Here is a 144,179-nt window from a genome sequence, read left to right as displayed (position 1 = left end):
TTTGGATGGTCTGCCAAGTCATTGAGTTGTGCTTCAACTTATTCTGTTGACGTTACTTCAATTTTCTTGTACTCTCTGTTCCCTGCTGAGAAACAGCACAGTGATATCAATAATGTAGTGGATATGGATACCCTCTTCACATTAGTATAAGTGGTACCGGTGACATAGGTTAGTTTAATGAAATTAGAAAAAGACCTGCAGCAATCGGAAACATGTATGCTTGACAACTTCCAACTGCTGGGGTGAAATCAAGTATGCTAAACACTACTGCTACTGCTGTAGTCCGGAGATTTTCTTACTGCATATTAGTAACGGCAGCACATTGTTGCTGAAAGCATTTATTATAGAAATGGAATCAGACAATGAAAAAAGGACTTCTGTCAAGTCCCTTAATACTCATATTTAATTACATGGCAGATGGCCTCTTAAAGCCACATGCTAATGACCATCTGCCAAAGGTCATTTTCTCTGTAAACTTAAAATGTATAAGACATTTTTTTTTGCTGTTAATGAACATTTTCTAAAGTATTTTTCTTAACAATAATGGTGCATTTTATGTAATGCTGCTTCTTTGTAAAGCAAACATTCAGAAATGTGTAATTATAATCACTCTGCAAAGAGGCAGATGGTTAGATAAAATAATCAGAAAGCCATATGCAATCTGAACGAAGAATGTTTTCCTTTGGTGTGTGAAACATTACATGTCTTCAAAATAGCCTGTAGTACACACATACAATGATGTGCTATTCTCCAGCCCTTCACCTCTGGGGACCTGGGTTCACGTGTCATAATCAAATGAGTTTAGTGGTCTCTGTCTACAGCCCAGGTTTACATTGATCCACAGCACAAAATCACCACACAATTAGGCACACTTGTCAGTCTTTGCTTGAGAGTGACCCAGGTCTGAATGGCAAGGGATGTTTAGATTAGGAGTGGTAAACCCCAACAAATTTAGACTGCAAACAGAACTAGTAAATGAAATGTTAATAAACGTAAAGTGTTACATGCCAGTCAGATACAAGTAGGATTCAAATACCAAATAGGAGGTAAAGACATAGAACCGGCTAGCCACAAGAAAGATCTTTGTTTTGTAGCGGTCAAAACGCTTGGTCACATAGTCAAAAGTGTACAACTCAAGGAAGTTTATGATGGGGTTGTACAACGCACTTGAGAATACTGTGTTGAATTCTGGTCCCTGCATGACAAAAAGGACATTTTGGCATTGGTCAAGCATAACCCTAGGTATAAAAGGAACGAGTTATGAAGTGAACTGAACCTGTTTGCCTTGAACAAAGGAGGGTTAGGAGAGACTTGATAGAAGTTTTTAAAATTGGCAAAGTTAATTAGCCAATATTTCAAGCACAGCACGGAGACCTGGACCAAACAATACAATTGACTGGAAACAGACTGGTGCAGTAGGGGACACTTTTTTTTACACAGAGAGTGGTAGTGAAACAAATCGATAAGACAAAGTGGCATCAACCAGCTAGGAAAAGGACCTCCTCTCATGCGCAACATTTATTATGTTCTTATTTGTTTATGTGTTTATTTGACAGGGACAACGTACCGTTTTTAACATTTATGACATGTCATAAGATGTATTGCAACCAGATTTCAATATGAGCTCATTTTCATTAGCAGTCCCTGGACAAACACAAAAACGGAAAAAGAAAACATTTACAGAAGGGAATATGATCACGCATCAGATAAATAACCCAAGACAGCAGCAACCTCAAACCCCCAAAAACAGCATCATCACTCCAATCTCATCACACACCCAATCAGAAACACCCACACATCCATAATTCTGTATTGACTATATACTACTATATACAAAAAATATATATTTAGATCAAATAAAATAAATATTTTCCCAGTTATATATATATATAAAAAAAAACATATATTAAATTAAACTAACATTCACATGAACACATTGCTAATATGATGGCCATTTTGATTATAAGGATACAGAGAGAAATGGCTGATAAAAAGACACCGCAGACATACAGTATAAAAGCAAATGAAGAATTATAAACATTTAAAATGCACAACTAACTAAGTAATAAAATAACACAACACATAACAACACAGAAACAGCCCCAAAACAGCCAGTGTCCTTTCCCGATATTCTTGCACGATTGCGGCACACGCTGCCGATCACACCGGCAGGGGCGAATGACTCCATAGCAATCCTTAATTGGAGGCAGCAGAAACAGGTGTGTGATTGACACAGGTGAAGTCCAGTGATACGCTATGATGCGCAGAGAACACTTGCAAAGATGTTATTATTGTTTGAATGAGAACTGAAACAAAACATGAACAGAAAAACACCCCTTTTGCCACCTGTCAGTACAGCCCCAAACAGCCAGTGTCCTTTCCTGATTTCTTTATGTAAAGCATGCTCTCAGAGCTGCGATGAGAAGCTGTGGATAGTGCATCACCTTTCATTTGTAAAGTATTGCTGTTATGATTAGTTGCTTTATTGCATAACCAGGGCTGTTGACTAGCAGGTTGTTGATTTATTCGGCAAAAAATGCCAAAGCATTCTTATATCTAATGCATTATGATGACTGTTATTTTTTGGTTTCCATAAAACTGTGAGATTACCGATTGATCTAACAATCCTAAATGTCAGAAGAGAAACATGAATGTCATGGAGATGATACAAGTGAGAACCTGAGAGCGAGCTGCTTCCACTGCTGATGTATACGATTGCATCCTGGAAATTATAAAGTAAGTGACAGGGGCTTGTGTGGCTCACAGATTTCTTGTTACTAAATGCAGACACCTGCTACTTATCCAGTAGAAATAACTAATTTGACCTAGAATGTAAACATAAACTCACCACCTGCCCCAGCATGTATGTGGTTCATCATGTGATTTGTAGTGAAGCGTCTCGGCTTTTTAATATTATGCGCTTACGTTATGTAATTAGAATTCCTGATGTTAAGTTTACCAATGTCAATCACTGGCAGAGAAGAATGTCCTAATTAGGGCAGCAGTGTGGAGTAGTGTTTAGGGCTCTGGACTCTTGACCTTTACCTAGATTGCTCCAGTAAAAACCCAACTGTATAAATGGGTAATTGTATGTAAAAATAATGTGTAAAAATAAAGTAATTGTATGTAAAAATAATGTGATATCTTGTAACAATTGTAAGTCGTCCTGGATAAGGGTGTCTCATAAGAAATAAATAATAATAATAATTAGCATTCCTTAACAACACCACCTGCATTCTGACTGACATTTCTTATTAATTGCCAGTGAAGAGGATACAGTTTAATTACATAACCAAATATTCTGCTAAAACATAAAGACCATTTCCGAGCATTTCAATCAACAGGCCTTTTTGATAAAAATCCAAATGATGGATAAGTCAGTAACTTCCACAGCCGTTGGCGCCAACCAGCTTCTGTACCAATACATTCCTATTGGCTGTCAGTTTAACGGGACGAGGACACCTGGGTGTGAGGCCCTTTAACTGGCTTGGAGTTTGCTTTCAAGCTTTTCTGGAGCACCCTAATTCTACATTACCAGCCTTCTCCAGCCCACTCAAATCATGTGACAATATGACCTTTCATCTCTTCTAGCCCTACCTTCGATCCCTGTCTTTAAATATAGCTGGCAGACTGGAGGTCAAATTGCCTGGGTCATGTGATTTTAATGTTGTTCAGTTCCGCTACTTTGGATCATCCAGAGAAACTCAAATATATAAAAGCTCAATATTGGAGCAACAGAACCCACAACAACAGAATGAGTTCAAAACACCATACAATAGTAGAATAATAATACTTTTAAAAAAATACAATGGCATCTGAAGCTACTTTCGTTTTAATTATTTTATGCACGATTGACTTCACTGTTCTCCTTTGCCTGCTTAAGTCTCACAATTAACCTGATGTGATGGTCAGTTAGCATTTTTGTAAAGTAGTCACTATTCACTTCCATGTAAACAATGTTGTCTGAAAAGAAAGGAAAGGAACGTCTGTGAAGCCTGGTAGAAATTCACTTTAACAGACCTGGTTCAGTCTAAAACTAGTACCAGACTTCGCTAGGTTATGTGAAAGGAAGTAAACACTGCTATGAATTACTCCACTAATGTGGAAGTGCACAGAAAATAGGTTACACATGAGCCAGCCGGGGCCCTCATTTCCATGCAGACCTGGAAGTATAGAGAAGTACAGTAGCATACTGTTTTGTTTTTACCATACTCTTAACATGAACTAAAGGTCTAAGTATGCAATTGATACCAGTATGAGTGAAGAATGTTTTCTAGAATATATCTAAGGTAACATTGCACATTTCGGTATAAAATGGGTGTCACTGGAATGGCAATTTAGCATTGTAAGGCAGTACTTCAGGACGTACAGTATATTTAGCATTGTAAGGCAGTACTTCAGGACGTACAGTATATTTAGCATTGTAAGGCAGTACGTCAGGACATACAGTATATTTAGCATATTTAGCATTGTAAGGCAGTACTTCAGGACATACAGTATATACAGCACCTGAAGGCTGATGCATATGACAATTTGTGTCCTGTTTCTGATATATATATATATAATTAGATTAGTACACGGAAGGAAGAGCGGATGGCAGGTCCTGTCTGCAACCAGTTTTTTTTTCTTTTATGCAGCTAGAAATATATTCTGATCACAGTTCTGTCCTAGAGCTGTTTCAGTGAGCAAGCATTTGTTCTCCTTATCAGTAATAATTACTTGACCCTTGAAATGTCACGGCAGATTAGTCCATGCCTGAAATCAATTAGCATCACAGGATAAGGATCATTAGGAATCAGTGCAATTACATGCTTCAGTAGTTATGATGCTAAGCTTTTGTCTCTCTTTAGCCACATCCATTATTAACACGGCACATGCATCAGAACAGTTTAATGAAGGTCAGGATGAGTGTAGATTAATGTTCTGTCTTTATGTGGCAACCCACCTATGTGCAGACTCGGCTACAGCACCCTTTGTTTATACTATAGTGCACCATGTCCAATTAGAATCCCTAAGAATGGTTCCCCTCTAATGAATGGCCAGCAACAAATGTGAGTTTCCAAGCATTCATTCAGATTTTATTACAAACTGGGCTATTTAAAGCTTTACAAGACTAGGAGCATAACATTTATTAATTACGACTAACAGTTGATAAATACTATTCAATCAAAAACAATTGCTTATAAGTGGGTGTCACACGGCTGGCTGAGTGGTGCCGTCAGATCCAGGAAATGAATAACACACACAGGACAGATGAGATGAAACGATGAAGGCGTTTGCTTGCGCCGGTTTATTGTAAAATAAAAGGTTTAATCAAAACAAAACACAGGACACGGCACTTACGCCAAAAGAAATAGACAAACAAAACGAACAGACACTGACACACAGGGACGAACACTAAACTAACATGTACCACGTAGCAATTGTTTACTATTAATTTATCTCCTCACTCTCTCCCGTTCCTTCGCCTTGAACACACCACCCCGAGTGAGTGAAACGTGCACCTATACTGTTGTGCCGGGATTCAATTACTAATTAATTATTCACTTGAATCCCAGCAAGTGAATTAATTATGTGCAACCTCGTGCTCACTTATTAAATACTTTAAATGCACGTGAGGTGAAGTGCAATCCCGTGCCTAAATACAATTATACACTTTAAATAACTCATGCTGCACACACCCATTTATATCCCGTGCAGCCATATCTATACACCAACATTAACACACCACACGCAACATAAAACACAGAAATGCACACAGGGGCGGGGCACATTGCCACAGTGGGCAAATACTGATGAGCTACTGGAGGGCGGAGAGCCAGGCTAGAGCACGGTGACACCTCCCCCTCTCATGCTCAGGCAGTGACCAGGTCTACAAGATAAAAGGAAAAAGAAAATCCTAATTTACTAACTACTGATATAATTAACTAAAAATCCAAACCAAGAAAACATGAAGTGAATACAAATTTAAAAACAATGCACAGGGACACTAACCCCGTGCAAAATAAAGATAACTAATTTAAAGCAACATGAACCCAAATAATCTAAATAAATCCCACACCAACACCCTGACCCTGTGACCAAACCCAAAAGGGGGACTGTGACAGAGAAAGAATGAATCTTGGTTATAAATCTCCCTCCCGACCTGTGAGGGCACTGTGTAAAGGATCGTGAACTTTGTTGTCTGTCTTCTGTTTCGTAATCACATCACCTCTACACCTGCGCACTGCAAACCACTTTGGCACACGTGGTGTCAGAACACGGGCTGGATCACGCTACACTGTCGGTGCTGTTGGAAGCGCTGGATAGTAGACAGGAGGCTGCTCCCTTTCCACGGAGCAGCCGAGTACTGACTCCTCTCCCAGTTCCACCTCTACCCGGGACCGGACCAAGACCTCCTAGACCGCTGACCCCAATGGGCAACCTTACCTCCCCCATCATGGAGGCCAAGGTTGGCCCCCAGCTGGGGGTAGATTTGCTGCCCCTGCCCCGTTGCCTTACCAGCAACGGGACAGACACGTAACCTCAGCTCCTTCTACCCCTCCTATTTGTTTCAGGTGCCAACAGCCAGGACATATCGTCAGGTTATGCCCATCATCCATGGAGTGTGATGTGGCAACATGTTATTTGGCATCAGAAGCGGGTAAGCGATGGGGAAATGGTCAGGAGGGGCCTTGTATTGTTGATGTGGTTATAGGGAAAGTGAAAACCCATGCATTAGTGGACACAGGGTGTGAGCAGACCTTAATTCGAACGGCTGTCTTGGGCGGTGTGTCGTGGCAGCCACAAGGTCAGGTGGCTATCTCCTGTATCCAGGGAGACACGGCGACATACCCTGTACTAAAAGTGTATTTATCAATGGGACCGATCAAATGTCACCTGGTAGTAGGGGTGGCGGAAAGGCTACCACACCCAGTAATTCTGAGCTGGGACTGGCCAGACTATAATTAATTGGTGAAATTAATGGCAGACCCGGTCACGTAGCCTAAACATCGTAAACGTGGCAGAAAAAGAGAAAGGGGAACCGATTGGTGAGATTTTCCCCTTCATAACTGATATGTTTTCCCCCACGTTTCATCCTAGAAAAACAAAAAGAGAGATGGATCGCAAAATGGGATGGAGCATCAATGAGACGAGGCTGGGGTCTGGTGGGAGAATGCTCTGATGGTAACAAACGCCAATCAGAGGGCGTTGGTACACAGTGTGACCGAACGGGCGAGGTTACTGGACCATCCAGGACAGAGGCTACTCCAGCCCCTCTCAATATACCGGACATGTGGGACCGAAGCCCAGTGTGGGACTAGAAAAACGATTCTACACTGGTGCACACTTGGGTGCAGGTCCGGTCTACTGAAGGTAGGATGTTGAAGGCACTGGGCATCTAGTATATTCACATTTCATTATAAAAGGGCAATTGTTATATAGGGTGAACCCTGCGACGGGCACAGGACAGCCTGAAACACAATTAATGTTTCCCCAGTCTTATCGGTCCAAGGTCATGAGGCTTGTGCATGATATCCCTGCATATTGGATCGATTTTATTGTGTAGGGCATTATAATGATGTGTCGAGATATGTAGCCACATGCCCAGACTGCCAGCGAGTAGCGCCGGGTCGAGTTCACCCCACCCCTTTAGTCCCACTACCAATTATTTCCACCCCCTTTGAAAGCATTGCGATGGACATTGTAGGCCCTTTGCTACCTTCAGATTCCAGGTATTAGTGGTGGTTTATGCAATGCGATACCTGGAAGCAGTTGCATTGAGGTCTACAAGTGCATCTGCGATAGCCAAAGAACTAGTGCAGATTATAGCCAGAGTAGGGATCCCCAAAGAAATATTGACTGATCATGGAACAAACTTCTTGTCTCAAAGATTTCAGCAATTATATAAAATACTCAAAATACATCCCATCCGAAGACAGACGGTTTGGTGGAACGTTTCAATCAGACTTTAAAGCAGATACTGAGACGGTTTGTGATTCAAGAGCAAAAACATTGGGCAACGCTTCTTCCCTACCTCCTTTTTGGGTAGGGGTAGGGATAGGGTTCTCCCCCTTCGAGCTCTTGTACGGCAGAAAGCCTCGCGGCATCCTCGATCTCGCCAGAGAGGGGTGGGAGGAGCACAAAGGCTTGTCCAAAAATGTAGTGAAGCATGTGCTCCTACTCAGAGATTGCCTAGATTTGGTTGGTCGATTGGCACAGGACAATTTAAAATCGTCTCAGCACAATCAAGAGCAGCAGTACAATAAATATGCATGTACTCAAACTTTTCGGCCAGGAGACAAATTGTCGCAATTGAAACTGTGTTTGCTAAATGGCCATATGAAGTGATTCGGACTATAGGAAAGGTATATTATGAAATTAAGCAGCCTGATCGCCGAAATGGACGCGAAATTTACCATGTTAATCTGTTGAAGCCCTGGCAGGCAAGGGAGGCCTTATGTATAGCCCCAGGCGAAGTAGAGGATGATTTAGGCCCCTGTCTAGAGGCCCCTAGCATTAGAGACATTCCAATTGGGGAACCAGTTACTTCCAAATCAGCAAAGGGAGCTGCGTAAGTTAATTGAGTGGTTCAATTATGTTTTTTCTGACTTGCCCAGTAGAACTAACCTTGCTGAATATGCTATTATCACTCCTCCAGGTGTCACAGTGCGAGAGAGACCTTACCGGATCCCAGAAAGTCGACGAGGTGGCGTTAGCAAAGAGGTACTGGCGATGCTCGAACTTGGGGTGATTGAACCTTCCAGGAGCGAGTAGTGCAGTCCGATTGTGATTGTCGCAAAAAAGGATGGCACAAACCACTTCTGCGTTGATTTCCGTAAGGTAAACGCTATTGCCAAGTTCAATGCCTACCCCATGCATCGTATTGTATTTCACCCCTTGCACGTTAGCACTCACTCTGGACTTGTGATCGTGTGTGTGTTATACTGTGTTTATTATTTCGGGACTGTAAACCGTTGTTTGAAACAGTGCAATACACATTGCTGTGTATTGCCTGGGATTATTCTTTGCGGCCACCAGACCGGGATTACAAAATAAAAGTTTGTTTGGATTGTGAACTTTGTTGTCTGTCTTCTGTTTCACCTCTACACCTGCACACTGCTAACCACTTTGCCTCAGCGACACACATACCACTGTCCACAGCAGACACCCCAGCAACTCTAGGACAGAGATTTGTTGGTGGATACTACTCAAGTCAGTATACATAGAATTAGAGCTATATAATAATAATAGATCAGTGCTTAAAATACAATATATAAGAGAATCAAAGCACACACGGGGGAATGTTCAGTAATCACATACGCTCTAAAAACAAAAGAAAACTAAGTGTAAATCCAACTGCTACAAAATAGATTAATCTAGTGAAAAAAATAAAAAAAATAAAAGGGAAAGAAAAAAAACACATTGGTCAGCGCCGCAATGCTCGCATCTTTGTTTGTCAACCCAAGTTAGAATCCACAGGGCTCACCCAGGCTATTCAGGTATGTAAACTCCCATCTTGTACTACACTGGGGCTCTCCTTTAAACCAATAAAAACAGCAACACGTGAAGTTTCTGACTTTTCTTCTCTACGTCTCACGTTGGGAAAACCTACCATCCCTCTGCTACCAGCCAGCTTCCTACTATCAAGCTGAGGCTGTGTCTCTTTATACACCTGTCAATTTAGGTTAATAATTACCGCACTAGATAACCCAATTAACGAATTTAGCTTTCTTAGGCTTTCATGGCCCCATCTGCTACATTTATGTACCAGATAGTCACCTCGGGAACAAAAGTTTTTTTCACCTCAGGAGTTACCAAAAGCAGTGTATTCCAAAATGAGTCCTGACCGAAAAAGCCTGTTCGAGCTTCCCCGAAAAAAGCAAAAAACAGATCACTATGATAATCACTGTGCTACATTCCTCTGCAAGACATTGATTTGTTGTTGGCTGATTTTGAACACAAAATCATACATACAATGTGTGAACCTTGTATGATTAGAGGAATTCTGGGAAGTCCTTTATTAGAAATAATTAACAAGAAAACAGACATGGGAATCTGCTTTTGCCAACTTTAAATGAGATATGCTGTTGCAACTTGCCTTGTTGAACTTAACAACCAGCCAGATACTCTAATGATAGAGATTCCCATGATGTTATTCAAAACATTTAATTAAAAAAGAATTTTGGTCATTAGACAATTTAATGATAAAATCTGAATGTTTGAAAATCATGTGGTTTCTAAGAAAACAAAGAGGGATATTGAAGTACAAGCAAAATGTGTTCAGCATTGTTTTGTAAGTGCTTTTTTTGAAAGACACACAACCCAAAAATTCTAGTGAAAAGTGCCTGTGGAGCCAAAGTAATCCACAGTACAACACACATATATGCTCAGGGGCCTTGATTTACTGCGGAGACGGCCACTCTTAACCCAAACTTTCCTTTTCAAAACAAATTCAAAGCTCTGAGGCTTGGACTGCGACTGTTCTGCACACAAAGCTGTAATTGATTGAGCCGGTTCGTTATAAGAAGGGCGAGCTGTAGTGGGTGATTGATTGCACTAACCTCCAACTGGACATAATAAAGAGTTTGTATAAGTTATTATAGAGTTATTTTAAATGCCCAGTTTCCTTGTAAATAAAGCACTAAACTCAGACAGTTTAATTTGGATGAGGCTATTTATCCATGGAGGTAACAAAATAATTTGAAAACTATTGACATTTATGTCTGCTTTAAATTCAGAGTGGCAACTTCTGATTTATTTATATAGGTGTGACAGGGCAGAAGCCCTGTATTTAAATATATGTAGGTGTGTTCAATGTAAATAAAGATGTATTACTTCAAATTTAAGTTTGGAGTTTGGAGTTGATTGGAGTTGATGGAGTTGATTCCATCCCTGCCAGATTCACGTGTGGAATGTGGCTGGGTCTTGACTGACTAATTGATGGACAATCAAGCCCCAGCCACATGGTATATAAAGGGAGCCAGACCTATTGTTTGTTGGATGTAGTTAGGACAACACACAACACACGTCACACGTTTCCTTGTGTATGCTGAACTTTATAAGGGTGAAACATGAAGAATCTAAACAAGTTACTGTATCCGTTTAACAAAAAGCCATGTCAAATTCATGTACAATTCATGTAAAATGGTTAAGTTCTGTAATACAGAGACTCATTATAAACTTAAATGTTTAAACAAATAATAACAGAAACACAATAAGAGTGACTGATTCATATCTAGATCATAGAGAGATAGATGGGCACTTAATGACAACATAACAACTACTTGCTAGTCCAGCCTGAGGTGTGATTGGTTGGATGGATTCTGGTGGGAATGTAGTTAATTTAATCAGGTACCTCTGTAGATTTGCAAAGCTAGAACATGAATTAAAATGACAGTCAGGTTGGCCACACTTTCATATATTTCACAGACATTTTGAAAATAGCTTAAAACAGAGTTTAAAATTATAACTGTGTAAAAAGTTGTCAGGATGTTAAGAATGAAAAAATACATTTCAGGTACGTTATTTAAACAGGTGTATAACGCTATAATTTTCAGAACTCAGCTACTTACTCTTTAAGGCCTATATATATATATATATGTTCATACGAAAATGAAAATGATATTGTGGGAAAAAAATGCCTTTCTGTTGGTATACATGTTTAATATGACAACTTTTATTAAAGTAAAAAAAAAAAAGTTTAATGCTGGATGGTGAGTTTGTGGCAATTGCAGGCCTGTTTTGGTGATGGGTGTGTTGCTTGCAGAAATGTGTATATATTTTGATACATTGTCTGCTTACCATTTGTGTTTTTTGTATTTCATAAAGAGCACATTGGGGATTGTATGTAGTATTTTTAAGTGTTTATTTGGTGGGATGATTCTTAAAGTAAAGGATGTTTGTAGGATAAAAAGAAAATGTATATAACAGACTTTGCATTACTAAGAAATAGCTCTATATTCTACCCTAAAATTATATTTAAAAAAAAGAACATACAACTTCACTGTGTTACGTTCTTGTTGATATATAGGTTTCACATAAATAAGCTTTATTTTGGGTGTAAAATGACCTGTAGTCCTGTAGTGTAGAATACAGCGAGCTCAGCTTAGTACCCTGAGGGTTAACATAACAATAGGTACCACTCATCAAGTTGCTAATGCTAATAATACCTAAATAAACAGGTAAAAAGATTATAAAGCCTTATCGCAATTTATGGGAATACTTTTGTATTATTTTCTAGTTCATATTTTGAGGATTTAGAAGTGTAAGATCTGCTGCATATGAAATCGACACAGGGTTAAAGTGATCTCTCATTCTGATTTCAGACAGGCTGGCAGAACACTCATTTCAATAGCAATGCTTATTCACCACACCAACCACACTGGAGATTATTGAAAGGGGTCTTTAAAGACTGCAAAGGGCAATTTTGCATCCTAACATCTAAGAGTTTTATAAATAGTATATGTGGTTTTTAGATATGTATTTGTGTATTTATATAGACATCAAATATATTCACGTGGTCTACATATTGCCCAGTTTAAATATAATTTTTAATGGGCAGTTCTAATATGATTTAAATATTTCAGAGTGAAACTAGCTCTAGATGAGGTGTTATGTTTCACATTACTGAAAATACAACTAGTTTGTAGAATTTTGAATATATACATGTAATGTAGGTGCACTAAAATGTGAATAATAATAATCAATTAAATATCAGGACGTTTTTCTTCAGCTGGATGGAAAAAGGAGCATATTGTTATGTTTTATTGTAATGTTGTCAATATATGTTTAGAATCCAGGTTTACAGTCATGCCACAAAACTAAAAAGATACTATAACCTAGATCGATGAACATAAGGTTTTGGGCTGTTGACAGAGGATATTCACCAATAAGAGATATTTTGTCCCATCTGCCAAACCCAGAAACAATAGGTATCAATTAGTAGACAGAGCCCCATATAAAAGGAGCGGAATCCCTGGAGGACATTTTCCCAACTGGTACTTTCTGGAATTGACACTGTAGTTCTTTCAGTACCCTGCAGTTTCACAATGCTGCCTCCTCAGCTGCAGTATGGGCATGTCACCATACTCTTGAGTGTGATAATGCTGCTAATACAAAGAAGCTATCTTCACTGGTATAAGACGTGGTTATACAGTACTAATGAGTTTCTTCCTAACCTGCATCTTTTTATAATTAAGTACAGACTCATTTTGTTTTGCTGGTTCCAGTTATGTTCCAACAGTAAATGATACTTGCATTTTACAATTCTAACACCCTACAAAGTAAACTCAGTGACTATGCGGCTGTAAACACCACCATGTTTTCAGTAATCACATTCTGCATTTATGAATGTAGACAGTCATAGTTGCCAGTCATTGTGAGGCAGGAGAAGGAGGAGAGAAGCTAACTGAAGTGAGTCAACTTACAAAAACAGGTGTATCGTTAAACAAGTTTTTTTTTGTTTTTGTTTTTTTTAGGTTTGTTTTGGTCATGTGCTGTAAATATCCACTAAGGGCTGTTTATTGCAGTCTTTTACATTTGCTTAGACCTTTTATGATTAAAAATCATTTTAAAGCTTTTTAAATATCTTGGAGCAATTCATATTGTGACTCTCATACACAGTAACCTGGAAACCGAGATAAATAAAAGACAAGGTATCCAATAAAATTTCCCAGTAATTGCTTTATAGGTCTAGAGTTAAGCAAAGACCATCATATGACAGAAACACACTTCCCAAATGTTATCTTCCACAATAACCACTGGGACTTCTTATCAACCAGGAAGACCAATCTATGTCTATCAAATCAGGTTTCCCATCTTGAATTAGTGTTAAATTGTGATTCTGGGTCTAGTTTCTTTTTGGTCCTTCTGGAAGTGCCGACTGCATTTCGCACTTGACTGTGAACCTGAGCACCTGGAATCCTTGGTATCTGTGTCTCTGGTATTGATTTCGTTCCTACCTTTTAGGGCATGGCAGTGGCGTGCCGTGACAAAATGGACTGGGGTAGCAGAGTCGTTGCTATCCCCACCCCCCTCCTTTTTTTAAGTGGCAGCTACCTGTAAGCCACAGATACCTTTCATAATTTGAATTCTGAAAATGCTGAGTATATCCTTTCCCAACCTGTGTCAGCTCGGGGATCTGTGGTGTATATCTCCCTTTTTTAACAATCTCCAATTTTTTCAGAGAAAGTTCTCCTTGAAAAAGGATTTGTAACCAAATTGACTATGATGTCTCTGTTTTCTCACATTTTTATTTTTTATTTTAGTCTAAAATAAAATTCGAATTAATTAGATGTTGTAAAGGTATTTGTATTTATCAATGTACATTTATAAGCAATATCGTGCGAAATCCAGCTATCCTCCTAACTGCAGTGCTAACCAAGGAATATTCATGTTTTGGGGTTGCTCACTAATGATTGGTCAGCTGTCAGAGCTTTGACTTTCCCATTGGTTGCTAAAGCAGGGCCTTCAAGTGAGGCAGAGAATACCCTGGGAGATTTATGGCCCGCCTCTGCTCACTCCTGATTGGTCGCCTGTCTAAAAAAAAAAAAAAAAAGGACATTCTTCGTCTCGCCTATTGGTTAAACTCTCAAGACCCTCAACTGTTTTTTTTTCTAGTGTCTGCTCGTTGTTTTAGACTTACGTGGGGGAAATGCAGATCTCTTATTGGCTGATCACATCCCCTTCAGGAAACCCCTAGACTCTTAAAAAACCTCTAGTAAACCCTAAGTCGTCTTGGATAAAGGCGTCAGACAAATGAACAAATAATAATTAGAGTAGTATGTTTCATAGTATAAGCAAGCACACTGTACGCAAGTGAGTGAGGCAACGTAATATAATTTGACTGACGGTTTACTTGGCATTGTCTGGTCAGCAGAGAATACCTTGAAGGTCCTGACGGCACGCCACTGGGGCATGGGCACCAGACTAAAAAAATAAACATCAAAATAAACATCCCAAAAACAACATACTTCCTTACCTGTTGTCTATTATTAGTTATTAATAGGAGTTAGTGAAACTGGGCTTTGAACGCTCACCTGTAGTATCCCTCTTTCTCATAATTGGCAAATCTCCACCGATGTAGTATATGTCCTACAGGAAGTCTTCCCATGAAATTAAGCAAAGCGGTGGTTTTGGCAGGGATCTCACTTTAACCTTAGCTTAAATCACGTAAACATCAAGTATATTTTATGTTCTTCCAATACAAGATCAAATCTTCAGTCGAATAGCTAGTATCTTCCATCCAATGACCAGCAAGGAAAGGATTAATGTCTTACCTCAATCCATTCACCTCCTCCTTTCCAGCCTCCACCTGCTTTTTGGCTTCTAACGGGGAGGACAGCTATCCTGCCCCTGCCCATGAATTCCCTACGACCAGCCTTTGCACTTATCTGCAAGCTAATTTATGGGAAGGGGTACCTCTAAAGGCGAGGTCAAGGGCCAAAGAATGTAGTGTAAAATATGTATAATATAGTAGGGTTGTCCAGTCTGTGTTTTAATAAGTAATCTATTGCATACGTTTCCAGACTGAAATGAGGGGTTACTTATTGCTTGAAGTCCTCACTCAGCTGTGGCCTCTGCGTTCTATATTACATAACACTTTAACTACTGTAATCGGCACACACTGGAGAAGGCATCTCCCCCGTTTACCCTCTGGTTTTCATCTGTCTGACTTAAAGTGGGAGTAAATGAAAATAAAAGGTCCAGAAATGTTCATTTCTTTTTCACAGGCAGTTGCAGTCCTTTTGTCTATATTGATATCCTGTAGCTTAACAGAATAACAGAATGTCATTTACTTTGAATGTATGTTTGCTGGTATTAACAAATGTTTCTACTAAAATATTGATTATTTGAATATTTATGCTATTAGGCCAAAAACTGTGTACTGTACCAGTTTCAGAAAAAAGGATACATTGTTTGTCCTTTACATTTGCACAAATATGTTGCACTGTAAAGTGACCTTGCTGCGACAATTAAGCATAAGAACAGTTTAAATCAGTAACAGATTGATAGCTTTCTAGGACTCCTGCCAAGTATGACTATGTTCTTAAACAAATACTGAATGGTTCAATTAACTTAATTATTTCCTGATTGATAACGCATGGCCTGCTTAATCTTTCCTGTTTTGCTGCTAAATTTAGTTAAAAGTTGCCTGTCAAACCTCAGAGCACTCACTCCTGCCAGTCCAGCTGTCTCTGAAACAGGAGATAAAAAGTTAGAAAACTGTCATGCTTAAAATTCACAAAAGGGAACATAGTGTACTGGTCTTTGCCCAAGTCAATGAAAATCGTAGAAACTAACACTCTGGAAAGAAACTTAAATGAATGTAGATGTAGATGGGGCAATTTTGACACTCAATTTTGTGTCACCCATAAAGTAAACTTAAAAACTTTGAAATCAGAGCCTGGTAAAACTATTGAAAAACTGAAAAGTACCAAATATGCTAATACTGCAACTACAAATTAGTGCAAACTCAGCAAAACTAATACGGTAAAGCCATGAATATTTGCAAGCCGTTTATTGTGTGTTTTTCGTGTCAGAGAAAAAAATGCAAACATGTTTAGGTTTAACACGAGTATCAAATTCATCTAACAATGCATACTTTGTATATTGCAACAACTCGTCAACATTTCTGGGGCAAAATAAGTTTTATGGGTGTGATTCGACAAATATTTTGGTCGCAGATATTTATGGCTTTACACTATGTAGTGATATTTTTCATACAGTGTCTGGAACATATTCCTTCTTCTTGTTTGGTGTTTTGAGTGCTTGTGTGCAATATACTTATATACTTAGTAGATCAGGGTTCTCTTGTTCTGCTCTTTTTAAAACGTTATTCTGATTTCTGGCTATTGCACACCTTTGCTGCATGTCCCTCCATCGCCATCTTGCTTTTATTTTTTTATTTTATTTTTTTCGTTTTCCTTTTATTCGCTTTCAGTCCGAAAAAAAAGTACCCAGTTTGTTTCACAGTACTTGTCATTACTGTGTCATATATTGCACATTCTTTAGGACTGGGTTTCAAGTTACTTATATGATGTTATAGCTAACTTGAAATCTACAACTGTTAAGAGCTGAAAACAATTAAAAAGGTCTAATTAAGCAAATTATCAGTTCAATTAAGGGTCTAGTTAGGTAATTGAGAGCTCAGTTGGAATGAAAACCAGCAGACACAGGGGGTCCCCAGGACACCATGTTAAAATGCAACAGGAACTTGTTTCCTTTTTATTAACGTACATTTGCTTTCGCAAATATGCAATGCTAACACTACACTGTGCTTGTGTGTGTGTGTGTGTGTGTGTGTGTGTTTTTAAGGTCGTTTTTTGGTTAAAACCCCTGCTGTTAGGTGACTTTCATTTTGTATTTTTTGTTTAACATCTTGGCCTTGGCCCCCTCACAGACCCATAACCATTCTCTTGGGGGTTGAAAGTGTACTGTAGTTTATTATTGAACCCTGGAGGTTTTCTGATAATGTCATTGAGATCAACTTACTGTAGCTCATTTCAAGTGGTTGTTGCTAACAAAATAATTCCATACTGTTGTGCACATCTATTCATTACAAAGGTCTCAAATGTGCAGCTTGAAGATATGATACAACAAATGGGTTTGTTTCTATTCAAAACATGATATCTGCTACTACACTACTGTAGATAAAAGCATTCTTTACTTGCCAGCCTTGATTTCAAATAGTGTTGTACTTCCTAGGTCATTTCACTTGAAGTGAAATTGTCTCACACCCTTCAACACCTTTTTTTCTGTCACTAACCAACCAGCTGTTTCGCCTAATGACAGATATGCCTTGTAGCCAGTTGCATGCTTTGACCCCAAAGATGCTGCTATGGTGAAATGACCCAGGAAGTGTAAATAGTAACAGACTTCCTGAGAGGAAACTGAGAATTTTATTGAACCTAGAACAGTACCAGTTATCACATTTTAAAATTAAAATACTGCAATGAGACCTATGTAGCAAATAGAAGTGCACGACAGGTACATTTTATGACCTTATTTTGAACAGATTTGTATAGATAAATGATGAAGGATGGAACTGAACTATGAATGTTCAGATTGGTGATTTGTTTGAAGTAGCGATTTTAATATGTAGAAATGCTTTTTGCAGTCTTTGTTTTATAATTTATGTTACTTATATTTAATTTAAAAAATCTTTAATATCCCTTTGAATACAACGTACAGAGACTGCTGTAAAAATGTTACACACTCATTGCCTACAATAAATAGTATACTGTACAGTATTTCTACAGTTCATATCAGCATGGATTTCATGATTTCATTATGATATCATGGTTCAGATTATGGGTCAGTGTGGTCTATAAGGGTTCAGATTAGCAAGAAACATAAAACTATTATATGGGCAGTTAATGTGATCCAAGCATAAGACAATGTCTAGTACTGTATATTACAAAACAATTTAACTAGTAAAGTAGGAACAAAAAAAACACATGGAAGAACTGTGAAGAAACCTGAATCATGTGAATCACACAAAAAAGTGAGACACAAGAATGTACAGCATAGAGATTGAAATACTTATCCAATGCTAAACTGAGCTCATTGGAATGATTCAAGGAGGGAAAACGTTCCACGTCTCAATGAAACAGACCTGTTCAGGTTACAATAGAGGTCTTTATTTCCTTCATGTGCCTTGGAGCTGTAAGGTCTGTAAAGTTCAGAACACACACCATTTTTTTTTTTACAAGAACATCTATAAATTGTGAAGGTGAATGCTCTTGTGTTATTGATGCTTGAATTTCAGATTAACAGGATTCCTGAGGTTAGCCAGCTGGGCGCTCATTAGCTCATACAGCTGAGTTGGACCCTTTTTACATTGTTACTGTAGAACAAAGTTTGTTTAAATGCAACTTTATTACAACAGAAAAGTAAACAATATTTTATCTCAGTTTTCTGTCTCCTCTGCCAGTTATAACAGGAGAGGACTATGTTCATAGTGAATTAATTAAATGTTGGCTTAACGAATTACGTAAACTAGTATTCAGGTGAGTTTTACCAAACTAGAACAGGCCCATTTAAGAGCTTGATGTTCCAGCTGACTTGCCCCATGCAGTGTGTGGAACTGGAGGCAATGTCATTCTTGGCTTTATGTACAAAGGGGTTATGATGAGGTTGCAATGCTGTGCACTGCTGAGGACATTGCTTTCAATTTTGGTCCACACGTTATTAAAAAAAAAGCCCTGTGGAGAGTCCAGCAAATAGTAACTAGCCTAAGAGCAGCTAAGGCCCCGGGACCAGAGGACATAGTGCCGGAGGGATGCTGCGCATGTTCAAAGAAGGGAGTGGCTTAAGACCTGGATCAGGAAATAGTGCAAGTTCACAACTGAATTTAAATGCTGTCTACCTTTAAAGTTACAGATGACTTGGTTGGCTGCATCCAGTATAAAAATTGCATATTTTTCTGAGCATACAACTCAAATGTTTGATTGTTTTTTACTTAAACACTGTCATTGTATAATATCGGGTAAACAGAGGTCTGTTTGTAATTCTTTTTTTAATCGGTTGCTCCTATATCATACTCTTTTAATGGCCTCCAATTATAATAAAAATTATTTCAGTTTTCAAATTTTAATTCCGTTTTTTTTAAAACTCTGTGATGCCCTGAGGCTATTTTCTTTTTCTGTGCTAATTGATAGCAAAGGAAGCAGCTGTTGAGAGCTGTTGAACCTTTCCTTCTGGGACCAGCATCACAAAATACAATCAAGAGAGCATTCTACAAGTGGGCCAGCTAATGGACAAACTCCTTAGGGAGACCCCAACATTGTTTACTGTTTAGTAATCACTCTCTTCTGCTGTGAATCCCTGCCAGCCTCCCAGCCATTGAGTTCCCATGGGGGTTACAAATAGCATATGTATGGCAAGCTGTTGGGGGAGGGGTCTTTACTATAGTTTTTTCAAAATATTTCATTAAAGCTGAGAGGTACAGAAATGTATCCAGTTCAACTGGATAAGTGGCTGTAAATCCTAATGTGACAGGAGATATTTTACTGCTGTTCTTAAACCAAACTAACATGGTAAAGAGATTCGTAGCAAAATATTATCAGACTTGTTACGAAATAATTAATTATTGTCCAGAGATACTTTAAGCACTACATCATTTGTTTCTGTCTGTCTTTATTGAAAGACAGTGATGATTTTTTTTTTTTTTTAATTAATTTGCTGCTTAATGAATTAGAAGCACTTCAGGTCAGAGGGCTCTTTCAATGCATTTCAAAGGTGGAAGGCTAGAGCAGTTGATGGTTCCCTACACTTTTCCTAATTCCCCACCTGGTCTCATTTTGTGCTTGTGTTGTCAGTGATCTAAACAGCTGCGGATCTAAATCCTGCCACCCTTGAACATACAAACCTGCTTCATCTCTGGATTTTTATAGTGGCATTACAGCAGAGGGTAATAAATATGCTACAAATGCAGGGATGTTCATAACGGAGAACAAGTCTGGAAAGGAGATCTTTAGAGGGATCTCACTAAATAAGAGTAACTAAATGCAGTCATACAGGGCATCATTCTTTACTATAAACAAAATACACTGAACAACTTAACAGCCTGGATTGGACCCGGCCAGGACACCTGTAAAATATTCTCTTGATGAAAACAAATGTTTCCAGCCAGTGAACAGGCTTCTGGGGACGGGCTTGAGTTGGGTTTCCCTTTATAAGTTGGCGGTGGTACTGATTCGTTAAGCAGAGGGGTTCCGATTTGTATATCAAGAGCACATTTTATCTGATTTAAAAAAAAGGTGCTAAAGTCTTCTGGATTCCAAATCAGTGGTTCTGAACTGAAAATCAGAAAAGATTCATACATTGCCTCTGATTTACCGTATTAGGAGTTTTGTACAGCATCCCTGTGAAATACAGTTTTAAAAGCTTGAGATTAAGTCATGTTACATATATACATTTTTATTAAGAAAACATATGTGTAACTAGGAGAAATGTTTTCTACCAGAGAAGACTCTAATGCTTATACATTGTTATATCTATAAATTGACCACTTAATAAAAAGGTATTTGACTTTCTCTATTTCACCATCACCAATGATTTGTATGTTCTGATTGTTATGATAATATCTGAAAACAAAAGACTTGTATTGCTATATTAGGTATTACAAGTTCTGTAGAATGCTTGGATGCTTACAGCTACATATCACTTGCATGATTTTTTAAATTATTTTTAATATTTTTCTTTTTAGCTCTAATATAAACTGACTGAACCCATTACCTGTCAGCTGGTCTGTAACTTTGACAGAGGGTGGAAATGTCAAAAACTGAGTGTGTAGCTCCCTCTTGTGGTTGTTCACTATAACACATGAATATTAAATAAATTGAAATATTTAGAATTCAAACATATAAAGAAGACAACCTTGTCTGTGCTGAGCAGTTTGAGATTGTGAATTGACAATTAATATTGATGAATACGAAGAATATTGTATAAAAATGAAATGTACAATTGTTCATACAAGTGCTTTTATCTCCAAGGCTGGAAAACGAGGACTTCCCCCAAGGGGAAACCAATGAAGGATAGAAGGACGTAAAAGGTCTCACTTGCTTCCTGTGTAATTCTAGTCGAGAGCGGTCAGACTCAGCTGACGCTCCGAGGCAGCACGGAGAGCCTCGCGATCTACGCAGGGAGAGCAAAAGTACTGGAAAAGAGAATAAGAAATAAACACATAAAGAGGTCCAGCCCCCCCCCCCCCACCGCCACACACACACACAGAGCTGTAAGAGCCACCTTCGATAAGTGAGTCAAATGACTAGCTCTAAAGTTGGGAGCAGCTTGCTCTCTGAAGGGGGAGACTGGCATAGGTGCAAATGAATAGATTAGATTCGGAGGGCGATGCAACGTAGTTGGCCTCTAAGGTCGAGAAGTGAGCTTCACTTGCCCCCAAATGAGGACCCCCGGCTCCCTGCAACTGCGCCACCAATGCAAAGAGGGGAGAAAACTGTTACTTAGAAAAGAAATAAGTGATTAATTACAATCTCTCTCTCTCTCTCTCTCTATATATATATATATAGAGAGAGAGAGAGAGAGAGAGAGAGAGAGAGAGAGAGAGAGAGAGAGAGAGAGAGATTGTCTCTGTCAATTCCCGACAACCAGCCGGGAATGTTCACCACCTGACGAAGACTCTTGTAGTCGAAACGCGGTGTGGACGCAGCAGTTTTTTTTTAAATATACTGTATTTTTAAATGTTTGTTTAACAAAAATGAAATTAATTTTGGACTTCTGTGTTGTGTGGATCATTAAGACAAATCACAAAGAGTGAGACCAAGTTTTGGCTCTACAGTCCTGAGCCATAAGGAAATAAGGCTTGTTTGATAATTCCCGGTTGGTTGGCGTGAATCGACAGATACATTTGCTTATATTATGGACATTACCTTATATTGGTCAGCACCTCTGTGGGAACTGAAGCATTGCAGTGCACAAAAGGGTTTTATTCTTTGTTTTGGATATATATCCGCTCGACGGAGAGGAAAAACCCCACCTCTGTGGGAGGAAACCTCTGGTGATGGCCCCCACTCCAGGCATGCTAGCAACACTTGTTGAGCGGAAATACTATCAAGGAGAGAAGAGCGAATGTAAGAATCCACTGCTGAGGTAGGACTGGTTGATTTTAACTTTGGCTGCTGATGTTGCTGCACCTGTATGGAATGAATGGGAGAATATGATTGGGGAGGAAGAATGGCTTTAGAATGAGCTGAGACAGAAGATTGCAAATGTATGAATTTAGTTGAAAACCGGTTTGCTGAATGGAGGAATGGGTGGATGAAAAGGTTGAGCTGAGGGAGCCGGACGTCTGAATTGAGCGATCTGTAAACGAGAAAGAGCATCAGCATTGTTATTAGTGATACCTAGAAGGTGTTGGGCTTTCAAAATAAAATTATTGATAACTGAAATCCAGACTAGCCGACAAAGAAATTGAATAATTATAGAGGAATGACCTTTATTAATATGAACAGTAGATTGATTATCACAAAAGATTAAGACAGATTTTTCTGCCAAACTGAGCCCCAAAAATATGCTGTGACGACAATAGGGAATACTGCAAGTAAGGCTGTGGATTTAAGCTCTGGAAGAAGTTTTTTTTATTATTATTTCTGGGGAATACCACCAAACCAATAGAAAAAGCATCCGTATGGAGTGAGATGTCATGGTTGGCAGCACTGAAGTTATTGTAAAACAGAGAAAGAATATGTAGATTGTTGCATTAACTGTGCTGTTAAAAAAATAATAATAATAAAATAAATAAATTAGAACGAATAACGAGTTATGTCTGACCTGCCTGGCCAATTCACGGGACAGCCTACAAAAGTCTACAAGTCTGAATCATTTATCTTTGGCAGGTTTTGTATCGCACTGCAATCGAACACTGAATAACATTTCCGGTCCATCACTAAACAGCCCAGCCTTGTTCAGACTCAAAACACTTTATGTGCTTTATTTATTCTTAACAATACAATGTGCAAATGTATTTTATTTATTGATATATTAATTAGCTGTGGGTGAATGACCTTTACTGGTTTCACTAAGTCATTCATGTGTTACAATTCAGCGTTTAAGCAGAACAGCATACTATACCAGAGTAAATGATATAGTGAGCTTGGTTCTGTATTGACATTGATAACATACGGTACCTCTCTTGTTATAGATTAATTTCAGATCAAGTGGACACACTTCTAGGGAGGTTATTCCACTCTTTGTGGTTGATGTTCCAGTGCACTGTGGGTATTGAGTGCATGCAAAATAAGAGCTTTTGCACCTCATGATGAAGAACTGTCTGCAGAAATGTAATTCTGTTAACTTTTGACCTCAGTTTCCTTCTTGTGAGAGGTGACCTAGTCTAGGTGTACCTAATTCCTGACCAGGAGGGTCATTCCATTCCAGTTTTTTAAAAAAGTGAACTACTCTTAGACCTGGATGGATGTTTGATTGGTTCAATTAAACAATTTAGAACATGGCTGGTGCAAAGATTTGTATCCTGACATAGACAAATAACGTTAGTACCATTCGAAAGCTTGTTTCAAGCCAATAAATGAATGCCTGTAAAGAACCCTGTGCGCTGTATTGTTATTATTTTTGGTGTTTTATTTCTTTGTTCTTTTTAAATATTGTATTATGTTTGCATTATTTGTTCATATGCGGGCAGACGAAAGCCGTCCGCTATTTAGTATTGTTGAGTTTGGATTGGCAAAGAGGGGGTTAAATCCCACCCTGTCAAAATACATGTGAGAATGTGGCTTGAGCCTTAATTATGTAATTGTTAATTATTGGTTAATTGGGCTCCAGCCACAAACTATAAAAGCAAGGAGAAATCCTTTGTCTCGTTCGAGAGTAGGAGTATGTTTGAACAGACAGGCAGACAGGCATGCAGGCAGGCAAGACGATTGCTACCTTTATTTTGAGACATTTTAGGTACTTGTTTATGTTTGTTTTGTTTTGGCCCTTGTGCCTTTTTGTTTGTGTTTGGAACGTCTTTATTTTGTTGCTTTTGATTATTTAATAAATATACTGTGTAGCCACGCAGTTTATGCCCAATAGTCCTGCTTTTGTGTTGTGTACTGCTTCCTGGATGCTGACATCACCACCACCAGCCAGCCTGTCACAAACCCCTTCCAACAAAAAAAATACTAAATGACCCAAGGGGAGAAATAACCCTCTTTGGTACACAAGGTCCATCCATACCAGCATATATTTTACACCTTTGATACCAAATATAAAAATATGAAAACATAACAAAGAAGTGAACAAGTTATGCATTGTGTTGTTTGTAAGGGATATTAAATCTAAAATCTTAATGAAAACAAAAGCAACATTTTTTTTGGACAGATATTTATATTTAAAATATTATTATTAGTATATTTTGATGAAAAAATAAACATTAGTGTATAGTTTTAGAAAAAGAAAGCATTGGCATGTATCATAGACAATATGTAGTGATATACCATGCAGTCAGTTTTACAAATAAATGTTTAAAATGTTATGATACTGGTACACCCACTTACACCATACCTAAAACCAGCAACATATACTTACAGATACTTTTTTTATTTTATTTTTTTTGGTTATTATGTCATTCAATAAGGTATTTCCAGGTGATAACTAGTGTATGTACCATATATCCTGATCCAAGCTTATCATTTTTCACCAGGTGTGATGACGTCATCACAATGTGACACACCTCTAATTCAGTAAAAAGTTTCTTAAGTAGTTTGTGTCATAACTAAATCAAATTGAGGCAAGTTTATTCTGTTTACTTTTTTATACAGTTATCTACATTATATGTAGTGTAATACTTTTTCACATTACTGTGTGAAATTCTACTAATAAGTACTGTTTAATTTTTTGGCCCCGTTCATGATTCAGACCTTCAGTATACAGCTAACTACTAACTCAGTGGACTACTTAACATTTCACATATGTGTTTTCTGCAACTTAGAGATTTCTTTTAGGTGAATGACCTTCACTGACTGTGAGAGTCCAGAACTGTTTAGGCATTCAAGTGTTGCAATTCAGTGGCTAAGCAAATAATTAAATGTATCTTATAAAGCATTTTAATAAACTGTGAGCGATTATGACATTTAGACTGAAGTCTAACTTCAATCCTGCTCTTCATCAGGTTTCATTGCTGTCTGCTGTCAGTGAGATATGGTAGTTTAGAAAATGCCTCTTCTGTATTTCCTCTGGTTCTTCATTTTGATCCACTTTTTAATTGTCTTGATATCTGGATCCAAACACAGTTTTTTCCCATTCACATGGATTCTGTAATAGATCAAAAATAGCAGTTCAGTATTCTTTGTGTAGCTGCTGGTTGATTAACTAAATAATGTATTTACCTGATTAAAAAAAGGTTTCACAACAGAGAAGGCTGTGCAGCATTGGATAGGTAGTACAGCAGACTACATATACTGTAAAAATATGTATGTCATGCCAGTTTGTTAAACAGTATGTTACATTTCTTTTTTTTTTTTTTTTTTTGGATTTGCAATGGAAAACCTCAGACAAAATGATTGTTTATCATTGCCAATCATCATTGTTATACTGGCCTGATTACAGAAATCCCACCTTGCTCTGGCTTTCTCAGAGATTTCCCAAAATGTAATATAGTTTATTAAACATGTTAAATATCCATGGACGCAGAATGATCAATGACACACATGTGTCACATTGCCTCTGGCGATCCTGCGGGCTAGGGGGCAGGGACTGTTTCTCCTCATTGCGCTACAGCGGACCCTACTGGCCAGGTCAGCTCAAGCAGAAACCTGCAGGGCTGGCCTTTGTCCTCCAGAGAGCGGTAGCTTGCAGACATATGTTCTCTTCTTGGGTGTAAAAGGCAATTGGTTTGGTCATGGGATCCCACTGACCTTCAGTTTTCTGAGCTGTGTGGGGAATTGCTGCAGTGAGGGAAAGTAATTGGACAATCGAAACTGGGGAGAAAAATGGGGGTAAAATAATTGGAAACTCTAAATTTATAAATAAAAAAATAAAAAAATAATGCAAATTCAAAGATAAGTATTCCTATAATTATTGTGATTGTAATAATAATAAGGCAGTGCATGTTTAACTGTACATATTAGCAACAGTTAAAGTTCAAGTAAAAAGGTATTAAGTAAAAAGGTTTACACACTTGTATGCATAATATTGTCCGCATTTAACTTTATCCGAAATGCAGAAGTAGCCAGTGCAGCTGGTGGGTTAACCTTCTCTGTTACATTATTATTGCACATCAGTCTTTGTGGGAACCAGATTTACAATCCAGAATATCCAGTGATGCATGCTGTACATTTACTGGCAAAATAATAAAGTCAATTTGCTTCAGGGAAAACTTTGTCACATTAATGTGACTTAATTTGCAGCCAGAAATGAGTAGATCTGGCATGTTTAAACAGCTCAAACATGTCTTTTCAGGGCTTGTTTTTAAACAGTACTTTATTTATTCTAGCATAGGGAAAGCTTAACTGGATCTATATTACTAATTAACACACTAGTATATGTTTATGTAATAGTAATACTAATCATCAATCATAATTATATGATCATTTAAAAACAAATAAAACAGAGAGAATAATTGCTCTGGAAATTCTTGTAACGAAGTAAACAGCGTTATAGTATAATGCAGGCTGTGTCCTCCAAAGATGAATAACTGTAACAGCCAACGATTCCAAACTTCTGAAACAACCTGTACTGAACTTTCACCTCTTACTCACACTGCAGCTTTAATGTCACACAAGCCATCTTCTTTCTGTATTTCAATTCTTGTCACTTTTCTCAGAATATTCAATGGTATGTAGGATGCTGTCTCTGTACAACAGCTAATAAGTTTAGCTGAAAGAAGAAATTATTATTATTATTATTATTATTATTATTATTATTATTATTATTATTATTATTATTATTATTATTGATGTCTGGAAGCTGTGCATCTTACATGTCTGGTTTTATCTCTCACTGCTGGGCTGTGTTTTGATGCTGCCATTCAGACTTTTTGTGCTCCAGTTGCATGGTTATAACAAGCAACATCTCGAGTGCACGCGAGTTCAGGCAGGGAGGGCTCTGTTTTAAATGATGGTTTTTGACACAGCGTCTAATTAGAATATGAATCTGTATTATACTGAACATGTTACCAATACATATTTCAAAGGTTAAAATAAGAATGGAGATGCAAGAAACAGGAGCAGAGCAATCAGAAAGAAAAGCAAGAAACAGAACAAAAAATGTGTGAGAGATTTGGAGTTGTGGCAGGAATGGATAGACAGATGATGATCTAATACTCAAGATTTTTGCACATGGCTGACAACTTATGCCACTGACCTAGACTTAAGGGCTATGCACACCGTGAGCAAAGCAAACAACACGAATACAGCACGAGGACCTAAAACAAAAAACACAACTGTAGCTAGTCATGAAAAGAAAATACTGTCTGCTTTTGCTCCTTTTGTGGAGACTAAATAAAATAAATAAAACAAAGAATTAGTCTGGGTACACCACAGACTACAAAAATGACATTTAACAGTGCACGTTTATATGTGATCTGGCTTAACATGTAAATTACTAAAAAATGATACATCTACAAGTATTTATTTGTAAAGACTGAGAAAACTAGTTCAATATAATATACTTTTATTGCTTTTCAGTTGTAATAAAATCTTCTCAGTTAGTGTGTGAATGTGATTATTATTATTGGTCAACATTATTAAAACAAAGAAGCGTCATTTTACAGAAATACAACGCTCCCCTTCACTTTGACTAAAATTAAGGTAAACTAAAGAGAGACAGACATACTATCAATTTCCAATTGTTCTGCTATTTCTTACCATATGGCGTCTTTCTTTTTATTGTCTTTATAACCACTGACACTGGCATCACAAAGAACATTATATTTTTCGACTTTAATAATTCAATTTTCATTGATGTCCATTTCTCTTTTACTCCTGTGGTAATTTCTATGTGAGCATATACAGTGACAGTCTGTCAGCCTCTCCTTTGACTCTCTCCGAGTAATGACGTGTTGTGTACAGAAACATAGAAGGCTTGCGCAGACAAACCAACAGTTTGAGACAACAAGGCAATTCTATCTTTGGAGTAAGGAGGAGTTTACTTAGCAGCTACAGGAATATAGAATGGTAACACACACCTCTTCATGGGGACACCCACTCCCCCAAAATGAAATAATACACTTGGACAGTTGTATTGGATTTACCGCTGTATCATGTATAAAGGGTTTCACAGCCTCACAAACAATAACAAGCTTATGCACAAACGTGAGAATCCATTGCACAGCCATAAGACTATCAAAATTGTGAAAAAACACGAGTTTCACAGGTAAACTTTGAGACTTGACATCCATGCTATATGTTTAATTAATTGAACATATTTTCCAATAATTCCTCCAATTGTATTGACCTGAAAACAATGTGGTAGTTACTCTGATTATTTTACTGGAAATGACATGACTCATTTTTTTACTTGCAGTTTCATTATGAGTTTCAGATAAATAAACAGCGGCATTGTCTGCCGTGATTCTCACTTTATGTGTATGTGATGATTTCCATTCTGTATTTATTTATTTTCAAATCCATTGTGTGTGCGACCTCTGGAATGTCTTGCTTTTCTTTATTATATTGCCCATACTGATTTTCTATGTTGTCTGGCAGCTCGTTGAGGTCATCGAAAAAAATGAACCTTTGTTATGTCAAGATCACAAGATAATTTATCTCAGGATCTCGAGAAAACTGTTCCGTTATCTTGTGATTACAAGATCATTTGTGTCAGGATCTCGAAAAAAAAAACATCTTATGATCATGGGATCATTTATCTCAGGATCTCAAGAAAAACATCTTGTGATCACAAGATCATTATCAAGATCTCGAGAAAACCATTTCGTGATCAGGAGATCATTTATGTCAGGATCTCAAGAAAACCATCTTGTGATCATGGGATCATTTATCTCAGGATCTCAAGAAAACCATCTTGTGATCACAAGATCATTATCAGGATCTCGAGAAAACCATCTCATGATCATTTTGTTAATCTCGGAATGGTTTTCTCGTGATCTCGACATAACTAAGTTTATTTATCTTTTTTTGATGGCCTCGACAAGCCACCGTAATGTTGCCTACTGTATATGGTTGTTAAAAATATTTCTTGTTTCTGATAATCAAAATACTTTTTTTTTTTTAACTACAGTTTATATATATATATATATATATATATATATATATATATATATATATATTGAATTAATATTCATAAGAAAATGAAAAATAGAAAATTAGAAACTGGAACCACAACTGTATGCAGTATGTCTCATCTTGATGTGGATCAAGTGAAGCTACAGGATCAATAAATACAATGACTACAAATAGAATCAGTCTGCACGTGATACTAGAGTCTGAGTTTTGGATCTAAACTGCACAGCTGATCATGTACATTTACAGTAATGCTATTAGTTATGGAGACTACTCCTTTGCATGATTATATTACGGTCCATCACTGGATCTTAATCAATTATGCCATAAGGTGTAATGCATGCATTTTAGTATTTTCAATGACTATAATATCCACATCTATAAAAAGACACAATAATGCATTTATTATACAGTGCTATCCATATGCAGAATCCATAATGTCACTACATGTTAACACATATTGGTAATATACAAAACACAGATTTTTAAATTTTTTAAAATAAATAATCATACCTTCAGAATTGACAGTGACAACACTCAGAATGGTCAAAAGAACAGCTGTGCTTTTAAGGTTCATCGTCTCTGAGGGACTGTGAAGTGCAGGTATTAACTTGCTCAACTAAAATGTTAATGTACTCTGTTTCGCAGGTAATATACAGGACAGACAAGACAGGCTCCACCCAGCAAATATGAAGTGCCAATGATGAAACCCCACAAATGAATAATAATGTATTAGTAATTTAGAAAACACGGGCATTCCCTTTTATTTCATTCAACATTTTGAGGTTTTCTGTCCCTTTTTTCTTTTTTCTGTATTAATTAAATCCAAAGACTAATCGTGTTTCATCATTCTTGGTACATTAAAGGGATATTTCCAACACATTTCCTCAAGGGTTTAATACCACATGAATCAGGGTTTAATTAATCGGTGATCACCACCACAGAGTGGAATTATCTCTGGGGTAGGGTTTGACTTGCAGGTCTTTCTTGTTGTCATGATATCTCCTAAACGGCTTAATGGATTACTTTCAAACTAAATTAAAGCACGTGCCCCACATGCCTTATAAATGTGTGCTGATTAGATCAAAATAAAAATGGATGGCAGGTAGTAATATATTTTTTTTCCCTTTTAATTTCCTGTACGTTAAACCCAACAAATTGAATTGCTTACAAAAGGGCTAAATGGTTTTCTTTAAAGTCTGTACATCCGTTTGTCTGGATGTCACACATTCTTTAGTTATGTATCTTGATAACCGCTCATCCACTTGTCATAAAACTGAATCTGAAAAATCCTTAGCAAGGTTATTGAAGGTAGGACAACCCAATGACTTATTCACACTAAGTAATACAATTCAAAGTCTCTTTGTTTGTTTCTTAGTAAGAGAAAGGAGTAAATGCTTTTGAACTTTTGCCACACAATCTCCCGTCAAAACCACTTAATTTTAATTACAAATACATAACTTTCCCAAGATTAAATTGAAATGTGTTCTGTGCAAAATAAGACCTTTGCTATGACAGCCCATGTTACATTAAAAATATATATATCAATCACTGCTCCAACTTTGATTGGCTTAGCATGACACGTTTAATGTCCAATCATGGCAACAAGAGACAGAGCACTCCCTATACAGACTTAGAAGGTGCTGTTATCCGCCACAGTCAATGCAGAAAGGAAGTGTCTCCAAATTGTCACCTCATCAGATCAATTTTTCCTGCAAAACTTTATACAAAAAAGTCTGCACAGCTTTAAGTACCGGTATATCAGTGTTGCTAGAAGAGCAAATAAGGATATTTAAGTCAGGAAACGAAAGGTAAATGATGTAAAAGTGTACAACTTTAATTAAAGCTAATTAAACCAATATACTGTAATGTGTTCTATTAGCAGCAGTAGTAATTGATAATACAAATACCGCTGTGTTTCACGATTATCTTCTGAATACACCAATATTTTCATCCTTGGTTAATCGATTATTAGGAAGCCTCTGCCAATTTGTATTTAACTTTATTGGTAAAAGAGTCAGTAAAGTGTGTTTTAGGGAATAATAGTTAATAACAATTGTACTTATCAATTATAATCATATGCAGTATAAAGATTTGATTATTGTTGAATGTGCTCTCTTGCTGGCTGTTGCTGTGGAAACAGTAGCCTAACTTCAGATACAAACAATTCACTTTAAAAAGGATTCAAAATGCCTGGAGAGATTCTCTTGGCTGAACAATGACATTGTAGTAACTGATTTATTTAAGGGCACATGCTGATTAACAGTCAACGCAAGTCAGAACAGCTAAAAATCTAATGTCAACTTTAAATATGTTATGATACTTGCACAATAATATTGAAAGTGATACTTCAATTCTAGAACACAAATTGAGTGTTTTAAGTGTCTGTGTTCACTTCTGCTTTTTAGATCAACCCCATGAAATTCACATAAGCAACAATGAGATTTTATTTTTCAGCAATTCTCAGAAATGTGTGATTCTTTTTCATTTTCCAATATAGGATTTATCACAGGAGGCTAAACAAAAACAACACACGGCAGCTTAAAAAGCAACTTGGTACCAGTGTGAAATATCACATTGATCCGAACTGCTATATTCTCCTTCGAATTTAGATTCTCTTTGTATATCATTTTCTGTTACAGTCATCACATGATTACTTTTTACTCCTCAGAAGTTTAACCCTTCCCTTATAAAAGTGATACTGTGATACTGTGCATTTACCATAGTTAACCATGGCTTGCTTGCAGGCATGCTTTACCATAACTCCCTGGGCTTGAGTACTTACCTACAGTTTAATACACTTTGCTATGCTTTTACTGTGGTAAACTTATATAAGGACTGGGCTTCAATACAGCTGTCATTTATCTTCTCTCTGGAACTGACTGGAACAGAAAACGATACCCCAAATTATTCTAAACAACAAGAAGAATACTTTAGTTAAGACATACCTACACCAAGTTGCTCTTTAATGGTTTAGATCAATGGTATATCCTGTTTGTGGTTTCACAGTTTCAACGGAACTGCAAGAATTTTTGCTGGGCGTGTAACACCATTATCATAAATAAATCAAACAATAGAACCTGCATTAGCAGGTGTTAACATCTGGTAGTTGACAGTGTCAGGAAAGTATGAAAGGTAATGCCCAATAAGAAAGGTTTGCTTTTTTGGCACTATTTATTTATGATATTATTTAAAGACAGAGAAACAGAAATACTATCCTCTTTCTTCAAATGGCTTCTGACTCGTTTGGTTTCCCTATAAGACAAATGAAGAAGCACTTACTTAACGTTTGAGTTTGTTTGTTTATTTAAACATGTTGCTTGAGAGGTGTGTGTGTGTATGTTTGTGTGCGTGTGTGCGTGTGCGTGCGTGTGTGTGTGTCTGTGTGCGTGTGTGTGTGTGTGCGTGTGTGTGTGCGTGTGTGTGCGTGTGTGTGTCAGTCTGTCTGTGTGTGTGTGTGTGCGTGTGTGTCTCAGTCTGTCTGTGTGTGTGTGTGTGTGTGCGTGTGTGAGTGTCTGTGTGTGTGTGTGTGTTTGAAAAGCTTTCCCAGCAGAGGCATTACCTCATACAGGGGACTAATAGCATACTGTTCCAAAAAAAACATACACCAAAAAAAAATGGTTTGGGGTGCTTGATTTCTCTTCATTATCAGATTAGAAAAAGATAGGTTACACATGTTGCATATTAATGATTTTTTTTTATTTATTTAAATAAAAGACTTTAACAGCACGTATCTTACATTTTCATCTTTTACTGATTTTTTGGGGGTAATAGACTGTTAGAGAATGTTTTAATTGTAGTGAATATGTTTCCTGTTATTAAATACATTGTGATTTTTATTTTCTTTAATTTACAATCATTTTGAAATATATACAGTATAGTTATAGTTTACAGCTGCTTTGTGGTTTTTACTTCCATGTACATCATTTCATGTAATTCTGACTGAACTGGGTAATCATTTTGCGCCACAATTTTAATTGGAAAAAGAAAAGATCTCCTGTATTATCATTGACATTTTAATAAGAAGTCTGTCCCACAAGAGCAGCGGTATCCTAAATATGAGTCACTTACCACCAATGCAGAATGAAAGGGTATGACATTTACTCTCGATTTACCCTCAAAAATAGGTTTCTGGATAAGGACTTCCTTGGACACCACAATGATTATTTTACCAGCAGTTACTACTCAGGAAAAATCAACAAATGCTCCCCCCCAGTCATTCAATGTTGGTAGTAAATGTATCATATTTAGGGTACCACTGATTTGTGAGATGGATTGCTCATTAAAATATTTTGCATATTTTAAAGGAGACGATTATTTAGGGATATTCAGGGATACCAAGATATTGAGTAAGTAAGCGGTCTGAATGAGGAAAAATGGGCAATACAATCCCCACGCCCCCATCATTCTGTAAATCATTTGTTATTTCAATAATTTGCATTGGTACTGTACCTTATAATGACAACAGCATGGAGCACATGTTTTTCTTTTTTAAAGGATTTAAAGTGTTAGAAAAAAGTCATAACACCTCCAGCAAATATATAATTTGCTATTATACTGTTATACTGTTTTAATTAAAAATGTAATCATAGAACTACTATTTGCAACATGATCACTTTGGTCATCATGCATTTGAATGCAAACCCCCAAAAAACAAACCAACTTACTTGCAGCAATTTTTGTCAAGTAAATACTTGTGGGGACATGTTCCATTAATTTCCACCCTGTGAGATGTTAACACATGCTAAAAATGTATTTCAAATGTTGCAGTAAACTCATTTTTCAATGGTTGCAAAAATGCCTGAAAATGTACTTTTAATGTTTCATGTTGATTTGATAATCTATAACCCATACCTGGTTCATCGTGAACTAGTCAACACAGGGCTCGTCAAGTTCGATGATCATCCTGAAAACTACAGAGCATGGAGGTCCACATTCAGGAACGCTACCAGAGATTTGGACATCACTGCAAGTGAGGAACTTGACCGGTTGGCAAAATGGTTGGGAAACGAGTCCTCTGAGTATGTGAAGAGGCTCAGGTCAGTACATGTGAATAAGCCCCCCAGCAGGACTGAAAACAGTGTGGGAAAGGCTAGAGGAGTGCTACGACTGCCCAGAAGCCATCGACAACGAACTCTTCAAGAAAGTTGAAAACTTTCCTAAAACCTCTAACAAAGACAATCAAAAGTTATGAGAGCTTGGGGATCTGCTACTGGAACTCGAGATGGCCAAAGCGGATCCACCCCTACCAGGCCTCAATTATTTAGACACTGCAACACTGCTTACAAGAGAAATGGATCTCACAAGTCTCAAGATATAAAGAGAAGAATCAAGTTGCATTTCCTCTTTTCTCATTCTTTTCAAAGTTTATCTGTGGTCTAGCCAAGACTAGAAACGATCCTAGCTTCGCATTCGTCGCATCAGACGCGTCTAGTTCAAATCCTTCAAAGACTGAGAAACCAGCCACGTGATATGGTAGCACAAAAACACCTATCTCCGTACACAAGACAGAAGTGTCTTCTACAATGTCTGCGCCTTCTACCCACGCAAACCAACACAATTAGGAAGGTAGAGGACCCAGACAGACAATGTCCATTGCACAAGTGTCGTGGCTTTAGAGAGAAAGCTCTAGAAGAACGTAAAATCATGCTCCAGGAATACAGTTTGTTTCCAATGCTGTGCTTCTACAAATCACCTTGCTAGAGATTGTAAATCAGCTGTTAAGTGTACAGAATGCAACAGCGACAAACATGTGACCTCTCTCCATCCAGATACCTGTAAATCTAGCCCTACTAGGCTTCCATGCACGCCTCAGAGCACTGCGGGGAGGAGGAGGAAGAGAGCACGTCACCAACTTTAATCACATCCAAATGCACTGAGGTTTGTGGAGAAAGCTTCACATCTTTGTGAAAGAGAGACCCGGCAGCAAAGAGCAACAAAGCTGTATGGTGGTCTTGGACATACAGTGATCAACAGAACAAAGGACGACGATAAACCAGCCCCTTCGATCGAACAGTACACTCGTACACTACATTATACAAGGAAGGTCCTTACTTAGAGAGCTTTTTTTCAGAGACACAAGACTGGGACAACCCACTACCAGTGGTAAAGCATAGCTGTAATAAGAAGGAGCTCACAGATATGTCACAGATTCTATCTGCTGACATTGTAGCCCTGGAATGCAATATCTGTAGGTATGATTAATGTGATTAATGTAGACTGCATAGACTTAATAATTAACACTGTTAGTTTTGAGAGTGGCCTCACTAGCCATCACTGTAGATAAGTTCAGTTGTTTATTATATTTGGTTAATGTAAGTGTATTGTAATATGCGCTATGATGATGCAAGATTCTAGCGAAACATTGTGTATAAGTGTCACAAAGACGGCCGGAGTGGGTGGCGTCAGACCAGAAGAAGGGAGTAAACAGACAGAGACTTGGGGTTTTGGTGGAGCTGAGCGAATGGTTTCGCTCAGCATTTAATAAAACAGCACAGAAAATAAAAGGTTTGAACAATGGAATACAAAACAGGACACGGCACTTGACGCCAAAATAAACAGACAGACAAAACGACTAGACACTAACACACAGGTGAAACGGAGACGAACAAACACGGTGAGAATACACTTATTATATTTATAATTACGCTGACGATTTTACTCCTTCTCTCTCACCCGTTCTCCACTCTCTGAACACCTAACCCTGACTGACTAAAAATGTGCCTATTTATACTGTTGTGCTGGGATTCAATTACTAATGAATTATTCACTTGAATCCCAGCACGTGAATTAATTCTGTGCAACCCCGTGCTCACATATTACATTTAACCAGCACGTGAAGTGATTTGTGCCCTCCTCGTGCCTACATACAAATCTACACTTTTTAAATATACGTGAAACACAGACCCGTTTATATCCCGTGTACCAATCTATACACCAACATTAACATACGCACGCATACATACATACACAGAACACACAAATGCACACAGGGGCGGGGCACTTTGCCACATATACCCCCCCTTGTGCGCAGCACACATGGCCTCAACGGCCACCTCCCCCCTTAAAAATCCAGCAGTCCAGGACAAAGTCTCGGGCTGGGAAGGGAGGCTTCAGTAGGCCCATGGCTGGCAATGCTGTCAGCTCCCCTGCCGGTAGTGGCACGGCTGACAGCATGCTGGTCCCGTCTTGCAGCGAAAAAGCTGCGGGGGCAGGTGGTCCCCCGACCTCCCCCTTCTTCATAGCCGGCAGCTCCCTCCTGTGGGGCTCCGGCCACAAGAACTCCTGCAGCGAAACTGCTGCTGGGGAAAGTGGTCTCCAGACCTCCTCCCCCTTCTTCGTGGCCGGCAGCGAAACTGCTGCTGGGGTTGGTGGTCTCCAGACCTCCTCCCCCTTCTTCGTGGCCGACAGCTCCCCTTTCTGGGGCTCCGGCCACCGTACTCCCCGTGGTGGAGGTATGGGAAGCAGAGACAGCTCCTGCTGTTCTGCTTCTGGCAGTGGCAGAGGCAGAGGCAGCTCCTCTGCTCCTGGAAGTGGCAGAGGCAGCTCCTGCTCCTCTGCTCCTGGAAGTGGCAGAGGCAGCTCCTGCTCCTTTGCTCCTGCCGGTGTAGGTGGTGGAGGCAGAGGCAGCTCCGGCTGCTCTGCTCCTGCCGATGTAGGTGGCGGAGGCAGAGGCAGCTCCTGCTCCTCTGCTCCTGGAAGTGGCAGAGGCAGCTCCGGCTGCTCTGCTCCTGCCGGTGAAGGTGGGAGCAGCGTGTAGTCTCCTGCCGATGGAGGTGGGAGCAGCGTGTAGTCTCCCCCTTTTTCAGGGGACTGGTGCTGCTCTGCCTCTCTTGCAGCGGACTGGTGCGGCTCTGCTTCTGAAGGGGAAACCAGCAGGCATTCTTCCTCTGCTGGTTGTGCTGGGGAAACCAGCAGGCATTCTTCCTCTGCTGGTTGTGCTGGGGAAACCAACAGGCATTCTTCCTCTGCTGGTTGTGCTGGGGAAACCAGCAGGCATTCTTCCTCTGCTGGTTGGGCTGGGGAAACCAGCAGGCATTCTTCCTCTGCTGGTTGTGCTGGGGAAACCAGCAGGCATTCTACCTCTGCTGGTTGTGATGGGGAAACCAGCAGGCATTCTTGCTCTGCTGGTGAAGGTGGGAACAGCTGCCTCTCAGGCTTCGGATTCCCGCGGTCCCCCCGTCTGGGCGCTGGACGCTCGCGGTCCCCCCGTCTGGGCGCTGGTTCCTCCTCTTCATACTGGGTGGGACATATGGCTAACGTGTGCCCATAAGCCCCACAGCCAGGGCATAACTCTGCTGCGAGGTTCTTTAAAAAAACCTCCCAGCCATCATCCTCGACCTCCTCCCTTTTGGGCTGTGGACGCCCCGACTCCTCCCTTTTGGGCTGTGGACACTCGGGTTCCCCCCACTCAGGCGTAGGACGTTCGGGTTCCTCCCACTCAGGCGTAGGACGTTCGGGTTCCTCCCACTCAGGCGTAGGACGCTCAGGCTCCTCCCACTCGGGCTGTGGACGCTCAGGCTCCTCCCACTCGGGCTGTGGACGCTCAGGCTCCTCCCACTCGGGCTGTGGACGCTCAGGCTCCTCCCACTCGGGCTGTGGACGCTCAGGCTCCTCCCACTCGGGCTGTGGACGCTCAGGCTCCTCCCACTCGGGCTGTGGACGCTCAGGCTCCTCCCGCTCAGGTACTGGAGAGGGCAGCGACTGCTCCTCTCCCTCTTGCTCACTGGAAGGCATCCCTCCCATGTCTGCAGCTAGGTAACCCAGCACCACAATGGTGAGGTCACGAACGGATGCCGGGTTGTGCTGTTGCTCCCAGTCCTCCCATCGTTTCCCATCTCGCATCTGCAGTGCGTGAATAACCATGGGGAGGTCACTGGCGAAGTTCCCCTCGGGGTGCACCAGCCAGTCCCATATTTCCCGGGACGGTGGGGAACCCGGTGGCAGTGGGGGTAGAGGGGTGGCTACTGCCCCGTTGTGGCTGTCCTCCTCCCAGCCCGGCATGCAGGATGAGGGCTGCAGCTGTTGTTGTTGCTGCTGCTGCTTCTGCTGCTTCCTGCAGCTCTTTCTTCCCATCCTCGCTTTACTATTTTTTTTTTTTTTTTTTTTCACAAAACCCCCTCTCCTGGTCTGACGCTTGGAGGCGCTATTATCCCACGATGACACCACGTGTCACAAAGACGGCCGGAGTGGGTGGCGTCAGACCAGAAGAAGGGAGTAAACAGACAGAGACTTGGGGTTTTGGTGGAGCTGAGCGAATGGTTTCGCTCAGCATTTAATAAAACAGCACAGAAAATAAAAGGTTTGAACAATGGAATACAAAACAGGACACGGCACTTGACGCCAAAATAAACAGACAGACAAAACGACTAGACACTTACACACAGGTGAAACGGAGACGAACAAACACGGTGAGAATACACTTATTATATTTATAATTACGCTGACGATTTTACTCCTTCTCTCTCACCCGTTCTCCACTCTCTGAACACCTAACCCTGACTGACTAAAAATGTGCCTATTTATACTGTTGTGCTGGGATTCAATTACTAATTAATTATTCACTTGAATCCCAGCACGTGAATTAATTCTGTGCAACCCCGTGCTCACATATTACATTTAACCAGCACGTGAAGTGATTTGTGCCCTCCTCGTGCCTACATACAAATCTACACTTTTTAAATATACGTGAAACACAGACCCGTTTATATCCCGTGTACCAATCTATACACCAACATTAACATACGCACGCATACATACATACACAGAACACACAAATGCACACAGGGGCAGGGCACTTTGCCACAATAAGTAAATGCTAGTTTTATGATGTCAGATGTAAATTAGTACATTCTTTATGTCCTAGTTGAGAAAGGTACACTAACTGTGCATTGTCTGTGTACGTTTAAACTGGTGTATTCTTAGATATTCAAGACTTAAGGAATATTGTATTTCTCTTCATTTACTTTTAGTTTCACATCATTACCATCAACCCATAATACAAATTGTTACGGTTTCAATAAATACACCAGAGTTCATCCTGTCTTCATGTCAGTTGTTGGAACAGTGTTTAGCTCTCTGTATAGTCGTACAGTGTCACGTGCACTGAGGACAGAACACTTATCATTCAACTGTGTTAAAAGCACAGCAAATGTGTATGCTTCCTACTGATTTTGATCTGGTTTCCTACCTAAATTAAGAAATAAGAAGTGCAAGAATCAAGGAGGATGTCTTCTTTTCAGCAGTATATTTATAGGCTTAATTGATTGTAATGAAAACACTTCCCAGAACTTAACCATTGGTTATCAAACACTGCTGCAGTTTGTTTTGTTTCCCGCTTCATTCTGCACTAATCTAATTAAAATCCACAGATAGCCTTCCATTAAGAATGCCCTACATTCTATATCATACATTGGAAAAAAATGCAGTACCATCAGCCAATCAGTTTCCAGCTCTAGCAGGCTTCTATCAGACTTGACTCAAACTTAAAATACTGGCTTTTTTCATTTTGTCTTGCCATATTGAAAGCTTCAATTCACGTTTATTGGACAGCAAATACGAAACAAAGATACAATTGGTCTAAATGTATTTCATTAACCACCAAATCAGCCATTCAATACTTTGCACCAACAAAAGCAACCAGTCCTGTACCCACAACTGACACAGCCTGTCAACTCGACTGGTGCTCAGTATCTTTCAACAACAACAAACCGAGAAATGGGACTTTTAATAATACTGCTGCAATCAAGTATCTGGCATAGTCTCTAAAAAGGACAGTGTCCTCTCAATGAAGGCTCTACCGTATGGAAGTTGACAATGACTTTCGTTAGCCCCATTGCTTTCGGATTCATTGACGGGCACTATTATTTCATAGTTCAAATAAACCAAAACCAATCTTTCTCCTGCTCAGTACCCAACACCCAGTGGTTTTCTGCAGTAGCTTCCAATCATATTGTTTTTGCTGAAACACATTTTTACAGGAAGCTGTTTAACATATATATACGTAAGATTAAAACCACAGAAAGTGATAACGATTCTTGTGGTGCTGCTTAAATAATACATGTAGCTTCTTTTTTGCAAAGAGTAAGAAAATGTTCATCTTGACTACAGGGCAGCTTCATGCTGCCAGCCTGGTATCATTTGCTATTCTTGCATATACAGCAGCTGAATTCAATGGAAACAATGGAGCAGCTAAACCAAGAGACAGTAGTGGTAAGAATGTTCTGTTTTCTACTAATATTTCTGCCATTTATACCCTGTGGAGATGTTTAAACTGAGGGAAACAGGGAGTTGTATTAGATGTAGACTCTTGTTAAAAGTTAAGACTAAACCATTGTTAGACACATTGATTTTCTTCTGCCAATCGAGTTAATATAATTGTAGTCAATGTAGTAATTAGCAGTTATTCTGATTAAATGGATGATGTAAAGTTTTGATGTTCACCTCTTCTAGACTGTTGGTGATTATACAAATACAATTAATGAAGAGTAAGTATGATTGGCACAGACTGCTGATAGTTTCCTAAATTATGTTCATTTAGTCTATTTATAATCCTAAAACAATTTGTAAGTGGTCTTGTATTGGGCACTGTATTCACCTGTATTTCACAGAATTGTATTTTTAGGTTTCAATATTGACTTGCTAGTACAATACATCAGGAACAACATTTTACATGTAAAGTTTAATTATGCCTGAATATAGTGGTTTCATCCGATGGCCCTGAAGTGCAAAACACAAATCAAAAAACACAAATACAAATCAAAAAACAAATGCAAATTGAAAACAAATACAAATCAAAAAACACAAATGCAAAAAACTGAAAACACAAAAAAACAAAAGCAGGAAACACAAAAACCCCCACAATATAAAAAGCCCACAACACAACGGAAGTCATTTCACAATGGAAATGTATCATGATTGAGGCCACTGCACCAGATACCCCAGCACAGTCTCCACCTGTTTCTGGAGGTTAGATAGTCACTACGGAAATCCGCGGTAGAAGTGTTTTCTGTCAAATTCTGTGAAAAACAGTGTTAATGAGTATAAATAAATAAGAAAAAGTCACAGTTAGTTAAATTCATTATTATTATTATTATTATTATTATTATTATTATTATTATTATTATTATTATTATTGTTATTATTATTATTATTATTATTATTATTAAATCGCATTACTAAAAAAACAGCACAAACATGTTTGCCGTATTTTATGGAAATCGATAAAAACACACATACAATAAAGCAAAGAGTTCACTTTTTTAACCACTGGACCACACAGGAGGCTGTGTGGTCCAGTGGTTAAATAAAAGGGCTTGTAACTAAGAGATCCCCGGTTCAAATCCCACCTCAACCACTGACTCATTGTGTGAGCTTCAGCAAGTCACTTAACCTCCTTGTGCTCCATCTTTCGGGTGAGACGTAAGTGTAAGTGATTCTGCAGCTGATGCATAGTTCACACACCCTGGTCTCTGTAAGTCGCCGTGGATAAAGGCGTCTGCTAAATAAACAAATAACAATAAATATTGGATGTCATTTTTTAATATATACATAAAACATAACAATTCTTAAAAAATAAATTAAATACTGTTATGGCCAAAACATATGACTATATTTAATCACATTAGTAACAATAACAATTGCCTAGCAGAATAAGATTGTAGTGTTGCACTGGGATTCAAATTAGCAAAGGTACAAGTGCACTGTTTATCAAATGTGAACTAGACTTGGAGCATTTTTGTACAAATGTAACAGGGTATTTTAGAAACACTTGTTTTTCACCAAAATGTTGTAATTTTAAAACGTATCCACATCAAGACAGCACAGCACATAGAAATAGTTTGGAAGCTGTGACAAGCCCTTGGAAACAGTGACAAGCGACACTGATTGGCTGATAAACTAGCTTTTTTGTTTCTTTGACCAAGGCCACAATGTGAAAGTGCTGCCATCACAAACCACAAACAAAGTAACGATTTAAAAACAGAAGAGGATTTTCACAAAAATGTTGTCATCCCAAGTAACCGGATAATATCTAATATAGTTCGCTGCCCCCTTCCTTTTTGAGCATTCATGTTACTACACCATGTACAAAAAAAGTGTGTATTTCCATATATAATTAAGTACTATTCGCACAGGACGGGGTGTCCTCAGAGTTGGTCAAAAGCGGACGAGGTCCTGTAACCTCCCAGACGTGGACTAGAAAAGTTTAATTTGCATTTAATTAAAACAAAATTTAATAAAATGCTAAATTGTCGCGAGAAGAGGCGCTTTTGCATGTGATCTGTGAACAGTTAACCGGATGTAAAACAATGCAAAAATGGAGGCTGAAAGCCAACGGGCAGAGGCAATGCCGACAACACCAAAAAATAAAAGAATAAATAATTATAATAACATAACCTTTAGTTTTCTGTGTACAGTCAACTCCATTTGAAATCTATTTTTGTTTCATTTTCCCTAAACAAACAAGATTATGAAAAAAATAATGACACTGAAAATAAAAAGAAATTGCAAAACCTACCGAGTACGGTGAAGATTGAAGCACTTCGCAGCATCAGTAGAGACTGATACGATCGTGTCTTAATTTGTCTTCTTTTCTGAATTGCTTGTCAAACAAATGTTTGTTCTCTTGCTGATTCACACCCAGAAAAGCTTTCGAATGCGTTGCTGAAAGCATCCATTTTTAAAGCGTTGAGGCGAATAACCCGGAAATACTGATATTAATTCTAACATAACACTGACATGGTCGATTCGCACATGACTAAAAATACTCACAATGAGTGAGTTTGAAATTTTACAGGAGGTCTTGCTGCCCTGTAAAACAAGTGGTGGACCGCTGGAAAAATTATCTGGGGTAAAATGAAATGGACGATTCGCACGGGACTAAATTTTCCCTGATGTCAGTAAAAATTCCAGAGCAAACTGAAAATCTGGTGATGTTTAGTCCTGTGTGAATAGGGCCTTAGAATGACATCTTTCAGGACCTGCAACATAGGGAGTACAAGCAAGGTCCCAATTGTTTTTCACTGACCTTTCACATAGGAGTAATAGAAAAAATCTCCTTTTATAAAATAATAATAATAATAATAATAATAATAATAATAATAATAATAATAATAATAATAATAATAATAACCTTACCTTATTCCGTTCTTCAGTAGTCACTGTTTGTCTATCCATGGTCGTTTCACAGTCTTCTGCTGTTTTAACAGAAGCTATGACGGTGAGTCATTGGAAATACTGGACTTGCATTTTGCATTTGTGTCTTATCTTTTGCCGTTGTATTTAGATTTGTTTCCAGAGCTCACTGATGGCCTTAAGACTCTCTCCATGGCTGAACTAAAGTTTACACTGAAACCCTGCCACACTTCTCACTACACAAATAGTGTGTATGCACTCTAGTGACATGTACAGTGATAGTAGGAAGCAAATGTTTGAGTTTTCATTTTTTTGCAAAAAATTGAAAATTCTGCGGGAGAGAGCAAATTCTGTGATTTTTTTCCACGATTGCGGAATCGTGGAATCCTGGATGGGCTGGTTAGAGCTGTTTAGAAAGAGCAAGTTGAGACTTTAGTAACTTAGTTGGCTGTGGTGGTATATTTCTGTCAATGTTATAATTGGTATCGTAACTAAAGATACTGGTAGTTACTAAAGACTGAACTTAGGTTTTCTAAGAAACAACTTCAGAAACAGATGGAGACTGTGCTGGGGTATCTGAAGGAGCGGCCCCCATTGTGATGTATTTCCGTTGTGAAATTGCTTCCGTTGTGTTGTGAGATTTTTGGATTTGTGTTTTCTGTTTTTGTATTTGTGTTTCCTGCTTTTGCGTTTTCTGCTTTTGTTTTTGTGTTTCGGGCTTTTATTTTTTGTGTTTTCAGTTTTTTGCATTTGTGTTTTTCAATTTGTATTTGTGTTTTTCAATTTGTAGTTCTGTTTTTTATTTGTTTTTGTGTTTTTCAATTTGCATGTGTTTTTTAATTTGTATTTGTGTTTTTTAATTTGTATTTATTTGTGTTTTAAACTTCATTGCCTGCAGTTTCAGCACATAACTCAGACTTTTAATATGAACAATACTGGCATCCAACATCAGAGCAGAGAAAACATCCCAGACACAAAACTGTTGTTTAAATACAACCCTGTACCTAAAAACAACACCCTAACTAAACAATATTCTGTGGTAAAAGCATGGCAAAGTACAGTAAAGCAAAGTAAAAGCATTGGTAAAGCACAGATAGGTAACTGCATGGGAAATGTAAACTTCAGGTGTACTGTGTAACATTTCTGTGGCAAACTTTTGTAAGGGAAGCAGATGCCACAATGAATATAAAAAGCATGTTACATTTTAACAGATTATGACCATTTGTCTTTTCTTATTCTTTATTATATTATTTTTAGATAGTCTGTGGGTCACACTGCATACATATATATATATAGATATATATATATATATATATATATATATATATATATATATATATATATATATAATTATTATTATTTTTAATGCAGCATCGTGTTCCAGGCCAAAAAACCCAAACAGCTGGGTGCAACCTGACCAACAATATTACTCAGTTAATGAAACATTGACTATAACCTGCGACAGTGGATATGAACTGTCTAATGGTAAAACAAAGGACACATTGACTTGTAAAAATGTGAAATGGAACAAGAAAAAGACTGATTTCAAGTGCAGAGGTAGGTGGATGAAGGCCTTGTGTATTGTAGTGTGAGCAATAATGGTGTTAATAGAAAGACAGTTTGCAGACAGCGTTTGATTATGGATTGGAGGGATAGATTACACTTACATTAGTCTGTTGTGTGTGTTTTCAAAGAATAATTCAAATAAGTCAACTCAAAGGCAATGTCATTAGCAACAATAAACATCAGGCAACGTCATTAGTGCATTCAAAATCAGCTATGACCCAGGGGAGCAATTTATAGTCAGCTGTGGTAAGTGAAAATACTGTGCCAGGAGGTACCAGTATTACATATTCAATGTTTTCTACATTCTGCTCAATAAAACCTGTGAGTCCTTAAAGGGTACATAAGGACCTTTTAATTTTGTTACATGTTCTCATGTGTAGCTACAACTGTTTACGTAAGGTGTGTATATTGTTGTGTTGTATTTTTTTTTTTAACATTTTGACCACTTTTTTAAATCCACTAGTAAATCCATCTCAGCTACATATGTGAGCAGGAGGATGATGGGAAATGTAGTTCTGAGAGGTCCACAGTAAACAGTTGTAGCAACACATGGGAACATGTAACACAATAAAATTAAAAGGTCCTTACGTACCCTTTAATATATGTATTACAGTATATGTTTGTTATTCCCTATACAACTATTGCATCTTCATGATTATAAAAACTAAAATAATTAATAATGAAGTGAAGAATTGTCTGACTGTGGAGAGGTAGGTAGATGTATGCCTTGTGTATTATACTGTAAATAATGGTGTTAGCAGAAATCTACTACTGTTAACAGAGTTTGATAATGGATGAAAAGTGAATGACTATAATGAAACGCTGCTTTTTTTAAAAGGTAAACCAGATAAATCAACCCAGCTTCATTGACACAAGGATAAATACTCTTCAGGAAGTGTACTAGTGCTTTCAAAATCAACTTTAAAACAGTGTAGCAATTGATAGTTAGATTGAGGGCAGCCGCAGGTCAGCAATCACTAGTCTTTATGGTTAAGATTGAAAATAGTCTGCACCAAGAGTAGATGCAAACAGCCAGGCCCGGTCCTGAACAGCAGGGTTGCTACTTCAAATCAGGATTAAGGTGTAATCAAATCAGGATTAAGGTGTATGGAGGATTAAACAGGTCCCACTCAGTCCCAAACCCTGGTTGCCTGTTGTCAGTTTCTGGTAGTACTTTGGTAAACTGTATGATGCAACAGTATACTGTTAACTTCCAAAATGTTATATTTTAATTTTAATGTTTCTTTCAGAGAAACCCATGATAATGACACATAATATAACCATCACACATGATACAATTAAAGTATCCTGGAATTCCATATATAGTCGTTCATATCGTTACAAGGTAACAGCCAAATGTCAACTAAAACGCAACTATGGAGTAGAGTGCGATAAAACGGAAGAAACTATGAGCCATGTAAAAAACAATGCAACAGAAGAATTCATTTATGAGTCCTTGATGCCATTTTCCCTCTACGCAATTACATTTAATGAGATGTTTCACTATGGTGATGGTTATCAAAAAGAAATCCGGAAGACCATATCAGTAAACACAAGTGAGACGGGTAAGCAGCCATTTCCTTCAAAAATAAACACCCTGACTGCTTATGTACTGTTAATACAGTACCTAATTATCATTGTGTGAAGGCTGATAGAGGACAATGGTCAACTACAGTGCTTATCTATGAGTCATCAAATGTGAGTTTACAGATACCCTTACGGTCCTGGGGTGACGAATGTTGTCATTTCTGTAGTTTTATTGTTAACGTGATGTTTTGCAGTTTGAAATTCGAAAAGATAATGAACTATTGTAAAAAGTATTGCTTTATACCTGGCTCCTTGTCAAAATGATTTTATTTTAATAGGATTGTTGCCAATGAGTTTTCATTTCATTACAGTTCCAGAACCCCCCTCTTTATCTAAAGATAACAATAATCCAAAGATAAAATGGAATATGTCAAACTGCCATGGACGCATTCTTGGATATGAGGTATTTTTTTTAACAACTGTTTCTAAAAATTGTGCAGTATTTTATAGAAAAGACACATACAATTCTTGAGTATGACTGGTGAGGACAAGAATAAAAAGTATATTCCCTTGCAGATGAGTTGAAAGTTCTTCAGCAATCTATGAGACCAATCTCGTCGGTGGTTCATGTTCTATTTTTTAAGTACAAACTGTCAATATTTGTGTTAATGGTATTTACTATGATTACCGGTGCTGCCCCCAAGTTATAAATGTTTTTTGAAAGGTTTGCAAAAAATGAATTATTATTTATGTTGGGTGCATAAATACTAACTAAAAGGTAACAATTTTAATTGCTATCAAGCGTCCCTCCTCATCTTTGACAGTATCCACTAATGTATATCTTAATATTTTATTGATAAGGATAGCAACTCCCCTAGATTTAGAACTGTAACAGGATGCAATGACATGGCCCACCCATCTGCATTTAAGTTTAAGAGATTCTTCCTCAGTCAAATGCATCTCTTCCAGGAAGGCAATGTCACAGTTTTGTTTCCCTAAATAGGATATTATTTTTACTGGGTTATGAATACCGTGAACATGAGATTGCTTTCAACGCGAACAAATGATCCATTATCAAAATCCATTGAAATTGTAATGAACCATTTGAAATTATTGCTACTGCTGTAATATCCAAAATATATCTTACAACTATAACATAAATTACATATAGATTCATAAACTACCATTATAACTTGACTGTAATATGTCAAACATAAAATTAGACGAAATACATTGGAAAAGAAGCCTACAAAACAACTTGACACAGAATCGACAGCTAAACAGCGTGCAACTGTGCTAAAAAATAAACTAGTAAGCATAAAAGGTCCTGACCACATCTCAGTGTGGGTAAGGAGCTACATAGTGGGGACTATATAGTTTACCAAATATTCAATAGTTAATGTCTATCTATAAGACTAAACCATTTATACAAACTTAAATTAATAACAAGTACAGTATATGTATTCTAATAATCCAAAGAGTGCAGTGTCTTAAATATTTAAATTAATTTTAGGAATTCATTGCAAAATATTAACAGCAACAAAATATATACGCATCAAGTTAACACTCATTATCATTAACAATTAAGGTGCTTTCACACAGAGGAGTTATGACGTTTCAGAACCGCCACTGAAGCGGCTTATAGGTCTGTGTGAATTGCCTATACCGCCACAGAACCGTTATATTTAATGCCGTCTCTGAACCACCTCGCAAGGTGGTTCTGAGACGGCACTGAACCGTCATAACTGCCTGTGTGAAAGGCTATACCGCCACTGAGGCGCTATAGTGGGTGTAGATTGAAAGTCAATATTTAGGGCAGCAGTGTGGAGTAGTGGTTAGGGCTCTGGACTCTTGCCCGGAGGGTTGTGGGTTCAATCCCAGGTGGGGGACACTGCTGCTGTACCCTTGAGCAAAGTACTTTTACCTAGATTGCTCCAGTAAAAACCCAACTGTATAAATGGGTAATTGTATGTAAAAAATAATGTATGTATGTAAAAATAATGTGATATCTTGTAACAATTGTAAGTCATCCTGGACAAAATAATAATCCCACGTGACTGTATACCGGATGTGTTGGGTATTTTTGTTGTCGGTGTTACACACTTTCATTTTCTTCAAATACAATGGCTGATCAAGAACGAGATAGTAATTGGATATCGGAAGAAGTTAAGGAATTGTAACTTTACAATAGTGGCAGCTACTAAACAGATGCAGCACTTTGAACTGTGCAGTAGAATTTGGGGGCACAGACCCTGCTCAAATCCAGTTAATGTGATCAGGGGACTTCTCGAGAATGCAGAGGAAACTCAAAGCAAGCAACAGACACAACAGGATATATATATATATATATATATATATATATATATATATATATATATATATATATATATATATATATATATATATATATACAAGTAGCTTTCGAGTTAAGGTGAGAGAAAGCAGTAACTATAGAATTATGGGTAATCAGGATTTATACAAATATCAGGGGGAGGGGTTCTCTTCCTTCGTCTCTCCTATACGGACCCGAGGCACTTTTAACTAACTCTCCACGCCACCCAGCTGCCAGCCATTGCTGCCTGAGGATGCTGCCTGAGTAGTGACGGGATCTGTCTTTTTGTTCTCTATGCCTCATTCTCCTTGTTGCCCAGCAGCCAGAAGATGCTGCCCTGGATTTGAGAGCTTCATCTTTCAAGTGTGTTCTGTCTCTCATCCTCCTCTGTGAGAGTTCATAGTGTCTTGTTTGTATGTCTTGTCCTGGCCCTTACTCATCTCAAGCCACTCAGCAGCCAGAGGATGCTGCCTGACCCGGTCCTTTGAGTACAGGGATCTGCCCAGCCTGTCCTATGTCTAACTCAAGCACTCGCTTCAAGCTTGCTGCCCCTCAAGCCTTTCTTTACTCTCAAACCCTCATAGGCGCCCAGTGAAATTATGTTATTTACATTTAAAATTGTGAGCAGACAGGTTTGTTGATTTTTTGAGTAGTATTGTTCCTTGTGATCACACAATACTGAGCTCAAGTCATGTCATTTCATAAAAACGCCAGGTGCTCAGTGTTTGGTATTTGAGTTGAGTTAAAATTATCAAAATGAGTTGATTAAGAATCTGTGTAAATAGCCATTCAAAAAGACATGATTTTAATTTACACAAGAACAGCGATTACAATTGCACGACTTCAAGAAAACAATGTGGAGGTCTTGACGTGCCCAGCTTTTTCTCCTGACCTGAGTCCAGTAGAACATCTGTGGGACCAAATCGCCAGTGCCATCCACAGAAGACAAACGCAACCAGCCAGTGGCGGAACATCCCACAGCAGTCTATCCAGAGGCTGATCAGGTCTATGCATCAACGCTGCCAGGATTGTGTTAATGCTCAGGGAGGTCACACCCAGTACTAACTTTGTAATGTTTTTATTTTGACAGTGTGTCACGTTTCATTCTGAAAGCTTATCACATTCCTTTTTTTTTTTTAAGCAGCTTACCCATGTTATTCTGCTTATTTATTTTTTTGTTTTGTTTTGTTTTGTTTCCGTTGCCATGAAAACGATCTGTTGACTGACAGGTTTGAAAGTTGTACTCACAGGATCCCTTTGGCTGTGTGAAAGGGTTATGATGGTATTATACCAGCATAGATTGTGCAATTCCGTGCTGTGTGAATGGTTATTTTAAATTTTTTTAACATCTCTGAGACGGCTCAGTAGCGGCATTTGTGTGTGAAAGTGGTATTGTTAAATAGATTGTGAACGTATGGAGTTCCATCCTAACAATCATAGTCAAGTGCATGTTGTAAGGATTCTTAAAGGGTAACTACAGTGTAACTACATGCTGTTTATGTACTGCTCTTTATACTGCATATGTATCTGTCAAAGTAATAAAATAACGTTTAGATGTCATAGGAATCAGAACAGTTGGGCAGTCACACGTCTCGAGCGAAGTGAGTGCAAGGACAGAACATGGGATTGCAAGGAAGGAAGTTAACAAAGTTATTTTCTTGAGCATCTCATAGTTTTGTAAGTACGGTACAGAGTAGTTAATGTACCTGTATTTTAAAGTGTATCCATTTTGTCTAACCTTTTTTTGTATTCTTTTAAAGTTGACATGTATAGGCAAAAGAAGTTATAATGCAAGCTTTGCTGAACAATATATAATCAACATCAGTTCACCTTGTACAGAATACCAACTAAATAAGATGAAAAAAGGAACCAATTACACTGTGCTGCTTTCTGGACGCACATCTGCCGGTTTAGGAAAATCTTCAAATATAACATTTGAAACAGATATAAGTGGTAAGATAAAGAGAACTTACAAAGCTATTATATATATATATATTGTATGAATATGTTTTCATACCACTGTTGCTCCAAGATAAATAAGATGCTGTCCAATATTACCATTTAATATTTAGCCAATATTTAATCTAGATCCAATTTATTACACATGCATAATGAGTAACTGTCTTGAATCTCTAAAATAAACACTAATCTCTAAGTGTTACTGCAGTTGCACCTGCAGCATGATGATGTGATGTATTCTCGGTATAATGTTTTCCATGCCATCACACCAGATATTTCTGGGTTTTGAAAAGGGTTATTAGTACTGGGTTAATATTTGTATCTCCACTGTAAAGAACCCGAGCCTCCTGAAGTGAGTGGAATGTTGGTTTATAACATCACTGATGCAACTGCTGTTCTTCCACTGAAACTTGTTGCGGAAGTCAATGGACCAATCAGGTAAGTTAAGCCTCTATCTTTGTTCTTTTTTTTCCCAAAAGCATTTTTTATCTAGAATGCTTTACTACTGCACTGTAACTGCAAAAAGCATCCAGATTTAACAACTCATAAATGATTGATGTTGCGTTCAATATCTAATGATAGTGTGTAGTGGAGGGGGGGGGGGGGGGGGGGGGGTTGCTGAGGACCCAGTATCTCTACTGACGTGTGCTGACAGCCTCATTATAATTACAGAACAGCCTTAGCTGTTCGTGGTGAATGGTGTCCGTCATACCAATGATATTATTATGCTGCTGATTCCTGATTCCTGACAGAGGTGGAGATGGCTGGGGATACAGTGAGAGCAGTATTCTAGTCTGGGAAGGGATAGGTTTCTTGGATTTGATGTTTACTTTAGAAAGTCTTGTGAAATCAACACGCTGGTACATGAATTGCATTTTTGACTGTTTGACAGTTGAGACTTGGTTTTAGGATTCAGATCTCAGCAGTGCCCATTCACCCCCTACTGGTAAATTCTGGCAATATTCTTAATTTATTTTTATGAAAGAAACATAATTATTACCTGTAATATGATGGGCTATGATTGTAATAGTGTAGGAGATAACAGGCTCTTATTTGATACCATGATACTGTTGTTGGAGGGGCTTGATACCTTGATCAAATTAATTAATATCTTTACTGTTTATACCAGATAACTTGTATATAATCTTGAACTCATTGCTTCAATTAAGGTATCTTGATGGTGTGCTATTGCTAAAATTAGTGGTAGGGAATGCAAACAAACTGGACTGTCAACATTTTTCACTGTGTGGTAAGAAACATCCGGTTAAGTAATAACTTAATATTCTTCTTTGCTTTATAATTTATTTGCAGTGCATATCAAATTATAATAAAGAAACTGAAAAAAAAATTACCAAGTAAAAGAAGTCTATCAGACATGTGCCAAAGAAGTGACATACCAGCATTCAACTCCGCTGCAAGTAATGACTTGTACATTACTGCTGAGATTCCAGGCAGTGCTCTTGGAAGTGCGTTTACAATAGGAGATGGCAACATGTACCAAGGCTATTACAATGCTCCACTGTTGCCTGAAGCACATTATACAGCTATTATTCGGATCGTCAGCACTTGGAATAAGGTAACAGCATATATATATATATATATATATATATATATATATATATATATATATATATATATATATATATAAAGGATTTTTGCAAAAGAAATTGCTGAAATAAATAATTGTAGACATCAATTTCTTGTAACTTTTCTTCCTCATCCACAAAAGCAAAACTTTTGCTACAAAAGATTTTTCCTAAAATTCTTTGTTTTCAATAAATTTCCATTGGGATATGTAAACTTTTGACTACAAATATATATATATATATATATATATATATATATATATATATATATATATATATATATATATATATATACTGTATATTAACCATATAATTTAAACATTAGACATAGTTTACCATATTATTTTTACAGTGCAATCTCCCCTAGCTTTGATCTCATTCTTCATATTTATTTTGTGTTGTAAAATTGGGATTCTGTTCTTCCAGACATTTTATTATAGTATATACATTTGCAATCTCACTAGCAGGCAGCAAGAGCTAATTAAAAACTTAGAATAACAGTATAGGTGAACAATAAAATCTGAAGGGGAAATTATGTTGGCCACAATATTATGTGTTTTGCATATCCCATTTCAAAGCTGCTGAAAGTAAACTATTTTTCTTTAAATATATTTAAGGTCACAAAGTACTCCTGCAGTGAATATGATTCATTTAGTGGTGAGTATCACGATTGGATTAAGGCACTGTAATACATTAATAGTCTTTTCAATAGAGATTCACAAGACACTGACAATTCTGAGATATTTACAATTAAGAAATTAGTAAAAGAAGACAGGAAGTTTACAGTCCGTCAAGCACTATACTGCCATCATACTGTAGTATAGGTCACATCATCGTATTTAGTGATAATACACATGCAGTATATGTCTGGCCTATATAAAGCAAAAAAAAATCCTGGTGTCTCCTCTTCACCACAACAACCACAAATTATCCATGACTGTTTTTTTTTTTTTTACATTAATATACAGTATTATTCTAGTTGCTTGAGCTTTCCATTGTCTAAATGTATGCTTTACTTGTATACTTTTTTCATTTTATTTAAAGTTTGTCTCTCTTTCTGTCTTCTTGGTGACGTATTTTTTGTGCTGTTCAGTATCCCCAAGGATTGTTAAAGAAAGCAATGCAGCGTGGGTAGCCTCTGGCTCATCACTGGGGATTCTGGTTATTATACTTGCAATGGCAATAGGTTACAGGTATGTTAAACAAAATCTGACGAAATGCATGTACATCCACACAATCAGGTATGTAAACATGTACATTTTATTTAACTTGTTTTGGTGTCTTAATACAGTACATTTAAAAAATGTGATAACTTAATTCTCCAAATGTTGTTTAAAAAAAACATTTGTTTTCAAAGTTGCTTGCTGTGTAAGTTTCATGACACGAGAGGATGTCTGCCTGTTAATTTTCATCAGCCTAAACAGTTTGGTACCATACCTGGTGAGAGAAGAAATAGCACAAGATTTCAGAAAACATTGTACACTGTTTCAATCGTTTATAGGAGATTATCCAGAAAATGTCAACGCAACACTGAGGAGATGGAAAGTATTTCACTGATAAATAAAGGTAATCCATGGCATTCCTTAGCCTAACCATGGTGTGCTTTAATTAGCCTTGTTATTTAAACCCCGGTCAAGCCCTTATTTGTTTTTTTTGCACTTTTTACCTTTAATTCCTCTTCGTCACCACCTCAGCAACTGCATCTTCCTCTGGGGAGCAGACGAAGCTCGCCTCCCTGCCTCGGAGGCTTGGCATATAAAAATAAACTTAAAGACTTTCTGCTGCTACTTGTTAGATCTTTATAGTGAAAAAATTAACTCCTTAATAAATGACTGACTTATTTGAAAAGCTTTTGTGTTCCTCTGTGTTTCAGTTAGTTATAAACTGTTGCGCAATGTCTATGTTTTTAACACGTTTAGAGGAAAACAAATCTTATTCACTTCTCCTTTGGTCCAGGGCTCGCTATTGCTCAATGTATTTTTTTAGATCTCATTAACAAACCTGATTCGCTGTACAGGATGATAAAAGAGTAGTACAAAGGTAAGCATGAAGTAACCACGACACATTACGTTTCACATTACATTCTATCATAACATGTTGCAGGGAATGTGGATACAGAAATTCAAGTGAAGGATTTATTAACATATGCGATCAGAAAAAAGAAACTGGAGTATGAGAATGAAGACGATGAAGAAAGTGTGGGTCTCGCCAAAGAATATAGCGTAAGAAAGATCTTATTCCAATAAGCATTGTTAAAAACTGCCTGTTTCACAGATACTATTAAAAAATATTATACAGTACCAGTGCAGAATAAGTCTTGGTATTGGTACCACTTAAAACAGAATATGAATATACAATTCATAAATAGAAATACAAGAAGCATACTTTATTATGCTTTGATTTGCACCATTCATTTCAACAAGTATTATGAATCCAGGGAAATGTGAATGCTCACTTTATTAGTATAATAAAGTTTTGGTGAATGATGCAATTTTATGGCTTTAGTGTTCAAATGCATTGCATGTATTTAGATACTATTGCATATAAATATACTATTTTTAGCTAAACAATGCTAAATCAGTTTCACTGTATATTGAAAACCATAGAGGCGTCACAGTTTGTTTGATTGTGAATCTAATTGCTTTATTTCTCATGATGTCAGAGTATTCCATGTGATTTGATACATCCAAATACAGTTGCAACTCAGCCACACAACAAAGGGAAGAATCGATATATAAATATCACACCTTGTAAGTACCATTGATCATCCCTTCTATTCTAACACAGTCAGGGACCTGTCATGGGTCCACTGAGAAATATGTTTAATCATGGCAGGTAATTATTGAAAATATACATTAGAAATAAATATTAATGCATCGCCAGTGATTATGTGCAGTAATGTATTTCTATGTCTGCTTTTAGATGATCAATCTCGTGTTGTCCTACAAGCAACCAGCAATAAAGAGGATTCTGATTATATCAATGCCAGCTATCTGGATGTAAGTACACATTTTGGATGAATACATTACTTCAATATAAATTAACATTGGTTTACAGCAACGATTTTTATTTTAATTTTACAGGGATACAAAAAAACAAATTGCTACATAGCTACACAAGGTATGCGATGGATACGTCATGTTACATTAGCTATTTTATATTTTAAAATATATCAGTATCTGAGTAATTTTTGAAGCTTTTACAATCAACTGATTTGCAATAATGCTGCCGCTTTTAAATATTGCAGAATGTCAGGAGTTCCATTGCCATAACAAATTGATTTGTCAAGGGACAGATGGAAAAGTGGAAGCATTTCTGATGTTTGCCTGGCCCTTATAAAAGATTAACATTAATGTTTCAAGCGATATGGTTTACATGTCTTGACAAACTATAAAAACTGTGGCATACTGTTTATGAAAACATCTGTATTTTTCTGTATGAAATATTTATTCATTTAACTCTGAAGGCCCTCTGGCATCAACTGTAGATGAGTTTTGGAGGATGATTTGGCAAGAGAAATCAGAAGTCATTGTGATGCTTACAAACCTAATTGAGCAGGAAAAGGTAAAAAAACTACATTTCTTGTTAAAACTTAATAAAAGTTAAAAAGAAAGTCTGATAATGGCCGATGGATTGTCATATGTTCCAGTTTATATTAATTTGCACTACGAACCAGTTTGCTATTTCAAACAAGAAGCTGTTTTGGTATTTTATTTGTAATACATACCAGTCATTTTCTGTATCTTCGGTCGGATCCAGGTGTCAGATATTCCGTTTTATTGTCCTCCTTCTAGTAGGTATCTGCCGTGGTTTTGTGAAACTGACTCTTCATTAATTTTTAACTGTGGATATTTTTATATTTTTGACAGTATTTACATTACTACACGCGATGTCTTAACCATCCGGCTCTTCTTGTCTTTCTTCACTGTCTCTCCTCCTTTACTACCGCGCACTCACTCTCTGCAGGTACAACAAATGTAATATTCACGTGCTAGAAAAAAACTCGAAATGAAATTAATACCACAAAATAAACCAATTGGTCTGTTAAATGCTTAAATGACTGGCTTTATGGAAAAAAAATACAATTTGACTTTAATTACTTAATAATTAATAATCTTCATCCCAACAAAGCACCTTAACTCTTGCGCTGTTTGGTATACACGCCAATGGGAGTGAATTACTGTAAAACAGGATTTTTTTTGCTCGTGAAATTTTCTTGTTTTACAGTACCCAACAACAATGACACATAGAATATTCACATAGAATATAGGCAGGCACCTCACAGATATACAACTAAGCAAGGTTTTTTTTTATATATAGTTATTTAAAGTCAGAAAAATGAACTGAAACACATCTAAGCAAAGTTTTTATAGTTATTTAAAGTCTTTAAATTAAAGTTATTAAAAAATATATATATTGCTTTTACTGAAAAATAATCAAAATGTTTTACTTGAATATTATTTTTAGTTCCTAGGGACTATTTTCTATTGTGGAAGATTAGACCTCAAAATGTTAATAAATCTTTAGAAACTATATAGATTTCTCCTTTCTTTTTTATAAAACGCTTTTAAATCTGTTTTATAAAAGCAATAAGGCACTTCAGGGCATGGGTTGTGCTGGATAGTGTCACTTCTTGGTTGGTCGCAGGCACTCAAATGGGTCTCAACAATGCACCAAGAAGTGACAATATCCAACACAACCCATGCTCTCGTACAGCTTGCAGTATCGGTTGTCCTAAAACAGCCCAGTGGCTCTAACTAATTTCAGCTGAGACTATGTTCTTGCCTATACTATATATCGACAGGAGCCCTCCCACCACTTACATTCTAGCCTATAAACTGAAACCAATAGTGTGCCAGCCAATACATTGCCCACCAATGCATCACTATCAGCCGGCCTACAGTACATAGGGTCACCCTGTCATACCTAAGACTCCCAAGAGGGGGGTCTGCGAGTGGCTCACATGGTATGCAGGGTGAGTGATAGAGTCAGAGGAGCGCAGGTTTGCAGGGTTCTGGCTGTGTGAAGTGGCTGGTCTTCACTGGGGATTCTGGAGGGAGCATCGCATTGGCGCTCCTGCAGGTTAGAGAGGCAAAACCATCATGGACTGTTTCTCCTCATCAGACTACAGCGGACCCTACTGGCCAGGCACCTAGTGAGTTCAGGCGGACACCTGCAGGGCTGGCCTTTGTCCTCCAGAGCCCGGTAGCTCTCGAGTTCCTGGTTGTAAAAAAGGAAACTGGCCTGGTAATGGGATTTGAGAACGCCCACTGAACCTTCAGTTCTCCTGAGGCATGTGGGGAATTGCTGCGGTTGAGGGGAAAAAATAAATAGCTGGACATTGTAAATAAGGGCGAAAATCAGGGATAAAATAATTCGGCACTAAATGGAAAAAAAAAAACATCACAAAAGAATAGAGATCTTCACACGTCATCTATAACCCATCTTTGACCTGACCCGGTCATACAGAATGCTACTGGACTAAATATGAAAAGTAAGAACTGAACAATTTTCCCATATACTCTATCTAACCACCCTTGTCACTGTAGTGGAATTGTTTTCAGTTTTCTAATGTAATGAGCATGCCTAGTTTCATTGCCGTCATTGGCATCAAGAAAAGTAACACTCATGTATTACTGTACTGTGTTGTTCTGAAAAATTCTGGTGGAAAAAAAATCTGAACACAATACAACTTAATAGCTGATTGTTTATTTATTTATTTATTTTTCAATATTGCAGGCTAAATGTGTAAAGTACTGGCCCGAGCAGTCACAACAGTACAGTGATTTCACTGTCACTCTATCAAGTGTAAAAAGAACGTTGGAAGTTGTTATCCGAACATTCAGAGTGAAAAAGGTAAGATGTACACATTTGTATTTTTGTCAAATAATTTGGTACTGGTTCCAATGAGTATCCAAAACAGCATATGTGGGAGACAGATACAATGTCACATATGATTTTGTAAATCTGCCTTTGCTGTCGCCTCTTCATCAGCATCTTTTATCTCATGAAATATTTAAGAAAGTAATTTTAGATTTTCAGTGTTATAGAAACTCCTCGGGCAGTATGTTTGGCTGCCCTTGACTTTGCAATAGTTTAAAATAAGCCCACTTCACAGTCTGGAAATACAGAGGATGTTTCTTCAAGTGCTGCATGCCTCATCTTAAAAGGATATTCTATTATATCTACATGTTCTTAATATTTAACCTGTTTAATATATTATAACATGTGTTTGTTGGGTTTTATTAATATGGTACTTATTCTTTGTAATTTATTCCATCTCGATATGTTTTATGTTCAAATTGATATGTCACACTTATACAGCTAAAAATATGATAAACAGTAATGTAACATTCATCAGATGTTATTCTACCACCATCATAACATTATTATGAGATCATTAAGATTAAACAGTAACACATCAAACAAGGAATAGACATTACTCAGAGTTTAAGGTTCATGCTACTTTATTCGAACAATTCATATTAATCATATTATATTGTAGACAATATATAATTGTAACAATGTGTTTTAAAATGCAAACACACACTTTATACAAAGTAAATGTTATATAGAAAATTAAGCTTATTGCAACATGTTCACTGTCATTCTCTTTTGCTGTTGCTGTTTAGTGCTGCTTAGTAACTTGTTCAAACACAAAGTGATCATTTATTTAAAATAAAAAAAAAACCTCATTCAACCTTATCAGTGGTTGAAATCAGTACAAAACATATTCTTTCCATTAGGAGGATTCTTCCATGGAAAGGACAGTAACACAGTTTCACTACATTTCCTGGCCTGATCATGGGGTGCCTAAAAAATTGACTGGACTGAGATCTCTTTTGAAAAGGGTCAATGAATGTAACATACCTGGCAGTGGGCCTATTGTTGTGCATTGCAGGTAAGAGAATATTACCAGTACAGAGGAGAAACAGACAGGTACACGGCTGTTTCAGTGACTGCACGTACAGAACTGTAATAGGGCAAGCTCAAACAAAACTTGAATTAAAAGTACCATAAGTAGCTTAGTTCTTTGAATAATTGTGTCTGCTACAGACAGACTGTAGCAGGGATTGAAACGTAAAGAATGCACTGATTAGTATGAGGCTGACCCTTCTCGTCTCAGTTCAGGTTTTATCCGTTGTCCAAGAGGGCATTCTTCAGTCCCTCCACATGGCCAGGCTGTCATCATCTCTCATGGTGTTACCTGCCAAGATGCTCCTTTGTGGAGATGAGGGAAAATGGAGCTGTCCATTCTGTGCCTTCCTGCTGATTTTCACTTACTTCTGAATAACTTTAGAAGTCTACACCATGTACAAAATATACTGCCCTTGTTTTAGACTATAATGACTATAATTATGTGCATGTCTTTTTTTATTATTTAATTGGAGCTTATTTTTACATATTGTTTCATATCTACAGTAAGTGACACTCAGATAGATAGATACTGTAGATATTTGAAGAATGATTACAAGCATTGACGAACAAATCGGTTTATTTTATATAGTGCAGGAATTGGTCGCACTGGCACTTTTATAGCCTTGGACTGCCTCTTAAAAAGGGCAGAGGAAGAAGGGAAAGTGGATGTGATGCAATGTGTGAAAAAACTGAGAGAGAAACGAGTAAATATGGTCCAGACAGTGGTAAGTAACATGCCCTAGTTTGTTAGATGTTATCATTTATAATGATTATATGTACTGCAGTATCACTTTTTCTTTAGCAAGTAGTTGAGTCTGGCATTGACAAATGCTGACCTTGGAACAAGACTCAAGCCTTATTTATAAGGAGCAGTGTTGCTCTTCACTGATGAAGAAATCATTTCACAAGCTTATACAGCTTTGTACAACTTATTTTAGTTATAACATCCTGCCTGCTACCTCTCAAGACATAGGTGATGTTGAGACAGCCAGTAACAAACTTGGAGTGCTTGTATTGACTTCTAACAAAGTGCTTCTTGAGCTTTTAGGATTAAAATTTGAATAATAAAAATCATATAACAAACTATAACATAGTAAAACATTGCCTGTGCTTTCTTTCAGGAGCAATACATATTTTTATATGATTCACTGGTAGAATTCCTTATTTGCGGAGACACTTCTGTTGAAGTTCAAGACCTATATGATAAAATGAAAGGGATGGAATGGATTGATCCTGCAACTGGAAAGGATAGGTACACAACGGAGTTTGAGGTAAACATGACAATGAGTGCTCCAAATTGAGCCAGCCCCTACAACATATTCTGACGGCCACCTTTCTTAATCAAAAAGCTGAAAAGCGTATAATTAATACATTGGTGATGCCTGTGTAAGTTTGCAATGTTGGGCTAGGCTGTGATCCCCTCCTCCCAGTATTTAAATGATCCAGTTACTTGTTTCCTAATTGGTTTCCACCGCCACATAAATGGTCTTAGCTACGAGTTTTATTTTCAGCATCTCCCGCCTAATCAACCAACACCATGGATTGGGTATCCGAGGGAGAATCAGAGGCCAAAGTTTTCATTCTATTGGTCAATGCATTTCCAATTTGCTGATTTCACCCTTTTCAGTTACATACATTGTTGCCATATTACCTGCAACCCGCTATTCACAATTTATTTCTAAAAAAAGTGCAGTACGCTTACTATTGCCTTTTTGAACCATAGTAATTCCTATTAAACACTGATTTCTGTCCGTCTGCATAAAGCCTTTCTAAAAATAAACCCAGAAATGTTTAATTTCAAAATACACCCACACACCCACACACACCCACACACACCCACACACACACACACAAATAAGTCCTACATACTTATGGTCTCTTTTAGGCCTCATATTTGAACAATGCTCCATTTACTTTAATATAATTATTTTTTGTGTTCTGTTTAGACTCTTCAGAAGTTTTCAGATTTATACATGTTCCGTCCATGTAGGAATGCTCACAAACAACTCAACAAACACAAGAACAGAAACTCAGAGATACTGCCCGGTAGGTGACAGGAATTTATGTAGCTCCATCACAGAACTAAAAGGAATATTTTGTACCATCAACACTTCTATAATATTTAATCTCTTAACTGTTTTAAAATCCTATTATGTGTATGATGTTCTATGGTTGTTTCCATTGTTGAAAAAATTATTCTGAAAAGTCTGATTGTGATGAGGTTCGGTGGCAAAGCATATTAGCACAGCCCAGTGTTCTGAAGCCCATAAATGAGGCATTGTGCACTGAAGCCTTCAGAACACTGATACGCTTGTCCATCTCACTTCCCTGCATTTATTCATGAGGGACTGTATTGTCAAAGCATTTACTCTAGTCTTTAATTAACTCCTATTTTTTTAAAGAGATAAAACGCCTGTTAATTTTACAAAACTAGAACCAAACAGCAAAGTTATATAATCCAAGTTCTCTCAGCACTCGCAAAGGGGTTGTTTCTCATGTTATAACATTAACATGGTTTGTTTTCCCCTTTCAAAAAATAATTAATTAAAGACTGGAAGAAAACGCTTTGAAAAAATATGGTTCAATTAGTCTTTTCAAAAGTTTTTGGTGTAAAATTTCCAGCATGCTTTTGTTGTAACACTATATTCATCTTATATTCATCTTTCTTTCTTTCTTTCTTTACAGCAGATGATGTAATAACACATCTCATGTCCTTGACAAATGAAAATGGATCTGCCAGTTATATCAATGCAGTCTTTGCTGATGTAAGGGTATATTATGAAAATGTAGACAAATGTTATTGCCTGTGAGATTCTCCTGTAATTGTCATAGAACAACATAATACAGTAGAAGCAGTCTATATTACTGAAAAGCCTTTTATTTGAAGATAAATATATTTTTCTGTCTTTGTTGTGCTGTATGTTTGGCTATACTAAAGAAATGTAAAAAAAGAATTGAGCATTTTTCAACCAACATGTTTTTATTTTTTATTTTATGTTTCACAGCGCTACAATAAGCAATATGGTTTTGTAATCACACATTTACCTTTAAAGGAAACACTTGCAGATTTTTGGGCATTGGTATATGATTATAGTTGCACAACATTGATCATAATGAATGAAATCCAAGACCTAGATGAGGTACAGTATGGTGCTTCTATTATTAAATTGTATGTACTGTGAATGTTTATAATGCCTGTGGTATATTGTACATATTTTTATATATTACACAGTACAATATACTGCATATACTACTATATGTTATTACTGTAGGTGTGAATCTTTCTTTTTTGCTCTTATAGACTTATCCAGCATTTTGGCCTGAATCTGGAGAATGCAGTTATGGTCTGTTCAATGTCCAAAAGGTCTTAACAAAGCAGTCTGTAGGATATACAGTCACAAGCCTGAAACTCAGGAAACAAAAAAAGGTAGAATTACATGGATTTCTGTCATTAGTTTCTATTTTTCAAAGCCAGTGATTCAGATGTTTAAGCATAATAAACCATACATGTTTTCATAAAGTGTTTAAAACTGTCATTTTTTGCCAACAAGCTAGAAGGTAATTTAGAGAAACATGGATACATTTTTATTTAAACAAAGGTTTCCTAGTTTATGAAGGTTAGATTGAATGCTGGGTTTGTAAAACGGGTTTCTCTAGAAATGCCTGGTGATGATTAAATCACCCTGAACTTGTAAAGCGTCCAATCATGATTATAAATGAGAAATCTGAGAAATCAATCACCTTTAAGGGTGTGTCATTCTCTGCATAGAGCATACCGCACAATTATAAAGTCAAATAAAAAACAATAACACTTTTTTTTTTACGTTTAATAGCACTTCCTGAGTACTAGAACTTTTGTTTTCTTTGTGTTCACCACAAACAGGAGACTCCTGTGCATCTGATTAACCTCATACAGTTAAAGGACTGGCTAATGCACCAGTGTCTCCCACGATCAGACACCATTATTAAGATGCTTACAGAAGTGCAGAGCTTGCAACAGAAACCAGATGATGGCACTGTCCTAGTCACATGTTGGTAAGGTTAATAAAGAAAAAAGAAGCAAAATAATGTTATGCATGATACCGTATAAGCAGTCTACTTGGGCCACAATTATGATACCTTATGCCTTGTACCCATTAGACCAAAATTACAGAAGTCAGTAGTTGGATTGTATGTATCATTATAGTGTTTAATTTCTGAGCCAATTCACAAGCAGAGGATGTTAATGCAGCCAACACAGTACATATACGTGTCTAATACACACCAAAAGCCTTAAGTAATAATAAATCAACTGTAACACAACTCTGCTTCCAGGGACGGGGCATCTAGGAGTGGTCTGTTCTGTGCTGCCAGTATCATACATGAACAGATTAAGCAAGAAGGGCTGGTTGATGTATTTCAGGCAATCAAAACCTTGAGGAGCAGTCGACCTCAGTTAATTGAAAATAAAGTAATTCAACTTTTATAACAACTTTCAGATAAGTTTATTTATTCATTCATTTGTCTATTTATTTATAGATTAAGCAGTTGCTGTCAAATAATTCTTGTTTTTGAAATAATTTAAAATAAATTATTAAGATAAACACATCAATTTCCATACTGTTAATCTAGGTATTTACTGTGGAAATGTTATCAACAATTCCTTCATGGACTGTTTTTTTTTTTTTTTTTTTTTTCTAGCAACAATACCAATTTTGTTACAAATTGGCTTTGTCCTTGTATTCATTTGTTGAAACCTATGGAAACTGAAAAAGTGCAGTATAAATGGATAATATACGAAACAATGGATGTGCCAAGAACTGCATCTGAAATGTCCAAGAAGCCATACATTTATTGCAACACCTGCTCTTCAGAATATAGAAGAATATCAGTTAAATAAAAGAGACTCCTCAACAATATTTTGTGCAGAGAAAAGTGGGATATAACAGAGCTCTTTGGCTGTTTTTTAAATGATTTTGGAAAGTTCATGCTGTGTATAGATATTTGCTTTTAAAAATAAGACTTAGAATAAGCATAAAATATCCCTCTCCCAGACCCATGTGCAGCTCTGTAAAAAAAATTAATTGGTGGATTTTATTATCAAAGAAAGGTGTGGTAGGACAACAAAATAAAACTGTACCCAGTACAGTTAAAACATCAATTAATAGTATATTTTAACTAAAAATCACTCACTAATCTGTATACGTGCATTCTCTTTTGTAAACAAACCTACTCTTGAAAACATTAGTCAAACTTTTGGATTTGGGTAACTATCAATCATTTTGCCCATTAAATATGTTTGTCTTGATTTTTCTTTTCTTTCTTCATGAAAATGAATTGTCAAGTTTGTTAAAGAATATACTGTAAATTATTATTATTACTGCAGTAATACAATATTAAGCAGTACACTGTATTAAACAGGAAGGTCTTTAGTTTAAGTAGGTTACTAGACAACAACAGGGAACTTGCATTGTCATTAGGTTAAGGATGGCGTTTAAAGAGACCCAACACCATTTAGATACAATCTAAAACAGTATTAAAGTTAATGGCAGCACCATACCGTAGTTTTACTTTATAATGGCTATGGCACCATTGAGGTAATATATACACTGCTGTGCAAAAGTCTTAGACATGTTGCATTTTTCTACACTGATGCATCATGAGCATCAACAATTTACTCAAAGCCTCCACTACTGTTTTCTACTGATATTATAACAACCTGGACTTGCATAAAGAAGGAAAGACATTGGGTGAAATAGCTTGCATCACTCGATTTTCAAGGTGTGATATCCGAAGCATAATCAACAATTACAGAGAAACATCATCAGTAATTGACAAACCCAGGACTGGAAGATCCAAAAAGCTGTCTAACAAGGATGAGCAATACTTGAAAATAATATCCTTAAGGAATAGAAAGAAGACAAGCATTGAATTGACAACAGAACTGTCAGAAGGCACAGGTGTCGTTGTCCATCCATCAACAGTCCAAAGCACCTTTGACCATTGTTCCATAGTCCAATTTCTATGCTAGTGTGCATATTTTAGCCTTTTAGTCTTGTTTCACCTTTCTTAACAGTGGCATTTTTACTGCAAAAATGACTCAGGAAATTTGTTAGGTAACCAGTGGGTGTCACTGTTGTGCCAAATTGGTTTCTCTCCTGTCTGACACAAGGTAACGGAACAGGTCTACGTAATGTGGTCGCCTCAGGGAAGGTGTGTTGGAGTCCAGGAAGTAGACGTGTGGTTATCGCTGAGAGAGAGAGAGAGAGAGAGAGAGAGAGAGAGAGAGAGAGAGAGAGAGAGAGAGAGAGAGAGAGAGAGAGAGAGAGAGAGAGAGAGAGAGAGAGAGAGAGAGAGAGAGAGAGAGAGAGAGAGAGAGAGAGAGAGAGAGAGAGAGAGAGAGAGAGAGAGAGAGAGAGAGAGAGAGAGAGAGAGAGAGAGAGAGAATTTTAAAAGATAGTCAAAGTGAATTGGCTGCAAGTGGGACTTTTGGACTTTTGCAACCAAACCTTAACATTACTTTAACAAAGTTTTTGCCATGGAATTTCCATTGTTTTACAGAAGGCACATTGGAAAATCAAACAACCACATCTGTCACATAATGTAGTGGTGAAAACACAACTTGAGACACTAAGTTTTTTTTTTTTGTTTGTTTTTTTTTTAAAGCCAGATTTATTGAAGCCAAATCAAATGTGAAAAATGTTAATCCCTGCCCCTGAGACTGGAGAGGTGGGGACACATTTTATCAGTAGTGCTGAGGGAAGTTATTCTTCATGTTGTATGGCTTTGTCCACTCTCTCTAGAAAGGTTATGCGTTGTGCGCATTGCCTATCATTACATTGAAACCATTGCTCATCTTTTCGCACCCAGGCGACATAGTGACCATGGTTGATGGTTTTCTCTTTGTGGAACACAATTGTCAGAGTTTAAAATGTTTTCCTATCAATTACAACTCTGTCATGCTTGAAACTGGCAAGTGCTGTATTAATTGTAATATCATATAATTTTAATAAATTATAAACATTATGGGGGATAATTAATTCCGTGTCTGAATTTTAAAATGGCGCTATATAAATCTGGTGATAGGAGCAGTATGTTTTCTAACTCTGCACAAGTAACATTCCAAATAAGTAATTTTTGGTAGGAAGAAACATAAAATGCATTCATGTCTTTACAAAACCATTTTCATTTCAGAATACTCTTTTAAAACCTGTAAATAAGAGCAGGTTATCATTTATGTCTTGTCGTCAACCAACATTTTATTATTGTTAAGCTTCGCTAAATGCGGACCACAGTACGCACCTCTGAAAGAAAGAAATCTGTACTGTAACAGTGTCGTTGCTTGCAATTGCTGTACTAGCTACATGCTAGAGGTTGCGTCCCCACCAGTTTAATTTAATCTTAATTGTATAATAAGTAACACTATACACAGGGTCACTTTCTTTTTCACATTTTATTATTTAAAAGCACAGAAAAGTTAACAGTTTTAATACCAACAGCAACATAGATTTGTTTGTGGAATGGAACGGTATCATTGAACTCCCGACCGTACCATTACAACAAAAGCGAGAGGAGGAAAATGAAAATCTTATTTCCTAAATTTAAAAAAATTATTAAAAAATAGTATTAGTTTCCCCATTGTTGATAAACAGCTGTTTTTTACGCCACTCTGTGTCTTAAAAAGTATTCAACCAACTCTATACAATCCAATAGAACAAAAGAACTCAGGGCCAATTTCAAATGGTCTTACAATAGTGTCCTAGTCTGTGTTTACAGTATGTACCATAGAGCTGTAAATCTGCCCCTTAGGAGGCACAATAAGATCCGTTTGACCTCCATTGCAGATGCCTCCCTTCGTCATAAGACTTTCTAAAACGGTCATATTTAATGATATTGATTTGAGCAAATCATTCTCTTCGGGCTTTCCATACTCAAACATCAGTGGACATTTATCTGATCCACTGATCTGGTGATCAAGTCAGATCAGGGGTCTCTTTGGTATTGTGGGGTCAGTTGAGGAGCTGTAGCTGGTCTTCTTGCTCTCAGACCAGACTCATGCAATTTGTTTCTCCCAGTTGGGTTTCTTATGGTGACTCCAGTTGCCGTATTGCATAGGTATCGGCCATTTTCTGGTGTGGTTGACCTTCACCAACCCACCCAGGGTGTCTAGTGTTCAAACCTGTGGTTTAATAAGGTAGCTACAATCTGGAAACAACAGAAAGGGTCACACTGAATTCCCTGACTACACATCTTGGTGTTTCCCAATTCCAATACTGGAACAGCTCTGGCATTCTGGACTTCGGTCAAAAATACATGTTTTTAAGAGGGGCATCCAGTGCACAATACATCTTAACAACTGGCACAATTTCCACAAGAACCTGGTGAATGACTTAACCATTTTTTAAAAAGTATGTTCATGGTGTTATTTTGTTGCCATACTTAAGGTTGGCTCCTTTACATTTTTGAGTACTAAGTATGTTATAATTTACCTCAACAGTATTGAGTTTTTTTTTTTTTTTTTTTTACAATACAATATTTTTATTACATTGTTTTTTATGAACACATATTTTTGTACATCAATTCAGTAGAACTACAGAATATATTCAAAAGTGAAATGCCTATTGTACATTTACTAAAGGATACATCATTTAAAGAGTGCAGCTCACATGCTAATTGTACTGCTAGTTTTCTCTTCATATTCCACATGCTCATTTGGCATTATAAACTTACACCCAATAAAAACACATTCTACTGAAGAGCTAACAAGGATATCCAGTTGCCAAAGTAATGAGATATTATTAAAAACAATTAAAAAAAAAACATATTTTCATTAAACATTATGACCACAAAAAACAATAAAATAATACAGTTAAATGTATTTGTTCTCCAGGTTTCCGCCACCTTTGCCATTTTGTAACCATATACTGGGCCTTTTTAAATTCATTAATACATTTTATTTTACTTTTTTTGCGTGTTTAATTTCATTGTACATGTATTGCTTTATGAGGGAGTGAGTCAAGCTTGCATGTTTAGTTTGCAGATCTGATTGAAACAATGGGCAAATCACATAAGCATCCAGAATCAGAACTACAAGTTAGTTTCACGTTTAAAACACTTCCTCATTAAGAATATTACAGTACATTCAGTAGTCCAGTAGGCCCTATTCACAAGTTACACAGTTTAAAAGAAAATGAAAATAAACTATAAACAGATGGAAATGCGAACTTCAATCTTGATTGTATGATGAAAATGGTTAAGAAACAGCCTTCATGGTTTTGTGAATATATCCTAGTTATTTAAAGTCTATTTTATGGGTAAGACATTTTTCTAAACTGTTTGACCAGTCTAGAACAGTTTTGTGCACAGTAAAGTTAATTAAATTTATCAAAGCAGGCTTATTTAAACAACACTATTTAAAGCTTTGTGAACCCTGTATTACAAATGCCCAAACCCTGTGAAGCTGTAAAGACACTGCACATTGATCTAGTAACCATGAAACTTTTAAATATCCAATGTAACCCATCCTACTTTTCTTTAGGTTAAGTTGGGTAAGCATTTCAATAAGGCTTCTCATTTCAGTAGAATGTGGTTTCTAGTCTTCTTTTTCCATTTCTTCTTCTGTTTTTCCTTCCAGGACGGTGCTTTCGGTTTACTCTTCCAGACTTCCAGACTCTGATCCATTTCTTTAGAATGTTGTTTTCTGGGTCTGCACAGAATTTCTTCCTTCGATAGTGCAGGCTGTAGTGGAGAATTGTTGAAGAAACAAAAAACAATTAGAATTAATACGCTTGGTTTCACGTTTTTGACAGTTGGATGTCATTTTTATCCAAGATAATCATCTAGTTATTCCCCAGCTTTCTGAACCTCTGCCAATTCACCACTTCTGCCAAGGTAACTCAGGTACACCAGCTATTAGTTTCCCTTTACATAGTTTTCAACTTGTATGTCTAAGAAGAAAGTAAAAAGCAATAGTTAAACTGGAATCAGGCAAAAATGAAATGTTCACTTTTATTTCAACTGAACAAAAACCAGTATGGGCTTAACAGACAGCGATTTTCCTGCATCATCCAATTTTTTCCCCTGCTGAAATAATTTTAAACAAATTGTAAAAATAGACACACAGTATGTTTAACCTAAATGAGTTCTGTAGCTTACATTGAAAACATTATAGATTTTGTTAATATACTCTTTATTACATACATAACAGCCTTGATGTCACAGATTCCATCGCTTTTCTGTATGTCAAACCTGTTGACTCTTTTCAACAGCCTCATGTGTATTCTTGTCCCAGTTTGACTACAGCAACTGGCCAGCGAAGCTGAAACAAACAACATCACTTTAATTTCTTACATCAGTTTATCAAACAGAAACAGCTTTTTTTTTTTTTTTTCAAACGGCATAGATAAACGTTGTTGTAAAATTCTTTCAAACGACCATCATTTTTGATTATCTGTGTTTTATAAGGTTACTGTAAACGCCTCACTGGCCTTCCCTCAAACAGTGTGTCAGGAGATCAAGACAAACGCCCCAACATGTAGTTGAACATGATTTTATTGAACAATTTTGTAAATGCAATGGTCAATTGAAGATATAGAAATGACAACAGTGTATTGACACAACATGTGGCCTCTTGCCAGCTGGGTTTAGGGAGACGATCACCTAATAGATATTTTAGGACAATCTGAGACCCCCACATATATAAGACAGCTGAAGGGCATTTGCAAAGGTGGAGGGCTGTCATCTCTCTAACTATGCTTAACAAACACCATGTCTGGCTCATACCAAAGTCCCTCTGTGCACATTATCTAAAATCTGATTGTCAGACAGCTGCTGATATTACTGTATAAATATTACTGAATCTGTTGTTTAATCTGGATTTGGAAGAGTTTAATCAGCTATTTCTTCACACTTCGCTAAACTCCTGATGTCATGCTGAACGGTTTGCAAAATTGTAAATATAGGGCGATTCCAGCTGAAGGTAACCGAATTTGTGAGTGTTTCATTCATGAACATGATATCATCCATAACTAAAACACTATATGCTGGTATATGTAGAACCACTAACAGAAACTTATAAAATTATATGACAAAGTTTGGACTGAAGTGTCTTCCTGGGGAAAAGCTGTGTAACTCAAACACGATGTGGTGAAGGTGGTAAAAAAATGCCTTTTTGATAACCCTTTTTTTTTTGGATGATCTATTCTAGACAAATAACATTGGTATCATTTTAAAGCTTTACGGTCTTGCCAATCAAAACATTTTAGACACTGAAAGTAAGAGTCAAGTACCCCCCCGTCCGTCCCCTCCACTTGAGCTGGACTGAGATACAGAGAGAGACCAGACAGGGAGAGATGATTCAAGAATAAAACCTACCTTCTGTTGGTGTTATCCCAACTGCACTAAAAATAACAAGTAGAGCTAAAATCCTCAGATCCATTGTGTGTCTGTGGTGGTGAGGCTTGTTTAAGCAATTATGCATTCTCTTGTTACATCCAGCAGTGGAACCCAATTTATTCTAACAGGCCACACCTACTGATTTTGTAAAAACATGTGACTGATCTAAAATTCACTTGTTGTGCAATCATTTTTTCCTCTTTTTTTGATGTCGTACTTCTAAGTGCAATAGAAAACAACAGAAAAGTCAGTTACATACATTCACCGCATGTGACAGTAAATTTAAAAAAAATAGAGCAAAATGCTAGTTGCAAATATTTACATACTGAGTACAGTCTTCATAGCAAACGATGGGCTAGATTTTTCAATGCTAGTACATCATTTTGGACATTAGTTAGGTAATATGCATATTATGCAAAAATCTTAGTTGCTTTGCAAATTATCTAAGTGAAGCCCAAATTCAAACTTTAGCAAGGTCATTTATGATAAAATGAGAAATATCCATCAGCTCTGAATATGCACAGAAATAATTAGCTAATGTGGGATTAGGAGCCGATAGATACTGGAATAATACATACTTTAGGGAGTTTTAAGTGATTGTAGATAACAAAATATGTCCATAACCAGTTTGTGCACTTCTGTTGTACAAGTCTCACGTTGTAAAGAAACACATTTCAACAGCCAACAATTTTATTTTAAAGCGTGATATGGTACTGCACTTGGTTAAAGAAATCTGTATGCAAGTCATGCTTTCATTTAGTGTTGCATAGGTTTACATATTTCCCCACTGCTTCAATTACTTATTTCATTAACCAACCAGCTGCTTCCATTATTATTTATTTATTTCTTAGCAGACGCTCTTATCCAGTGCGATTTACAATTGTTACAAGATATCACATTATTTTTACATACAATTCCCCATTTATACAGTTGGGTTTTTACTGGAGCAATCTAGGTAAAGTACCTTGCTCAAGAGTACAGCAGCAGTGTCCCCCACCTGGGATTGAACCCACGACCCTCTGGTCAAGAGTCCAGAGCCCTGACCACTACTCCACACTGCTGCCCACAGCAGACATGCTTTCAGCCAGTAACATGCTTTGACCCAGAAGACACTGGTAAAATGACCCCAGGAAGTGCAAACAGAGGAAATCAGGCCTAGAAACTTAGAGGTTCCTTTAACCTAAAGTACTATCAGATATCCTTTTCTAAAAGGAGTATACCTGTTTGTTACAAGATGTGTTTTTTTCAAAACTGATATAATTCCTTTTTTGTGGATGACCAAAATTTTGCACATTCACTGAAACCAGCTATAAAATTAGCAAATGCTGGTGCACCAATAACACACCCACACATGCCACCTACACACGCCTTCAGATAAACTTTCTTTTCATCAAGAACATAAAAAGGCTGTAGAAAAAAAGTGCCCAAAAGTGTTAATCGATATCTCAACACATCTATACACTGTGTCAAAGCGCTTGTTTCTTTCAATAGCCCCTGTAAGAATTGCGAAAATCTAAATCATGCCATTCCAGGTTGCCAGTTTCAAGTTTTCAAGCTCAGGAGGGATAAGTAACCTTCTCCAATGATTATGTCTCACATTTTTTCAGGTGTCGAAAGTGAAAAGCTGCTGCCAGGTGTGCTCTACAGAATTCCTAGTCCGTTGTACTGAATTGTCACATTTAAACCTCATTCTCCTCAATACAGGAAAGAACAGCCTGTCAACTGAGCACCTACAGCTATGGCCAAAAGTTTTGCATCCCCCTATAGAACTAACTAATTTTGCTTCATAAAGTCAAACGAAACCTGCTTAATAATGTTATGTTAGCATATTGAATTACATACCGCTTTGTAGTTTTCTATATACTTAACAAAAAACTGCCAAATTGAAATATTTGACATGAAACACTGTACTACCATTATGGCTTCCGGATAGATTTCTGCGATATCATTTTGTACTTTCTTTGATTACATCATGATGTAAATAAAAGATCTAAAATTATGGCCATATATATATATATATATTTTTTTTAATTAATGTCTCAATCCTAACATTCTAGGGGCTGCAAAGCCTTTGGCCACAGCTGTACAACTAAGACTATAAAAGTCTGTCAGATGTGCAGTGTTGCCAACTGTGACTGAAACACAACAGGTAAATAAAGCCTTTTTGAATAATGGAAAACGTCAAAGAGATGGAAGCTCAAAAGCATGTGCAGTGGTTTGCAGTATTCACCCCCTACCAATAATGTCACATTTTGTTGAATTACAAATAATGTATGCACAGTTTTTCAAACAAACTTTTTTTATTCAAAGCTGTACTGGTTAAACTGAACACTGTTATATGAGGAGGATGTTAAATGTCAGCAAAACTTGCTAAGAAAATGTACAAAATGAAATTTACTGGTTGCATAAGTATTCAGCCCCTTAAGTCAGTACTTGGTAGAAGCACCTTACTCATTACTGCTATGAGTCTTTTTGGATAGGTCTCTACTAGATTTGCACAATAGGATGGTGAAATTTTTTATCATTCTTCACAGGAAAATTGCTCCAGTTCTGTTAAGTTTGTTGGGGATCGTCTATGGACTGCAATCTTCAAGTCTCGCCATAAATGTTTGGTTGGATTCAAGTCAGGACTTTGACTGGGCCACTCAAGAACATTAATTCTCTTCTTGTTCAATCACTCCATTGTGGTTTTGGCTTTGCGCTTAGGGTCATTGTCCTGCTGAAATGTGAATTTCCTCCCCAGTTTCAGAGTCTTGGCTGACTCAAACAGGTTTTCCTCAAGGATTCGTCTGTACTTTGCACCACCCATTCTTCCCCTCTATCCTGACAAGCTTCTCTGTCCCTGCTGCAGAGAAGCATCCCCATAACATGATGCTGCCACCACCATGACAGTTGGGATGGTGTTGACTGGGTGATGTGCAGTGTTGGGCTTGCGCCAGACGCAACGCTTGGAATTTAGACCGAAAAGTTAAATTTTTGTCTCGTCTGACCACAAAACCTTTTTCCACGTCTGCAGTATAATCTACATGCTTTTTCGCAAACTCCATACGTGCTTTAAGATGAGGCTTTTTGAGTAATGGCTTCTTTCTTGCCACCCGTCCACACAAGCCAGCTTTTTGTAGGGACCGGCTTATTGTTGATGTGTGAACACTGACTCCCATCTCAGACACAGAACTTCGCAAATCTCTCAGGTCATTGTTGGCTTCAGAGTGACATCCCGAACTAGTTTCCTGCTTGCCCGGCTGCTCAGATTGGGAGGGCGATCTGATCTGGGTAGTGTCTGGGTGATATGATGCATCTTCCACTTCTTAATGATGGACTTCACTGTGCTGAGAGGGATAATCAGCGCCTTTTAAATGTTCTTGTACCCTTCTCCTGCTCTGTGCCTCTCTACCACTTTATCCCTGACTTGTTTTGAAAGCTCCTTGGTCTTCATGGTTGCTTTCTTGGATCACTACATGAGTTGCAGCTTGAAAGCCCTTATATACCCAAGGGAAATTATCTACAAGTGAAACCACTTTGAGTACACACTGGCTGAAACCATTTCACTAATTCTGTGACCTTTCAAACAAATCATTTGCACCTGATTTAGGGCTGCAGTAGCAAAGGGGTTGAATACTTATGCAACTGAGATGAACCTGTTTTTCTCTGTAAATCTTACTTATTTATAGTCTATATGCATTTTTTTACTTTATCAATGTGGAGTAGTTTGTGTAGATTCTACATGTAAAGTCTAATTTGAAAGCGTCATGGAGTACGCTCAGGTGCCAACAAAATGTGAAAACTTTGCAGGGGGGTGAATACATCTGCAAACCACTGTATATTATATTTTATATATATATATATATATATATATATATATATATATATATATATATATATATATATAAACAAACAAACAAACAAACAAACAAACAATCTGCAGAATGAATAGCAGTGTCGGCGCTTACAGCAAATCCCCTTATTCCAATGCTTACAGCAAATCCCCTTATTCAAATGGAATAATCACCTCTACATTTGTATGAACACAATCTTTTATATGTTATGCACAGAATATGGAAAGGACAAGGGTCAATAAACCTAACCTTAGTTCTTTCCTACAAGTGACTGTCAAAAATGAAGCCGTATGGGGTCCGAGGTCATAGTGAAAGGTAGTGTAGCATGTCCATAATGGTTTACACCATATGAGCTGTTGAAGCAGGGATGCTTAATAAAAAAAGTGACAAAATACTATTAAAAAAATCTTTATTTTGTAACTTAATAAAAATATATACACAATTAAAAAACACAAACATGACGCAGTTATATACAGTCGCTACACAACAGTCTTTAATACAAATCATTCAAACCCATTAACATTCTAAAATACTATTCACTAAGAATCTAATTCACTTACTAATAATGTAGACACCCCGTTCAACATATACACTATTTTTTTAAATGTTTAATTATTTATCAATAAATAAATGTTCCCATCCTAATATTCCCCATCGTGTTTAGAAGTGTGATGCACTCTCCTTCGTCAAATTATTCTGAAACAGAAGAAAATGGTCATAAAAATATATACTGTGTATATACAAAACAGTCCAGATAGGAACACTGCCTTTTCATTATTGTTTCACCAATGAAAACAGTGATGGAGGAATTGTATCTAAAATTGCGATTTATTTATAAAACAGTTTCATCTCAATTGAACCCAACAGAGGATTTTTCTTTTTCTCCTTTAAATTAAAATTAATTAGAATAATGTCTATGGATTACATGGCCAATACATTTGAAACTATTTTCACTTACCTTTATTTATTATTATGGAAGGCAGGTGATCCTGAATGTCTTAATCCTTTGGACATTCTGAAAAGTGCTGTGGGAACATACATATTTTATTACTAGTACAGCATTTTTTAAATGTAGTGAAAACAACTGAGGAGAAAAAAAAAATAGTAGCTAATTAAAGGTTTCAATTTTTATAATTTTTTTTATAAATAGGATTCTGTCAAAATAGTTGCTTAACTTGTATAACAGTTGGGTAGGCCCCATGAAGGAAGCATGCACCATTAAGTGCTAGAACTAGTTTATCCAACTCTTACAAAAAGGACGTGACTTTGACATGCCTTACTTTCTGTTCTGGGAATAAGCCTCACAGGCTCTCTGTCTGGTTTATAAAAATAAAAAAAACAATATAAATTAACATCTCCATCTGCCAAATGCCTTTGGCATTAATTTACAAAAACATGACAAATACATCCAAAATAAAAAAAAGTGCTGGCTTGCACCAGCATGCCATTAATTTGAAGAAAAAAATCGGAGCACTATTTGCTGGGGGAGGGGTAATATATGTATTAGAAGGAAGCAGGATTCAAATGCAAAATGGTTCCTCACCTGCTGTACTTGCTGGATCTCCCTCATGGCTAAGCGTATGGAGGGGTAGAGCCGAGGGAAGTGGCGTCTGTTACTGCTCTCTTCATGATCCTCGGAACAGTTCCTCTGGCTCTCCTTTGCTTCTGTCTTTAGTTTCTTCTCAGAGATCCTTTTCAACACTGGTGGCACCTGTCTTTCCATTGTCTGGTTCTGATCCAGAGGCGCAAAGAGTTTGAGAAGTTCTAGATGGACAGGATCAGAGCTAGAGTGCTCTGAAGGCTCAGAATCTTCTTCAGCAGCCAGGGATGAGGGAATCAGCATCAGGTTCTTGAGCTCTTCGTAATCCGGCTCCACATTGCTTCTCTAAAATATGGTGTAGTGGACGGAAACAGTAGGACATTAATAATAAACACAAATGGGAAATTTCATTAATGAAACTACATTTCTTCATACACACAGGGGGAAACATCACGTCTACCAGATCTTTTGCCTACCTGTCCACAGGGAACTGTGAGAAGCTCCAGGAAAGGTAGGATGCCAACCTTCTTGTGATATTCTATCAAGTCAAGCAAGGAAGGATGGGCTCGGGCCTCTCCTAAAATGACATACTTGCCATTTGTTTGCATTTCAATCATGTAGTGCCGGCATCGGTCCTTACCCCTGCAGGGCAGAGTGAATACATTATTTAGGTCACACAACATTTGTTTACATTCTTACACATCTTATTTTGTCATAAGTGACTTTTCATACAAGTACAAACATACATTGTTTTACACAGGGCAGGATATACACTTTCCTTTAAACTTAACAGTTGACACTGTCTGCTATGGCATGAAGGCCACAGTCTCACGCATGATTCTGCGGATATAAACACTATAGATTCACAGTCATATTAGCTTCTCAGGGTGCTGGTATGCAACATCAAATTATTTGTACTCACATACCTGAATGTTAGTGTATAACCTTCTCGACTCTCGCTAACTCTAATCAAGAAACAGCCAAGTGATTTATCAGTCATTAAATCTTCTGCTTGTCTGCAAAATGAATGAAAAAATACAGGTTTAGCAGGAAGTTGTAAATACACAACACTGAAGTGTGGGAACAGAAGACCTACTTTTATTTGCTAGATAACTTGTTTTAATAGGCTTATTGCCAAGAATAATAAAAGCAATACCCCCCACGAATCCACAGTACTGGTCATTTCTGCGTAGTTTGTTCAATAAGAGCTAATTGAAATTGAAGAAACCTGTTCATAAAATTAGACATTCTTATCACAAAAAAATTACTACTAGGTAGATTAAAGTAAAAACTTTCTGATAAACGCAGATTGCAATGGCACGCCATCCCCAGCACAACACAGCCTGTTGCTGGACAACTAACCTGCGTGTGATCATGCCATGGAACCAGTTTGGAAAAGCACCGTTTCTGACCACTTTCCTGGCCTGGGTCTCCTTAAACCAGCGGATGGTATTACACCTTTTATTCCAGCGCTGCTTAGCTTCAGCCTCCTCTTGAGCATTCATGTGCAGGACAGTCCCATTTTCCAAATCATTGTCAAATGGAGTGGCCTAAAAGAATTACAGTAAATTACGGTGCAAATTATAATAACCATTTTTGATGGCAGCTAATGGACAGCTCTGGTCCAGGCAAGGTGAAGTAGAATACATCTAATTTCTTAACAGTCATCTTCTCCAGCAAAGTTACCAAATGTTCCGATCTTGCATGGATTTCTGAACCGAGTCCTTAACACAAATATAAAAAGAAAGTCTTTAAATGTGTGTTTTGCATACAGTATGGACCACGTGTTGTAGACTAGAAACATGAAGAATGACAGAATTTAGCACCAACCTACACAAAATAGAACTGTCTATATTATGAGCAATCCGCTTACACCTTTAAAAGAGATACATGCAAGGTGAAGGTATTTGTCACCTCCAGGAGTTTACTGCGTGGCCGAGGCACAGGGGGCAGCAGGCGGGGCTGCAAGGTCTCTGCAGGTATAGAGCGGGGCCTCGGCTGAGGTTTTCTCTTTCTTGGAAAAGGAACAGGGGCTGTAGGGGGACCTATGACATGGGTGGAAATATTACTTGGTTAATCTGCGTTCTACATCCATGATTATCTCACTTGCTTAAAAATCTATTGGAGAAGCACAACTTCCAAACTCCCCCCAACTTTTGGAGTTAAAACTCAATGTCAATGTCATATTAGAGAAAAAAATACAAGTATTTAAGTAGGTTTAATAGTGGGACTGTCCTAATTTGCACTATTTTGTTGGGCAGAAAAAAAAGGTCCTACAAATCGTTTTGGTTGGGTTAGGAGTTTTGTCAATTTAAAATGTCCAGTAGACAATAATAAAAGGTTATATCGGTACTATACCATTTTGACAATGAAAGCTACATATCAATACATAACATTTTAGAAGATTCAGTAACCACAAATTAGAAGCCTGTAACTCACTATGAAATAATACTTTACTGCTGTATTATCCAAATAAAACGTAGATTTTACTGAATATTTGATTGTAACAGGAAGTGTATTAATCATATTCTTTACTCTGGTTCTCCTGCTCCATTTCCAGCTGCTCAATCTCCAGTTGTCTCCTCTTCTCTTCTTCTTGTTTAAGCTGCCTCATCTCTTGCTCCCGTCTCAGCCTCATCTCAGCAACAAGTGCTACATACTTCTTTTTGCAACAGAACCCTCGATACACTTGGAGCAGAAAAAAAGATACATTCAAATTCACAGAACAGGAGCGATGGCTGTGAGGAGTAAGCCCTGGGACTTGAAATAGGAATTATGTGCTTGTGACTTTAGGAAGATGACATGCTTTCCCCTTGGCTCGCAGAGAGCCACCCTCACAGAGGTGAGACCAAATCGATAGGCCTCCAAGGCTGGGAAGCAAGCGTTATTTCCAAGGGGAAAAAGAAGATAAGGATAGCGGATACATTTAAAGAGGTAAGAAGGGGCCAGAGAGGAACACTGGCACAGGTGAAGCAAGTTGTTAGCAAAGAATACAGGGTTTCCCCTTGGCGTAGGGAGAGCATGTAAGCTTGCCCCAAGGGGAACAAGTTATAGAAAAACTGAGATTTGAGAAAAGTGCAGGGTTGTCCCGTGGCTCAGGGAGATACTGTCCTCTCGCAGGCAAGACCAAACCGATCAGCCTCCAAGACTGAGGAGCAAGTATGCTGCCCCCAGGGGGGACCTGGTATGATAACAGAGATTGTTAAGACAGATTTAGCCGGCGGTCCCCTCTGGCTCTCGGAGAACCTTTCTCTCGGTGGAGGCCAGCTCAGCTGGGACTAAGTTTAGGAAGTGATCATCACTTGCCCCCAAGGGAGACTATTGCAGAGGTAGTGCTGTGGAGGGGAGGAAGGTGGAAAACAAAAAAACAGACAGAGAATGAGTGTTTGACCCAGAGCTTAAATAGCGAGGTTAATTGATAGATCGGCTTAATTGATAGATTGGCTTGTTTAACTAGGGAGAAGCCCCTACAGCTGCTCCCCAAACAATACCCGGTGGTTACAATTATTCTTTCTATATAACAAGAATGGGCAACTAGGTGCACTGGGCACAGAAGGGTCACATTAAAATGGATTACTCTAAATAGATGTTTGCCTCTGCAGTAAAACAGTAAAAATAAAAGAACTAAAAAATACACAATACAGGTGTTGAAAGGTTTGCCACTGCTAATTTCTGATTTTCACATAACAAGTCAAGTGCAATTCTCAGCAACATGTTTTCTATCAGTACGTGCTAGGACTTGTGTAGAATTCACCCCCCAGCACCAACCCCAACCCCACCTCACTAACTACAAACCACAGAACACACATTTCTTGGCATTATTTGCTGGCCTAATAATAACCAACTGCTTTACACAGCGGCAACACAAAGTTACACTCAGGTTACATACAAATGACAATTACATTGTAATAAAAAATAATACAATTAAAAGCACATTCTAAAATAAAACTAGATTTAGCAGTAAACTTGACCCACCTAGAAACTTGTGATTAGGTTCTGGACTTTGGTTTTATCAGATTTCAATACACACTGCTAATACTATGAAATGAAGTAGGATAATTGAAAACTTAAAATCACCCAAATTAACATTAACCTTAACGGTAACTTTAACCCTAAACCCTAACCTCATTCTTCCAGTCTGTGAAACCATCCATTTTAAATATTATTGCCAAAATTAGTTGACTTTTATATCATAAAACAGTATTAATTTAAAAATTCCATACCTATATTTTATTAAAAGTGTTTTTTTGTGTGTTTGTTATATAGCTTGATTGGCTGTATGGAAGTAGAATTTGGGGTTTCCATGATGCATAGTGGAGAAGTCACTCAGAATATCATCCATAACAATAAAAAAACTCAATAGTGGTACATTTAGAAATACTCAAAGAAACAGAATACATTCAATGGCAAAAAATTCAACTACAAGTCTTTCTTAATGCTTCATTGTAGAAGTGCTTGTCATTGAATTTATTAAGTTTCTTTAAGTATTTCTAAGAATATTCAGAATACCACCGTCTAGCAACATCTTAAGTTAGTTGTGTACATCAGGGACTGTAAATATAAAAATTAGACACCCTGCTAAAGACAGGATACCAAACTTTAAGAAACCACACAACTGTTACACTCATAAATCAGGATTTGGTCAATCAATCAATCACCCAAAAAAATAACCATTTCACAATTTGAGCATTTACAAATTATCAAAGAATGAAATGAAAAGGTTATTTCGGTCTTTGAGCAAATTATTTTGATCAAATTGTGAAATGGAAAATATCAAACAAGCAAAGAGCAAAACGCAAGAGAGACAGCTTCTTTGGTCTTTGAGTAAAATGTTATACTCAAATTGTGAAATGTGCTTTGAGCAAATGCAGTTCCCGAACAGATTTTAAAGATCTACGATTAGCAATTAATTGTGGGGTGTTAAAAATGGGCATCAAGTGAAAGTTTTTAATACAATATTTTTTTTATTGAACGAACATAAAATCAGTAAATAATATTTATAAGATACACATAATTGATTCATTATTTATGTATTTATTATTTATGCAGGAAGTTAACCCATTGAGACCATGGCCTCATTTGCAAGCGGATCGCGGTAAGCAATTTAGGAGGATAGTGGCCTCAAACATTAAACTCCAAGCGAGCTTGAAATAACGTTCGTAATGTTCTCGTCTTGTTATTTAGAGGAAAAACATGTAAGTATTGCAAAGCACTGTACAGTACATAGCAGAAAAAAAGAACAAACCACAATAATCTGTTCATTTAGTATATTGTAATGTTTTCATGTTTAGGAAGTAGTACTCAGAGAGATGGTGTTATTCTCAAATTTTTTGTTTTTATTTGAAACTACAGAGAATTCCTGTCGGGCCGGAATTCACAGCACCAAAATAATAACCGTACATTTTAGTCTTGGTACTTTCACTGCATATTCTCTCTGGTCCCAGCTCACACACTCACTCAGTCGCACCCACAGTTTCTCATTCAAGGTCAGCGCTGGACTGTCTCCAGTCCTGAGGCTCATGCACCCCGTCATTTCCCGCCGCTGTCTGGCTCATCAACCCCCGAAAACAGCAACACACATTCTCCCCACTCATTCACTCAGTCCCCCTTCCCATGCTAAGTAACGACGTGACCGTTACAATATATTTTTCAATTTGAAAGTAAAAATATATGAAAGCATGATGACCTTTAGGTACAAAAATCTTCACTATATACAGTACAACTGAACAAGAACTGTTGAGTATTTATTTTTGTTTCATACAGTATTAAATGACAGTGTTTATATCTGATAGTAAAAAAATAAATAAATATCAAGCTAAAGAAATGTATGTATTGATTTATGTATTCATTTATTTCAATATTTATTAATGTATTTGTTTTAAATTTACCAAATATATAGGCTATTTAGAATTGAACTGAGTGCCCTTACGCACACAGAAGCGCTTTTATGTTTGATAAACATTAAGCCTTGCATAGCCCCAGAATCAGCTTCTGCTGCTGTACTTCGTCCAAATTAGCAATAAAGTGGACAATTAGACTGTAAAGACGCTCCAGAGATCCTCCAGCAGACCAAAGACCGAAGATGTCGTCTTCTTTTATGTTTCTCTTGCTTGTTTGATATTTTCCATTTCGCAATTTGCTCAAAGACCGATATAACCTTTCATTTCGTTCTTTGATATTTTGTAAATGCGCAAATTGAGAAATGGTTATATTTTTCAGTGATTGACTGAACACACACACACAGTGCCTATAGAAAGTCTACACCCCCTTGAACTTTTTTCACATTTTGTTGTGTCAGTGCCTCAGAGTTTCATGCATTTAAATGAGGATTTTATTTTCCACTTATCTACACACCATACTCCACACTGTTAAGGGGAAAAAAGCTTTTATTGAGAAAAAAATATATATATTAAAAATACAAAACTGAAAGATCATAATTGGATAAGTCTCCACCCCCTTGAGTTAATACTTGGTGGAAGCATCTTTGGCAGTAATTACAGCTCTGTTGGGATAGGTCTCTACCAACTTTGCACACTTAGATTTTGCAATATTTGACCATTCTTCTTTACAAAACTGTTCAAGCTCTGTCAAGTTCCTTGGGGAGCGTTGATGGACCGCAATCTTCAAGTCATGCCACAAATTTTCGATTGGATTTAGGTCGGGGCTGTGACTGGGCCACTCAAGGACAGTTACCTTTTTGTTCCTTAGCCACTCCAGTGTAGCTTTGGCTGTGTGCTTTGGGTCGTTGTCATGCTGAAAGGTCAACTTCCATCCCAGTTTCAGCTTTCTTGCAGAGGGCAGCAGGTTTTCCTCAAGGACTTCTCTGTACTTTGCTCCATCCATTTTCCCTTCTATCCTGACAAGTGCCCCAGTCCCTGCCGATGAGAAGCATCCCCATAACATGATGCTGCCACCACCATGCTTCACAGTAGGGATGGTGTTCTTTGGGTGATGCGCTGTGTTGGGTTTGTGCCAAACATAACGCTTTGCATTTAAGCCAAAAAGTTCAATTTTAGTTTCGTCAGACCACAAAACTTTGACACATAGCTACAGAATCTCCTGAGTGTTTATTTTGCATACTTCAAACGGGATTCAAAGTGGGTTTTCTTGAGTAATGGCTTCCTTCTTGCCATCCTACCATACAGGCCAGATTTGTGGAGTGCTTGGGACATTGTTGTCACATGCATACTCTGACCAGTCTTGGCCATAAAAGCCTGTAGCTCTTGAAAAGTTGCCATTGGCCTCTTGGTAGCCTCTCTGATCAGTCTCCTTTTTGCTCGGTCATCCAGTTTGGATGGACGGCCTGATCTAGGCAGGGTCTTGGTGGTGCCATACACCTTCCACTTCTTAATAATCGTCTTGACCGTGCTCCAAGGGATATTCAAGGCCTTTGATATTTTTTTATACCGATCCCCTGATCTGTGCCTTTCAACAACTTTGTCCCGGAGTTCTTTTGAAAGTGCCTTGGTGCTCATGGTTGAGTCTTTGCTTTGAAATGCACTACCCAGCAGAGGAACCTACAGGAACTGCTGAATTTATCCTGAAATCATGTGAATCACTGCAATTTAACACAGGTGGAGGCCACTTAACTTGGTGTGTGATTTTGAAGGTGATTGGTTACACCTGAGCTAATTTAGGATTGCTATTACAAGGGGGGTGGACACTTATCCAACCAAGCTATTTCAGTTTTTATTTTTAATTCTCTACAAGTTTCTAGAATCTTTTTTTCACTTGGAAGTTGTGGGGTAGAATGTGTAGATAAATGAAAAAAAGCTATCTTAATGCATTTAAATTGTATATATTATATCTCTACTGACTGCATTTGAATATGACAAAAATTGTTTTATAATTATTTAGATGTGGCAATGTCTGTGATAATACTCACTCTTCTGAATAACTGTAGCAGCCTTCCCCAGTCTATCTATACATTTTGCCAACTGCTCCTGGTGCCAGTACTTGAAGAAAAAGCGTGTGGATCTAAAAAGGTAGAAAAGGAACGTTCGGTTATTACCATAACCCAACTAGAAATGGCATCACTGGTAGCTTCACATAAGGGGCACATTGCATCAGACTGAATGGTCTGTCATCCGGAAATCAAAATGTCAGCTGACCTCAATATGGCAGCCGTAGGTCACAGGTCAAAGTGAACAGTGCTGTTTTGCCTACAATTTCCACAACTTGAAGTTGCCAGATTAAATGGTTATGAGATATTAGCAGTCAATGGCAGCAGGTTGACAAACTCATATAAACCCCCTATGGGGAATTCTTATACAGACATTTCAATTTGATTATTTTAGTCCTTCCTCCCCTCTTGTTTTTATAATGAGCTACAGCAGGTTTATTACACGCCTTATGAAATACCAGTTTCCCTTCTTTAATGCTAAAAATACACTTATATAAAAACAAATCAAGTGAACACAGGGAGTTATGCTTACTTTGTGATAATGACAAGCCCATTGGTACAGTTTATAATACATAAGAGTCTATACAGCTTTAAATAATATAGAAACTTTATCATAAAGTTCTTGCAAGTTACGTCTTTAAGAATCTTTCTAGAACTCTTCGAACTTACCCACATTTCCAGTCTTTAAGGTCAGTGTTGTTCAGAATACACAAGCAGCTACAAAAATGAAGAATCAACAGTTATCAGAAGAACCAAGTATAGCAAAATGGACAAGTATGTGAAAACACCAGCTACTGTACACTGAATTAAAATGTGAACAAAATAAACAATAATGACCCAAAAAATACCCAGGCTATCTTTTAATAATGAATATTTCAGAAAGGGCATAAACCTTTGAAGCCTTTACTGTCTTATATGGCATTGGTGCAGATCAATATTTAATCCTACTTCAGGAGCTTTTATATATTCATCTACTATAATAATAATAAAAAATATTATTAGTAGTATTATTATTAATAATAATAATAATAATAATAATAATAATAATAATAATAATAATAATAATAATAATAATAAGCCATCTATAACGTAATCTCACATCATTTAGGAGAGTGACTAAAGCAAAATCATAAATGCCACAGTGCATATCAAGAATCAGGTGAACATTGGGTATTTTCTAGGCCAATACATTATTTTGTATTGTTAAGCAGTGCTTGTTTGTGAAATGGTGGCATGTTACCAGACATCATGAAAATGAAAGTGAAATCCCATAAAATCTAGGTGATTTTTAAAAGAGCAATTTAGTATGGTATGAAATGTCACAGTTGTCTTTACTGGTCTATTCTTCTTGTTTAGATTCACTGTGTGTATATAGTGTTCAGCTTTAGTGATCTCATCCTCTTGACCTGGCGAGGTCCAGACAACCCCTATGACCTCAGTAGCTCTCACACATGTCTTCACTTTAGGTACAGCCAGTACACCAGAGTGTAACCAGTAACCTTACATTCTGGTGTGCTGGCTGTACTTAAAGATAAGACATGCATGAGACATCTATAGGGGTGATTTTACCATCTTAAATTTTAAAAGAGTAATGAGGAAGGGACTACTGAAACATGAAATAGAAGTGATTCTGAACATTAAGATGACATTAGTTCAGAAGTTCATTGTGATATTGTACACTTGAACCAAGTTTGTCTAAGTGAGTGAGTTCTTAACACCATGCTTACACTGTGTACTTACAACATACAAAACATTTTATACCAGGCTGGGCCAAACACATATGTCCCTTGGAAAGACCTCTAAGGAAAGGAAATGCATTTGCCAAGGCTCATAAAGCTTTTACAATTCCTCAACATTTTATGACTTCTGCAGTTATTCTGGTTGTGTTGCTAGAATACTGAGTTATCGTTTTCTAGATGTCTTTACCTGGCTTTGAGCTTCCCCGGGGAACCCGAACTGATTAAATAGGGTGCTATGACTTTCCTGGTTAGCTCCTTTCTATGGCACAATTACTTTTAATTTCTGTTTAACCCTTTCATGCATGGCAGTCATATGGGAACAGATAAAAAAAAGCACTTCTAGTCTTTATATGGGGCAGCAGTGTGGAGCAGTGGTTAGGGCTCTGGACTCTTAGGGGACACTGCTGCTGTACCCTTGAGCAAGGTACTTTACCTAGATTGCTCCAGTAAAAACCCAACTGTATAAATGGGTAATTGTATGTAAAAAATAATGTGATATCTTGTAACAATTGTAAGTCACCCTGGATTAGGGTGTCTGCTAAAAAATAAATAATAATAATAATAATAATAATAATAATAATAATAATAATAATAATAATAATAATAATAATAATAATATGGGGACATGTGGAATATTTCAGTTATGTTCAATATTTCACGCATCGAATACCTTTAGTTTATTATAATATGTTATCTCTCTACAGGGGGCCTCTGTGAATTGCCAGTCCACTGATTTAGCCATGATTTGACCCAGCCAAATGAAGAGGTGCCATGACACTACACTATAATGGAGTGCTAACTAACTTAACCTTTGCATGATACCCTGCAGATCAGTCTCAAGTACTGTATCGGGTGTAGAGTTCACCTTCTGAGCCCTGAAGAAGTTAAGAAGCAAATGTTCCATAATCTGGCAGAAACACATCACTAGTAAGCATTCATCATGACACAGCTCATTATGGTTTACAAAAGAAGCGGGTGAAAACACAATTATGTTCATTCCATTACAGCAACACACACACACACACACACCCTCAACTCCAACACACACTCGCCAAACATCCCTTGCAAGAAAATTCCTCCCCGTGTTCAAACTAGCAAAAATTGGCAGTAAAAGAGTTTTGCGTTGACTCAAATAACTGATAGCATTCTATATATGTGAAATCATATGTTTTCCTGTAATAATTATACAGTAAGCAATGTATCATCATAAAACACACATTACAAAAAAATGTAAATCCAATTAAGTTAAACTGATTTATGAATATTTAACCTGACGCTCAGTATACTTCAATCTCACCTCGAAATATTAATTTACCTTTCTTTGTTCAAAGGAATATCAGGCTTAATCAGAAGAATCCGGTACCTATATCAAACATTATAAAAAATATTATACACCAGCTTTGTCACTTTAAACAATAACAAAAAAAAAAAATCTCAAAATATCCAAAAATGTAAATATGCTTAATCATATTAATTTAGTAACCTAAAATTGTAATATACGAGTAGACTAACATTATACTAGACCAACATCAAAATTACATTTATGATGTGTAAAAAATAAATAAATAAATAAAATAAATAAATAAATAAATAAAAACTTTAAAAGGTCTGGAATGGGCTTATCGAACCATAAATAACAGTACTGGAACAGCTCTGAAAAAATAGATTGAACCAAGTGTGCACAACTAATCTAAGTACTGAAAGAAAAGGAAACACAGTTCTCTACATTTCTGTTAACCAGTTTGATAAACCAGTCAGTTACCTTTGTGCAAATTCCTCAAAGGAGGGTCTCCATGAAAATCCATCTCTGCGAATGCGAATGGTTTCCAGCAAGCCATTATATCTTAACTAAAAAAAATGAAGAAGAAGAAGAAGAAGAAGAAGAAGAAGAAGAAGAAGAAGAAGAGGTTGGGGATCCGTTTCTATAATGGTGGAACTTGAAATAGTGATGTTAGAGCTCCTAATTGGTTTTAACACAAGCCATATGGAAAGATGCAAAAACTTCTTACTAAATAGCAACACAGCAGGACAATGGTTATGACAAAAACAATTGAAACATGTGCAAGGCATAGGATAGATTTCCTCTGACCTGGTCCATTACAACCTTGCTGTCCAGTAAATCAGGTTGTTTGCTTGCATTGGGTTTAATGCAGCGGATGAAGTGTGGGTTAGCAGCAAACATCTTTTCCATTAGCACTGTCAAAGAATGCTGTACAAAAAACAAGGGAGAAAAAAAATGGTTTTCTACAGTACAGTGTCTTCAAAAGACACATCAATTGTTATTTTGGAATTAAAAGGAAACCGAAGACTTGAATGACATGTATCAGAATTGTTTGCAAAGCCTACACTATTATGAATAAAAAGAAAATCTAAAAGAAAAAAAAAAAAGCAGCAATTTCACAAACAATCAAATGCCATATACTACAGTATACCTGGCTTTCTTTTAGGCTCGTCACACACTAAAGGGGTTTTGAAAGTATTTGTCAGAACTGTGTGTTATTGCCATGTTATCTACACTGGGTTTGTACAATCACACTTGTGTGTCCCACCACGTTGGGTGTTCAGATTCATTTAGGAGGCTGTGTGGTCCAGTGGTTAAAGAAACAGGCTTGTAACCAGGAGGTCCCCGGTTCAAATCCCACCTCAGCCACTGACTCATTGTGTGACCCTGAGCAAGTCACTTAACCTCCGTGTGCTCTGTCTTTCGGGTGAGACGTAGTTGTAAGTGACTCTGCAGCGGATGCACAGTTCACACACCCTAGTCTCTGTAAATCGCCTTGGATAAAGGCGTCTGCTAAATAAACAAATAATAAAAAATAACAATAATAATTTACAACCCATTCAAGCCCAGGGGCAAGATTATTTAACAATTCTAAAAAAATAGATCCTTGAGAAAGTAATCCCAGTGCTGTCAGATTAGCAGCCTTTAGTTTTTTTACCCATGAAAAAGCTTTTTTGTTCTGTGTCTGCAGATTTTATTAATTAATTTATTTCCTATAAATTGTACAATTTGAGCAGATGGGCGATGCAGAACTAACTGTAGATAGTGGGGTACTTTATTAAGATCCACAGTTGTTTGGACATTCAATGCAGCTCTTAAACTACATATTCATTCAGCTGGTGATTTTACCCATGACCTATTTATTGATCGATCCACTAAAATAAAAGTGAAATGAGGTCTGTGAAAAAAATTTCACTTGATGCCATTACTTTGACGGATACTCCAGAATGCAAAGTGCAGTAAAACTTGAACATTCAGACTTGTGTTCTGCCTAGTTTATTATTCATTTCTTAACAGAAATTAATATATTATTAATATACATTTTCAACTAAACATGGATAAAAAGAAAAGTTTTTAACCAAGTTTCAAACCATCAACATAAAAAAGCCTGTTAAAACTGGAGTCAGTGCACACAGCTTACGGAATGTATTTATTTATCTTTGTGCATTCTCTGAATTGCTTATTAAAGTTGCCACATCTGTCAACACAGGAAAAGTACAGCTTTCCTTCAAGATCTGTATCTAGATCTGCTCCTGAACATTTAGTAAGCGGTGTTGAGCATCACGCCCACATCCAAAACAGAAATAATCATTTGTGTGCATCATTAAGAGTAGCTTGCTTACCTTAAACTGCGCTCCCACCGACTGTTTTCTGGTTGAGTTGAAGTTGTCTTCAACAGCTTGTGAGAGCTTGAATGCATGCAAGGATGCAAAAATCACTTTGGGTTTAACCATTGCATACAATTTCAAAACAAATACAGACTTAGGTAGAAACCTGTTTCCTATACCTTTTCAAGCCAAACTGATGCTACCAAGTTCTAACAATTTTGATTAAAAAGCTCTATCAATAGTATCATTGGTTTATGTCTTTTTAGCATTTAATGTTTGACATTCCTTTAAAATGCCTTACAGGCCTTTGGAAAGAGAGCTCCTTGTGAGAAAATGTCCCTGCTTTTTAAATGGTTTCACAGATTCAGTAAAATGCAATAGGATCTAATCCTGTACCCAACTATACAAAAGTCTATCCATATTCGATCATTGGTTCTATTGCTATCATAGAAACATTGAAAACAGAATTAGCCTGGTATTCCTTGGCCTTTACCATGGTGTTATGATTGAAAAAAACAAAACAAAACAAAGTGAAATAAATGAATTACCTTGGCTCTGAGTTGTGGAATTAACGTGCCTGTTCTGGATATTGTGGCTGAAATTCAAATTTAAACAACAATTATTAATAGTAGGCACCAAGGAATTATTACATATCTAAACTCGAAAAGGGTGAATTTACATTAAACCAGCAAGCATAAGAACTACAAATATAACTAAAAACAAATCCAGAACTGAAAGAACTAAAACTGACTGATGAACAAATACCAAAAAAAACCAACCTGCACACACACACACACACACACACACACACACACACACACACACGCGATTAATATTTGGTACAGGTGATTTTTGGGTCCCCCGCCCTCTCAGTATCCAGGATATTTCCCCATTCCTCACTCCTCCTGTTTACCTGCAAAGAGCACACTGAGCAGTGGGGTCACACTGTTGATGAATAACCCTCGGATATTAGCTGGTATTGTGTCCCTGTTCTTCTCCAAGAACCCACTGGCGTTGTACTGAACCTGGAGGGGAAAAAAGAAAATATTCAACTCTGATTTACAACACAGAACAGATCTCAAGCAAAAACACCTGGAGACGGAATCCAGATTATGTCGCAGGGCTTTTTTGTTGACCGGGTACAGACATAACTCACCACGCTATCAACGTAAAAAAAAAAAATCCATGACCACTGCTTTTTGTACTAAACAAAAAAGTCTTTGTTAATGGATAAAAAAGAAAGAACACACATTCCCATAAAACATATCTTTATGGTTGAGTGGCTGACCAAATCAAAGCATAAAGCTGGAACTCGTTCTGCTGGTTCCCAATTGCTCTTGCTTTTAAATACATTTCATAAATCCATATAAAAGGCAATAGGGTCTATTCAATGTGTCTAAATGTACATACAGTACTTTTATAGTCAAAATACAATTAAAGCACTAGAACCCACACTATCCTTATAATGAAGGGACCTGCACAGTCTTGAAATGCACTAGGTGGTTTAAAATGAAGTCAATGAAAGGGTCTTAATGATTTTAAGGCAATGAAATAGAGCAAGATTTATAATGCAAACGCATTCCTGAGACCACAGAAGGATACTACTGTTAGGAGCAGATGATCTGGTATCTGCAAAGAGGAAACCCGAGATCCCTCACATTATTCATTCTCCAGTGTTACTCCTCTTGGAACCCGAGAATAGTTACAACCTTTTTTTCTTTGCATATATTGTAATTTTGATGCCGGCAGCCACATACATGATAACCGATGATAACCCATCCAGGCTTTACCATGTTGGGGATAGTGTATCAAAACACCACAATAGCAAAAGTGAAGGCATTTTTTAAAAACTGGTTCCTCTACAGCAGGGCTTCTCAAACTCAGCCCTGGGAACCCCCTGTGGCTGCTGGTTTTCATTCCAACCGAGCTCTCAATTACTAAACTAGACCCTTAATTGAACTAGTCATTTGCTTAATAAGACCTATTTACTTGTTTTCAGCTCTTGAACAGTTCCATATTTCAAGTTAGCTATAACATTTGATAAATAACTTGAACTGCAAAATGTTTAAGAGCTGAAAACAAGTAAAAATTAAGCAAATTATTTGTTCAATTAGGGGTCTAGTTAAGTAACTGAGAGCTTGGTTGGAATGAAAACCAGCAGCCACAGGGGGTCCCCAGGACTGAATTTGAGAAGCCCTGCTCTAAAGCCATGTAATTGAGGTCCCAAATAATCAGTAACCTGTTACGTGTTACAACTTTGAAGTTTGTTTACCTTTTCGTAATCGAAAGCATTTGAATTTCTAATTTACATAGGACTAAAACTATAACAAACACATTCCCAGGTCATAGGCACAGTAAACATCCTTAAACTCATATGCAATATCAGTCAAAAGAAATACTGACCAAAATGCTTGATGTCATAACTAAGAACAGCTTTTTAAAAATTTAAATTTACACTTGTTTTTTTTGTTTTCTATGAAAAACAGACCATTCCACAGTCTCCTACTGTAGCTACCACATCAGGAGTGTTCAGATTAGGCATAAAGGATTTACATTACTGCTCAAGACAGGTCAGCATTTTAAACCAAAAATTTAAAAAATGGAGGGGGGAAAAAAAAATGGTTCACTCAAAGTGATAAAGTTTGGAAAATACATGTAATCTGTAACGGCAGCTAAAACATTAGGGTGTAAAATGAGAAAGATAATGATTATTATTAGCCTTGTTATTACACCTTCAACTACAAATATTGCTGCTGTGGTCAAGAATTCTCTTTAAATCGTACCATTTAAGACACATGGACACAGTAGTTTTACCTAATGGCTAATTTTACATCAGTCGGTATAATAATATTTTCATTTATTTAATTTAGCTTACGCCTTTATCCAAGGCAACTTACAGAGACTAGGGTGTGTGAACAGTGCATCAGCTGCAGAGTCACTTACAACTACGTCTCACCCGAAAGACGGAGCACAAGGAGGTGAAGTGACTTGCTCAGGGTCACACAATGAGTCAGTGGCTAAGGTGGGATTTGAACCAGGGACCTCCTGGTTACAAGCCCTTTTCTTTAACCACCGGGCCACACAGCCTGCTATAATATGTGCTGTACCTTCAGTTGGCTTTTATTCCCTATCCAAGAATAACTGAATAAGATACATATTTATTTATTGATTCTCTACAACAACTATGACACGATTTATTTACTACACAGTGCCGCTGAATTTCTCAACATATTTTTGATACTTCACTATTAAGTGTCTGAAAGCACTGCAGTCTGTTCAGTACCTCTGGATAGTGGGTTACATAGCCAGGTCACCATAGTGGTTCTACAATTATATAGTACTATTGGTTTGTGCACTTCTGGAAATGGTACTCCTTATAATGCACAATCTGATTGAATGTTTCACTCACATTCCTGACCCTACCACACACAAGCATCAAAAAAATCATGTTGCCTATCTGTCTCAGTGAAAGTACTTTCTTTGCTGAAGACACTTCCCTGTGAAGAGAGGTGGACTCTCCAGTAAGCAGACAAAGACTTTATTCACTCTGACAATGGTCAGGGAAAATAAATAACAGTGAGTGACCATTTGGAAGGTGTTTAACAGGTACAATGGCATGAGAGAGTACGATGTGTCTAACTTCTGCAGCAGTATCATTCTACACAAACATTGCAGGCTGCATTTGTTGAAATGTGGTTGCATGCACCCGATGATGAAATGTCAGCCTTGTTTGGCTGCCTACTCAGTCCTGTACTGTACAGTTTAAAAAATGTTAAGAAAAACAAGTCTGTTTGAGCCAGAAAACCACATGCCAGATGTTGTTCCCGCAGAGTAACAGCAAAATCAGTGCACAAGTGTGGTTATCTTTATTCATTTTAACCTTGAAGTTACTAAAAGGCATATAAAGTATATTTAACAACCTATGAAAAATGCAACTGTATTGTCTTTGAAGTCTGCAAAGTTAACCAGACACAGCTTTCAAGTAGTCCTTGCGAGCTAAGCTCAGTACAAAAAAAAAAAAAAAAAGGATATACTATTTATTTTTGCAAAAAACTAAAAACAAGCAAAAGAAACACAAAATAGGCTACAAACTGCAAAATACATTTTTCATACTGGCTTGGATTTAATTTGAATAATGGCTGTTTTGGTTCAATGCATCAGTAGTACCATAATTTGTAAAATGTTATCCTTATGAAAATAATGCAGTTACTGGTATATCTGTATTTGTCTGGTATATCACTATCTATAAATCATTATTAAATGGCCGCTTGCCTTTGTACAGTATATTGAAATATGTATTTCATTATTATATGAAGCCTGAAATTGGGAAAGAAGAACTTCCACAAAAATGTCATTTAAGAACTACATGATATGCATTATCATACGTTACACCTATAGTAAAAATAATTATGCCCCCTGACTTGAGTAAGATATTTTAACCAAACCATTGTAGTTTATATGGCAGACAGTTTATATAGAAGCTCACATTTGGCACACATGGATAAGGGAAGATACATACCTTTCCAGCATAATGTACAACAGTAAACATAGGGTTGTGACTCCTAACAATTTCAAAGTGTGGTTTTCCCTTAAAATTGCTGTTGAGTTTGTCAACAAAGTTAGTGTCAGTTGCCTACAAAAAAAAAAAAGAGTTGCGATTTCAGGTTATAAAACAATAACACTACTTTGTAGTTTATTCACATGGTGCTCCTATGTTTTAACCACACGGTGGCACCATAGTTTAGATCAGTATACTTTCTTAAAATAAATTAAGCGCTGTATGCTAGGTATGTTATTGGCAAACAAATTACTAACCTATTTAACATTTTGTGTCTATTGTTTTTAAGTATGATAATGCTGAAATGGAGTAAAAAAATAAATAAATAAAATAAATCTATATAAAATGTGGCAGTTATAATACACATTAACAATGGAATGGGTGAAAACACTTACTTTAGGAAATGCACTTTGCTCATCCAACAGTGAGAAGATTCCAAAAGGCTTGGCCAAGAAAAGGTCCTGTGAATAAAGCAGTCCAGCGTTAACCACTTTATCAGATTAAAATGCATCAAACTTACTGTTACAGATCAAAGCCACAAATGGAACACACAGCTATTCACTAGGTAATGGGGCAATGTCTAGATGAATGTTATCTAAAAAAATAAAAAAGGTGTGTTCTTACCAAGATGGGTTTGTTGTCCTTAAATGTAATTGTTTCCCATTTAATGCCCTCCTCTTTATATTCCTTCTGCTCCATCAAAAAGATGTGCTGTGGAAAAGTTAAAATGTGTGCGTTATTATACAGAGAAACTTTTGCAGATGGTAAATATCAATTGGGATCACAGTACACAATGCCTTTCCAGGGATGGAATATTTTAATAGAGCCCTTCCACACTGGCATGCTCTACCCGGGTCGCGACCCGTTGTCATGCAGGTCGGCTATGATTTCACACTGCTTTTTGAAGAAGTAGGGTCGACCTGGATGACAAAAGCAAGTACACAATGTGTGTATGCAATGCTCACATGAGCACCATTTCATCTGTTCAGCCTTTCAAGGTGCCATGCTTGTTACAGACGCTTCCACCCAAGCTTCTCTGGATTGAACTGTCGGCCCAAATGTTGATTAGAGCAAATGTTTCTTCATCACTCCATGCCAGCCCTGCAGCAATCTGGCTCATGGTGCGTCTCAGATCAACAGAAATATGGCTAAACAGAATAAATAGTAATGTCCCTTGCGGAAGTGAAACCTTCCCGCAGATGTGGCTGTTTGTTACTTCGTCTGCTTATGAACGCCCGTCATGCATTTTGTCTGGCAATAATAAAGTTCTCTAATTGTTATTTTTTTTTTTTATTATTCTTACTGGTTTGCAAACCTTAATTATCTAGCCAAGTGGTCTGTGTGGGATTTCTTTTGAACTGCTGCTTGGAACTTTGATATTGTAGTTTATTTGAGGGTGGGATGAAAAGGGAAACAGAGAACTTTGGAAAATCATGTGAAATAAATTCTGTGTTCTTTTTTTCTTCACATTCAGTTAAATATGGTTATAATGTTTAATAAAATATTTTATTGAGGGATAATTGTTACTTCCAAAACATTCTGCTACTTCTCTATCCAGGACTCCAATAGCATGTAAATAGGGATATTTTAAATAATAATAAAAAAATATATATGATGCGTAGCAGTTCTGGTTTCTTATTAGGTTTAATGTCTCTGGCATGTATGATGAAGCAGAATCTGTGCAAGTCGAAGGCACATTTTCCCCAAGTTAGCTGGTACTTTGCGAACGTTTGGGCAATCGCTGTGCTGACGGAAATAGCTACAGACGATATGAACATGACATCAGCACAAAACAAGCCAGGTTTATTCACCTTGAAATCATAAGAAAAGAAAATTGACAGAACTAGGCGGTGCAAGCCATCGGGAGACGCGTCAAATCACACTGGACATTTCCATCAATGCATTCTAGAAGTTTACCAACTAAAGCATTGCCATTTTCTGTCAAATATTTACGATTAAGATTGTCGGCGTTAGGCAGTGTTTTAGCTGATGGACAGACAGTACTGTCGCACGAAGTAACCAATACATACCTCAGCTCAGGTTATCAGGTGATAATGTGTTTGTGAAGTGACAGAGTTTGAACGTATTTGATCCTCTGACGTCTAAATGTCTGCTGTATCCTAGGATACAGTGTAGGGCTGTTTATTACAATATCGGAGAAAATAGAACAGCATTTAAATCAAAATATTGTGTATTTCCTAGAAAATAGTACCAGGGAAATATTGAAAAATAGACAAAAATTGGGTAGAAAATCAGTAAAAACCCAACATCCTGTTAAAAAAAATAATAAATCCTGTCATTTTTCGGTAAAACCGGAAACGCGGAAAAGTACATGCAAACAATTACAGTTTTAAAATTTGCTGAACAGGAAGAATTCATGTCCATCAAGACATATAGAAAGCTAAACCATGTATAAACGTAGCTGCCTGATCATTAACTTTGGATGCAGCATATGAAATTTCATGGTTACATAGAATGCTCTAACGGATCGTTACAGTACTTACATGATTGAAGAAATACTGCAGTTGTTCATTGGCAAGGTTTATACAGAGCTGTTCATATCTGTTCACAGCAAAATTCTCAAATCCAAAAATATCCAAAATACCTGCATAAAAACACAAATTGTCACAACCAACAACTATGCCATGGCAAACAGCATAGTCTTTAATACCCAATAAAATGTCTTCTAAAATTCATTTCACATCCCCACCAATAATGAGGACTTTGTTTTTCCATGGTTTAAACTGAATTTCAACTCAATAAAGATATGGACAAAATACTAATCATTGCCTGTATTCCATTTAAAGAAATGACTTCAAGTTTGACGAACCACAGTATAAACAGGTTAATATTAAATGTACCAGCAGCGGTCACAGTTGAGACAAGTTAAGAGAATCACACTTGAAATAGAAATCTACATAAAAAGGCGGCATATGTATTACCTAGTTAATGTGCCATTTAAAATAAATTAAAAAAATAAAATAAAAAACAGCCCACACAACGGCCAAAATATGTCAAATGAAATACGCTTCCTGGAAGAAAGTAATTCAGTTGGTTTATTTGGTTTATCAGAAATATGGCCACTATAGTCAGACCTTAAATTACCTCTAGAAATGGGTGTTTTTTTTTATATCCAAGTGATCTCAGGTTATAATTGTATACAGTGCCTTGCATAAGTATTCACCCCCCTTGGACTTTTCCACATTTTGTAGTGTTACAACCTGGAATTAAAATGGATTTAATTAGGATTTTTTGTCACTGATCTAAACAAAATAGTCCATAATGTCGAAGTGGGGAAAAAACTCTACATATTTTTCAAAATTATTTACAAATAAAAAACTGAAAAGTCTTGATTTCATAAGTATTCACCCCCTTTGCTGTGACACCCCTAAATAAGCTCTGGTGCAACCAATTGCCTTCAGAAGTCACATAATTAGTTGAATGGAGTCCACCTGTGTGCAATTAAAGTGTCACATGATCTCAGATTAAATACACCTGTTTCTGGAAGGCCCCAGAGTTTGTTAGAGAGCATATCTAAACAAACAGCATCATGAAGACCAAGGAGCTATCAAAACAAGTCCAGGATAAAGTTCTGGAGAAGCACCAAATCAGGGTTGGGTTATAAAAAAAATATCCCAAACTTTGAACATCCCCCGGAGCACCCTTAAATCCATTATTAAAAAATGGAAAGAATATGGCACATCTGCGACTCTGCCTAGAGAAGGCCGTCCACCAAAACTCAGTGACCAGGTAAGGAGGGCATTAGTCAGAGAAGCAACCAAGAGGTCAATGGTAACTCTGAAGGAGCTGGAGAGATCCACAGCGGAGATGGGAGAAACCGTCCATGGGACAACTATAACCTGGACGCTCCACAAAGCTGGGCTTTATGGAAGAGTGGCGAGAAGAAAGCCATTGATGAAAAAAACCCATATCAAATCCCGTTTGGATTTTGCCAAAATGCATGTGGGAGACACAGCAAACATGTGGAAAAAGGTTCTCTGGTCTGATGAGACCAAAATTGAACTTTTTGGCCCCAACACTGCTCATCACCCTGAGAACACCATCCCCACGGTGAAGCATGGTGGTGGCAGCATCATGTTATGGGGATGCTTTTCATCGGCAGGGACTGGGAAACTGGTCAGGATTGAGGGCAAGATGGATGGAGCCAAATACAGGGAAATTCTGTTTCAGTCTGCAAGAGACCTGGTACTGGGGCGGAGGTTCACTTTAAGGCAGGACAATGACCCTAAATACATAGCCAAAGCTACACTGGAGTGGTTTAAAAACAAGAACCTGAATGTCTTAGAATGGCCCAGTCAAAGCCCAGACCTCAATCCGATTGAGAATCTGTGGCAAGACTTGAAAATTGCTGTTCACCAACGGTCCCCATCCAACTTGACAGAGCTCGAGCAATTTTGCCAAGAAGAATGGGCAAAAATTGCAGGATCCAGATGTGCAAAGCTGGTAGAGACTTACCCAAAAAGACTCACAGCTGTAATTGCTGCCAAAGGTGCTTCTACCAAGTATTGACTCAGGGGGGTGAATACTTATGCAACCAACAAATGTCTTTTTTTTTTTGTTTAATTAACTTTTGTGTCGCAATAAAAAATATTTTGCACCTTCAAAGTGTTAAGTATGTTGTGTAAATCAAATGGTAAAAATCCCAATTAAATCCAGTTCAATTCCAGATTGTAACACTACAAAATGTGGAAAAAGTCCAAGGGGGGTGAATCCTTATGCAAGGCACTGTATATTTGTCACTATTAACATGCTTGCCTATAAAATAGTATGCATGGTTCAGTCTCCATCCTCAGAATTACCTTTAAAGACACAAGATTTGTGATATTAAAAACATACCAATTTCTTGATGTTCTTCATTCAAGTCCACGTTGGGGGCGAGAAGTTCATTAATTTTGCTGACAATCCAACCGAACACTCGACCATACGCTACTTTTGCTATGGAGTCTCTTGCATCTGAAATAGAATACATTAAAAAAACATCACTATTAAATGAGATCAGTGCTTTAAAAGCTTAGGATGTGTACATTAGGGGCTCAAGGAATGAGTAAAGTTATTACTGCACAGTGGAAATGCATCTTATATTCTGCTGTGAACTCAAAGAAAGGTACCCAAATCGACAGCACTCCCATAGTTCCACTGCACCGTTGTGTAAAAACAGTGGCTCTCAAAAACACTTTCAGATTCCTAGATGGTTCCAGTGAGAATGAATTGTGTGGGGAGTGTATATATTGAACCATCTTCTTATAAGGGGCACCACTTGAATTGAACCATGTGTTTGAAATAGGGGGTGGGGGTGACATGATATTCTTTTTACTTTTCACCCCAAAATTGTTTTAAAAAAAGAAGAAATGTTTCTCAAAGAAATGTGATAATGACAATATAGGATAAAAGACCTGGACTTGGCTATTTGATCAATGTAATACTAAATGAAATGTTTCGAGGTATATTATTTGAAGTAAAGAGCTCTCGGAATCTAGCACACAATCTATACTATCTCATAACAGTGTTACTTATTCTTACCTTCTGCTTGCTGCTGACTGTGGTTCCTCTTAATGGATTCACCTCGAGTCACTGATGTAGTACAAATTAAACATTTCACCAACTCCTCCTCTTGTACACCAAACTGGCCCTACAGAAGAGAAAGGCAGAAGAAACTTAGAAATGGGAATTTCTGTGAACAAAAACTAAGAATGCCAGTAGCAATACTTTATCAGAACAAATGGTTTCTAAATATGACAAGTAATGAGAAAAAATTGTGCAATTGATATATCCGGAGGTTAAAAACCGTGTGGCACTGAAAGGTTAGGGCTCTGGACTCTTGACCGGAGGGTTGTGGGTTCAATCCCCAGTGGGGGACACTGCTGTTGTACCCTTGAGCAAGGTACTTTACCTAGATTGCTCCAGTAAAAACCCAACTGTATAAATGGGTAATTGTATGTAAAAATAATGTGATATCTGTATAATGTGAAATAATGTATAATGTGATATCTTGTAACAATTGTAAGTCGCCCTGGATAAGGGCGTCTGCTAAGAAATAAATAATAATAATAATAATAAAAGGGTTAATTTGTATTGCACACCACTTGTGATGAAACTCTGGGACAGAAGAGAGCTTGTAAAGAAAGTTGTCTGAAAGCAATTGGTCTGTTTAAAAAATATGGTCAGTGAGTAAAAATAATGTGGAACAGAAACAGTTCATGTTGAACATCACCTGAAAGGGAACTGTACTGAAAAGAATATAACTGTGCACATAGAATTTAATCTAACTGTGTACCAACTATACAGACCCAAAAGTCAAAGCATGTGGGGGGGTTGTTGGTGACATTGCCTCACAAATGGTAAGTTTATTTTGCTATTGTGCTCAGTGAGGAGAATTCTTACTGTCTTGTGGGAAGTGAGACCGGTGAAAGCGATTGCACCTTGAAATGTCCTTCGATATTAAATACTGTATCCCTCAAAAGCTGAAACTGTAAATTCTTTTGCTTTGACTTTCAAATGACTTAAAGTACATTTTTTAAAGAAAAAAGTGTGAACAGACGTAATGGACATTTTTAAATTTCAGTATGACTATTCTGAGTTTGTTTTTGCCACTATGCAAAGTTGCACTGCTGTAACCAGCTCTGCTTTCTATAAATAATCATCTACTGGGTCCTGGTGATACTGCTTGGTAACTAGATCAGAGAGAGCTGCAGCTCTTTGAGGGCTGTAACTATATATGTATTGACAAAATACAGTATGTATTTGTGTGAACTACATTTTTACATGCATCTTAAAATGAATAGTTTAAAATTGAACTGCATGCATTATATGGCATTGCCTTTCCACTCCCATTTCTGATACATTTTTAAACACATTTCTCGTTTATCATGTTGTGCAGGAGAAAGTAAAAACTGATCAGTCAGCTGCGTTTCCTCCAACCTACAGTGTCATTTCCATGGCAAAAACAAATGGGTGTAGAAACGACACAGGAAGTTTCCTTGCACACTCACATGTGGTAACCTCAGCTATTCTATGACCACTACATAGCTAGCAAGAGATTAGCAAGAAGGCAGGCAACAGTTATTTATGTTTAATAAACAATTGCTATTGCTATTGAAAGCTCATTACTGATTCCAAATATAGCACAAATTCCCTTCAGCAAACACATATAGCTTATCAACTGCCACCAGATGTAACTAAGCCTGGCCAAAAGATATTTAACAGTGATCAGCATCATGCCTGATTTAAATGGTTTTAAAATATCAGCAATGAAAGCCAAGCACTAAAAACAGCACCGCGGAACCCATCCCTGGGAGCTGCAGTCAAATCTTAAAGGTTAGCAGTAGATTGTCTTTTGTATCATCATACAATGGGGCCAGTTCTTTTGCTGCATGTCTGAAGTTGATAACCCATTTTCCATACTATTTCTATGCGTGTTTTCTTCTGGACTTGAAAGGGCAACTGCCTACATTACTTCAAAACTTACCATATGGGAATACAGTAGCGATGAGCGATTAATCGAAAATACAGTTAATTTCCGATCATTAAATTAAACACCGAAACCGACTTCGAACGATTAATAAACTGCACAATTCTGATCGATTATTAGACTATAAAACTTCACGTCTTCTTTATGGTCACTCATCATAAAAGTTACTTCCGCATCTCAGCCACTTTCAATTCCAGCGGTTCACGTCAGGCAGTCACTGAAGCTGCTCTCACTCTGGGATCTGTAGTCAAGGGAACCTCGAGACCCACCCTCCTGTAAAGCTCCCATAATGCATACAAAACGGCGTCATGAACAAAAACATACAGGGAGCGTAGCGTAGCAGAACTCTTCGTTATAAATACTTGTCAGAGAAAGAAGGCGAGCGAGTGTTGAAATACTGTAAGTTCATAAATACAAACTATTTGCATTTTCTTTACACATTTATCAGTCACCTTATTAATGACATTTCGTTCCGCAAGAGAAAAGCGGAGGATATTCAATTACATAGATATAGGGTCAGTCCATGTCAGATCAATCACCCTTGAAACCAAAGCAAAGGTTCATGGATGTTGATATAAATATGTATTTATAAGTGAGCTACCCAAAGTTATTGTCTAGTTACACTTGTATGTATCTGTTATTGTTGACTCTTTCTCATTTTAGTTTAGTCAGCAAGACAGGTTAATAAATTATTATTATTATTATTATTTTTTTAAATAAACAAAAATGTTTCAAATTACTATTTCTTGTTTTACGTTTAATTTAATATTATTAAAATGAAAAGTAATAGAACAAAGAATGGCAACCTGAAACAAAAGATTATAAAAATAATTGTAATTATTAATTACAGACAATTATTTTCATAATATTTAGTTTCAGGTTGCCATTCTTTCTTGTAGTACATTATATTTAATGAGTTAATAAACTTCTAGCCATGTATTATTATTATTATTTTCTGTTCTGCAGCATTATCAACCCTAAAGAGTTAGGGATTCAAAAGAGCTGAAGAGAAGATTTCAGGCAGTTGAGAGCAAGAGAGTGCTTTGTCAGATTGTGTGTGCTTTTCTTCTTTATTTAAAAATGTAGTTTCTGTGCGTTTATATATTGGTTATGCTGCTTTAGTAGTGACTTCAATATAATGCATACTGTAAAAAACATTTAAATCAGGAACCTTTTTGTGACTTTTTTCCCCGAAGAATGCTGTTATTAGAATAATCAATAATCGTAAAAATCAGGATTATTTTCAAATATCAAATATTATTATTATTATTTGTTTATTTAGCAGACGCCTTTATCCAAGGTGACTTACAGAGACTAGGGTGTGTGAACTATGCATCAGCTGCAGAGTCACTTATAACTACGTCTCACCCGAAAGACAGAGCACAAGGAGGTTAAGTGACTTGCTCAGGGTCACACAATGAGTCAGTGGCTGAGGTGGGATTTGAACCGGGGACCCTCTGGTTACAAGCCCTTTTCGGAATATGATCGAAATCGACTTGTAAAAGTGATAAATCGCTCAACACTAGATTACAGGTACACCTGTATTTTGCATGGAGTCATCTATGTACACAATTGTTTAAATGTGAAGCACACCTTTTCCGTTTATGGTTCTTGTTTTAAATTGGTAGATGTTTTAGATTAGTAAACTTAAGGAAAACACAAAACAGCTTGTTGGAGCACAATACTCACTGCAGCAGCTTTGAGCCAGCCATTGGACTGCTCTGTCGCTTTCAGGATCCCAGTTTCCTGTGGTTCAAACTTAATATTGCCAAGGGACAGGATTCCAGCAAGGATTGTCTTCATGTCCACTTGCTCCTGAAAGACGTGTGAAAATACAAAGGGATGAATGACTATCCGAAACAACTGTTCCCAGTATTCCCAGAAGTGAGAAGACAAAACCACGCACCTGTTCTTCAAACCCAACCATATCCATGGCATTGCACACCTCATTGTACTTGGTACTCCATTTGTTGACCATTTCAGGGGAACCATATTTGCCATTAATGTATCTGTAATAAAAATTAGAACAGTAGCAATAGTTATCAGGGGTGTGCCGAAACATGTATTTTCCAAGTAATTGCCTTTAAGAAATTAAGTTTTTAGGTATTAATTAAATTAAACAAAACATGTTAATTCCTCAACAAAAACAATCCAGTCCCTCCAACTAAAACTAACTTATACTTTGAGCGAGCTGTCTTGCCTGCCTTTTGATATGAAATCCTTTTTTTTTTAAATTTACTTTAATTAGAAATGCATGATCTCTGCGGTGAATTGAGGTATTGTAGTCCTGGGCAAGGTGTTATTAAACTTGACACAGAAATACATATCCCAGTTTCCAGTGTTAGCTTGTGTTTACACGATGAATCAGTTGCATTGGCTAGTTTTGCAAAATACTTTCCTTGCCACTTTACGGCCGAAGTACTGAGGTAAAAGTGTCAGCATCCAGGATGGACAGGAACACTGGGTTACAACCAGCTTTTAAAACTCAGTGTGAAAGTTAATTGCCCTTGATTGCTATTCAATTGTATAGGGAGGGCAGCTTTTCTTGTTTTGAAATCAACGCATGAATAAATAGGCGTGTTTTGATTTATTTAATACCTTATGACAAATACGTCTTAAAAGCAATTACTCTGAAAATATGACTAATCAGCACACCTAGTAGTTTATATTAGTGCCTGTACAAATCATAAGAGCATTTATCAAAACATAATGCTCTGTTTCCATCAGGCCGGTTTTCTATTTAAAAGATATGAGGTAATACAATACAGTATGTTTTATTGACGAGAGGGAAGAACATAAAAAAAAGAGGTTACTCTGGACTTATTCAAGGTTATAACCATGTGCAGTGTAGTAGCTTCATTTGCTTGGTGGATCTGCAATTATATGTTTTCTCTACATATAAAAACTATGGCTACATTGATAAGACTTCTAATTGAAAGACATTATTCAAAAAGTAAGAAAACAGTTGGGGCGATTCAAGATGAAAGACTTTGAAATGAGCCCATTCAACAATGCCAGCAATTACCTGTACAAGTCTGGGTCCAGCAGCCCGTACATCTCCTTATCTTCAGCAGATATCCCAGCCAACATGCAGTAGAAAATGTGGAAATTCCTCTCCCCCTCGTCTTGGTGCACAACACGAGATTTCTCCAGCAGATATTCATTGATTTTAGCACTCTTCACTGTACAAAAATAATGCTATTTTAATTAAAAACGCTGCTGAAATTCTTCTAATTAGTTCTCTAGGTGTAAAAATGCAAGTATAATTTTTTTTTTCTTTGTTTCAGTTTTCTACAAGTACCTTTTCAGTATAGTGTTGTCATTACAATCTGATATGAAATGCATGATGGTGCTGACTGATAACAGTGACCACTGAACATAGGAACCACTAGATATTTACAAGAAATGTATTGTGGTCATGAATATCAATACAATACAAACGCCAATGTGTGAAGGCAGAAGTTAAGTAGCTGTAGGATGCCACAAAACAAATAAATAAAATTAACTAATGGGAACAAACACAAAAGGGCAGAGCAACTTTGATATCATTATGCCCACAATCACAACAAAGTAACTGTGGCTATAGAAAATTGTGCTAAAATATCTCCAATCCAAGTTTTATTGCAATTTGATAAGAAGATCTAAATACAAATAGAAATGTGTATGGCGCCATCACCATTTCCCTGTCACCAGAAATGTGCATCTCCAATGGATTATAAATAAATACAAATACATCAATTGGATGCACATGTAAAAACTTAGTTTTCAAGTTTCATCATAACTGGATAAGCCAAAAGCACTTCTCTGGTATGTAAAAAATGAAGCATGACGCATATCTCCAGACTCTGCTAAAGAATTATCTTTTGAAACGTCATCACAGCTAGATAACCGGTTCTATCAATATATGTACTGCATGTAAGACTGCCTGCTCTCCCAAAAGATTTAGATGCACTCAAGAAAAGACCTTAACGTGACAACGTTTAGATCAGCTCAATTAAAACTGCCTGTCTAAGTAGGTGAGACAAGCATATTTTAATCAGAAAGTCATGTAGTGCTTAAGTCCAGTCTTTCTGGTTTGCTATTAAACCTGAAGCAAAGCTTCTGAAAGGTGTTGCACAATATACAGGTTTCATGATGTTTCGGTGAAGAACCAGAGCCATGATGAAAAAAATATTTTCCTTTAAAAAAGCAGGACTATAGTATGGGCTTTCGTAAATTATTACACACACCAGAAGAATCAAGCCCTAGATACATACAGAACAGCCTTGCACTGAAGTGAATGGATTTGTGTGTAACCCCTGGTAATTTAATGCATACCTGAAGAGTTCTGGAATCGGAGTTGAATGTATTTTCCAAACCTACTGCTGTTATCATTCATCACTGTTTGAGCATTTCCAAAAGCCTCTAGTAGGGGATTGACCTAAAAAGAAAGAAATGTAAAGCAAATAATTGTTATTTAAGCTATTTGATCATTTCTACATTCAACACAATACTGGACCAACATGGGATAGGGGATTTCAGTAGTGTCAACAGGCCCCATGCAGAGCCAAGACCACAAAACACACACGAGGCAACTAAAAATGTTTCACCCCAACTCCTTTTGGAAATAATGCCCAATGCTATATGATAACCTCCCAGGTAAAAAAACAAACAAACAAAAAACAAATAAAAAGCGTATGGCATGAATGATGTCACAGTAGTACCATGTCAAGAATGTCCCTCTCACAAAAACAATGACATTTGCGCTAAGGATTTCAGCGTGTGTCATTTTCCTTTGAAATGTGATGCTTAAGGTTCATTAGATATGAGATTAACTTTCATGCTGAAACATCAATTTTGAAAAGCTTTACTGCTGTAAATAGATTTGCTGGTGTGGTAATGGGGCTTATGAAAAAGTGTCCCTTTTAGGGTGCGGGACAAAAAAATAAGAACCTGCTTACACCACCTATTAATCTGTTTATTATATTGCATATAAAACAAATGTGGTTCAAAATGTTTGTGGGTCTTTGTATTTCATCAAATTGATGGGATACCAAAATCACCAATTCACAACTACACTAAAAATGTACCCACCCCAACCCAACCGTGGTCTTGGGGGATCTTAATTGAAAATGGAAACAAAGCCAAAATTTCTGCCCAAGACAAAGTACATATACCGCAAAAAATAAATAAATAAATAAATAAAACCCAACCACAGATGCAAACACATGCACAGACTTTGCAGAACTGTTTAAAGACTAGTTTGATTACTTGAGCAAGTTAAAAAGCAATTGTTTTCCAGTTTTTTGTGATTTATTGCCAGCCTAGGTTTTCAATATTTATTTAATCGATTAAAATGCACAAACGATGTAGCCTGAAAAAAAACTGCAAAACACAATACTATATGCAAGACAAAACACTGGCTGATCATTTATGTTGCAGGTCCACCATTGAATGAAAATGTTATTTCTCTTTATTTATTTTTTTTGTTGTTGTCGTTTTTCTAAAAGTACCTTTTCAGTATTGTCTTGTCATTGCAATCTGATACAAGCGGTCTGGTGCTGGGAAATGTACGATGGTGTTGATTAACAGTGACCACTAAACATTATAACCACTACTGCATATATTATAATCTCTAGATATTAAAACAACTAGGTATTTACACGAAGTGTATTGTGGTCACGGATATCAATACAACACAAAACACCAATGTGTGAAGGCAGAAGTGAAGTAGCTGTAGGATGCCACAAAACCAAAACAACATTTACAAAAAGAACTAAAGCTGCAAATTAAAGCTCCCCTCTCCTCATAAACAGGATTGTGGGCCCAAACACACAAGGGCAGAGCAACTTTGATACCATCATGCCCACACTCACAGCAAAGTAGCTGTGGATAGCTTTTCTTCCTAGTGCTGCACACCAGCTTCTTGGAATCCCTGAAAACATAACCAACATTATAAAAGGAGCACTCTCCACTGCAGTGGTAACCCTAATATAATTCCACTTTATGACCAAGTAGGTTATTCAGCAATGGCAACAGACAAGACTCGTACTGCATTAAAAGGTAGTGTATATAACCCACTTAAACCAAGCTTCAATCCAATGTGGTGTCAAAACACCTTACGCTACTTCATTCAACTGGCAACCATTACATCTTCCGACTCACATCCTCCAATTTCTTTGAAAGGGAATCGGACAGCAGTGCTCAGTTGCTCCTGTTACACGCAAGTTTAAAATCAGCTTAGTTACAGTGCAAGTCATTACTAACTTTGCCTTTGTAGGAGCTTTATGATTTAACTTTTTAAAGCTAGTGCAATCCAGTTCAGGTGTATAATACTGTATGCTATCATGTATGGCGCCACGATGTAATATGCATAGACAAGCTCTCTTGTTTTGTCTCAGTGGCTAAAGGAACATTTTGCAGCCTACTGTTGTGACGAAAGCAATGTTTATATACGGCTTGCAAGCATCATGTTCACAAGTGAGAAAGACGCCACAATGCTGCAGTGCATATATCACAAGGACAATTCCAGCTCTGTCGAATATGAAGTAAACGTCACTCAAACTTGTAAACCTTTTGATCCAGTCTTTCATAGCAAAAGTATTAATTTAGAACATGTGTAAAACAGTTCAATATTTATAAAGCCAGGTCAATGCAGTACAATTTTTGATTTAAAAAAAGAAAAGAAAAGAAACAGGGGGTATAATCATAAAGCAATTAATTGTTTTAATGTATGTACTTGACAGTAAGATTCTTTTATGGGCATCAGGAGATGTAATAGTTCATACGAGGTCTAATAAATCTCACAATTTTCCTGTATTCAAAAATCTCCCCGGGTATAAATTCTGTTCATGAAAAGTTCACAGCCATTTAAGTGAAACCTGAAAGTCAGACATTTTCATTTTGGGGAGTACCACTAATTTTTGCATTATTTTTGGACCACCCAACTTAAACATCTTCCCATGGAAAATGTTATTTTTAACTCAGAGATGCAGCTCCAACAGCAGGGATTCTGACTTGCAGGTCTTTAATTTATATCAACTACAGTAAGCGTTAGGAATGCCTTGAAGCTATGGTGCAGACGTTTAGGAAACCACAGCTTCAGAAACATATGTTGAGAAACGTTATACAAGAGGAAGTCAACACAAAAAGAAGTGTTAGAAGGAACAGTTTAAAAATTATATTTAAAAATCTACAAACAGACACACACGCTCATTGGAAATAAAATGTGCATACAAAGTTTAATCCAATTCTGGGGAGCAGTTCTGAAAATATAATAAAGCAAATGTCTGTAAGGTGTTGGTAAAATCGGTCATCAAATTACTGTAAGATGTGGGCAGCAGTGTGGAGTAGTGGTTAGGGCTCTGGACTCTTGACTGGACGGTCGTGGGTTCAATCCCCGGTGGGTACACTGCTACTGTACCCTTGAGCAAGGTACTTTACCTAGATTGCTCCAGTAAAAAAACCCAACTGTATAAATGGGTAATTGTATGTAAAAAATAATGTGATATCTTGTAACAATTGTAAGTCGCCCTGGGTAAGGGCGTCAGCTAAGAAATAAATAATAATAATAATAATAATAATAATAATAATAATAATAAAAGGATATTCCCAATCAAGAAACATCCATTAAAACAACATTGCACAGTAAATGCAAAATGCAGAGGTCTGGTTTCTACTGCACAATGTGAGAGACGCATACAGCATGACAGGTTAAAAATCAAAGTTCAGGTCATAAAAAAGGGTTTACTGTACTATATGGTGAATGGGAAATTCATGGATTACATCCGGGTATTAAGTTAGAAAATCTCAAAAAGCATTTGATCTCCTGGAAACCAACAACTCACAAAGCCACTTCCAGTTAAAAACCTGATGTTTAGTATTTCTTTATTATTTAAAGTTATCAACTGCTCTTTGCTGACTTATTCAAATCAAACAAACACTCTCTCTGCCCATGTCTATTAAACTTGTTTTTTTGGCATGAACTTGGTAATAACAGAGAAACCACCAGAGAGGGAGAAAAGGAAATGAAAAAGCAAAAGCCTTGGGTATGGAAAAACTTGCGTCTTCCCTGCTAAGGCTCAGCACTTTCCCAGGCTCAGCAGAGGTAGCGTATTCCTGTCTGTATTTTTCAGATTCTCTTTTCTCACAAGCTGTGCTTATTCTTTCAAACAACCCATGACATGACATTCAGTTTTACAGACTTGTTTCATGGCTACTGCCGCTAACTTTTATTTTTCTAACCATCTTTGTTGATACACAGCTTAATATTGACTAATTTTAGAAGGAAAACAAAAAAAAGTGTTCTGCTGTGTATGGATGACACAGACTAGCATGTGTTTCTCCCCAAGTCTAAAATAGCAACACCACCGAGCCTAGTAGAAACCCAGCACATTTACTCTGGATTGTATTCAAAGTCAAACTTGTACAACTGGCTGAACTGCTGACCTGGATCTTCCCAAGTAAAGCATGCAGATCAGTCAAAAACAGTATCTGTCTGCTTGAATCATCCACTAGATCTACTTCTCAGTCTACATAAAAACTAGAAATATTCTAGGATTACACTCCCTGTTGTTAAAGGCTAATTGCTGTATCACCTGACAAATGGCAACTCGCTAGGTACAGGGTTAGATTGCACCAAGTCACAGTTGTTTACAAAAAAGGCATTAAGCAGTGTGTGTAATATTACACACATTGTACATAGAGCCACAATGGGGCTGGTCGCTGGCTTGAATTCATGTTCTGGATTTTATGTGGACATAATTTTGCACCGCCTAAATACTTTCAACGTGTTCAACAGCTCTTTCAAGAGAAGCATAATATACCTAACTTGTTGTTTGGTAGCTTCCAGAGACCATAGCATAGTGCATAACAGCAGGAAGAAAAGAAAAAAATAAATAAAATTCGGAAGATGAGGCAGTGGATGGGGGAGGCAAACAGGCAACAACCCACATTACTCATTGCTGTATGAACTCAAAAGAGCTTACACTAAACACAGCAGAGCATAGATAACTGCAAAAACAGTGTATCGGTTTGGTATTTTGTAAGCCTTTTAATAGCACCAAGATAACAAAACGTGTTCTTGATGTACAGTATACACTTGAACAATAACAAAAAAATAAGTCAGGAAACAAAACAAACCACACACACACACACACACACACACACTGGACTTTTGGGTACTGTGTATTGCCAACAATTTCCAGATAATACGCATATTAGCATTTATTCATTAATACGAAGGTCAAAGCTGAGTTAGAAGTTTATGAAGGTTCACCAGTTGTGAGGGACATAACAAACCTTCCTATGAAGTGAAAACCTGCTTTTTTCATTGCAGTCACTAAGCTGACCAAGTGGCTATGCAATATTTCAGAAGTAACATTTTGGCAATTATGGTTCTACTCTTATTTACCAAAACGCTTGTGTTTTGTTAAGAAGAACAAAGAAAGCTATTGTATGTAAGCTTCATACAAACTGCAGTACCCAGTAACTATTGTACTCAATAACGTGATGGATCTTTTTGGCATGTCTGGGGTAAGCATCAAATACAAAAGGATCTTCTATTTCAGAAGTCAAATACCGTGGGACAACAGCACTAAACAGCAGGCTCAAATAACACATATTTGACTTCCAACACATGCTCTACAGAAGTAACATAACAAAGGCACGTTTTCACAGAGTAAAACTGGTTTCCAAGGCATTGCCAGACCCCCTTTGTTAAAGATTAGGTATTTGAGGCATTATAACAAGGGACTTGTTTGAAAGGATAACACGCTATTATTTCAATTACCCTAATCTGTACAACTTTACATATCAAAAAGGAGATATTGGCAACCAATTTCAATACTTTTAAGGCAGCATTCTAAAAGGCAAAAGGGTAGATAATTCTTTTTGTTTACACGTTTGACCTCCAAGCTAAATAGGTTGTTACAATGTATAGCCAACTTGCAGTCGCTCATCCATACTGTACATATATATCCAGATACTGAATTTAAATTCTAAAACTACCAGTATCTTACACTTTACTCACTTATGTTTTTGTACTGCGATCTCAACTGGCTCTTATAATGCTGATGTTGCTAATGTATGCAAAGCAGTGGTTTAGGAGTCGCCACTTTCATGAACCTCAGTTGCTGTCTTTTATGGGAGGATTTGCTCAATGACTGAAGTGTCATCATTATCTACTAATGTACGTGCTGCATCCCACTCTTCATTTCCTTCTCTCTCTTCTAAATCGTTTCCTTCTACACCTTATCCTTGTGATCAGGGTGCAGCAAAACAAACCATTCCTTCTGAATTGTTTATAATTATACAGCAGGTCATGAGTTATATGGCTGGATTTCAGATACAGTGAGCTTATGCAAGAGCACGCACTACAGTACATATGATCACATACAATAGATCCAGATGGAAAGAGTGAAATCATTAAATCTGGATTGAGATTAAATTCTTGTATTTTATCATGCCATCATCTAAGGTCCCCAAGTAATTTTCCACCCCTTTGGGTTACTGTTTGGGCTAAATGAAAGTAAACCTGGATTTTTAGGACGCTGTAACTCCTACGCCTTTGGAATTCTGTGCTTTGTGTTTTCAAAAGGAAAATTGTATATCTTTACTATAAAGATGTTTCAATACTAACCTGCAGAATCTGCTGTTCAAGTTGAGAGTTTGCTTTACACAGCTCCATGATCTGTCGTAGCAGCAGTTTTGTGCTCTCTGTCTTCCCAGCACCACTTTCTCCACTAGAAGAGGAGAATGATTAAGGAGAATCATCAGGTTATGTTGGTATTGACAATCTGAATAAAAAAAACAATCAAAAAGCAACATAGGATCTCAGACTCAATGTTGCATCTAAAGAATTGTCAGCCTGTATGTGTTGGTTAATAGAGGGTATCCAGGTAAACCTGGGGCCTTCTGGTACAGAGGCAGATATAAAAGGTATTGTACATTTATTTAGGAAGCACTCAAATCTACTACAGTCTACAACAGGAACAGCATCAAAACCCATAGTTGTAGCTGCTATTACCTGAACAAAAACTAGTTCACATTTAAGAACAAACTCTGGAAACTTGTGAAACATTTGCCCACAGGAAACCAATAATAATCATCAATAATAATGTGGTTTACATTTGCATTTTGGGAGAACACTCCTCCCAAAATAATTTCCCTTAACAATTTTGCATTTCTGCAAAATGCTCTTGGATAATATTACTATGAAATGTACATTTAGATTTGTATGAATACACTCAAAGATAAAAGAATAAGTGTGCTACTGTCAAAGTTCTTTAAAGATTAGAATAAAAGCCAAAATATAGTGTAGCCAAAATTAATTCTAATACTGGGTTTAGAAATGTATCAACTGATTTTTACTCACAACTCCTTGTTAAGGAGGCTGTGTGATCCAGTGGTTAAAGAAAAGGGCTTGTAACCAGGAGGTCCCCGGTTCAAATCCCACCTCAGCCACTGACTCATTGTGTGACCCTGAGCAAATCACCTAACCTCCTTGTGCTCCGTCTTTTGGGTGAGACGTAATTGTAAGTGACTCTGCAGCTGATGCATAGTTCACACACCTGAGTCTCTGTAAGTCGCCTTGGATAAAGGTGTCTGCTAAATAAACAAATAATAATAATAATAACACATACCATTTAATATATGTAAAAAAAATAGGGCTATATTATACATTCACTATCTAAAGTTGGACAAGTTGATATCCATTTTAAACTTGATAAAAGAAAAGGCAATACAGCTTAAATACAGCAATAAATGTAATAATGGTATAAAGGAAATGTTTCACAGCTTCATTTCTAGAATCTCTGTAAGCAGAAGTAGCCTCAAAACACACACACACACACACACACACACACACACACACACACACAGATGCACAAAAGAAAAGCAACACTCAGGTCTAAAGGATTTAATCAAATATTTTAAACAGGGATAGCAAAAAAAATGACAGGAATGTAAACAAAAATACAGATCAAAGAATCGTGATAAGTTTTCAGTTTTTTTACACTGTAAAAATGAAAACATTACAAAGTTAAGCCATATCCACACTGGACGCGAGCAAATAATTTATAAGTCACTGCAGTCAAATGGGAGTATCCACACCAGCAGCATTCATCGGTGAATAAAACAGTCCACCCCTCTCTCTGCCGCAACCTCAGATGTTCTCCGACCCACAGACTGGCTGCCTTCAATCATGCCGATAGCAACCAGGCGATCTTCATTACTCAAGCGGAGCATGGTCGTTTTAATTGCATGAATTAAAATCATGTCTTTTCGAATGGCTATTTATACAGATTCTTAATCAACTAATTTTGGCAATTTTAATTAAACTCAAATACCAAATCACATGACTTGAGCTCAGTATTTTGTTATCCCAAGGAACAATACCTCTCAAGCAATCAACAAACCTATCTGCTCACTATTTAAAATGTAAATAACGCTATGTATGTGCCCAATGAGCTATTGATGTAAAATTTAGACTGTTGCATTTTCATTGTGCATCCGTACATATATACAAACATAGAGTATATAAATAAACATACAGGGTAGATATCTATTTTAAATACTGCCCTTTTCCTTCACATCAGTCCTGTTGGGTTGTTTAATTAATCCTCCTATTAAAATCATATAGAAATATGCAGTGGAATTGTAGAGGTGGGGGAGATTTAGAGCAAGCAGGGGTATTCATACGTTGCTGCTGTTGAGATCACGAAGATGCCCTTTTGTCTCCTACTAAAACGTCACAAGTCATTAAATGTTTTAACTACCACCTGCTTAAACATGATGATATGACGAAGGGTGTGTTGCTTAGCTCTTATCTTTACATAAACACACATTTCTGTTGCTTAATATATATTTTTTCTTTTTTAATGTGCCTATCCTGCATGCTTCAGCCCTACCCTTTTTGTCGTAATTCACAAACGTGGTATCAACATGGTGACGTATGTTCCAGTATTTACACCTTACACAATACACCCATGACACAAATTACCCAAAATAAAGTTGAACAGCCCGGCTGCTGAAAGGACAGGATGAATCAACTCCTGCTATGTTTTATAACCCCTGATAATAAAAAATAGTGAATTACACTGGGATGGGTTATTTATGACCAGTGGTTAGTCAGTACAATACAATGCAGGAATGAAATATGGTCCTCACCAATCTAGGGCAGCAGTGTGGAGTAGTGGTTAGGGCTCTGGACTCTTGACCGGAGGGTTGTGGGTTCAATCCCCAGTGGGGGACACTGCTGTTGTACCCTTGAGCAAGGTACTTTACCTAGATTGCTCCAGTAAAAACCCAACTGTATAAATGGGTAATTGCATGTAAAAATAATGTGATATCTGTATAATGTGAAATAATGTATAATGTGATATCTTGTAACAATTGTAAGTCGCCCTGGATAAGGGCGTCTGCTAAGAAATAAATAATAATAATAGGAGTGATGCTTCACACTGAAGGTGCTGTCTAAAACAGCATGACACAGTTTGTTTTGTTATGCAAAAGAGATGATCTCATTACATACATGTTCTCTGTGATCATACAAATAACATTGAAAATACAGGTGCATGAATCATGGTGTTGACAGAGGTCATTTACTATTCCATTTGAAACAACCAAAGAAACAGCTTCTCGAATGTGTGCAGCAATAGAAATTTCAATTGGATTTGTCTATTATCTCAATCAACACTATTAACCCTCATCTGGGTGTCACCCGGCCCAGTCTATTTTTGTTGCTATGCTAATTGACCTTATCTTTTTTTTTTTTTTACAGAAGGGAAAATATATACCACACATTCTATTTTAAGTCAGCAGTTTAACAGAAAAATAGACTGGTCAAATGGAGGCATCCTTACCTGATAACAATGCACTGATTTCTGGGCCCAGTTGCTAACCTTCCTAGCATGGACTGGTAAGCTCTATCAGCAACAGCAAAAATATGGGGAGGTAGATCACCTTTTTCATGGCATTTATACTTTTCGGACACCTAAAGAAAAAGAAAGCAAAGTTATTCGTGTTAGTGGATATGACTTGAGGGCTGGTTGCGTTTCAGTCAGAAAAAGAAAACTCTTCCCTCAGAATTAAAAAAACAAAACAAACCAAAAACATGGTGTCAGTTCATCTCTTTGTACACTTAACCACTTCTAAAGTAACTGCTTTCCCAATCTTCCCTGCATTTCAATCAGATGTCCAGTTCAGGAGATTTTGATTCTTTCTATGCCTTCGCTGCTAGCCTTTCATCAAATCACACTTTGGCAGGAAATCATTTCTGCTGGGGGTTCAGTTTGACAGCAGAGGCAGACAAACAGTACAAAGTGACTGTCCCAAGGTCTCAACAAGTCAGACAAGTTTGGATGCAAAACCACGATCAATTCAAATCTAGTCTTTGACAAATTCAAGATTATTCTGCATCCTTTTAAACACAATGTCTGCTACAGTTCATTTTTAAAGTGGTATTGGACACTTACCGTTTTTTCATACAGTGGCAGGTATTTAAATGGATTTATGGCCACAAGAATATCCCCAATGTATGTCTGAAAAAAAAAGGAAAGTTTGTGACAGAGTACACGTAACATTAAAAGAACAAACTGGCAAGATACTAGTAATGATCCCTTTTGAGCGACACGGACCTCAATATAGGGATATTCCACCTGTTGCATCGATACAATATGTGTTCACTTTTCTGAGACCCCCAACCCATTCCTGTCATGGGCTACTTTTTTTACCTTGCAGCCGAAAGTGTTATTCTGCTTATATGCAACGGTAACACTTTTCTTTTTTCCTTAATGCAAATTAGGAAGAAAAAGGGCAGGGCACAGAACTTAATGACCGTTTGTCAAAGGATGTTGACACATTGCAGACCACCACAAGATTCTGGAAATCACAGTGCTTTCCCCAACAGGTCATGCTTTAATTCTGGCACCTTACGACATTCTGAGTAATCCGAACATGTTGAATTTCTAATTTGTCCTCTTAATAAAAAAAAATAAAATATATATATATATATATATATATATATATATATATATATATATATATATATATCTATATCTATATCTATATCTATATATATATATAACACGTTAACAAGATTAATTACCTATTTATTTAATGTCAAGTTCATGCATATTTTTGAATTATGAACACTAAGAGGGCCGCATCACTTTATCCATTAAAGTAGTGCCACAGTTATCGCTGATAAACATGTGTCAACCAAATTCCATATTGTACCAAATATAAAACACTATTTTTATATATATGATTTTAAAAAAGATTAGAGCTACAATTCCCCCTTTTTAATTGTTTCCAAAATAAGACTGCTGGTGCATAGCCATTTTACCCATTCCAGATTATTACAAGCCTGATTAGACCCAGTGTATGGGTAACAAGCACAAGTGTGTCTTATTAAACTCACAGTAAATCCAGGAATTAATCAAATGGCTATGTAATGGGAGTCTTCTTCCCATCCCTGGTATGTACTTTAATAGTATAATTATACAGTGATAATATCAGACTAAATGTCAATTATGCACCTGTTCATGTATAAATGCTTGGGTGTGTACATGGATTACACACAGCTTGAACTTAAACAATAAATATATCTCCAATGTAAGCTTGTCAGTCACGCATAATGAAACAAACAGAAATCATCAGTATAGTAATACATGAAGAACCCCACTGCATGACAATTTAAGCCATTCTAGCTTTTACTATAAGCTTAATTAGAAGAAGTAGTTAAGGCCACACTGTCAGTGTTCTCTGAAGTGTGCCAGGTTTATGTTTTTTCACATGAGAAAGCACATTTACATGAGCTCTGATACTCAAGGGTTGTTTCTGGATATGGCTGGCATTCTCCTTACTGAGAGCTGTTGCACTTTAGTCCAAAAAAACTTTCAGTCTCTTGTTAAAAAAAAGTGAAGGTGGCTTACTTTAGCCATGGTCACAACGTCCTTAGAAATTTGGACCATTGCACCCCCTTTGTTCCAATATGCCTTATTGCTTTATAGGAAATTAGTGTATAGAGGTTTATTCCAACAACCTTGTAAAAACACACTTGGGGAAGACAAATTTCCATTTGCCCATATTGAGCTTAGTCGCACATGCAACTTCAACTTTTATTTTAGCTATCAGTAGTAAAATACATTTTTATAGCATTACAAGAGCCAATCAAATCGCGTGCAAGTCGCCAAAAGGCTTCTACATTCATAGCGTTTTAAAAGTCAAAGCACAGCAACTGCAGACATGTGCTCTGACTTTTAAAACGCTGTGAATGTAGAAGCCTTTTGGCGACTTTCACGCAATTTGATTGGCTCTTGTAATGCTTACATTTGCGTATCTGATTACCCATAATTCTATTGTTCCACCTTAACTCGAAAGCTACTTGTAATATATGTCACACAATGTCGTGAATAATTTTCTGTGAAAAAAGTTGCAGTTAAAAGAAAGTGTGATTGCACTCTGTCCAAAATCTACTCTCAGCTCCCGCGGAACCAGGCGCCTTAAAGATTTACTGGAATAATAAAAAGACAAAGCCAACATTACCACTTGGCAAATACAGGTGTCATTTACACAGCACATTTAAGTTAACTTCCCAGCACACACAGCATGTTCTACAGTACCCAATTCAACCGTGTGTGTGTTGTACAGTGCTAATACTAACTAAGATTTAAAGAAATAATAAAAGAGTTGACGTTAAGGCAAGTGGGGGAGGGGCGTTGACTCAAGACAGGTGCGAAATAACAAGCAATATTAATGTAATATTTTTAACATGAGCTAGATAGATTACATTTAGAATTAGGCATGTTTAAAATTCAAGTCAAAGCACACAGTTATGTTAAAGAATCAAGAAATGCAGTTAATATTTATTAAATAGTGAAAAACAAAAGTAAAGGGTTTGCCTGAAAAAAGCGTGCTGCGTAAGTCCACTGTAATGTCATTTTAAATCTTCATAAAACACACATTAACCTTTAAAGCTGAAGTCTATTGCAAAAAAGAAAAAAAAAAAAAAAAAAAAAAAGGTTTGTATCTTAACAGGAAAGCGTAATTAATCAGACTCAGAGTCTGTGATGTCGGATCCAAAACGAAAAGTGCTTACAATTTATTCAATTCAATGCACAGAGCAACTACTGTACTGCACAGCTTGTTCTACTCACTGGAAGCGCGAGGTTTGAAATCTCAGGCATTATTTGCATATGGTTATTTTTTATTTTTCTGTGCATGGTTATAAGAAATGGTGAAAAATTCAGCTAAAAAAGTGGGGGTGGGGCAATAGTTCAAACGTTGACTCGGCAGAATCAGGTATAAATATATTTTAATACTGCACTCCCACCTTCTCCCCCTGGGAAGTATACATGCCTACACAACAATGAAAATAAGATTTTTATTCTGCCACTTCACTCAAAACTATTCTTTAATCCAGTTGCATACTTGCAGCATGTTAAATAATTTAGCTAGTCATAAGCATTACAGCAAACTGGAAAGGCCCAGCAGGCACTGCTGTGAGAGACAGAGCTGCAGAAAACATTTCCATTTTTTCCACAGGGAACTTGACTGCACGTTAGGACTAGTGTGCGATTTCACCTGCTCCAATCAGGTTAGACCTCCTGAAGTACTGTATTGAAACTACTTTCAACTTCCAGTCGGGTGGAGGGTCATAAGCAATGCTCTAGTAGTCACAATAATCACTTCGGACCAACCCACTCAATTTTTAATTACCATCAGATAACAGCACAGGCTGCTTACAGTAACAGGTCTTGCAGAACTCAGCTCATTCTGCTAGTGCCCTCATGTTTCCAAATGTAATTGTATTCAGTGCACATGAAAGTCCAATGAAATCCCAGATACATTTCTTTCAGGAATAAAATGATAAATAGGCTATATTTTAGAATGAACTATTTGTGAAAGTCAAGTCGAAGCAATGCAAACCAGTTTCCGCTATTTAAACCGTGTTAAGAAAAGATAATGCATTAGCTGTACAGTATAAACACATTATACACTATCTATTCATACCCAAGAGATAATCGCTATTTTAGGTAACTTCACGTGGCAGGCACAGAATACAATGCAGTAGCATAAAATACTAGTAGTTTCCTTTAGACAGAATATAAAATGCATTATACTCCTGACCATTATTGCTTATGAGTCATAATGAAACTTACAGTATACGTCTGCAGACTTCTGTATCTCTGCATTCAAGGCTTTTTAAAACGTATCTAGTCTTAGTTCTTCATGACATGCCCCCATCATAACTAAGCACATGTGTAACCACATTTGTACTGCAATGTCCCTGAATGACCAGAATTTGGTTAGCATAGCAGAACTAGTAAATGAATATCTCTCCCAGTTGCTTCAGTATATATCCTTTCATAAATACAACAAATTCTTATAATATTTGCAGCTTTTGGTCCAACAAGGGTTTTTTGGGCGACACCTTTTAGTGGGATCAGCTGGATATGTAAAATACACTAGCTCTTGAGACCACAGAGTTCTGTTCTTCATGCGAGACATGAAAACGTAAGGTAATGAAAGTTCCCCTAACAGGTCAGTTTAGCCTCAGAAAAGGAAAAGTCTACAGTGTTGTATATGCTGTACATATTTAGCAGATCCTATCAAGACGATACCACCCATAAATAAATAAATAAATAATTCACAACGTTCTTGTTCTTTTCCTTTGAGGACCAGCACAGCTTATTCTGCTGTACGGCTTTCAGTCCCAAATGGGAATGCTGCGCTCTAACACTCCCACATCTTAAAATGCTGGCACTGGTTATTTATTTGCAGCAAAAGCACAGTGTACTAAAATACTTTTCTGTCCTTCACACTCTGAATCCCAGGAACTTTCTCTGTTTTCAGCATTTCCATGATTCTAATGGGGGTAGTTGTTTTGTACAGTTAAAGAGTACTAACTTAGTTCTTATGTGTTTCCATTAACCCTGCAAAACAGAAAATGGATCATGGCAGTACCTAGCTCTTCGAATGACCGAATATGGCTCTCTTAGTCATTTTTTTAAGAGGTACTAGTAGCAGCATCCACACAAATGCACCGCTGCTCGACTCAGTCATCACATACTACCTCACTGTTCTTTTAGGCCCACTTACCCTCTGCTCTTATTGATGTATCTAATCCTGGAGTCTGTTTTACCATGCATAGGGTTTGATTTGCTTGCTCTTTACAAACCACTTGCTCCAAGTAGTTTAGCACAAGGGGACCCAATGTTGTACTATTGTAATGCAGAGGTTCTGCATGCATAAATTGGTTCCTATTAGTTTTCAAATACGTCTGATAAATGGAGGTAGGTCCTGGCATCCATTATTTTGTAAGGTACAGTGCAGATCCTATGACACTGTTGCCTGTGAAAGTAAATAGATTCCTTACCGGAAAACATGATTCTGTACTGACTTTTCATAGATAACATGGTTGATTTACAAAAGCATTCAGACACTGAAGTCAAATTTTACTTCATGTGATCTGTCAAACAAAATATATGCAAAGTTATTTAAAGAGGCCTTATGAAATGTAATAAAAAAAAAAAAAAACCTTACTTCCAATGCAGTTTACTGTGAAATGGTAGATTTCAATGCCTAGTATCTATTTGTACACCATAGTCGTTATTGTAAACATTCACCAACTACATTTGACTTGCTCGGTCTACACAGTAACAACCACTGAGTACTGGTTAGGGCTCTGGACTCTTGACCGGAGGGTCGTGGGTTCAATCCCCAGTGGGGGACACTGCTGTTGTATCCTTGAGCAAGGTACTTTACCTAGATTGCTCCAGTAAAAATCCAACTGTATAAATGGGTAATTGAATGTAAAAATAATGTGATATCTTGTAACAATTGTAAGTCGCCCTGGATAAGAGCGTCTGCTAAGAAATAAATAAATAATAATAATAATGTATGCCATCCATTGTGAAATGGCTGGATGATGACTGGCAACATTTTTCCAGTTTTTTTTTACAGAAAATGTGCCTTGCTTTTGAAAGCTACGTTTTTAGTGTTTTTTTTTTGTTCCCCAAATAACTAAAATAAATTAAAAACAAAACAAAAAAAAAAGACTTTTGATCCTTACATGTAAAAATATTCAATAAAATAAATAAATGTTAAGGAGAACATGCTTTTTTTTTTCCTTTTTTTTTAAATCACCTACATATAAGCACGCGGTTACGTACACTTTTTAATAATTAAATAGCATAATTACACTGAATCCAGCAAGAAAAAATGAAATCATCATGTATAAAAACTAGTTTACATATGTAATGGCAAGGCTGCACAGACTTTTTGTTCTGATTTTAAATCTTCCGGTAAGCATATTCAAAAAGAACAAAAACATTTAAATTACAACATGGTTATCAGCTCACAACCACTTGTGGTCACCATCTATTCAACTTTTGACAACATGCACTTTCTTTTTTTTAACGTACTTACATATATATGGTTTTGTTGAAATCTGTTGCTGAGTGACTCCAGTAAACTTTTTTCATCCAGTTCAGAAAGAGTTGCCAAATCTTCTTGGGTTCTAACTGCCATTGTTCTTAAATAATACTAGAAAGTTCTTAATGATAACCAGCGCCTGGGAAAATCTCGTTGTAAAACCAATTATAAATCCAAATACCTCCTTACGAGACGTCTCCTGGTTCTTCTTCCTGCCTCCAAAACTTTACATAAGATTTTAAGATGTTGTTATCATGCACAAGCTCCCTCGAACGCACAGAACAGAGGATATATTACCGAAAGCGTATTTTCTCCGGTACTGACACAAACATATTATTTTATAAATAAATAAAAGTACACTTTCTGAGTATTAGTGGCATGTAACAATTTGTACTACCGTGTTACTCACGCTGAAATGAAAAACGCTTTTAATTCTGAGAGTTTAAAGCTCTGCAACGCCCCCTGCGATTTCTGACAGTACAAAACTAATTAAGGTGGTTCCCTGAAATTAGGTGCCTTGTCATTTATGGATACAGACTCGTTTTAATGGCAACATTACAACACGGAAACGACACAGAGAAAAATGATGTCTAAAAATTGTAATCGATTGTTTATAATAGTTGTTCGGTCAAGTTTAAATTGATCTAATAAACCCCAAACAACCTTACAATCCTACATGTTACAACGCGAGGTTATTTAGATGTATCAATAAGGAAACATTTGTTTAAATAAACCTCTGTTCAAATGTTAAAAGTTTTCAAAATACGGTTAATAATACCTATCTGTATAATAAAATGTTCACGTGTAGACGATGATTCAAATGCTGGCCACAACATATTCATAAACCACCTTAAAAAAAATCCCGAGAACATAGTTGTGATAACACGTGTGCAAGCGTTCAATAAACCAACCATTAGCCAAACAAATCTCAGAAGTGCTTACCCCAATGTTGCCAATGTATTTATTTATTTATTTATTTATACTAAACCTGCAGCAAAAGATTCTGACTCATCGGGTTAAGTTTGGATTAATTAAAGAGTGTAGAAAAATAACTTTTCTTATTTATTTATAAAAACTTTTTATAAATAAATAGAGAGCGTAAACCAGATTGGAGAGGGCTGAGTAGAGAGGGGTTAGACAGGAAAGCAGAGAGCTGGCGCTGTACTGCCTGCTCAAGGGTTTTAGAGAGGAAGGGTAAGATGGAGACAGGACGGTAGTTCTGGAAGGAGGTGGGCAGCAGGAGTGATATCAGGAGAGAGCCAGGTTTCAGTGAGAGCAAGGATATCGAGAGACAGGGAGGTGGGAGTCAAATGCAGAGATGAAATCAGCTTTGTTAGCAGAAGAGTGACAGTTCCAGAGGGCACCAGAGAGAGTGCAGGAGGGAAGAGAGTGGGAGGGGGGGAGAGGCAGAGGGATGAGGTTAGAGGGGTTAGGGGAGCAGCAGGGGAGAGAGGACGGGAGTGAGAGGACAGAACAGGGATGTGAGAGACAGAGAGGTGCAGTAGTAGTGGGCAGCAGTGTGGAGTAGTGGTTAGGGCTGTGGACTCTTGACCAGAGGGTTGTGGGTTCAATCCCCAGTGGGGGACACTGCTGTTGTACCCTTGAGCAAGGTACTTTACCTAGATTGCTCCAGTAAAAACCAGTATAAAAAAACTTATATACAGTAAAGAAAAAGTATAATGTGAAATAATGTATAATGTGATATCTTGTAACAATTGTAAGTCGCCCTGGATAAGGGCGTCTGCTAAGAAATAAATTATAATAATAATAATAATAGTGGGAGGGTACAGATCTGTCTAGTAGTTGGTGTCTTCCAGAGCGCTGCTATGTTCAGATTTTCTCCAACAGCCTCTCTTCGTACCCTCACATTGCAAGCGAACTGGTTAACAGCTGCTAAACTGTGCCAAGACAATACTTAAGCAATACAACAGTTTCAATGCACTTCAAAGGGAAAACAATCAAATTGCAAATCTGTTAACAATATAATCAGTTTTGAGATACCCAGTAAAGAAAATAGCTCAGTCCTTCCCAGCACCAACTGCAGTGCCACTTCTTAAGCTGGTCTATTTTAAAACTGTAGAAAATATTAGCGAACAAAAAAAAGGTTCCAGCAGACTGGACAAGCGGCCTACCTCGTGGCCTTTACCCTGAGCTGGCTGCCAGGTACAGAAAGGGCTAATACCTGAAAGGGTTAACACCTCTAGGAAAAAAAAGAATTTAGTATGAGGGCTCAACTTCCTGTTTTTCTAAATGTAAACACAAGCAATTAGGCTGGTGAAGTGTTCAATGTCAACTGAATTTATTAAAAGACACTGAAATCCAACTTTAAATAATTCCAGAAGCACATCATGTTAAGTCTTATTACAGTAGATTGTTGTTAATTGCATTGCCCATGTGCCTACTGTTTTATGCAATTACCAGTGTAGTGATATATGCTCCTTGCACGGGAGTCGGCTCTTTTGTACAGCGGTATCAGTGCTATGCTTTAGTGCGAGAGGTCCCGGGTTCGCGCCCCTCCTCTCTGCCTGTGTGTGGATTTCCTCGCCCTGTGTGATGCACCTGCCTGCGAGAACCAGGATCGCTACACCAGCATATGCAATTACCAGTAACATATACAGTGAAATTCATTTAATTGTTACCTGATAATTGCATACAATTGTGAAGTACATTTCTTTTGAAAATGTATGTTCCTTATTCTGGCTAAATGAAAATGTAGGTTCCTTATTCTGGTTAAATGCATAAAACTGTAAGGCACACAGGATATGCATTTCACAGCATGTGCATTTTCATGGGAAATGTGCTTTACTTTCAAGTTAACACGGTTATGCAGTTATCATCTATGCAATTCATTGGAATGCACTGTACTTGTATAATTTTTAAATCTTAAACCATACAGTAATATTATATTGGCACACCATCAGGGCCGGATTAACCTATATGCAAATTAGACATGAAAGTGCCTGATTTTGGTTTGAAACTGGAAAATTAATGGTTACCATGCACAGGCATGATGGAAAATACTGTACAGTGACTGCATCTGTATTTGTCACCTTCTTTTTTTCAATTTTCTATTCAAACTCCATGGCCGAATGTGTATTTAAGAACAATAAAACCGTGCTCAGTTATTTGTTTATTTAGCAGGCACCTTTATCCAAGGTATTGCTTGTATTGTAACACTTGAATGTATTTGTATTTGCTTGCGATTGTAAGTCGCCCTGGATAAGGGCGTCTGCTAAGAAATAAATAATAATAATAATAATAATAATAAGGTGACTTACAGAGACTAGGGTGTGTGAACTATGCATCAGCTGCAGAATCACTTACAATTACGTCTCACCCGAAAGACGGAGCACAAGGAGGTTAAGTGACTTGCTCAGGGTCACACAATGAGTCAGTGACTGAGGTGGGATTTGAACCGGGGACCTCCTGGTTACAAGCCCTTTGCTTTAACCACTGGACCACACAGCCTCCTCCTTTGTTTTGGTTTCCTAATGCTTTGAGTTCTTGCCGTCATAATGGGTACACAGCTTTATTTTCTAGAGCTAGTTTGATCATATGTATAGTACAAAGTTATTGAAATTTGAAATTATTTTTATGAAGTTGCAGCAAATCCAAAGCTGCCACTGTTGTAGATCCATATACTGCACATGTGAGTGTGAACAAAGAGAATTAAAGACCAGGACTGGTTGTCTCTGCAATCTTTAGTGTTTAACTGCTGTGTATTGCTACATTTAAAAGCATGTTCTTGAACAGGTTGTGTCACTGTCACAATACAATTTTAACCCATCTTCTAGCCAGTTCAATTGTCTAAATAGTTGTTAAAGCACTTTACATGGTAATGCTTTCTCCACGCAGTCCAATGGGATCCCAAAAGAAGAAAACATAACAATGGCTGATGTTTCCTTTGTAAGTCTTCAGTGACTTGAATACACTAGCTGAGCCATGCCCTTTACTGTTGCTAAAGCTGATCTATAGTCTACTATAGTTAACACCAATGACAAAGAATGGATGGCTAAGGTAAGTAAACTAGACTGGGTTGAGTGGGGAATGGAGGGAGTGGTGCTGGGACACCAATATCACTGTTAAGCCTTCCTGAGGTGTCGTGGGCTAGACGACGAAAACACCAAAGACGGGAGGTGCCCACCTGCTGATGACCCCTGTGAAGTGCCCCATCCAGCTCATTCCAGATGGTTGCCATGCTGAGGTGCTAGGGAGGCTGCACTTTGGTTGATCCCTGGAGCCAGCATCGCTGCCGTTGTGTGTGCTGATGCACCAGGGAGGCTGCAAACAGGCTGACCCCTGGAGCCAGCATTACACTTCAGCCATTAACATGACCAATAAGAAATCCACATTACCTGGCAGAGAAAAAGGCGCTGAAGGCTCATATATCACAGCAAATCTATGTCTTGTTTGGTCCCCACCACTACTATCCCATTTTATCTTGGTGAAAGCTGAGTCCAATATTCATACAAATTAAATAACAGCTACTGTCATGTAATGCAAATTATATAAAAGGACACCACTTGTCGTATTGATGGTTTGTATAAAACGTATTTTATTGAAAGCAGGTACGGTAAATAATCTTCTCAATGAATTAACACATCATTACAATCAGCAATAGACAATGACACATGGATTTGTAATTGACGTTTTCCCTAGAATAAAATACATTGTGCTGTTGATAACAATTTTGAGAAAAAAAGCTTTGAGAAACTTTTATGTACAGCATTAAAATTATTATATTTTTTTTTTACTGAAAATGCACTTTGATTCCTGATCCAACACGTATTTTTGCTGTTGTTTTGCTTCTCACTTCATCTCTACTTCAGTGGTTCTTCTTTTACTGTGGCTCTTCCTAAAGGCAAACACAAGGCATTAATGAAGAGAGATAGCATCACGTACAGTATATTATTTTCATGTTCACAGATTTGACGAGTTTCGGTAGCTGGTTAAATACAGTAAACAAAATAGTCACACACCACAATCTGCATAACTGCGACATTTTTCTTTTACTGGAAAATATGCAAACCGATATCTAAAACCTGGAGCACCTGGATCACAGGACAACCATACCATATGCTGCCCCATACATGCATAGTCAATGTAACTTCAATAGCACATAATATGTTTCACCATAAATGTTGTCAAATAGGGGGTATATTTATATGATATTTGTGGAAGTGTGAGACAAATTCTAATTCTAAATGATTACAAGTAACAGAGGGCAATACTGTATTTCCATAAGAAAAGTGAATAACGAAATCTGTTTTATAGCACCTAAAAGAAGGTTGTAGTCAGAAATCAAATTTGTTTTGTAAATGCAAAGTAAATGATGAAAGCACCTTGAGTAATGGAAAAACTGAAATGGTATTTTTTTGTTTTGTTACAGAACCAGTTTGTTCAAGTTCCTTTAATAAGTGGTCAGTAACACTTGCCAAAATACCTTTTCTCTACATACAGGTAGTTAGGTACAGTAGTTCCCTTTCTCACCTTTGGGTGACAAAAACGGCAATTGCAGCAACAAGTGCAACGGCAAATATGCAGCCACCCACAATCCCCACAATCAGTCCTGAAATCAAAAAATGAAAATAAATCATTAAGGATAGCTAACAAGGGTGTAATCACAGATTTTCACAAATCCATAGATTATATTAACAAAAGACACATAATGAACCAGTAAGGTTCTCACTTCCGGTAAACACTTTGCATGGTTCCTAGACAAACAAAGCTGTCAGATGTATTATCTAGGATTAGGATGCCATAACACCGTATATGTGTTCTATGCGGCAACGTCACACTTCACGATAAATTAATAAAGGGACCCAAATTTGTACACAATATACTGAAGGAATTCCCTCATTGAAGCTTATCAACTGTTCAAACGATATACAAACAATATAAAAGCGCATCTAAATTGAAGGCCCATTACGGACACAACAAAGATGAGTACTTCAGTCTTCCAACCTCCGCTGTTAGTTGTAGATGTGTTGGTTTTACTGGCTACTATGATGTGCATAATGATGAAATACTAAACCATAGGGCTACCAACCAATTATATACACTATATATAATGATTGGTTCACTGTGTAAGTTTAAATTAAATATATTATAACTGAGGCAGTATTTTTTTCACAGTAAAAAATGGCTTATTTCATGGCATTTCACTGTCTAAAAACAGGTATTTCAATATATTTCATAGCATAATATTTATTAAGGCAGAAAGAAATGGTTTTGTCACATTGAAAATTGACCATTTTCTTTAGAGTTATTATACAACAAATGTTCCTAAGTATATATTTTTTAAAAAATGTATGTCCAGCATCAGTAAATTATCAAACAAAATAAAAACATAAATACATGTAAAAATAACAACAGACATGTGAAATGTCCCCTTCTTGTACTGTACAGACCTATTTTTAGCAAAATGATTTCTGATCTTTGAAGCAGCTGGTGTCTTTTTCATTGAAGACAGTTTGTGCGGCTCTCTGCAGTGTGTTCAATCACATTTACAGGAAGCAAACTAAACCGGCTGCCAGGTTCACAAATGCAGTGTAACAGGTAGTGCGTCAATCAGGCAAAAGTTTGATGTATTTATTTATTTAATTGTTCATATATATATATATATATTTACACTATTCTTTCAGAAATGGGGATTTTTACACAACTACATATTACACGGCAATGGTTACATTTGATGGCAATGGTTAATTGTGATAAAAAATACAGCCTTAATTATAAAGGTTTCAACCCAGTTAAGCAATGAGGAAACTCATTTAACCGACAATAGTAATAAAGATAACAGCATGTCAATAAACTTTAGGCTAAGACCCTTTTCTTTGTTAATGAATCTGTAACATTTAAATTAATGCTAACCAAGGTTTGAAAAGTTTTCTTGCATCGCATCAGCACTTCCAGTATCTATAAACAAGACCCCTTTGGTTAATTTGCTTGTATTGTATACTTCAATTTGAAATACGCAGATATGTCAAAAAGAAGTTTACAATGCAAGTTATTGATGGAATGCTGCTCCTGCTGCTGCCTGGTACATAATCTCTTTATGTATTGTAATTCAAACCCAGTCCAATGGTCTAGCTGCAATGAGACCATGTGACCTGCAAACCAACCTAGATTCAACACTTGGTCTGTAACATTTTATTTTTGAAGTTTACACATCTTAAAATAATTTATAAAAAATCAAGTAAATAATGTTCTCAGACAATATATGCAGTATGAAGAGAGACCACTAATACTATTAATAAATGCACTGTACAAAAATTGATTTTAAAGCATTGGTTAACATCTCTTCAAAGCAATACTATCCACATTTGCTTTATGTAAGAATCGTTGCCGTAAATAAAATCTGTAATAAAAAGCTGTTCATTTTACCTTCATCTACTGCAGATTCTTCAGGTTTTTCTTCCACTGCCTCATTTCCAAGTGCTCTACCAGCTTTTCCTAAAGAAAAATATCAGTTATAATTGGCTTGCATGCAGGGGGCTATTTATAATAGTTACACTTCATGCTAGAAACAAACAACTGACACAATTCAATGTGTCTTAGCTCTTGCAAGTTATTTTTCTCTCAGCTTTGTAACTTGTGACTTTTCGCCAAAAATTGGCGCTATAAAGACATGAGGAAATGTTTTGAACATGCAGACTGCAGTGTGCAATGAAAAACAGGACCCTAATAAAACTGCCTGATTCCTTTGATCACAAATCTTTAAAGGGATTGAATATGAGCAGCTGAGGTTTAATCAGGTTTGTAAGAAACACTCGATGTATTTACAGTACGGTCAAAACCATGGTACCCTAGTGGCGGCACCTTGTAACTACTGCTGAATCCTTGTGCCGTCAATAAAGCCTGCGCACATGTATAGCGTGTCAAGCACAATTTCTGTGTCTGGCTGCTTAATACAACGAACAACACACCTCCCAGTTACAAGGTAGTTCACTGAAAGGTGACCCTGCTTCTTTATTACACCTGTCGAGTAAATTATTAAGCTTTTCCGTAAGCTGCACAACTATCCCAGCCTTAGTCAAATAGGGCTGTAATCTCATTTCAGTAAAGCTAAGTGTTCTTATGTTGAGCAGTATACAAAAACTTAAATGCATTAATCCAACTGCATGTATGTTTGCAACAAATATGTAGATATTAATACTAGTGTATGAATAATTATTGGCACTCGCATGGGCCTCTTGTGATTTGCAGGGTAAAGATACCTGGTGTAGAACAGACACAGGAGTTTATGTAACACACAGCTATTCAAAAAGCAAGGTGATCAAGGCAGTAATGTGCAACTATCATGACCCCATCTAATAAGGCTCACCAAAACCCAGGTGCACAGAACTGAAACACAAATCAAGAAACACATCTACTCTTTTTAATCTTCTAGCCAAGGTTGTGATATAACTTTTGACAGGTATGTGTTATGTAAAAGGTTGCAATACAAAACTGTCGCCAGATTACATTTTTTTAAACATGCAGGCCATACTGTAAAATAATTTTTAAAAAAAAAGTAAAAACAAAAGTGCTATTTTCATATTGTAAATGCAAGCAGCTTTGGCTTGAACAATTCTGAGGCTGCAACTTCAAGTTAAATTATTGTATCTGAATACAAACATTGCATTTTACAAACACAAACTCTAACACTGATTAATATTCATGAATTCTGTGATATATGTGTGATATGATATTTTTGAATGTAAATAAGAGTAAATGCTGTGAAGTTTTTTTTTTTTAAATGTATACTGCGTAAGATCTTTCAGCAATGTAAGATACATGTTTACAGAGAGAGTACTAGCTGCAGATATATCAACTTACCCTCCTCAAGACAAGTTTAACACTGTTGAAAGCATCAGCCAGCCAAAACTATTTTTCTTCAATCAATTTTGTTCAATCAAAAGCTTCAGTTGATATTTACCTTTGCAGAACTCCAAGCATTCCTGCTTTGTGGAAAATCGGTTTCCGTTCCCGTGGCAACCGCTATAAATAAAGGATTTGCAGGTTGATTCCACGCTGTTGAAGTACCACATAAGCATCCTACCATAGCAGCCGCCTGTGACTGATGGCTTCTCGCACAACGCTTTTCCTAAAAACAGCAGAAAATATTCATGTAAGGATAAGCATGACTGGATTTTGCAAACTTTATTTAAAAAAAGGATCAGAAAAATACTGTACATGTAAACACTTTATTCTGAGAAGAAAACATTGTACAAATTAAACGTTAACTGTTTATTTTGCAGAAACAATTAAAAAAACAAACACATTTAGCTACACTGAAGCATGAGAAATTACACATGACCAGTTTAAAATGCCCTATCCTTGTAGTCCTAAACCCTAGTACTTCCTAAGCCAGACACCAGAGACCAAGGTCAAGGCTGGCACGGAGGTAGAAGACTGGACTAGGGTACTCCAAGTCTTATAATAGTAACAATCCCAGAGCCTCAGGTTTTTATATACTGTGTTTACTGAACAAGATTACTTCAATGGGTGAGTAATGTTATTCTTAGACACATATTAAATAAACCATGACACATTTTGAAGTCAGTAACTGTTAGTGTTGTTTTTTTATTATTATTATTTTGTCAATACAATTTTAACTCTTGATGAATTCAAATTGTTGAGAGTGTATTTCAAAAGAAAACTAATACCGGTATACTGTATGATAAAATAGCTACTATACCAGATAAGAAATAGAAAGTCCTGAACAGTGCAGTTGTGGTGTGATTTAAAACCAATGTAATGGGAGGACACCTCAACTGAACTGCCTTTAACAAAAGAAGTGTATTGTATGTTAAGTCCTGTCTCAGAGAAGACAGTACCTGTTGCAGAGCCACCAAACTTCTTGCATGGCCTGGTGTTGAAAGAATGAAGGCCCAACTGCTGGTCACCTGACATCTGATGTTAAACATTCAGTACACTAAAGGATACTTTATATCATCAACATGTTGCTAATATTTACTAATCTGTTTAATATGCTATCACGTGTGTTCTGGGTGATTCTCTATTATTATTTCCAATTAGAACATTATTTGACAAGCATCACTTCAAAGCAGTATGGATGCAAGGCATGAATAAAATATAACTTTTCAAAAACACTTTATTCACTTGAGTCACAAACTATACTTACGGTCATCAGGATAAAAATCTTCAGGTGTGTCGGAACAGTTCTTCATGCACTCTTCCTCCTTGGCAAAACGATTAGCATTTCCCCCCTCTCCTTTGTAGGTGAATGGTTGGCATAACTTAATTGTTTGGTCAAAATAAAATTGGACTTGATTTTGAGATCCAGTACCTGTGTCCGGAGAGAGACTGCAATCTGACAGAGAAAATTAAATAAATGTCAGGAGTTGAGTAGTTCTAATTAGTACGATCTTTGTCAAAGTAGTCTTTACCAATGTCAAACATGTCAATGATAAAAACTAATTTTATAACATTTCTTCTTGATTTTCTACATTCAGAGTCTTTTAGTTATGGATTAATGCACAAACTATTCTAGACTAGAGAGTCTATTATTCTGTATCTTATAAGTAGGCACAGTGCGTGTGTGTGGAAATGGAAGACCAATTACGAAATATATTTGGCTGTTAAATTATTCTTTGGATATTCAGCTTATTAGTATGGTTTTAATATATTTACACGTATAGGATTGTATTGATGATTAATTGAATTATCAGTCATTTCATTGTATTTATGACGATCATTTAACTAGCTAATTATAAAAATGCATTTCCAGTTTGATCATCACGGCTTGAACTAAGAGAAATGCAGAATCATTTAGGAAAAAATTTCTTTCAGTTTCTGGAAAACCACGACTATTTGAAAGAGAAAGCTATGGGTTCCATTATTAAGCTATTCTTTCATGTATTTGGTTGTTTTATATTATAACAACTGAATAAATAACCAAAAATAATACATCATCCATAACTATAAAACAATAATGGTACACGCAGTAATATTAACATAAAGTTAAACACGATTCTAATACATAAACAAATACAGATATGAGACATCGCCTGGCCAACAAATGAGTTAACCAACACAGCAGACAGAACTCTACCACACATATTATGCCTTTACTGTATTTTACATCTCAGATGCATAAATTGGATATGCTTCAAAATACTGGTACATTAACTATGCTGTAGCTACACTGCACCTAAATGTTACATTATTTAATACCAGTATTTACAACAATAGACAGTGCTCCCACTTTACAAGGCGGCCCTTTTTAATGAGGAACAAGTTATAAGGCTCCCATTTGCCCCATAATGCCATTACACTAACACTAGTATTCTCGTTATAAGGTGGAACACAAACAGCACGGTCTCTTAACTATGGCTCCCGACTACAGCGTTATAGAGGGGGAGCACTGTATTACTAATAGGCTTTCCTGTTATCTTTTATACAAAAAAAAAATAGAACAGAACTCATTTTTGACAGAAAATTGGAAAATTGTACTTACCTTCTTTACCAAGTAAAGCAGCAAATGTAATTCCAATAAAATACACTCCAAGGAAAAGAATTGTCTTCATCGTGAACATTTTAAAGTATAGTGTATCTCGGGCTTTACAAAAGGTGACTGTGTGTAACAAGCCCACACACCTTGAAATGATGGTGCTTCTTCTCTATTTTAACAGAAGGCTGTCCTTTAGACTTACAGCTATCATGACTCAAGTTTTTATGACATGGGAGTTTCAGTCAGTGAAAACCTTTTGGACCCAATTGCAACCCATCAAATCAATGACATTGATGACGGATGACTGTGTTGATTACAACCGAGATGTAATAAAAGTAAAAGATTAACCATTATAATGTATTACTAGGAACTTACCGTGGTTCTGTCTTGCTTATAGTTACATATCTGTCAGACTTCCACACCAACATTAGCTTTGCTTCCTTGAAATAGGAAGCAAGTGCCATTCATCAGCTTAAAATACATTTTAAAAAGAAAAATCACAAAGATAATATTACAAACCATCAGCGATACAGTATTTTATTATATATATTTTTTTGCCAATGGCATCCCACCCAACTCTATATTTTCTTAAACTGACCCACACATCACTAGTCACCATTTTGACTGTAATGGTCACCAATAACAAAATTGTTGTTGTTTTTGGTGTTTCATCAAACAATTCCTGTTTGTAAGGTGTAAAGATGTATCTACTTGTGTATGTGGTATATTGACAGTATTGTAGGGAATACATGACACATCTTGTATGCTCACCCCCATCACAGTTTCCATATCATTACCAGAGTTATTTACTTTATACAGTGTATTGGGGTTATGAAAGAAAAAGAAATATTGGAAAAAAAAGTACACAAATGAAGGTCAACGTGTTGATCAACAATGGACAGAAGAGGATTGCGTTTAGATAAAAAAAAAAAAAAAAAACTGACTGAGACCAGTATTAAACACAGGTGTTTTTGTACTGATAAAAAACACACAGTTCGATTGCCTCCCCACTTTCCCTGACTAAGGTGTTATATTTTTTTGAAGGCCATAATTGACCAAATTTACTGTTTTACAGTTTTAAAGTGGGGCCTTTTTAAACCCAACACCCCCAAATAAAAAAGTGCCCTACTTCACTGTGGTTGACTTTTGAGAATCGCACATGTACAAAGCAATGTGGCATTACTTTGTACAGTTGCAAATCAACAGTCAAGGCCAATCCCCAAAGCAGTATGACATCAATATATTACTAAGACATAATTATCACATTTACAGCCTCAGGGGTGTGTAATTCATATCGCCCGACGCCCAGGACAACAAGATTTGTGTGAGGGACAACAAGTTTTGCCGTTATACTTTGCCTGTTGAAAAAATTGTTTTTTTTTTGGGGGGGGGTTCCCCCTATGTTCGTTCTGTAGCTAGAAAAATACTCTGGGTATATTTCAAGAGAGCCACGCAAGTTTCTGAAAACTGAATTGCGGAAGTCTAGCACCTACACAAACATTTTTAAAAGTGTTTGCTTTCCACCCCTATCACTTCTGGTTGGCTAGCTGATCTACTATTATTTACGTTTTTTGTAAATTAGCAAGTAAAGTGATACTGCTTTCTTAATACATGAACCTGACATTTAAATGCAGCAATCTAGTAAAGTTAAAAAAAAAAACAACAACAAAAAAACACCACAGCCGCTAAGATATTAGCGATTTAGAAACTTTGTGGTCAAGCGTGATTTCGGATGTTTAAAACAAACGTGAAGTTTACTGTTAGAAGCATTTGAAGACAAACTTTCTCTGGCAAAAAAATGTAATGTTTTTTTTTATATTTTGATTATAGTGTTACTAACCTAGTTTGCCACTTACCACATATTTTTTAGATTTAAACACTATATTAAAAAAAATATATATATTGCACAATCGATCGATTTGTGAAACTATTAAAACATGAAGATTGATTTTGTCTTTGCAGAATTTGATGGAGCCTACTGTAAATATTGCGTGCAGTTTGTTAGAAAAAAGAGTAAAAAATGCAGAGAAACTTGACAGGTTGTACACAAGTCCTTTAAAAATCTGGGGTTCAGCAGTTACAAAACTGAAAGAACATCAAGAAAAATCAGAACTCCACAAAGCAGCAGTAATAGCTGGCAACAAACTAAAACACCTGTACACCAGGAGTTGAATTCAGCTTATAGAGAAAGAGGCAAAAGCTAAGTATTGCTTATTATAGTTGTACTCTCAGTATGTTACTTAAATGTATTAGCAAATGTGTTCCAAACTGCACTAAAAGGAACATTTCCTTAAAGTATGTTATACATTTCTTGAGGTGGGGTCACAGGAAACCTTTTGTGTATCTTGAAGAATTGAGTGAATCAGTCAAGCTACAAGGCTATATCCGCTCCTGTTAATCACTAATTGATTGATTGTGTTCACTGTTAAATAAAAACAAAATCCTACAAGTTATACTCTACTTTTTTGTCTGTGTTTTGTGCGACGGGGAGGGGGCAAGTAGATGGACAAAAAGTTTTTTTTCAAAAATTGCACACCTCCGAGCCCGAAGGTGATATCTACTAACCATTGTATTACACAAACACAGACACCTGTACAGATACTCTGGGTATATTTCAAGAGAGCCACGCAAGTTTCTGAAAAATGAATTGCGGAAGTCTAGCACCTACACAAACATGTTGAATGTGTCATCCTGAACACCCACAGAAATTAGATGTTTAATATGACTGAGGTTTCACCTGACCTACTGGAACAGTTATAGCTTGATGAATAATAAAAACGTACATATTTAAATGAAAACAAGCACAGCGATACCGCAGGCTTTATAGCAGGTGCCGAACTGACAGTTTCTGTTTCGCTAATAAACTTGTAGGTTTCTGTATGCTATCAAGGTGTGTTTATGATGCCTCAAACAGATACAGTCACAAACAAAAGTATTGGCACCCTACACTTAATAGAAGATAATTAAAGAAAACATGTTAAATACAAGAATGTAGTGAACATTGGCCACTAATTAATATGACAAAGACAAATACACAATTTCTGTTATTTTAATCTTTATTAAAAAAAAAAAAAAAAGCACTTACCATTTCAAATATTTGTTCATGACAAATGTATGGGCACCGTTACATAAAAAATCTGTAAAAATGTATTACAACTAATTATATATATATATATATATATATATATATATATATATATATCTATATCTATATATATATATATATATATATATATATATATATATATATATATATACACACAGTGCCTTGCAAAAGTATTCAGACCCCTGACCAATTCTCTCATATTACTGAATTACAAATGGTACACTGAAATTTCGTTCTGTTTGATATTCTATTTTAAAACACTGAAACTCAAAATCAATTATTGTAAGGTGACATTGGTTTTATGTTGTGAAATATTTTTAAGAAAAATTCACTGGTCACTTACAAGGGCTTGATTAGTGCAGAATAAGGGGGGTTTAATTTGAGGAACGGGGGTGCTTGTGTAACACAGAATTAGAGACATAAAGCTGGATAGCTTCAGATGAGAAGAGCTGGACAAGACAATGACATATAACACTCTGAACTCTCACGTCTCACCGGGTTAGGCAGCACCCTCTGGCTGCTGGTAGGCTATTGAGAATGAGAGACAGAACAAATAAGGACAAAGCTCTCAGTCCAGGTCGGAACCAGGCGGCGTCTTAGCTGCTGGACGAACAAGGAGAATGAGAAGACAAACATAATAGACACTCTCGATGAGAGACATAAAAGACAAAGGGATAGATCCGTCACTACTCAGTGCAGCATCCCCAGGCAGTGTGGCTGGCAACTGTGCGGTGTGGAGAGTTAGTATAAAGAGTCTCGGGTCTGCGTTGGAGAGACGAAAATAGAGAAACACCCCCCAGTGGCGGGGCCCGGCTCGGCAGGTGGGGACTCGGCCAGCCAGAAGGGGCATAAAGGTGCTCTGACCTGAAAAGAAACTAGGTAGATGGGATAGCAAGGTTGTGGCCTTGGTGAGGCTAGAGCATGAGCTGCGACAGGATAGTTGTGGCCGTGGGTCCCCTCTAGCCAGCGAGGAACCGCCGGGGATGGCAGGGGGCCGACCCCATTGGTTGGGGGAGTGAAAATCACTTCCCTCCAAGAGGGATCCCTGTGCGGATGGAGAAGTTTTAGAAATAAAAGGAAGTGGAGGAGGAGGGAGGAGGAGGACAAAAACAAACACAGATGAAGGGCGGAAGCAGTGCTGGGTGTATAAATAGAAAAGAAGGAGAGATTGACATGCAAGCTACCTAATGGGATTGCCCATACCGCTATGGTCACGCCCTATTTTACCTGACCAAACAGAGCAGCGCAAGCTATTGGCAGAGAGACTGGAACTTGAGAAACTGAACTGCCCCCCCACCACCTGGAAGTAATTTGCATGGCTAATCCCGACCCCACTGAGAGCTGCCAGGGGGCTAGAGAAGCCAAATACAAACATACAAATTGGAAGCTCAGCGAGGGAGCACCCTCTACAGCGTCCACCAAATTACACCTAAAGGTTAACATTAAAAAACTGAAATATCTTGCTTGCATAAGTATTCAACCCCCACACATTAATATTTGCCACCTTTCGCTGCAATAACAGCTTTAAGTCTTTTGGGGTAAGTATGCACCAGCTTTGCACACAGTGTCCGAGTGATTTTGGCCCATTCTTCTTGGCAGATTTGCTCCAGGTTGTTCAGGTTGGTTGGACGACGCTTGTGGATCGCAATTTTCAAACAGTGCCACAGATTCTCAATGGGATTGAGATCAGGACTTTGACTGGGCCACTGTAGGACATTCACCTTTTTGTTCTTGAGCCACTCCAATGTTGCTTTGGCCTTGTGCTTGGGATCATTGTCCTGCTGAAAGGTGAATTTCCTCCCAAGCTTCAGTTTTTTAGCGGACTGAAGCAGGTTCTCTTGCAGTATTTCCCTGTATTTTGCTCCATCCATTCTTCCTTCAATTTTAACAAGATGCCCAGTCCCTGCTGATGAGAAGCATCCCCACAGCATGATGCTGCCACCACCATACTTCAATGCAGGGATGGTGTGTCTTGAGGCATGGGCAGTGTTAGGTTTGCGCCACACATACCACTTTGAGTTTTGGCCAAAAAGCTCTATCTTGGTCTCATCTGACCACAAAACCTTTTCCCACATCGCAGCTGGGTCACTCTCATGCTTTCTGGCAAACTCCAGACGTGCTTTCAGATGGTACCTTTTGAGTAACAGCTTCTTTCTTGCCACCCTCCCATACAGGCCAGTGTTATGCAGAGCTCTTGATATGGTTGACTGGTGCACCATTACTCCACTCCCAGCCACTGAACTCTGTAGCTCCTTCAAAGTGATTGTTGGCCTCTCTGTGGCTTCTCTCACAAGTCTCCTTCTTGTTTGAGCGCTGAGTTTTGAGGGACGGCCTTTTCTTGGCAGTGCCTGGGTGGTGTGATGCAGCTTCCACTTCCTCATTATTGATCCAACTGTGCTCACTGGGATATCCAAACACTTGGATATTATTTTGTACCCTTTCCCTAATCTATGCATTTGTATTACTTTATCTCTAACTTCTGTAGAATGCTCTTTGGTCTTCATTTTCCTTCAGATTCACAGCCTGACCAATGATCCTTCAACAGTGGGGTTTTTATCCATAAAATGTGACAGCAACTTTAATGGTTCACAGGTGGAGGCCAATGATAAGGTAATGGTGTCCTCGTTAGGGCAATTTATTTCATCTGTGTAAACTGGGAGCTTCCACAGCACAGGGGTTGAATACTTATGCAAGTAAGATATTTCAGTTTTTTATTTTTCTTATAAATATTTCCCAACATAAAACCAATGTCACCTTACAATAATTGATTTTGAGTTTCAGTGTTTTATAATAAAATATCAAACAGAACGAAATTTCAATGTACCATTTGTAATTCAGTAATATGAGAGAATTGGTCAGGGGTCTGAATACTTTTGCAAGGCACTGATTATATATATATATATATATATATATATATATATATATATATATACTGTATATACTGTGTATATATATATATATATATATATATATATATATATATATATATATATATATATATATATATTGTATATACTGTATATATATGTATGGCTGAGTGACAGTTCCAGAGGGCACCAGAGAGAGTGCAGGAGGGAAGAGAGTGGGAGGGGGGGAGAGGCAGAGGGATGAGGTTAGAGGGGTTAGGGGAGCAGCAGGGGAGAGAGGACGGGAGTGAGAGGACAGAACAGGGATGTGAGAGACAGTAATAGCCAGGCAGGTGAGACAGAGAGGTGCAGTAGTAGTGGGCAGCAGTGTGGAGTAGTGGTTAGGGCTGTGGACTCTTGACCAGAGGGTTGTGGGTTCAATCCCCAGTGGGGGACACTGCTGTTGTACCCTTGAGCAAGGTACTTTACCTAGATTGCTCCAATAAAAACCCAACTGTATAAATGGGTAATTGTATGTAAAAATAATGTGATATCTGTATAATGTGAAATAATGTATAATGTGATATCTTGTAACAATTGTAAGTCGCCCTGGATAAGGGCGTCTGCTAAGAAATAAATAATAATAATAATAATATATATTTATATATAAACCATTACACAGTAACTAAGCTGCATTATAAAGTCAATAGCCAGAAAAAGAGGTAGGTATTTCCAACATCTGTTGAAGAAGATCGTTTTGGCAACAGTAGATGAATGTCAAGACAATGGAGTTAGATTCACGTTTGAGAAAAGTACGTAGCAAACTGTAATACAGGAAATGGTTACAGAACAGTATCAAAGAAACACCAAAATCCACAATCAGAACAATAATCAAGAAGTACCACAGAACAAATTCAACTGAAACGCATGAAAGAAGTGGACCGCCAAAGAAAATTACGGGTACAGATTCGTCAGAGCAGCTAAAAAAAAGCCAAGACTAATAACCAAGACTTAGAGGCATTAGGCATAATAGTGCATGAAAGAGCTGTAGAAAGGCACCTGAACACAGAAGAGTTGTATGCATGTAGACCTCGCTGCAAACCACTTAAAAAGACAATTCATGAAACAAACCATCTCAAATCTGAACTGGAATCTGAAGAATTCTTCAACAAAATTCTCTGGTCCAATGAGACTAAAATATTACTTTTCTCCAAAAATGGACCGCAGTATGTTTAGAGAAAAAAAAGGGAAAGCCTTCAATGAAAAAAACCCTGTACCTACAGTTAAACATGTATCATGTATCAAAACATTCTACAAAGTACAATGATACCATCTGCTCGTACGCTGATTGACAGACAGTTTATCTTCCAACACGACAACGACCCAAAGCATACTGGAATTCCTGAAGAAAACGACGAGAAATGGCCTTCACAATCACCGGATCTCAATCCAATAGCAATGCTTTGGACTGAACTACAAAAATCCCTAGAAAATCATTATGTATCCAATCTGTCTGAGCTGAAGGAAATAAGCACGACAGAATGGGCCCAGATTTCACTAACAAGATGTAACATACTAGTTAAGAATTATCATAAACACCTGAAAGCCATAATAAAAGCAAAAGGAGGACACACGACATACTAAAGCAGGGGCGCCAATACTGTTATCATGAACAAATAGTTTAAATAAAAATGTTTGTTTGTTTTTTGATAAAAATTGTTTGGTAAATTACAAGAAATGATGTATTTCACTTTTATTTCATTTTTTTAAAAAGTGGTTAAAGTTTACTAAATGCTTGTCCTTAATCTGTTACCTTGCATTATGGTACAATAAGTGTAGGGTGCCAATATTTTTGTCTGCGACTGTATTTTTTAAAATATATATTATTAAATAAAATGTGAGTTTTTCTTAGGAATATTTTTTACTACAAATATTTTTAAAATAATAAATGTTAAATGTTTGTGTTATACATCAGACAGCATATCATTGTAGGTTACTTAATATACCACAATGTAAAGTTTGTTTTCTTAAAAAAAAAGTTATATATCATGTAGTAGTATTATTATGAATGATAAATATATAATGTAACAAACCATTGCTTTATTTTCCCCAAAAGATTACTAAACACATTCTAGTACATTTTGTTGACCAGTAAATAAAATATTTACTATGACAAATACAGTTAACTAATTTGAATTTATAATATATGTCATTTTTTTTTTTTTTATCAATTTGTATTTTTACCAAAATGATTAAAAACAATATATAAGATCTGCGGAAAACCATAAACTACCTACATTTTCAAGAACTGGATAATGATGGTTCAGTCATGACTTTAAAAACAAGAAGTGTGACAGGCCACCAGACTGAGACTATACTGAAATACAACAGCCTGTGACGCTGCCTCTCGACCCTCCACCTGATGTCAAGCAGCGAGCTGACACTGTGTTATAACGATCATTTCCAGAATACATGGATTTCTGCTTCTTTGGAATGCTGCTTAATTGGCCAATTATATTTCTGCCTACTGTATTTTTATAATAATTACTTACACAAAATAGATTATCAGTAGGCAGATTTTAACTTTTGAAAATATAAAAGGTAAATAAATGTTATAAAGAAATTTAAAAAAATACCTAACTATTAACTTTTGAAAACAACCTCTCGAGCTCAAAAAATGTTTTTTTTTTTTACTTTGTTTATTGGTTTTTACAGTTTTTAACAAGAATAAATTCAAATAATTGTTACAGTAATAATTATAATAGAAGAGAGGGGGAGAGAGAGAGAGGGAGAGAGAGAGTGAGTGGGAGAGAGAGGGAGGGAGAGAGAGAGAGAGAAAGAGAGAGAAAGAGGGGGAGTAAGGTGCTTGGTTTCTTCAAAGGAAAATTATAGAAGAGTCTGAGTTTGTCAACATGGGAAAGAAAGGGTTGCCATACATCATAACATTTCCCATGCTTTCCTCTAGTGTGAAATGTATTTGTTCTAATTTAAGGGAAGGCATAATATCCCTAATCCAATGAACATAACAGGGTACGGTATGATGGTTTTTATTATTATTATGTTTTGCTACACAGGAAACTGTGCTATATTTAACTTTACTACATACTCCAAAAAGTAACAGGTATAAATATGTACAGATATATATATATATATATATATATATATATATATATATATATATATATATATATATATATATATATATATATATATATATATTTTTTTTTTTTTTTTAAGCCATTAAGGATTGCTGTTAATTTTATCAATGTAAGCAAGTTGACGGCACCTAACAATGTTAGGGTATTATTCTTGATCTTGTACTGAAAGATGTTTACTTGTTTAATTTTAAGGACAAGATGGACATGTACTCAGACTTCAATTGGTTTTAGGGCTTTGCTTTTACACTTGAAACCTTTGTGGTTTTATGTACTGTGTGTTCGATTGGAGATGTCATCTATTTTATTTGGTTGAAACGAGGGGAGATACAGTACTGTACCAGGTAGTCATTTTAGTATTTAAATATACAGCTATGGCCAAATGTTTTGCATCACCCTATATAATGAACAAATTTATCTTCATAATGTCGAATGAAACCTGCTGAATAATGTTACGTTAATATATTGAATTACACACAGGGCCATAGCCAGCCATGAATAATCACAGAGGCATTTACGCATAACAAGTTTCTGTGTCTGTCGAGGACAGGCCCCCAAACCCCTACCTAAAACGATGTCATAATATTCACAACCTGGGTCCTCTAAACCAGTGGTTCCCAACCCTGGTCCGGGGGACCCCCTGTGTCTGCTGGTTTTCATTCCAACTGAGCTCTTAATTACTTAACTAGACCCTTCATTTAACTGATCATTTGCTTAATTACACCTTTTTAATTGCTGTCAGCTCTTAAACAGTTAAGAACATAAGAAAGTTTTCAAACGAGAGCAGGCCATTCAGCCCATCTTGCTCGTTTGATTGTTAGTAGCTTATTGATCCCAGAATTTCATCAAGCAGCATCTTGAAGGATCCTAGGGTGTCAGCTTCAACAACATTACTGGGGAGTTGAAAACTGAAAACAATTTTAAAAAGTCTAATTGAGCAAATTATCAGTCCAATTAACGGTCTAGTTAAGTAATTGAGAGCTTGGATGAAAACCAGCAGACACAGGGGGTCCACAGGATCAGGGTTGGGAACGACTGCATTAAACTATTGTTAGAATTGTTACAATTTGCATAAGCTGGGTCCGCTAAACTGCAGTTTACAAGCTGCTTCTACTAGCAGTTTAGAATTTGAATATTAATAAAATGGGTTTGCTAAACAGCGGACTACCAGGGGGATTTATTATTATTCCTTATTATTAGGCTGATATGTAGGTATTACTAATCAACATTATTACTTTGCCTCACCTTGAAAGTCGCTAATAAACCTTGGTTGTTTTGAAACCTTCTCCAACACGTTTAACTGCTATGGTGGTGTGAACTGAGCGGTGTCGCTGTAGTCTGCAATGACAATAAAAGATTTTGAAGAGCACAGAGGCTGTAGATATCAGCGGGACTTGGGAATTAACGCATGCACACAACGAGGGATGGAATGTATTTTATTTTG

The 144,179-nt window shown here is 37.1% G+C and overlaps 5 protein-coding genes and 1 long non-coding RNA gene across 15 annotated transcripts in view; 1 reads left to right on the top strand and 5 right to left on the bottom strand.

Annotated features, from left to right (window-relative positions):
* Positions 1–24,952: 24,952 nt before the first annotated feature.
* Positions 24,953–30,328, bottom strand: LOC117408304 (uncharacterized). Its single transcript, XR_009307693.1, has 3 exons — positions 30,198–30,328; positions 27,204–27,321; positions 24,953–25,758 (listed from the first exon to the last, which is right to left on the bottom strand). It is a non-coding gene; the product is annotated as an uncharacterized LOC117408304 (long non-coding RNA).
* Positions 30,329–40,738: 10,410 nt separating this feature from the next.
* LOC117409349 (receptor-type tyrosine-protein phosphatase kappa-like) lies at positions 40,739–64,992 on the top strand. 8 transcript variants are annotated; one of them, XM_058991528.1, is made up of 26 exons: positions 40,739–40,895; positions 45,189–45,374; positions 46,634–46,948; positions 47,282–47,373; positions 51,003–51,195; positions 51,537–51,639; positions 52,513–52,777; positions 53,405–53,444; positions 53,881–53,980; positions 54,289–54,353; positions 54,891–55,009; positions 55,450–55,537; positions 55,710–55,786; positions 55,871–55,907; positions 56,254–56,351; positions 58,527–58,643; positions 59,534–59,688; positions 60,295–60,430; positions 60,827–60,976; positions 61,661–61,751; positions 62,391–62,470; positions 62,711–62,845; positions 63,007–63,132; positions 63,589–63,740; positions 64,020–64,155; positions 64,386–64,589. In XM_058991528.1, the coding sequence occupies exons 1-26, from the start codon at positions 40,775–40,777 to the stop codon at positions 64,452–64,454; spliced, it is 3,246 nt and encodes a 1,081-aa protein (XP_058847511.1). In that variant the 5' UTR covers positions 40,739–40,774; the 3' UTR covers positions 64,455–64,589. The 8 variants fall into 8 exon arrangements, with proteins under 8 accessions (XP_058847511.1, XP_058847518.1, XP_058847503.1 ...); XM_058991535.1 differs by having other exon boundaries at positions 61,652–61,751; positions 62,759–62,845; XM_058991520.1 differs by having other exon boundaries at positions 61,652–61,751.
* Positions 64,993–67,118: 2,126 nt separating this feature from the next.
* On the bottom strand, positions 67,119–71,194 carry LOC117963573 (C-C motif chemokine 28-like). The gene is made up of 3 exons (XM_034904196.2): positions 71,058–71,194; positions 69,885–70,002; positions 67,119–69,422 (listed from the first exon to the last, which is right to left on the bottom strand). The coding sequence occupies exons 1-3, from the start codon at positions 71,161–71,163 to the stop codon at positions 69,260–69,262; spliced, it is 387 nt and encodes a 128-aa protein (XP_034760087.1). The 5' UTR covers positions 71,164–71,194; the 3' UTR covers positions 67,119–69,259.
* Positions 71,195–75,306: 4,112 nt separating this feature from the next.
* On the bottom strand, positions 75,307–122,808 carry LOC117963575 (myosin-IIIb-like). Of its 2 annotated transcripts, XM_058991512.1 has the most exons (31): positions 122,165–122,808; positions 116,206–116,271; positions 115,594–115,724; positions 112,371–112,473; positions 106,070–106,172; positions 104,778–104,934; positions 103,659–103,761; positions 103,442–103,567; positions 99,805–99,913; positions 99,121–99,237; positions 96,768–96,868; positions 94,888–94,974; positions 94,659–94,724; positions 94,225–94,338; positions 90,619–90,730; positions 90,254–90,300; positions 89,721–89,786; positions 88,186–88,305; positions 87,859–87,944; positions 87,412–87,459; positions 86,906–86,971; positions 85,027–85,074; positions 84,340–84,431; positions 78,990–79,142; positions 78,369–78,499; positions 77,817–78,004; positions 77,381–77,470; positions 76,931–77,096; positions 76,458–76,799; positions 75,873–75,939; positions 75,307–75,610 (listed from the first exon to the last, which is right to left on the bottom strand). In XM_058991512.1, exons 1-30 carry the CDS (start codon positions 122,264–122,266, stop codon positions 75,913–75,915), a joined length of 3,267 nt encoding a protein of 1,088 aa, XP_058847495.1. In that variant the 5' UTR covers positions 122,267–122,808; the 3' UTR covers positions 75,307–75,610; positions 75,873–75,912. The 2 variants fall into 2 exon arrangements, with proteins under 2 accessions (XP_058847495.1, XP_058847499.1); XM_058991516.1 differs by lacking the exon at positions 86,906–86,971 and having other exon boundaries at positions 122,165–122,805.
* Positions 122,809–126,701: 3,893 nt separating this feature from the next.
* On the bottom strand, positions 126,702–133,962 carry LOC117408915 (kunitz-type serine protease inhibitor A). Its single transcript, XM_034014354.3, has 6 exons — positions 133,635–133,962; positions 132,300–132,488; positions 131,091–131,258; positions 129,557–129,625; positions 127,661–127,739; positions 126,702–127,025 (listed from the first exon to the last, which is right to left on the bottom strand). The coding sequence occupies exons 1-6, from the start codon at positions 133,711–133,713 to the stop codon at positions 126,980–126,982; spliced, it is 630 nt and encodes a 209-aa protein (XP_033870245.3). The 5' UTR covers positions 133,714–133,962; the 3' UTR covers positions 126,702–126,979.
* An 8,837-nt stretch (positions 133,963–142,799) lies between these two features.
* Positions 142,800–144,179, bottom strand: part of LOC117408946 (protein FAM221B-like) — a 6,875-nt gene continuing 5,495 nt past the window's right edge. For both annotated transcript variants that reach the window (XM_058991494.1, XM_034014417.3), the window contains exon 7: positions 142,800–144,179. This exon is cut by the window's right edge and continues 412 nt beyond it. The gene's annotated coding sequence lies outside the window, so the exon portion shown is untranslated.

The sequence above is a fragment of the Acipenser ruthenus genome, chromosome 2 (genome assembly GCF_902713425.1).
Source record: "Acipenser ruthenus chromosome 2, fAciRut3.2 maternal haplotype, whole genome shotgun sequence".
Lineage (NCBI taxonomy): Eukaryota > Metazoa > Chordata > Actinopteri > Acipenseriformes > Acipenseridae > Acipenser > Acipenser ruthenus.
Note: the sequence above shows the minus strand (reverse complement) of the source record. Positions and strands in the feature narration are given on the sequence as shown.

Coding starts and splice junctions, on each gene's coding strand:
- LOC117409349 (XM_058991520.1), top strand. CDS start 40,775: ATGTTCATCTTGACTACAGGGCAGCTTCATGCTGCCAGCCTGGTATCA. Junction 54,354..54,890: donor TATTTCACTGATAAATAAAG/GTAATCCATGGC, acceptor AACATGTTGCAG/GGAATGTGGATACAGAAATT. Junction 59,689..60,294: donor CCTATTGTTGTGCATTGCAG/GTAAGAGAATAT, acceptor TATTTTATATAG/TGCAGGAATTGGTCGCACTG.
- LOC117963575 (XM_058991512.1), bottom strand. CDS start 122,266: ATGGCAGTTAGAACCCAAGAAGATTTGGCAACTCTTTCTGAACTGGAT. Junction 96,869..99,120: donor TGAAGAACATCAAGAAATTG/GTATGTTTTTAA, acceptor GTTTTTATGCAG/GTATTTTGGATATTTTTGGA. Junction 94,975..96,767: donor TGCAGTATTTCTTCAATCAT/GTAAGTACTGTA, acceptor ACTTTTCCACAG/CACATCTTTTTGATGGAGCA.
- LOC117408915 (XM_034014354.3), bottom strand. CDS start 133,713: ATGTTCACGATGAAGACAATTCTTTTCCTTGGAGTGTATTTTATTGGA. Junction 132,489..133,634: donor TGCTTTACTTGGTAAAGAAG/GTAAGTACAATT, acceptor TTTCTCTGTCAG/ATTGCAGTCTCTCTCCGGAC. Junction 127,026..127,660: donor GCCGTTTTTGTCACCCAAAG/GTGAGAAAGGGA, acceptor GTTTGCCTTTAG/GAAGAGCCACAGTAAAAGAA.
- LOC117963573 (XM_034904196.2), bottom strand. CDS start 71,163: ATGCATAATTGCTTAAACAAGCCTCACCACCACAGACACACAATGGAT. Junction 70,003..71,057: donor TGGGATAACACCAACAGAAG/GTAGGTTTTATT, acceptor TGTTTGTTTCAG/CTTCGCTGGCCAGTTGCTGT. Junction 69,423..69,884: donor TGTGACATCAAGGCTGTTAT/GTATGTAATAAA, acceptor TCTCCACTACAG/CCTGCACTATCGAAGGAAGA.